Raw genomic sequence first — 144,179 nt, 5'->3', positions numbered from 1 at the left:
TATGACCATATATATATACATAGTTTTAAAGGCTAGGCAGCCTTTAAGAGAGACTTTCAATCCCAGTTTGAGGGATCTGAGGACCTTTCTTCCTTACAAAAGTCTTCCAGAACTAAGAGATTGGTGGGCTTTCTGGCACGCACTGCTCTTTGGAGGTCCATCTACAGATCTTCAATGACGATCCGGGAAAAACTTTCAGGCAGCTTTATGAGCGAAGTCAGGACCCCTTTGCTTTTTGACATACGTTGCCCCCGCCAGAATTTGTTGGAAATTAATTGAATAGATTCTTGGTTCTGCCCATGAAATGTTCCCTGTGCCACTGGCTGCAATTACAACCCCAAAGTAAGATGGATCCGCCCCCATGCTAAAGAGTTGGACGCTTGTTCCTCATCCCGTTTGGAGATCATCTCTTCCCCTTCCTTGACTCACTACCATCAGTAATCCGGTTTCTGAAACAATTGGAATAACAGATGTTAGATTTGGGTAAATCTGAACTGGAGAACTGGCGGTGGTTATTGGCTGTGTACAGGGGAAAACACACTCCCTCGTAACGGGTAAAGTCGGGACCCTTTCGATTCTCTCGTCGATCCTTTCTGTTGTTGTTGGATGATTTTTTTGGGGGGTTTGTTGCCGTGTTTCCAGGAATTGTGTCACCAAACCTTTACTCGATTCATATGCCCCGAGAACCTTGATCACAAAAAAAAAAAAGGGCCAAGTTATTTTATTAGAAACAAATCTTACAAAACAATGGCAGCGCTCGCAAGTGGAAGCAGATGACGGGTTTACCTTGTCGTCTGCCAAAGCCGCGTCAGGCCGGTCCCCCGAAAGCTCCCCGTGCACATCTCCTCTGCCTCGCTGTTTTGATCAATGACCGGAGGATATTGAATGTGATGCACTGGACATTTTTCTATGATTAAAACCGTGAACATGAGACAAGTTTATTAAATGGAGACACTGAGCTGGAGCTGGAAGGTAAATATGATAAAATACATGGCTGATTTTGGTTACAATAAAACGCAGTGTTCTGGGGTAAGGACAGACGTTTTTTTTTTTTAGGCCTGTTAACAGTTCATTTGAAAAGTATTACCATTACACACACAAAAAAAAATCCTTAAAAGATATAAATCAAATCTTTGTCCACCTAGAGCTGAAACCTTTTGTATTTTTCATCATTTAAAGGATATGCGAGCAAGAACACGCACTCTTCTTTACAGGGATGTAGAACTGTAGTAATCCAGGCCTTTGGTCGTTTGTCTCCGTTCTGCATTTCGTGGATTTGATTGCATCAAAACCGCATTATTAACGGCCATAATTCATCACTGGACCTCCGCTGTTCAGCTCAAAGTGTGTTCATCACAGCGCCATTGGTTTTGGTAGCATGCCGTCAATGCAGGGGAGCCTAAAATAATGAGGGTGGTCACTTAGATAATGGAGTGCCTCTTCTTTTTTCATAAGCCTGTAATAAGTAAATGCCAACAGTTATTTTCACAAAAAACTTCAGAAGAACTTTGAAATTTGACTTTCTCGACTGCGCGTGCTGCGACCCTCCTCTGCCCCTCCTCCCTTGGCCTCATCTCTACTGTACTCGTCGAGAGGCCGCCTCAGTGTCCAGACTCCAGGGGAAGATTCATCACACCCAGGTATTTCATACTGCCGGGCTCTGAGCGCCAACATAATTCATGTCCAACAAAACTGTAATGCTAATCTTCTCACTGTGTCTGTGAGATTTTTCATGTTAAAATGACTTATAAGCCCCCTTTAACAATGGTTTATCACATCTTTGTTGGTTAAAAATATACTACACTGATCTAAAAAACGCTGAAACAAAATAGTCGTTTCACTTCCTGGTGTTCACACGATCTCGCTGTAAGCTCCTCCCACCTCCCTCCTCCTGCTCTCCTTCGTCGCGCAGCTTTTTCAATAAAGGCAAAGAAAACGATAATACACTGTTTGGTGCATGCGGCTGTAGTGAAGCTAAGGCGAGTTTTTTTACTCCATGATGAGAGAGTTAAAGGGACTATACCGAGTTTAAAAATGTTAAAACTAACTAACTACATGTTCCAGCCATGTCCTAATGTGTAGACTGAGCTCAGACCTGTTCACCACAACTGCCTCTAAAATCCTGCACTGTCACTCAGAAAGTTGTTACTTCGGGTCTGAAGTGCCGTCATGCACGAGCTTAATATAGAAGCTGCAGTTACACGTATGACCTGAGGTGGCAGTAGTGAGTATAAAATGGCCAACTTGGATCTAGTCCCTTTAATATAGAAAGTGCAGTTACGGGTATGACCTGAGGTGGCAGTAGTGAGTATAAAATGGCCAACTTGGATCTAGTCCCTTTAATATAGAAAGTGCAGTTACGGGTATGACCTGGGGTGGCAGTAGTGAGTATAAAATGGCCAACTTGCATCTAGTCCCTTTTAATTAAGCAAGAGCTGGAGAGGTGAGGAAAGCACTTCCTGGATACATGGGAGCTCAGGAGGAGCTTCTTAGGAGCTGTCGCTGCGACTGGTGAAGATCCAAAGATAACTCAAAGATGCGCGAGTGTCTGGAAACAAAAGTCCAGGTATGTTTTTGACGAGAGAACAAGTAATTTGTGTAATATGCCCTTTAATGAGCTATATTAAGAAGATTAGCTCACATAAAGATAAAGATTGTATTTGTTATAAAGCAAAACAACTAAATTCATGATCCGTGCTTTCATGTTGCCTGCCTTCTATTCAGACCATTGTCGCGCTTTTATAGTAAGAATAATTTATGAATGTTTTCCCCGGCGCTGACCTCCTCTGCCCATTGTGCAAATCCACCCCCATGAACGGCTCAATCCAAAGGCAGAATGTCACGGCAAAGCACAAAACTACGCAAACATTTCCAACTCTAATCCCTCTCCCTCCCCGACGCGAGGGCCCGGGTCCCTGCCCCGGCACCGGCCTTTGGGAAACACTCGCGCAGTTAAAATTCCAATCTGCTAATGGCGACATAAAAAAGCCGCAGTTCCTGGATTCAAAAAACATAACCGGCGCGTTTTGTTTACTGCCCAATTCACTCGGCCCGGCGCGGCACCTGTGGCATCGCGAGACGGGGGCATTTCCAAATTGCCTGTCATCAGTAAAAAGCTCCAATTTCGTGCCACAAAAGCCCGCGCTCGGAGAGGGGACAGGGGGCAGTAATCAGATTAAAACGGTGCCGCCGGCTGCCGCCTGTTTACGGCCCGAGTATATTACGCTCCAAACAATTATTGATTTTGCAATTTGACTTCTCATCTTTACATTATGATCCAAGGTTAGACAAATATGTCGCCGCGTTTACGCCCGAGTCCAGAGATCAGCGCGCGCTCCCCTCATTTCTGTAATTACTTTTTCACATTTTCTTAATAGCGGTCCGGTGTCCGAGAGGAGCAAAGAGGGAAAAAAGAAGTACGGCGATGTCGTAAATGTGCAATAAGATTATTGCGCAGCGGTTGGAGTTAGTGCTTGGAGGGTGATGCCTCTTTCTAAGTCTCTTTCTAAATCAAGACTATGATCCTGGAGAAGATGAAGGACTTTTTGGAGGAACGTCACATATTTCTTGTTGGTGAAGGTCCAACACGCAATGATTCTTTTCTTTTCTAGAAGCGCATGTTTGCCCAACTTTTCATCTTCTTGTTGCGACCCTGAAATTGCCTTCTTTACGTAGCATGTCCTGCTAACCGCTGATGATCAGAGCCTTATCTTTGCACCTTCTGTTTGGGGTTAAGATCTGGACTCTGTGGTGGTCAGTCCATCTCTTTCACAATGTGAGCTCAGTGAATCCTGGCGTTGACGTTCCGATAAACATCTGTGGCGTCAGGAAAGAAGAAATCCATTGATGGAATAACCTGGTTATTCAGGATGTTCCTTCTCATTCTGTGGGCACATTGTGTTGCTGAACCTAGATCTGACCAATGAAGCAGCTCCAGATCAGAATCCAAGTGGACATTTCTTTTGGTCAGGTATATTTTTTAATTTGTAGTGATTTCTGAAAGCCACATGCTTGGAGCTGGTGGAGACAAGACACTGGTCAGAACATCATGTAACTAAAGCGTGCACACAACTAGATATGCTTAATACAAATGTGACATTTTATGTGATCATTATATACATCCAGGTCACTGGTTCACTGGTGATCATTTTAACTTAGTTTTATTTCAGTTTTAGTCTTTTGGCAAAAAATGTCATTTAGTTTTAGTCAAGATTTAGTCAGATAATTCCCTCCCATTTTAAGAGAGAATTTAAAGGACCTGTACCTGACATTTGGTTTATTTTTGTAGGGTAAAGTTCTTTCTGCCCCAAGTATGTTGTAAAAGTTGTCAAAAAATCAGCCTGATGTGCGAAGTTTGTGCCGTATTATCATTTGTTGATGTTGTTTAAGGTCAAACCCAAATAGTCAATATGTGACTAAAAGGGGTTTAACCTTTTTCATAACGTAGTGACTCCGGGACTGTAAAAATACACATTTTGTTGCATTTTGACTAAAAACGTTCAGTAACACTTTATTTTACAGTACTCTTGATACGTTGTACCTAATTAAATGTAGTACAATGTAATGTGCTCTGTAACAATGTGTAATAAGTTGTACATATGGGTTAGATACACAATGGAATAATATGTATTTGTAGTTTGTAGGTACATAATGTAATAAGACAAAATTCTAACTCTAACCCTGAGGGGTCTCGTGTCCTATTACACTATGTACTTACAAAGCACTAATACAAGTTATTCCATTGTGTATGTACTACATTGGTACAAGTTATTACAGGTTGTTACAGAGCACATTACATTGTACTACATTTAGTTATGTACAATGTATCAAGGTAGTGTAAAATAAAGTAATACCAAAGGTTCAAAATCAGGTATAGTCCCTTTAAATTAAACTGACGCTCTTTAAACTGTCAGTGTAAGTTTGGGAGGTTTTAGTCTCATCTTTTCATTTTTTTATATTTAGTGTCTGGACATTTTAGTCGCAGTTTTCGTCTCATGAACGGCTTTTAATTTAGTTTCAGTCCGATTTTTGTCAGCAAGAATATGACGTTGACTAAAATAATGATGAAAGATTTCAGTCTGATATGGAAAGTCTGGAGTCATTGGTCTGTTGTTTGTAGTTTGGCAGATTCACACTCATGAATGAAACAAACACTCAGTTCTGTCTGAGATGAAGCAACGACTCTTTAACGGCGTTGTAAACTCACCAGTAGGTTTTGCGTAATGCTGGGCAGTGTACCTTTAACTTGTCACCCCCCTGCCCCTGCCCCCCCCCCCCGCCTGGCACCGCTCTGCTCGCGCTGTACGCTCCGCAGCCTGTGTTGGTCCCGCTCTCGTACACACAGAGAGACTTCGGGTTTATTTGAAGTCGCAGGGTGTGGCCAAGAACTGGGGCTTGATCGAATCCATGTGTTTCGCCACCGAGAAAAGAGATGCTCGGAGCCCGGAGAAACCGACACAAAAGTCCGGCACGTAGGCCCGTAAACAAGCGGCCTCGCTAAAACAATACAGCTGTTTTGTGTTTCGGGATAATCATCTTTTAGTGTTTACAGCGCAGAGAGGGTCCACAGCGCCTGGGGTCCACAACAAGCTGGACCCACTCACTCTATCTCCACAGCGCTGCCTTTTTCGACAAGAGGATTTGGCAACGCGCGGCCCGCTACTGTCCAAACACATCACAATGCGATGTCTTTCATGTGTTGTTGCGGCAGAAGGAGGAAAGTTGAGTGTTTTTAAACAGAAGTCTGGCTCTAAACCAACAGCTAACTGCGGCGCTAACTGTGACGGCGTTTTATTCTAAATGCCTCTAATATCGGGGAGTCACACTTTCCCCGGCAACATTTCTTAACCGTTCCAAAACTAATCATTTCTCTTTATGGGAAAAGAGCTTATCATATGCAAAGTGCTCGACATCAATGTCTTCATATTCTGGTTTGAGAAATTCATTGCACAGTGAACTCCCTCGGGAACACCGCCGCCAAGTTTCTGCCTCGCAAAAGTTTTTTTTTTTCTTCTTTTTTTTTTCTTCTTCTTGTGCCTCCTTTTTAATTCTCTCACTTTAATTCAAGTTGGCACGTTATTTCTCAGAAATACGGCGGGGCTCGGGGGAGAAACATGCCTGGTCTCACTTGTTAGTGCGTTTTAATGCTGAATAAGGATCAGACAATGGCAGAGCAGCGCCGCAGCGAGCGAGGTATTGACACAGGAGATAGTGTGAACAAAGTGGATCCGTGAGAAAGAGCCGGCGTGAACGGGCGAAAAAAGAGAAAGATTATCTTAATTATCATTCAGGAGCTGCTTAGTGCAGCACCTGTGCATGAATAATGTCATTTATAGGCACATTGAGATGTGCATAATTCCCCCTTAAATCACACACATTAGCAGCATAACAAGGGATGAACAAGGCCCGCACTCTCACCCCCACCCCCGCCCTCACCCCCGCCTTCACCCCCCTCACCCCCGCCCCTCGTGTCGGCTTTATTCAGCCTGCTCTCATTTAGCCGGGCTGAGCGTGTCGTGGCTCTGCTGCTGCTGTGGAGGAATCTCAGGCTCCACTGTGGGGCTTTTTTATTTTATTTATCTGTTTATTTATATGGATCCCATTAGCAGAGGGATGGATGCAGTCAGCTGCTCGTCCTGGGCTCCTTACGACAAAAGCAAATACAAAATACAAAAACATCTACCAAAAAAATGTCTTAAAATTGACAGTAATTACATCATTTCATAGGTACAGTAAAAGGTTCATAATCCTACATGCACTCACGTCAGTCTGTGGTATTTACAAAATGATACTGTCGTTTTACACACACTAGGACAGGGCACCGTTAAACAACACCAGCATCCAATGTCATTTACAGGCACATATTCAATTACAACAGAAAAAACAAAGGCACATACCCGAAAAAATAATAAAATACAGTGTTGATGCTTTTGGACAGAGACAGCGTTAAAGCGTTTCACATTTCTTCTGAATGTTTGGCCCATTTGTCAATATTTTTCCTTCTTTTTCAAAATGTTTTGTCTTATTTTTTTACCGTTTGTATTACTAACACTGTATTGTCCCTCACCCTTTAATTTAGCAGAATTCCCCCCCAAATGATTCCACATTTTTCACACATTTCTTTACATTGGAGATTGAACCTGATAACTCTTTATTTTTATTTTGCATCTTCCAAACATTATGGCTCTGTTTTCTGGCTCTATGTGACAAATACTTGAGTATCAGTATCAAAAACCAAGTATCGTGACCTTATTTCTGGACTCAGGTGAATATTGCTCTATATAAAATGACTTGTTGTATCATCATTATATATGAAGAGTATGTACAGAATGGAAGGAATAAGGTGCCCTATGTGATTGAGCTTGAGCCATGACAAATGCATGTGTTCACTGGTCGTAATGTTTTCTTATACGCAGAGCTGTGTATTGTTCTAACGGGGCTTTGTTTCTGTTTTTTTTATTCAGTAAATAATACGGGAGTGTGGATCCAAACTGGGGATGATGGAAAGTGAAGCGTGAACCCAAACTTTTCACGCCCAGTGTAGACGGTGTCTGAAAGGCCTCCGACGTGGCCACAAGAGGACGCAGACGAATGCCCGCGGCACGGAGCGGTCCCCAGGCGTCACCGCTCGGACATGTCAGACATCCACTGCCCCACGCCGAGCCCCTAAAACAACGCGCTCCTTTGTCCGGGGCCGAGGCTCCGCGATCGCCCGGGCCAGCCCATTAGCGCGCTCGGATGAATGCCGACTATGTGCAAGCCGATAAGGAGTGGGCTTGAGTCCAGATACGAGCACCTACCCCGGGACCGGGTCAACTGCCGCGGCGCTCCGAGCCTGGGCGGGTCCTGCTGTGGGCGGGGGGCGGGGGGGGGCTCTTCTGCTGAGGAAATGTCAAGCGCTCCGGAGAGAGGGTTTGGATTTAGAAATGGTAAGAAGGCTGAGAAGATCTGCTCTTTCCAAGAAACCTTCCTCTTTAGGTTCAGAATCTCTTTAACAGGGACGTCCTGGCAAAAGAAGGGGGCCTATTGTGCATGTTTTAGTGGGTTAAGTGGCAAGACCGTAGTGTTGTCACGATACTAACATTTCAAACACAATTTCGATATAGAAAATAAAACTCAATTTTGATAGTTTTCAATAAAGGGGCTCTGAGGTCCCGGGCTCAAGGAATGGCTCATGTCAAATACTTAACAATATATTAGGTTATTATTATTATAATAATAAAAGGCCTAATTTATTCTCTCTATTTAAAGTCAAATGCTAAACTTATGCTAGGTTATAAACAACTGTAAACTACTTACAGACTGGATTATGCTCATGACCATCATGAACAGTGAACAGTCACTGTCACATGATACAGCAGGTGCAGAATAATTATGCAAAGCATCAAACTATGTTAAAACTGGCCTTTTCCTTCAAATTCCTTCAAATATATCCATGAGTCAAGTACAGACAGTAAACAGAACTGTACAGTTCACTGCACGGTGGCGCAGCAGTTAGCGCTCACGCCTCACAGCTAGAAGGTCCCGGGTTTGATTCCCACCTGGACGGGGCCTTTCTGTGTGGAGTTTGCATGTTCTCCCCGTGTCTGTGTAGTTTTCCTCCGGGTACTCCGGTTTCCCCTACCACAAAAAACATGTACAATAGATTCCCCTCTGGGACCAGGACTCCCCTGACTATCCTGGGACTATCCTGGTTAAATAAAGGTCAATAAATAAATAAAAACTTCATTTTATTTTGTTGAACATTTTTAGGTGAAAAAATGGATTAATATCTAATGTGAACTGATACATGTAAACCAATGGACACCGCTAGGCTAAGCTACGCCATAGGAATAAATGGGCCATTAAGCTAATGTTAGCCACAATCGCTAATTCTACAGTTTCTATGCAGGTCCTTTCGACCTGGTCCAGCAGCAGTATCAGAGCCTACAATTCGACAAAGGATGCATTTAGTTTCAGAATTTTACTCTGGGTTTAAGTGAGTCATTTTGGGCTGAAGTTGAAGTTTTGGCCACAGGTCCTGTCCTGAATGTGCTTTGGCAGTAATGGGAGGGCGACTGTTTGTGCCAGGGGGGAAACAGAAGGGTATCGATACCTGCTCAAATGGACATCTAACGTCGATACTACTTTTAGCATCAATTTAGTTTCAAGGAATTTATGTTTTTGACAACCCTACAAGACCGGGAAACCACTGTTGTGGCTCGGAATCGACTTGAAAAGTTTGTTCCTGCTCATAGTGCCTTAGGGGTTCAAGCTGCGACTCTCAAAATCACTCAACCAACAACACAGGAAAAATGTAGTTAGCATTCCTAAGTATTTAAAGTCTGGTTTAACTACATTCGTTTGGATACTGTATGTTGATATGCGGCTTAATTTCACTCAATTCTGCTGCTTTCAAACAAAATACATCAAAATTAATGTCAAAAATGTAACAAAATCTGATCTCTGTATGATCCTGCGACCCTCCCCACTACCTCAGTCAATACGAGGCCTGTGAAAGGATAAAAGTTTACAAAAAGTACTCATCTTTCCATCATTTCCACACCTCAGGACAGTTACCGTCACCCACACCAGCGTTACTTCACTCTGCCTTTCCTTCCTTCTTTCTTTCTTTCTTTTTTTTGAAGTGAAGTTCGACTTATCCGCCGCCACTTGATATCTTTAACACAACGGCACACAAATAAATTATTCATGTCAATTAGCGTTTCATCTTCGGAGATTGGGGCTCGTGTGATCCCTTTAACAACTATTTATTTGATGGTAAAACAGAGGCGCGCGTGCAGGCCCACTGCTCTAGCCCGAGGCTCGGCTTTCAAATAAAGGCATCAGAGCCGCCGCACCTCACATTTGCATATTAAAAGACAGGGAGAGTGGAGGGAGCAACACGGCAGGAACCATGAGGATTTCAGTGGGAAAACTAGGGCCGTTTGGGAATTTCTCATGGATTGGCCTGATAATGTTAAATAAATTACAATTTGAAACTCTAAACTCAGTGGAAAACATTTTATTAAAAGGGTCACACAGCAAAATAGAAATATAGAAACATATAAGTGAAATGTTACCAAAGCAAGTGTAGGGTGGAAACTAAAGTTGTGAGTGCATTCCGTTAGTTTTTGTTGGGAGTACTTATGACAGGAGTTTGAGCTCTTCGCTCTGAGCATGTGCTGTCCTCTCGCCGCCTCGCGCTCGCCTCTGATTGGCTGCTGCCTCTGGCTACACATGCCCTGTTCAGCGCATGGACACGGAGCTGCAGTAGTAAGTTGGTGGTTTCAGCTGCTACATATGGGGAAAGGAAACATACTGTATATGGGGCTACAACACGCAGGAACATCCACCAAGACAAAATACTTTTTTCATTTTCAGCTTTTGGGCCAGATTGACCCTTTTGGGAAATAAACTTTCACATGAAAAACATGTCAACCGCATTTTCATGTATCGCCTACTTAAAGAAGCGTCTACACTGCAAAAAGTAAATATCAAGCATTGGCTTAAATGACTTGAATTGAGGAAATGTTTCTTGTTTTGAGCGGTTTTCACTCATTTAGACACTTTTCCTGATCAGACCGAGTTTACTTTGCTTGTTTGAGGACATTTCAGACCAGTTCTAGGGTAAATCTCGCTTGAAATAAGAAAGTAATATTGCCAATGAGATAAGAACAATTGTCTTACCCCATTGGCAAAAAAAATTACCTGAAATAAGGACGAAATGTATTGAAACGAGTCAGAAACATCTCAGAACAAGTGAAATAATCTGGGATAAATGCCCAACAACTTCTTAACTAGTCAAAACAGCTCAAATTTGGGTTATTGTGCTCAAATTGAGATGTTTATGCTAGTCTAGTTAATTACTTTTTGCAGTGTACGAACACCAACATTTCCACTCTTGTATTTAAAAATAATTTCCAATACTTAGTGTGTGTTGTAAATATTCATGTCGGAGCGTCATCATTATTCTGAAGTGACTGCCACAGTCATCTGTCTGAAAGTCCTTTCATTTGACCAACATCAACTCAAAGTCATTAATGTGTTCATCTGTGCTGAAAGAGAAGATTCTGAACTCTGCCACAGTTTTAGTTTCATGTGGATAGGTCCAGCCGTTACAGAGATATTACCCATAAACCAAGCCCACAATTCAAGCATTTTGACGGTTTCCATGGTTACCACAATAGAATTCTGCATCAACTCCATTTTAAATGATAGGCTGTTTACGATGTCACATGAACACATTGTTATATTTAAATATGTAATCCCCATCCCCAAGATGCAAGGCAACATTTCAATATTTTACCTTTTTTTTTTTCTGTAATAACTAGTTTACACAAGACAAGATTGAATAAAAAAAAAAAAAAATCACTTTATAATAACAACACCTTATTTGGCCTTAATAAATGATGCACTTAATTCACTTAATAACTACTTGATAAATAATGTAAAGTATGTCAAAAACTATAGTCTATAGCAGTGGTTCTCAACCTTTTGGAGCCGCGACCCCCAATATAACAGTTAAAGGGGAAATTGGAACATTAGCCTACATAATTCTTAAAAAAACAAAGAAAAAAACAAATGAATAAAATAAAATTCATCAAATTACGGACATATAATGGCCCTCTGGTAAAATAGCACACACATGCAAAAATAAAATATTATAACATACGCTAAAAAAAGTATGTATATTTTATCTACATGATCTGGTGACCCCCAGGTTGAGAACCACTGGTCTATAGTATAATCACACTTAACTAATGAGTTGTTCATTATTAAGTTAAGTGTTAATTTGTCATTTATTAGGGTTAAATAAGGTGTTTATGTAAAGAGTTACCAAAATATCTTTTATCTCATATATCAACAAAGTAACCCATTCAAAAGAATCCAGACACTAAATAATCTGATTTGTTGTTCGTATTGTTGGCCACATTTCTGTGCTTACCTTCATTAAAGAACATTCAAATGAATAAAACATGCCTTCTACTAAGACAGATCCAAATATGTACAAAGTAGTATCGGGTGACAAGTCCTATAACGATATGGTGGAATAGTCATGGCGAGGCTGACGAGGCTGGTGCTGCAGCGATGAAGAGTTGGCCAAAGCAAAGTTCCGACATGTAAAGTTATGAGCCAGCGCTTTGCACTTCCTGTGATGTATATGCCCCCCGGGCCACCCCTGTCCACCCCTGTCCTATCTAACCGCCCCCTGACCAGCCCCATCCTCCTCCACAACACCAGGCGCTCCGGCTCGGACAAGGCCAGTGGCTCACGGGTCAAAACTCGCAACGCGGGGCCGTCACTGTGGACTTACAGGAGCTGACCCACTTGACCGGTCCACTCTCGATCTCCTGTGACAGTGGAGGGGCTAATTAGTCTTCGGAGGGAGAAGCTGAAAAGGAAAAAAAAAAAAAAAAAGAAGAGATGGAGGAGAGAGCCAGGGACAGCAGACTGACGCCCGGCGAGATCACACAAATGAGCCGGCCCGGCGTGGGGAGCTAACGCGGCATAGTAATGGAGCAAAGTTTATCAGGCCACAAGTCGCCAACTGGTAAACTTCTGAGAGCTTCACATTTGGCGTGGACGAGCCCAGTGAAACACACGAGCGCAGACATGGAAGTTAGCGTTTACAGTCGTAATGTAGCAGGGTGTTCGCGGCGGACGTTGAATTGGAGGAAAAAGGCGCTCATTGTCACATCTTGCGTGGCAGGTTGTGAGGGAGGGGGGGGAGGTCCGAGTGGGCACAGTCCACAGCACACATGGCAGACCCCAGCACCCCCTCCCTCTCCCGGGCCCACACTGTCGAAACACATTCGTTTTACTCTCAGAGGTGCTCGGTTAATACGTGCAGTACATTTACTTTAGGATCTGTGTGTATTTTTGTTGAGAACTTTCTACTTCAATACAGTTCTATTAAAGTGTAATGTATTAAAGTGAATATGGCCCAATATTATGTTCATTTTAAAGCCTAGTAATGCACATTCTCAGTTTCAGTTCAGTTTATTCGGTCAAAATTATGACAAAAGATTTACATTCAGTTAAATATACTTCTTCATAACATAACATACAAAAATGACCGAAAAGGTATAGGCTGAAGCTAATGCTTATTTTGCCTACCCTTGTCTTTTTAAACTTACAGCACGTGTTTTTGTTAACTTTCCAACATAACATCAAACATTCAAAAGGATTTTATTATATATATACATATATATATGTATACATATACATTCTACTGTCAGTCACAGGAAGGAAAAGAGCTTGCGCCCTCTTGGAAAACCGAAACCGATTTTGACTTTACTTCAAGGTGCATTATGGAATTTATTATGCAAAAAAAACAACCTTAATATTTGTGTGTAATTTCCCTTTTTTGACCTGGCAGCAGCATGTGTGGTCAGCATGGCATTATCCCTTTCCATCAAGGCGGATCAATTGTTTTGTAGGGTTTCAGCCGTAAAAACCTACCAGAAACTCTAGAACACAATTGATCCTGGAGCTGGAAATATATATATATACACATACACACAGTATATATATATATAAATAAATAATTATAATGCACCTTAAAGTATTTTCTGCAGCAAACACATTTCACTTAAATTTCACTTAAAGTACTTTTACTGAAGTAATGAAATCAAGTACTTCGGCCACCACTGACCACATTACGCCTTCATCTTCCTCACTGTAAAGCTCACATTTTTTATATAGTTTTATTATTATTAACCATTTCATCGAATTTGGTCACATAGCGAAACCTAAAACAAGTATAACAGTGCTTCTGGCCACATTAGTAGATAAAGATAAAGCTCTCAAGGCCAATGGGTTTGACAATTCATTTTTAAGTAAATACACTTAAAGTAAAAAACAGCCTTCAGCACAGCTTTCTATTAATGGATGTTCATTTCATTTTATTTATATATTAAAACATTAAAAAATATATATTTCTAGAATTTGCAGCCAATTAAAAGTGGGCCACAGTTGGCCCGTGGGCCGTAGTTTGGACACCCCTGATCTATGAAGTCCAATTCCCAAGTTTATTAAATAAATAAAGCCTATTGCTGGGTTGCAGGTTCGAGAATGTGATGATGTCATCGGACCCAACAGGAGCCAGTTTGTCCTATTAACAACATTACACTTCCACAAGTCGCATCTAAACAGAAAATATGTGAATTAAAAAATATATCATTAATATCAGCCACTGGGTCCATGATCTCTCTGTACAAGACCAAAAATGTCCTCAAAAACAAAATAATTTTTCCTCTATTTAATAGTATAGTCTAGGCCTTTAGAACGCTGTGATGTCTCCTGCAACCCAGCAATAAAGAGATTCAACCTAAAACCAATGAAAACTAACAATTTAGAATTTGATTCATATTTAATAGTTCAAGTAGATGATTGTTAGTTAAAGTAGATGATTGTTTTTTGTAGTGTGGGGACCCGTCCAGGGACCCCCCCTGAGCCCTCTTCTCTTTTCTCCCTCCATGTGCAGGCGCCTCCACCTCTCCTCTTCACTTGGGGACAAATGTGAGCTTACAGTCAGGCTCACACACCGGCTGGGGCCCCGGGGCCACTGCCCCCCCCGCCCCCCCCCCCCCCTTCCTTCCAACTACCGCCACCACCACACCAGCAGGCTCAAATAGTGACACAAGATCCGAGCGGAGCCAAACACATGCTAACTACTACCGCACTTGTAAAGTATGGTAATGAAATTCAATGACAGCTAGTTTGTGCGCACACGGCAGCGAGGCGGCGGCGGCGGCGGCGAGGGCGAGGGGGAGGAAGTTTACCAACTGAGGCGAAAAGTGCTCACGATTCAACGAGTCGTGGATCAGCGGAGTAGCTAGAAAGTCTCAGAATAGGCTGGTCGTCCCAAATGTTGCTGTTAATTGGCTATGCTTTTAGACATTTTATTTGTGGATTTGGCTTCTCTGAGGAAATATGTGTCTGCTTTTGACCCGCCCCTTCGACCAGCGCGGACCCTCAGGAAAACAAATGTACATATCTTGACACAAATGTGCATATCTTAATACTTGTGTATGGGTGAACATTTTTTAGAGTGGCGTGTCGGTCAAAAATAGACTTGACTTTACAACACACTACAAAAAGGAACACATTACAAGAAAAAGAGCAGATTTTTGTTTCTTGACGTTGAGGAAATAAAAAATATCAAGTATTATGTTGTAGACCAGGGGTAGGCAACGTCAGGCCCGGGTGCCAAATCTGGCCCTCCAGAACAGAACCTCTGGCCCTCAAGATGATTTTGAGAAACCTTATTACACAAATCAGAGAGTACTTTTAACATTATTAGAGTTAAATGGGAGGAAAAAAGGTAGAAATACTGTCAATACACCCAATGAGGTCATATATTATGTACAACACTGGCATTTGAAAGAAGTGCACTCTCGTTTTAAGGAAGAAATGACATAAATTTACATGAATGAACAGATTAAATCTAAGGTTTGAGTAGATTTGGTCGAGATAAAACCTTAAGTAGTAGTTATTCTCTTAATTCAGATAATGTTGTGTCCTTTCAAGTGAAAAACAATAATTTGTCTGATTTGTTCCATTGGCGCTAACATTTGTGTCATGGATTACTTCAAATTAGACTCGAATTCAACATAGAAGCTCTTTAATTCAAGCAATTTTAAGTCATTTATCTCCTTTAAGATGGTAATTTTTCCAATGTTGTGCTTTACTTTGGGCTGCTAATCAGCGGCTTCGGCCCTCGGTCTATTTACAATAAAGAAAATCGGCCCTCCGCCAAGAAAACTTGCCTACCCCTGTTGTAGACAGTATAATGCCCACTTCTAGAACACCTTACACTGCAAACAGTAAAAAAAAAAATGAAATAAGTACAACTCTCCTTCATCCATGGGGCAAGATATTTACTGAAATTAAGATAAAAGAAATCAGAGCACTAAAAAGTAGATTGTAGTATTGTGTTTTATCTTAATTTAAATATCTTCCCCGTGGACCGTTTTCTGGAAAATAGAGTCTCAAATCAAAGACAAAATCTGTACTGTACTTAATTGAAGACGATTTCACTACTACTACTTTTTGCCGTGTATAACAGTGTTTCCAAACCTGTCTTAGTTGTGAACAGCTCATGTTCGCGACCCCCACGGGGCCCGATTTCTGTTGAGAACCACTTCCACAAAGGACACAGGGGCGAGATGGCTGGACACTGGCAGATCATTACTTTTTTAGGCTTTGTCAAAAATACTCAAGATTTTCAGTTCAAATTACGGTTAAACGAAACAGACACACACATCCTGGTTACTTCCTTTTACGAGGAGGACGATTCTCTTCCTGGCTCCCAAAACCGTCAATCAAGTAAATGTGCAACTGTACAGTTTCAATTGACTCATATTATTATCTTCAATGAACTAAAAAAAAACGGTTTAACGAAAACAGAACCCAAAGAAAACTGCGATTTGCCACAGTCTGACTCTCCCGTAATGACAAGCCCGGTTACATGAAGCTATCCTGACCCCGTGAGCGTAAAAGGTTCAAATTCCACAACAGATCCTCCAGCTATAGTTCATTTGACTCTTTTTCCCTTACATTTCCTATACTCGTGTTTTTCCCCTCCCTTGAACCGATCACTTTTAGTTGAAGAAAAAAAGAAAGAAAAGAAAACGACGGAGACGAGAGGACGAGGCATGTTTTGGCGCTGTGCGAAAATGAAAGTCTTCAGAAGGTGATTTGGATCTCCGGCAGTAATCAGAAGAGAGAAGAAGAAGAAAAATAAGAGAAGAAAAAAGAAAAAAAAGTCGTCCGCCTACACAAGTTGACATGGCTCTCCCTTCTCCCCTGGCTTCCTGTGCAAATTTGGATATGATAACAAGTGCGAAAAGCCGTGGGGGGTCTGGCTAGGCTAGCTTGACGGCAGATATGGAGTTAGTGTCTTCTTTTTTTTTTCTTTTTTTTTTTTGCATGCATAGTTTTGCATGTTAGCGTGTGAAGCAGAGAAAAAGACCCCCCCCTTTCCCCACACACACACACACACATACCCCCACCCTACAAACAAATGCACTCGAGACCGGCGTAAACCGCGGCCAGTCCCGGCAAAACTCCGGCTTCTTTTAATAATATGCGCAGTTGCACAAATGGCACAAATCAGGAAAAAAAAAAAGCCTCCAACCCACTTTTTTTTTTTTTCTGAAGGTGAAGGAAAAAAAAAAAAGCTACTTACTCGCACAATGCTGCTTTAACGTAGCGGGTCTGATTGAATAATACTTCCTCCTCAGGCTTTGATCTGCGGAGAGGCACGGCAAAACTAAATTTTGTACAGATTAAGGGTTGTTCAAAGGCGTAAAGTGAGGGGAATTTCTTTTTTTTCTCCTCCTTCTCCTTCTTCTTCTTCTTCTTCTTCTTCTTTTCCCTCCTCGCCGCCACCTTTTTAAGTCGCGTGTCGAGTGGAGAATCATTACGCTTCAAAAGTACTGGGCGCGCTCTAAAAGCCAATCATTGAATAAAAGTCGGTGGAAAAATATACCTAATTATGGCTCCGGTAATTTGAGCGTTCCCTTTTTCCTCCCCCCCCACCGCTCTCGCTTCAGAAACGGGGGTTTTTATAAAAATGCACCTCGTCAAAAAAAATGCTTGAGGATTAAACCGCCGCGGCTCTGGAGGTGTCAAGGTTTTTTTTTTCCCCCCGCCGGTCTTAGGGGAGGGAAAGTACAAAGTCGGGCTAATTCCTTTGGCAGGACGCGAGACAAGAGCGCGGGCGCAGGAGGAAGTGCAGAGGTCGGGGAAACTGTGAAAGTTAAAGAGTATTTATTGTATTTACAGTAAGGACTAATGCTAGTGCTAATGCTAGTATGTAGAGAAGGGGAGGAGGGGGGGTGACTGGGCTGATGCTAGCGCCAATGCTAATCAAAGTGGTGCTTATTTGACCTTTAGGCAAGTTCAAAATCTCCCATCGGGTTCTATAAGGGCAGTGGTTCCCAAAGCGGGGGTCGCAGGACACTTTCTGACGTTGGATTTGATGTATTTTGGATTGAAAAGAGCATTATAGTGAAATGAAGCCAAATGTCATGATGCAGTATCCAAGCTAACGTCATTAAAGCAGAATTTAAAGGTTTGGCAACTTTAGTTACTGTAAATGCTACTTACATTTTATAGAACGGGGTCCTGAGTTTTGGAGGTCGCAGCCTGAACATTTTGGGAACCTCTGCTATAGGGGACCCTTTACTACATGGTTGTAGTAGTACACTACACAAGTTCATCTTCAAATACATTTGCCTTTGATTTGAGAGTCCGATTTCAAGAAACTTGTACATGGGGTGAGATATTAACACACAGCGGTTCAAGTGGAGATTTTTTTTACTTACAGCAGCTTCCTCCTTTAAAGGGGCTAGATGCAAGTTGGCCGTTTTATGCTCACTACTGCCACCTCAGGTCATACGTCTAACTGCACCTTCCATGTCGCGTTCGTGCAGTGCAGGATTTTAGAGGCAGTTGTGGTGAACAGGTCTGAGCTCAGTCTACACATTAGGACATGGCTGGAACACGCAGGGGGAGGAAAATGCTTAATTTTTAAACCTCATATAGTCCCTTTAAGGTAAGACACGGCAGGTTAAGGTATTGATATTTGGTTCAAAGTGGAGATCTTTTTACTTACAGTAGTTTCCTCCCTTAACGTCCTAGTTTTCATGTCAGAGTATACAATCCATGTGTCCTGTGAACGGTGTCTGTGATAGAACCTGGATATGGTCTTTTTCCTTCTGCGAGACGCCCAGAATATTTCAGAATATTTCACTTATGATTAACTTATTCAGAAACTAAACAATATCCAAAATCCCCTGTGAAAAAGTCTTTGTTACTAATATGTTACTATTATGTTACTAATATGTTACTATTATGTTACTAATATGTTACTTTTATGTTGCTAATATGCCTGCATGTGCGCTTGGCTCAGTCTGTAGAGGAGTTAAAGGGGGGGTATTATCCAAAATGGACTTTTTCAAGCTTTCCATCATGTTATTATGTCATTCCCTCATTAAAAACATGCCTGAAGTGTTGCCTTGGCACATTCACGTATTTTTGAGTAATCTGTAAAAACTCTGATTAGGGATAGGTTTGCCTGAGTCCTCCTAGGAACGCCCCCACCTCCTGGAGACGCCTCCGAGCTTTGGTCACCAGCCGAGTAACCAACCACTGCTCCTCAGCAGAACCCCCTCCCCACTGATGCCACAGACAGCGTGTGGAGGGGGCGTGTCTAAAGGCTCAGAGGTTCTTAAAGAGACAGAGGCCTATTTCAAGACATTCACTACGGCCATTTTGAGAGAGACATTTTATACAAGGCAGTTATTCTGATTTACTGCATTTACAGACCAACAGAAGGTTTCGTCATCATTGTAGTGGGATATAGACTGGTGCTATGGGACTGAAAAAAGCAGAATAGCATAATACATCTTCCCCTTTTTTGAAATTCGTCGCTCAAATCAAATGAAGACAAATGAACTTATTTCAAAATTATGTTTTGCAGTGTGGAGGAAACCGGAGCCTCGTGTCAAATCTCTTCACAAAGGTAAGAATTCCGAAGTTGGTTTACGGAGGGTAGCCTTTATGGCCTTTTTAAGTCATTCGTTTTTACTCCGCGTCCCCCCCACCTCAGGAATCCTGCCAATATCGTGCAGAGAATTGTCCTTATTATTTGAGTCTATAGTTGGCGGATCTGGTTGTATGTGGTCTCTATGTGTAAAAACATTCTCGCCCGGCGAACACACTCCTCTTAGCTAATCACAGAATTAATTAGAGGAGATTTTTTTTAATTTCCCCCCCTCTCTCTCTCCACATGGCACATTACCTGTCCAACTCCCCACAGCTTTCCCCCCACATCGTGCACAAGCATGCTCCTCTCTGATATTCGGCCATTTAATTACACCTAAGAGCATTACGGGAGCAAACTTAAGTATAATTTGCGGTTCGTGAACTGTTTTTTTGAAAATTACTCTTTAATATAATTAACTTGTGTCACTGGGCCTAATCCCTGCAGGCTGCGAGCGATCGCTGCTTTGAGAATTACGCCGGAGCGTGTAAGACTCGCTCGACTCCAGGAGGTGAGTGGAGAGGCTCGGGATGATCTGCGTTTACAGGTCCGGCTTTACTGGGACGACTGGGCTTCTGATGCAGGTGGACCGGAACCTTCTCTGGACACGCTGACCGTTAGACAGCACTGGAGCAGGAAAGAGAGACGGGTCAAGAACTAGTGTAGGGATATTTAGCATGCACATTTGTTACTCTGTGGTCGGTCATATTTAGGTTTATTTCCGACTGGTTTCACCTCTTAATCCCCACCGGAGCCGATGACATTTTCTCTCAAGTTTGGCTTTGCCCAAATCAAAAAGCTCCTTGAAAAAAAGTGACAAAAAACAAGACAAAAATGTGATGAAAACGGAACCAAAATGTGACAAAAGTGTTGAAAAAAAGTCAAAAAAGTTGGGTAGCTTTCAAATGAGGTGTTCCTCTCGCCTAGGCTGTAAGCTCCAGTCAAGAATCTTTTAGATTTGGGTAAAGCCGGACTTCAGAAAGAGCGCTCGGTTTAGGGGGGGTGAGGTTGTTGAGGTTAATTACGATATAGAGTCTTCCTTATTGTGAATAAATAAACATTCCAAAAGGTAAAGTCACTCATTGATTGATTTAAAGCAGAGCTAAGTAACTTTTGCCCCTAGAGGCCATAAGCGCCACTGCAGGTGTCGTAGCATGTTGTGTTTTTTTACTCATTAATTGTCCGTGAGAGTAAATACTACGCTGACAGAAAAGACAAAGGTACAGAGGGATATTGCACATCCAATTATACAATGGAGATCTTTTTGTTCACTCAAATTTGGCTGTAAATACAGTTTAAGTGGCACTAGCCCGCAGTTAGCTTTGCCCGTTAGCCTGTTAGCTCCTTCTTCATGATTCAGCTCAGAGCAGGGAAAGTTGCATGTGTTGTTTTCTAGCCAGAGACACCAGGGGGAGATGAAAGACCCCCCCACTCATCCCATTAACACTTGTTTTTCCCCCAGAGGGACCACGGAGAGGAGTTATTAAGGTAGAAAAGTTACTTAGTTCTGCTTTAATGAGGTTTATTTCACACGATAACATATCATGCGGATCAAGATTAGGGAGAGTACCCAAAAATATTGACTCAACTGATAATGTTACTCAAATCCACACAAACAAAATGTACTACTTTGTGTATAATTTATGTTTAAGTAGTAGTATTTGGACTTCACCTCAGACTCATTAACACTAAATGTCCTGCTTTAATAGGACTATGTGGTATTCAACTTCACAGCCTTTATACATTTGTAAACCCACCAATCAGGGACAGGTCGGGACACGTATATTGTACATATTTTGTAGAGTTTAAAGGTGCACTATGCAACTTTTTCTGTAAAAAAAAGAAGTAAAAAAAAAAAAAAGTTGATATGAGTGCGTATTTCAGTGACCCAGTGGCTGTATGGATGGTGAGCTCGGCACATTTGCTTTCCATCGCGGGTTTTCGGAATGGAATGTATATGTAACCATGGAAACGGTTCAATCAACAATGAAAAAAATAAAAAACAATCGATCCTGGCGTGTCCTACTGGCCAGATTTCACTTATTTTACTATATCCTGCCTATTTCTTATCCTTTTTTTGTTGTTGCATACCCTTAAAGTTGCATTATACATTTTTTTTCTAGTTTATGCTTCATGTCAAGCATCGAGAAAGAAAAAAAAAATCCAAGTTAGTGAGTGTGCCTTCACTGAACATGGCATTAAACCCTGATTTGATTCTGTGGTAAAACAAACAAACAAATAAACCAAAAAAAAACAAAGAAACTATTGTGTAAAAAGACTACCCATAGTGCCATAGTTTTCCAAGCGTCTCAGTGAAAGACGGGAGAAGGAAGCGCCTGGAGAGAGAGAGGGAGAGGGAAGTCACTGCGTCAATTCTGCGTCAAATCTATTTTGGACACAAAGCATTTTTTGACGGACTCTGAAATAACCCACACGTACAGATGGTGCTATAACGTCGCCCCTACTTCTGGTCATTTTTTTCTTTTTTTAACAGGGTGGCCCTCATTTTGCGGCGAAACGAAGAAGCCTCTCTCCTGTTTAATTACAGAAGATATTTCCTTGTCAAAAAAAACAGTGAGGCCGGGGTCTAATTAAATCCCCAAGACATGTGGCGTATTAGCGAGAGCGGACCCAGGCAGCCATCCACCAACGGCCATGATGCCTTCATAAAACATGCATGGCTCTTCCTCACAAGAACGCACTCATTTAGGACCGAAAAAAAAAGAAAAAAAAAGAAAACGAGAGAGAAAAGAGGAGAGGGAGAGTCCAGAGTTTGGTGGTGTGTGCGAGGTCAAGCTAGCACCTCCGCGGATAACGGTTAGCGTGATGAGTTGAATACAAAATGTTTGGGTTTTAGCCTTTTAAGAATCAGACTCCTTTTATTTCAAGGATTTAAGGAAGATAATGCCTCGTGGGATGTCTGTCATCTGTACCGGGTTGATTTAGTGTTGAGGACAGTTCACGTCACACCGGCTTTGTCAGCAACTAACAACATTTGAATTGGCAGGGTGGTTATATACCCAAGGAGTAACAACTAGTAAACAGCAGGGTCGTCCGTTTAGCTTGGACCTTGAACTGATAACGAACCAACGGCCGATATATAAAATACATAATAAAAAAAATAAATGTGGTCAGTTTCAGAGTGTAATAAGCCGATAACATAATCACGATAATGTAATGATTATTACATTATTTCACTTTAATAAGCAATAATTGTTCAAACTACTTTACAAGCATATTTTTAACATGCTTCAAAAAATATAATATTTCAACTCAAAACAAAATGTCCAGTTGAAATATTAAATTTTTGAAGCATTTATGCTACCTGGTTGACCTGGATGGCTGATTAATATCATATTAATGTTTAACGAGCACACCTTAAAGGTACACTGCGCAACATTTTGGACTTTACTGTTGCCCACAATACAAAACATGCTTCTAATGACCAGCTTGACACAGAAAATGCTATTACTGTCATGATCTGTCTTCTGTTTCCCCTGTTTTTAGTTGGTTTCCCGGTCTCGTCCTGTGTTTTATTTTGACGTGTGTTCTGTCCTTGTGATTTTGCTTGACTTCCCTCGTTACCTGCCTGCCCCGCCCTGATGTGTTTCACCTGTGCCCCGTTTCCTCTTGTATTTACACCCCTGTGTTTCCCTCGTCCTTTGTCGCGTCATTGTCTACGTCAGCCCCGGTTTTTGGTTCTCTCTGGATTTCCTTATTTTGGTTTTCGTCCATTAAACATCACCGGTTTAGTTGCAAGTCCTGCATTTTGGGGTTTTATTTTCTTCACACCAACTCCTACCATGACAATTACTGCCATGGGTAATCAAAGGAAGGATTTGGATGAGGACCTAACCTGTTTGAATCTCAAAATCTCCATGGAGACGAGGCTGGAGACCACTCCTTTTAAAGTTGCAGTCATGTCTTGGGAGAGCTGAGTTTTTTTTTGTACATTTATGAGCTATTTCTCAATGATGAAAATATTTGTCATAAAATAAATGCTTGTATTTCAATTGTATTTATTGGGCAAAATCCTACGTTGCTGTTATTTTGTGTGTTTTTCTATCCATTTTTGTTTGTTTTTAGCCTCTGGACTAAACCATCACCTCCATATCTACCTCACTCTCTCGTGCAGGTGGGCGAAGTGCCTTGCCCGAGGACACAAGGACCTGTGGGTGCCTGGAGATGGTTTTACTGTGTAAGAACGTTTGGAAATGCATCCCTTCTTTGCGTTCGCGTCCTTTCAGTTCACCGTGTTCCGCTCTTCTCCGCGGCCATGTGTTTGAAATGTGCACCGCGAACTGAATCTTGATTTATAAAACATTAAAGCCCGGACCTAATGGCGGATGGAGTCGCTCCCGCAGCCCCGGCTCCAACGGCTAAGTGATGGCTAGCTTAACGCGCGCTCTGATGAGGTTTAAGGACGTGTCACTTTGTCTTTAGCCCGTTGTTTAATCAACCTCCAGCGGCCCGAGGCTCGCTGACCGCCGCCGCCTCCCCCCTGATATGATTACACCTCTACCCCCCCCCCCGGCAGCCTCTCCCTCCCGATGCCCGCGGACCTGTAATGAGGCTGTTCCCTGCACCCAGCTGGGCCCGCGCGCACCGGTCATGAGAAGGCATCCTAATCAGCCGTCAAGAAACATCCCCCTCCCCTCAAAAAAAAAAAAAAAAGCCAGGACGAGAGAGAGAGAGCTCTGCGCATGAGAATCTGCTGTTTGTGCATATCAAAAAGATCTCCACAAACGCATTGGCAAAACACATAATCACTTACCCCTTAGAGGGATGTGGAGGATGGGGTGATGTAGGGGGCGGGCGGACGGACGGGCCGCGATCTTTGCATTTCAGACGAAGAGAGCAACCAGTCACGGGAAATTGATAATGATTGTGGAGGAAGTTGCAAATCCGCTTTTGCTTTTTTTGTGTGGACGGTTAGTTCGGTGAGGCGTGGAGGGAGCAGGGTTTTTACTAAATGAGCTCATACATGGCAACTTCCACCTGTCCAGGATGTCATTTTGATTGTCTCTTAATACGAGCGATGGCCATGCCGTCACATCCGGGGCGGCGTAAAGGTCGGTCGGCAAAACAACAGGAGAGAACAGTCAATCACCGGCCAACTAGATAGTATTGCCGAAATAGTAATGTGTCTGTGCCATAAACTGTACGAACCAACAGCTTCTTCCGTCGGCTGTTGGATCCACGAAGAAGGAAGGTCTGGGTGAAAGTACTGAAGCTGCAAAATTAAAAAAAAATGCATTCTAGGGGTGAAGAGCCCTGACAAATCTGCTGACAAAGCTCGTCAAATAAATGTAGCCATGTACTTCTATTCCACATGTTGTTTTTAAGAAGGCTTACCAAGACTGCGTAGTAAAGGTACACTTAACGATCTTTACTGTTGTTGCCTTGATCTCACCATGCTCCACATACAGCACCTCAGGAGTTTTGCTCGACTCTCTAAACATAGAAACTGAACTGAAATGTGACTGAGCCTTTTAACATGTACATGAACGACAAACCTGTGTGTTTTTACAGCCGTTAAACTGACACCAGCAGCTACTTGAACTGCCAGTCGTGCAATACAAACAGCGGCACATTACCTGCCACCTTAGGGTTATCAACTAAGCTTATCCAAATCTGTAAGCCAGGGGTTTCCAAGGACATTTCCATGGGGTCCAAAATATATGGGGAGTGTATCGCCGGGGTCCATAAACTAAAGCTCCAGTAAAACATGCTCTGATTGGGAAAATACTATTGAGGAAACTTTTTTCATCCATCCATCCATCTTCTTCCACTTTTCCGTTTCCGGGTCGTGGGGGCAGCTGCTGGAGCTGCCCAAATCACATGGCACCAGCCCCTTATGGCTCCTCTTGCAGGTGGTGGGTCCACAGAAGGACGGCCTCATGGTTCTAACCGGGCCTGTTGGTCTCTCATAAGGGGCTTCTGAACCGCTCTCTGTCTGACCCGTCACCCTGGACCTGTTTGCCATGGGAGACCCTACCAGGGGCACGAAGGCCCCGACAACAGAGCTCCAGGATCATTCGGGCGCTCAAACCCCTCCACCACGCTGAGGTGGCGGTTCCAGGAGTGGACTTTTTTCAATGACTGAATAATAAAAACGGCTTACACTTGTATTGCACTTTACGAGCACTGTAGTTATTATTCATTCACTCCACACTCAGTGGTGGTAAGCTACATATGCAGCCACAGCCGCCCTGGGCCAGACTGTCCTTTTACCACGTGGCTCTAATGTGTTGTTTGTATCCTGATTTCTTCTTATGCTAGTGCCCTCTGCTGGACAAGTGTGGACTTGTCATAAAGTCATAACTCCGCACAGGAATGGGTTAGAGTCTTACTTTTTGTTTTTTTTAACATACCCTGGAGTCTGGGCTCTACATATCAGGGGCCGGATGAAATCATCTTGCCTGTTCGAGACCCCTGCTCTAAGCGTATAGACTCGAGAGCTTACAGCCCATATACCATTGTGATGCCTCATTTGAAAACCAAGACCCTCTAGTTTCTAAAACTATGTGTAAGATCTGTGTGAGTGAAACGTAACGCTAATCAGTCATGTTTGTCAGCATGGAAATCTGTCTGTTGTTTTGAGTTTTTTTTTTTTTACATTTTAAACTGCCTCAATCCTTTCCCGAGCGTCTTCTATCAACAATATGGACAGAAATTGTGACCAATGTGCATTTACTTGGAAACGACAGTGTTTCTATCATTCTATCACAGCAGAATTGGTTTTACTTTGCTATTGTATTTGTAGAAATAGAACGTTAAAAGCCATTTAGCTGACTAAAAGTATTCCCAAAAGCCTGTATAATGCACGCTACAGGCGTTTAAATGTTGCCATGTGCCGGATTATGGTTTTCCACAGCACAGATTTGACCGACTCACAATGTAAAAGAGATTGCCTGGTCCAAATGGGAGCTGCCGTCACAAGTATTACAATCCTATAGCACAATATATTTCACAAATTTCCTTAAATAAGAAAATAGCCACAATTCTATCTGGAGCTGCATTCCATTTCCAAAAGTGAATTCATCATCGACTTGTCCCCGCACAGAATGATCAGTGTTGAACTCGTATTGGACTGTTCATTTTCATATCTGGGGCCCATCTTTTTTTTTTTTTCCTCTCTCTTTCTTTCTTTCTCCCTCCATTCCTCGCGCCCTGCCCCACACTGGCCTCCTTTGTGCCGTGCAGCTGCGGTAGAATGGGAGAATGTGAATTGTAAATGACTTTAAGTTTGTGAAGCAAAAAAGGGGAGGGGAGGGGGGGGGGGGGGGGGGGGGGCTTGTGCGGAGCTGTACCATCTCCACATCTGATGACTCGCGCCATTGTTCGCCCGCCATTTTGAAACGGCATTCTGTCCTCCGATTGACTCCGGGCTTGAGGGGGAAACGTTCGCCGGCGAGTCGAACGAGCGGCGCGATTACGATTGGCTGACGCGGCGAGAGCGGCGGCGGGAAACGAGAGAAAATAAACTAGTTCTGCTCTGCCATTACTGTGAGGGGTTATCAGTACAGAGCATCTGGGACATAGAAACCTGAGGAACAATTCGCCCTGAACCTGTTTGAATTGAGCGCTCTGTCCCCATACAGATAAATGGTGAAGCCAGGCCCTATATGAACACCTGAACCCCCGCCTGAACCGAGTTTTGTGGGTCTTAGCTTTGAAATGTGGCGTCACACTGGCTTATAGGGCGTACAGGCCAGTCGAGAAGCCTTTAGATTTGGGTAAAACTGGAGAAAATGCACAAAGGTACACATCAACTCGTCTAAGTTCAGGTAAGAACATATCTCAAAGAAGCTAATTATAATGTACAGCTCTGATTTAAACAGCATCAGGGGCGGACTGGCCATATGTCCTGTATTCTGGAAGAGCACAGAAGGGCCACTGGCTCTAGGGCCACCGGTCTGGCCCCCTCATCTTACCTTACCCTTACCCCCGGGCGTAGCCGAGCTTTACCCAAATCTAAAAGCTTAAAAGAAAAGCATCCAAAAACAAAAAATGTGCTGGAAAAGCAAGAAAAAAGTGACAAAAACACAACAAAATGTGACGAAAAAAACGTGATGACAAAGCAATGAAAAAAGTGATGAAAAAACAACAGAAACATGACAAAAACAAGAGATGAAAACACAGCGAAAAAGTGACAAAAAAGTGACGAAAACACGCCAAAAAGCCACACAAAGTAATGAAAAAGCAGCAAAAAGCAACAAAAACAAACATCAACAAACAAAACTGCAGCGGCAACGGGACAAAAAGTAACTTTTCTAGATTTTAACTTTCAAATGAAGCGTTACAGTGTTGCTCTCCAGTCAAGAAGCTTTTGGATTTGGGTAAAGCCGAACTGGACAATATGCTCTTGGTTAAAGGGACTATAAGGAGTGTAAAAATGTTAAAATTATGTATTTTCCTCCCCCCACGTGTTCCAGCCATGTCCTAATGTGTAGAATGAGCTCAGACCTGTTCACCACAACTGCCTCTAAAATCCTGCACTGTCACTCAGAAAGGTGTTAATGCGGGTCTGAAGTGCCGTCATGCACGAGCTTAATATAGAAGCTGCAGTTACACATAAGACCTGAGGTGGCAGTAGTGAGCATAAAATGACTAACTTGCATCTAGCCCCTTTAAGGCGGGTGGTAAGAGGTTAACATATGTATTTGTGGAAGTGTCGCATTTACGCTACTTTGGGCCAGGCAGGCTCCGCCCCTGAACAGCACATTCTTGCCTAAAATACACCAGATTGTACTAAATTTGATGTGATTCATTCGAAAATGTCCTGGGGGAGGAGCCTGTTGTACTTTACCTGCTACTCACAACATTCAGGGAGTATCTCCAACAACAGCGCCCTTAGAAAAGTGTTATTCTGTAAAATAAAACACCTTCTGTTACAGGAAATCTATGCCCTTTAGTCTGCACTACCTTACATATATCTGCCTAATGTAGCGTTCTGAGTCTTCTAGAGTAGAGTTCCAAAAGTCCACTTTAACCACTGACAACAGCTGAACACATCTGGATCATTGAGCAGGCTAATGGAAGCTGCGCAGTTTCCCAGACGAGCTAGCGGCGTGCTAACTGTCTGCAGAGAGCCACACACACAAACATGGCCGCTCTCGTTTAAAGGTGAGGCGCCGGGGACGGATTGGAATGCATTGACACAGTGTCCGACCCTTGAAGACTTTCCCCACAGCCTGCGCCTCTTCCTCCTCCTCCTCCTCCTCCTCCTCCTCCTCCTCCTCCTCCTCCTCTCTCCGCTCCTCCTCTTCAAAGTTAAGGCAGGACATGAATCTTTCTCCTCCGTGGCACCGCTGGCACCGCCCCCACACCACCTGCTCCTGCACCCCCTCACCCTCACCCCCGCCTCACCCTCACCCCCGCAGCTGGCCGCTCTTCTAACACCCCCCCTCACCCACCCTCCTCCTCCTCCGATCGGCCGGTCCCCACTGGTCACTTTCCCCTCCCCGCGAAACTCGTCTGTCCCGGTGCCAAAGCTCAGGGAAAAAAAGCCTCCCCGTCCTTCAAGCGAGCGCCGCGGTCAGGCCCGCGGTCAGACGGACATATGTGGGGTATGTAAATGCAGCAGAGGGGGGGGGGGGGTCACGGGTTCGAGTCCCCCCGGTCAGGGAAGTGTTGAGAGCAGCAGAACGCGGCGGCGCTGACCTCCGGGCGCCTCCTGACTCCGAGGATCACCAACTTCTGTGATGCCGTGTTTTTTTTTTTTTAAAGAACTTTGGCTGTGAAGTATGTTAATCACCGTATATGCAGTTTCCTCCATCAGTACAGAGGAGGTTCATGGGTTTCGGCACCATTTGAAGCTTTTTAGGATGATTCAAGCCTTCTGGATTGTGAAGGGCCAAGGCAATGTCAATTTGAATTAGTTTGATGATGTTATTCCAGAACATATTTGGGATTTACCATCTACTTTTCAAAGTATTTTATTGTTAACATGTTTTATTTTGTTTTAAATTGGAAATCTGTCTTCATTTATTTTTCAGCATTATAGTGCACAGACTAAATAAGTAAGATCTCCTTGGAATAAGTCGGAGCATGAGCCAATACAACTTTATTGAAACAAATTTCCAGAAAGAAAATGTTTCCTGATCATTATTTGGTCTTGATTGGATTCACAAACCTGCGACTTTATTCTTATGGCTGAAAGTCTTTTCTGCTGACCAACTGACCTAGAAATCTGCATTTTGGCAGTTGCCATAGTTACCGCCATGGGATCATCAGCTGCTCCACCCCTGGAATCGCCCATATATGGTCATGTTTGAAAATAGGGAAAACAATTTAGAGAAAAATTGAAAGCTTTCTTTAATTATTCCAAAAGTACTTTAACAAATGCTGAATTATGAACATAGTTTTCGATTAAATAAAGATACACATATGGAGTCGCTTCTACTGAACAATCTGTTGTGGAAAAATATCCATATGAGCCCGAGTTACACTTGATTTTATTTTTAAGTTCATATTCCACCAGAAAATGGCTAAAAAGAGTGAAGATCCTGTTTTCCCCCTCGGCGAGGCCACGCCCCCTTCTATGACGCGATGCCGCCTGTATCTATCGCTGGTGTTTTTACACACACAAATTAAAGGCACTGTACCTGATTTTTTTTTTTTTTTTTGTGTTGTGGAATGAAAGGCACATCTAAAGCATTTGTATCAGTTTCATGAACCTCCAAACGTGACCCTGCAAGTCGTGAAACGTGTCGATAAACTTGACGCTACAAATGAGTTACGTTCATTAGGATTGAGTTTAACCTCTTAACCCCCACCTTCACCGAACACACTTTTTTTTCAGGGTTTTAGATTTGGGTAAAGGCAAACTGGAGAAAATGTGCTCGGTTAAGAGGTTTAACCACAACTGACATTTTACTTTAGGGGTTTCCTCTTACTATTATTATTATTATTATTAGTAGTAGTAGTAGTAGTAGTAGTAGTAGTAGTAGTAGTAGTTGTAGTATTAGTAGTAGTAGTAGTATTATTATTATTAGTAGTAGTAGTAGTAGTAGTAGAAAAATAAATCATGTATAGGACCTTTAATAAAAAGATGGGTATCGCTTGAGATGAGGTGTGCTCATTAAGTATTAATAAGCATTAGTAATCACTTAAGGGTGAGGGTTAAGGTCAGGGTTAGGTTTTTGGTTGGCTTTGAATAAGTGTATTATCAATGGCCTGTTAGTATGTTAACAGATGTATAGTAAGCAGTGTGTTAATACTTTACAAGTATATTATTAATGCTTATTAATACCTTATTAATACTTAACGAGCACACCTTAATACAAAGCGTTACCAAAAGATCAATCACTCTTGTAATTAGATACAAAAATAAAGAAAATCTTCATTTACTTAGAAAAATAGTGTTGTAGAAATCTTAATGAAAGTGTTAAGTCTCGCCTCAAATCAGGAAGAAATTGACATCAAGACAATTTCATTTATTTCTAGAGTACTTTTTACAGTGTAGATGTCACAGAAAAAACAGCAGAAAAACAAAAATAAATATTTTACCATTTATTTGTAATCCATGCTTACGTCAGCAGAAACAGTTGGATCGAACAAATCTGTTCTTCGCCCCATTTCTGTCACTGTTGTCAAATATTGTGACAACGTTTCATCCTCACAATGGTCCCGACACGAGCCCGCTGGCAGAGTCGGATCTGGCCTCAGAAGCCGCCGCTCCGGCCGGCTTTCGCCTGGAGCGTCAGCGCAGGTGCATGGAGGTTTACCTGAGGAGCCTTCAGCACCACGGACAGCTCCTGTGCAGACCTGCGCTCGGCTGGACAGCTCCAGGCCCCGGCAGGCTGGGACGGGGGCTGCTTTAACCCCTCAGCCCCCAGCACTCTTAACTTCAGCTGTACCCAAATCTAAAAGCCTCGCGAACAAAGGAATAAAATAAAATAGCAACAGAAAAGTCATGAAATAGCAAAAAAAAAGGGACAAAAATGCAAAAAAGTGATGAAAATACAACAAAAAAGTGACTACGATCCAACAGAAAGCGGTGAAAAAGCAAAGTATGACAACATAGCAAGTTTATATCAGTTTAGTAGGTCTTAGCTTTCAAATGAGGCATTACTCTGGGCTCTGGTTAAGGGGAGACACTACAAACAAAACTTTTTTTTTTTCCAGTTTTCAGGTTTTGGGTCAAAATGGTCTCTGAACATACAAGCTTTCACCCGGAAACAGAAAATATGCCTAATCTTCACAATAACATGTTTAAATATTGCGCTGATTCAATGTTCCCCCATAGACTTATATGGGAGAACACAATTTCAAGGGCCTTTTTCTCAAAACACATTTTTCTGTCATTGTGGCGACACTATGTCCACGTCAGTCGGACCTAAAGACTTCACATTTTCCAGCCTTGGACTGAACAATATTTGGAAGATTTTTTCAGAGGGATTTTTTATTATCTAATCCCCATTTATTGAGTTTTGAATGTCAAAAAATGAGGCGAAAATTAATTTTTTACAAATGTTTCCGAAAATATGGGAAATTTGGGGCATTTTAGGCATAAAAGACCTTGTTCTTGTATGAAAAGATAAAATGACAGAAATCTTGCAATGTATGTTTTTCTCACATTCATACCAGTGATCTACAGCAAAAGTTTCAAATTGATATCTGTAAATGTTAAATGTTTTTCCTATTCACCAGCAGTGTCTCGCCTTAAGAGTTTAAACCATCCCTTGAATGTGCACTATACCCCACATTTTAATGCTGATTGCTGTCACTTCACAAACATCGTAACTGCTTTCCAAGGTCAGCTTAAACTTAACACACACAAAAAAAATGTTGAAAAACAATAATCGTTACGTTCTGTCTCCAAACGAGCGCGGGAGTCGTCGCATCCATCTCGGCGCGACGGCACTTTAATCATAAGGTACTTGTGGTAATTGTCTGGGGAGCGATCCTGTCTGCTCCGCGAACCAGCGGAACAGGAGCCCGGAGCCCCTGCCACTCATGAGGATAAGCAGGCCGAGACGGATTGTTTTAATATCGCTACAGTGACGAAGAAGAAGAAGAAGAAGTCACTCCGAGAGAGAGAGAGACAACATTTACCTGGGAGAGCACAAGTGGAAGAGTCCTAGAAGATCCACGCAACACCAACTTCGTAATTATCCGTCGTTTCTTTTGCCCCAAATTGAAACTGACGCCTGGTGCGACTTTCGAAGACAAATCGTTGCTCTCCCCTAATTTCCCCCCGTACTTTGTCATCTTTAAAAAAAAATTGAAACGGCGAATCAAATCAGCATCAGCTTGCGGTTTACCGGACGCGGACGCATGATTGATACACCGCGGTCGGCTGAGATCACAACGCCGCCGCCGCCGCAGTCACAACTCATTTAAGTAACGGCGACAACAAAAAAAAAAAGATCATGCGCACAATGAAATCAATACGCGGGGCTTGATTGCAATTAAAAGGTCCCGTCCACCGCGTCCCGGGCTAATGGTCCCGGACAGTATCGAGTGGGCGGATTGAGTGACTATAGTCGGCAGTGAAAAGTGACAAGTGGGATTCGGGCGGACGTGCGGGAGGGGGAGCGGAGTTTGGCCTAAAAGCCTAGGCGTTTGGATCAGGGGGCGGAGCTAGAGGGGCCCTGTCAGGTGTTGAGGAAGGTGAGCGGGAATAGATGGACGGACTGAGGCCTTGTGCGCAGGGGAGCTTCTAACTTCACCCCATTTGGAACTATGGGAACATACTGGGAGAGGCCAAATGCTAACAACATCTTTGCTCTTTTTGTGTGACTGAGCGCACACAGTTCTTCCATACTGAGATATGTTCTTACCTGAGCTTAGACGAGTTGATACGTACCTGTCTGGTCTTTGTGCTTGTGGAAGAGTGTGATAGCTTCTAACTTCACCCCCGTTTGGAGCCATAGGAATACACTGGGAGAGGCCAAATGCTAACAACATCTTTGGTCGTTTTGTATGACTGAGCGCATGCACAAAGACCAGACAGGTACACATCAACTCGTCCAAAGTCAGGTAAGAACTTATCACAGTATGGAAAAATGGTGGCCTGTTCCTTTAAACTGTGAAACTAATATATGATAGACTCAGTACATGCAGAGTGAGATATGTATAGCCTTTATTTGTATCATTGTGATTATTATGGTCAAACCGCCTTTTCTCTGCCCAATCCCGTCAGACCTTGGAAGCTAAGCAGGAAGGCCCTGGTCGGGACTTGGATGGGAGACCGTGTAGTAACACCAGGAAGCCTGTGTGAATGTAGTGAGTGAGTGAGTGGTTGGTGGTGGCCGATGGCGCTGACTGGTTGCCTCGCTTCTCTCAGTCTACCCCAGGGCAGCTGTGGCTACAATAGTAGCTTACCACCACCGGGCATGAATGAATAATGCAATGTAAAGCGTCTTTGAGTGTCCAGAAAAGCGCAAATTAACCCAAATTAAAAATCTCATAAAATTGTAACATTTAAGCCATAATCATCAACATTATAACAAACACAGGCTTGACATGTGTCACTTTGCATGTATTGAGTCTATATCATATGAAGCTTAGGCGCAAATTCAACCTGGAAGACCTACCAGCTGCATTCATTCATCACCTCATCACCGGCAGCGCACTCCAATCATCCAATCACGGACCCCGCTCAAGCCGCACCTTCACAACAGCCAATCACCACAGCTGCTCATCCCCTCAGCAGCCCGTCATCGCTCAGGATCCCCTTTTTAAGCTCCCTGGTCAATCACTCAGCCGCTTGCCAGCCGTGCTACGACCCTCCTCCACCCCTTTCTCCGCCTGGCTCCTCCCCGGCTCCGCTCATCAAGTGGCCAACCCAGGTCTCCTCCACCACCACCGGGGTCCAGGCTCCAGGGAAGATCATGGCTATCATTCGTCAAAGCCATGCATTCCATATCATTCGTTCAGTCTGAGCCCCAATAATAATTCATGTTCGTTAATAAAACACTCATACCGTCATTCCGTTTCTGTGAGCCTTTTCAGGTTGAAATGCTAGTTTCACAGTTTAAGTTGAATAACAGAAGTGAATGCACTTTTTCATGATATTCTAATTAAATGACAGCACCTGTACTGTCCAGAAAGTTCCCAATTCCGAAAAAAACATTTTGGACTCCAGTTCAAACAGCTGAAAAATGTTGGGTGGAGACACTTGTGGAGAGAACTGAACAATGAATGCACATGACAATGCATATATGCAGACATGAGGCATGAGGGTTTGTAAGTGCCCTGCTATGTTTGGTGAAGGCCTGAGTGAGGTTGTTGTTTTTCCAAAAGGCACTTCAATATATATTCATCGCTTTTGATTCATGTGTAAAAGGCCTTTGTTCAATAGGCCATGTTTCAATATATATATAAATTTAAAATAAAAGTGGTTCTTAGCTCTAAGATAAACAGCCTCATGTCAAATGTGCTTAAACATGTGCATGGGCAGGAGTGTGTTTCCTAACTGTGTATGGTTGAAATGAAAAAAAAATAATAATAATAATAAAATCTGATATTGTTCTTGTGAGTCACGTGACTAAAACGCCGCCCGCCGCCATGTTGGATCATATTTCTAAAGCGAATAACGTCAAACTGAACCTGGCTGAAGTCACAAAGTGCGACTGAAAGTTTCCGTGTCCGTGTTGGAGACTTTCCGTGTGTGTGGAAGTGCTGCCGGACGAAAAGGCCGTTTGGTTTCGTGATGTCATCCCAAACTCTGAGCGATAGATATTGATCAGTTCCTGCCGACTCCGAGTCCACGGAAAGCTGCCTGTCATCCTCCAGCGCGGCGCCGACCGGCCTCCGTTACCATGGAGATCAACTGCAATACATCACTTTTCATAAACCATTTCATATTTGCACAAGTGATTTTTTTTTTTTTACATAATGATGATGTTTGGCACCGTCATTTATTGTGTTTGGAAAAGAATCATTGATACAGAAAGAATGACTTTGTATGAAGTGTGTGTTTCCCCAAGGCCCAGACCTGCACTTTACTCATATCTGTGGCCTTAAAAACTACTACTATACTATACTAAGTACTTTATTCATATCTGTGCCCTTAAAAACTACTACTACTACTATACTAAGTACTTTACTCATATCTGTGAGCCACGTCAGTGTACCCTTAAAAACTACTACTATACTATACTAAGTACTTTACTCATATATGTGCCCTTAAAAACTACTACTACTATACTAAGTACTTTACTCATATCTGTGCCCTTAAAAACTACTAGATTTGAGCACAGGTGTCACCACCTGCATAGCATTTCTGCTTGATGCACTTCCGCCAGTGCCTTTTGGACAGCTGCAGGGTCATCAGCCGGGAGCCACCCTTCATAGATGTTTCACTCCTTTAATCCCTACTACTATACTAAGTACTTTATTCATATCTGTGAGCTGCGTCAATGTACCCTTAAAAACTACTACTACTACTATACTAAGTACTTTATTCATATCTGTGAGCTGTGTCAATGTACCCTTAAAAACTACTACTATACTATACTAAGTATTTTATTCATATCTGTGAGCCGCGTCAATGTATCCTAAAAACTACTACTACTACTATACTAAGTACTTTACTCATGTACTCAATTAAAAACACAAAGTAAACAGTGTTGTGAATAAAGAAAAGCTGATACATAAGAAGCATGTCCAGTGTATAGTGTAGTGTATATTTATAATATAATGTATATTTATAATCCTGGTGCAGGTAAAGGCTGATGTTTCTTATCTGTCATAACATTAGCAGCACTTCTGTGTTCAAAAATACAAACTGATGTAAGAACAAAGAGTCTGGGCACAGGTTATAACTCTGTCATCTGGTTATTTTTATACTAAAAGCCATTCATGAATAGGGCTGGGCAAAAAATATGAAAAAATATATATAGAAAGCAGGGACCGAAACCAACAGTTTCTTTAGAGACCGGGTTTTGCCTGTTGGTCCAGGGACAGAAAGATACTTTATTATATATGTTGTTTCAGCTCAAATAAATGATACAGATTTGAAAGAAATAGTCTTATATGGACAGTGTTGGGGAGTAACTAAATACATGTATTTAGAATGGATTACCTGTATTCTGGTAAAGTTACACTTTAAGTTGTGCGTATTTAGAATACAGTTACTTTCCAAATATCAAGGGAAAACATCCCAGTATCAGTGATTACTTTCAGCTCCATATGGCACAGCATTATTTACAAATAACTTTTAATATTGACATGTTTTTCCTCCGAAAATAAAATAAATCTTGAAACCGCCTGAAGTGTCACACAAACACTGCACATACATGTGTCACATGTGTCACATGATGCTGTATCTGCTGTTTACCAACAGAGTTAAAGAATTCCTCATTAATGCTGAGTTTATAACAGGTCTTCATTTTTGTAACTATACACCTGTAATTATACACATATTTATACCTAGATATAATGGAAATCAATGTGAAAGTATTCAAAGTATTCATAATACACTACTCTGATTAGACAAAGTAACGGAATACGTTACAAAATACATTTTAAGGCGAGTATTCAGTATTCAGTAACTAAATACAATTTCAAAGTTTTCTCCCCAACACAGTGTGTGAAGTGAATAAACCTCATTCTTCTGCTCTAAATGATCAACATTATAGTGTAGGGGTTAAAAAAATGAAAAAGTATCGGTATCGTAAAGCAAACATAGTTTAAGTATCAGGAGAAGAAAATAATACCAGCCCTTTTCATAAACAGTCATAATGTAATGCAGTATTAGTATAAGTATTAGTAGTACTTGTGTGAATAAAGAGTCCGGGCGCGGGTTTGTACTCTGTAATTTGGCTACCTTTATTCGAGCAGGGTCATTTTCAAGAAATTACAAATTAAGAATTCAATAATACTTTTACAAAGACATTTCAGGAAAGATTCTTCTTCATGATATCATACATAGTATTTAACAGTCCCTCTTCATTTTTTTAGCTTAAAAAAAAACAAAGATGAAGAAAGTGGAATTTTTCAGTCGAAAATACAGTGTTTTCACAATTGTATAAAAGTTCCCAAATTTTTGGAATTGGAAAATAAAGGAAAAAAGAGAAAAAATAATAAAATAAAAATAAGATTAAACTTCGCATTTCACAATGTTTCAAAACACAATAAATGCTCTCTTTAAATTTGCCCCTATGATCGACACCATGTTCCTTTTTACTAAAATATATCTATATATCGAAGAACTATAGTACTGTACACAACAGTATGAAATAAATAAAATTAGGAAATATAAAATGGGCCACATAAATAATGCTTCAACCTACAAACAAAAATGAATGCAATTTTGCTATCTTCAAAAAAAAAGAAAAAAAAAAAAAGTTAAAGAGAAGAAAAAAAAAAAGGTTTGGCGTAGTAATACTGACAAAGAAAAAAAAAAAAAACGTTTTTTAAGTGAGAAAACATTGCACGACATAATGTAAACTAATGGACTGCTGCCTATTTGTAAATACTGACAACAACGTGACCATTTCATATAACACTGCGCTGGTGAAACAGAGGAGAGCGCTCGCAGTGACACCGGGCGGGGTGGCACTTGTCCCAGACACACAGGTTTTTAAAAGGTTTGCATATAAGGCTTTTCTTTTTCACTTCCGAAAAAAAAGTCCGACCCCCCCCACACATCCCCAACACATGTCCGTATACCCGAACCCCCCCTCCCCTCCCCTCCTCATTCCCTTTCCTTCAAAGTCACTTCATTTGGAGTTGATTCCAGAGAGGCCTAAAAAAAAAAAAAAAAAAAAAAAGACAGTGTGGCTGCGGATGTCGACTTTTTTTTGTTTGTTTTGTTTGTGTTCCTTCATTTTTTTTTGTGTTCGTTTCAGGGGGGGGGGGGGAGGGGGCGAACGAAAGACGACGTAAAAGGGGGGTAGGGTTGGGGGGCGGTGGTGCCGGGGCTCCCCCCCCTTACGCAAAAATAAGAAAAAAAAAAAAAGAAAAAAAGTTTATATACATAGGCGATACTTTTTTATTATTATTATTTTTGTTCATGATTATAAGCGGAGAGTGCAATTTTTTTGTACAAGTCACTAGTTGTGCTATAAATATATGGAACACTGGGGGGGGGGGGGGGGGAGGGGGAGGGGGGGGGGGGCTCTGGGAGGAGGTTAGCACCACACATGTTTTTAGGCCATAATACTGTACATTTTTTGTTATTTATTTCACTGTTCGTTTTGCATAATGCAGCTTATTTCACAAGAAGAACAAAAAAAAAAACCCATGCCCCTCCCCCCCCGCGTCTTTCTCTCTTTCTCTTCCTTTCATTCCTTCTTTCTTTCTTTCTTCTTCATCCTTCATCTTGAATTGATTGGAGTTTTCTTTCTTTCTGCCACCCCCTTTTTCCGAGGAGCTTCAGGCACGTGCACGTACAGCGTTAAAACTTTCAACGTTTTAACGCTGAACCCGAAAAGAGTTAAACAAAAACCAAAAAAATGTAACAAAAAAAAAGAAAAAAAAAAAAAGAAAAGGAAGTTGTTAAATGGCGTCGTCCGCGTTGTCCTCGTGCTCCGGCGATTTGGTTTCCGTTTTGCCGTCCAGCGAGCTCTCGTCCTCGTCCCGCATCGTCTCCGGGTCGGTGTCCATACTTTTGCTCTCCTCCTCCTCCTCCTCGAACTCCATCTTCCCGTACGTCCTGCCGCCGCCGCCGCCGTCGTCGTCGTCGTCGTCCACCGCCTCCTTCCTCCCCTCCCGCATCATCCCCCCCACCCCGTTCGCCAGCCCCGCCCCCGCCGCCGGGTCGTGCCGCAGGATGGGCTCGCGCTCGCCGCCCAGCTCCGCGTGGTACCCCGGCGGCGGCGCCATCCCCTGCAGGTAGGCCGCCCGGCTCATGAGCAGCTCGGTGGGCTCCAGGTGTCCCGCGCCGCCGCCGCCGCCGATGACCCCGCCCTTCTCCCGGGCCTCGCGCTCGGCCGCCTCGCGCTCCTCCGCCTCCCGCTTGCAGTAGGAGTAGCGGTGGTTCATGTGCTGCGAGTACGAGCCCGAGTGGGAGAAGCGCTTGCCGCACTTGTCGCACTGGTAGGGCTTCTCGCCGGAGTGCAGCCGCGAGTGCTCGATGAGATGGTGCTTGTGCTTGAAGGCCTTCTTGCAGATTTGGCATTGGTGGGGGCGCTTCCCTGCAGGGGGGGGCAGAAGAGACAGAAGAGCGGCGGGCGTTAGTGCGGCGTGGCCAGGGGGACCCTCACAGTCACAATAAAGAAACATCACAGAAGACAGAGGTGATGGAATGGATGGGTAGAAAAATGACAACTACAGATTTTCCAGATTTGTGTTACTGTGTGTGGGGAAAAAACACACTTTCAAAAAAAAACAAAAAAACAACATCCTTGGCTCGACTTCATCACAAACTGTAGGATCTGGGAAAACTGAGTGCTTGGATCGTGCATTCTAAACCGTTCCCTCGCTATAAATAAACGCTTGAACTCCACAATGGATTCATCTCGATGTCGCCGGTTGCTCCTAATTACGAGAGCGTTTTTTTTTGGTTTTTCGACAACTGCGCTCGCATTTCGCGGGGCCCGAAATTATGGAAATTCCCCCCCCCCCCCCTTGTGGTTTTCGAGACTGGAGGAAAGTCGACCACAGCCGCTTATTTTTGGGCCCTGCGCGGCCTCGGCGATGGAGGCACCGGGGCAGAGTGTGCGGCAGGCAGGCCCGCTGGTCCTACAGGGCATCTTACGGGGGTGCTCGTCGTTTGCCAGTAACGCGGCTCCACGTCTCGGGGGTGGGCGGGGGCGAAGAGGGGGGGGGGGCGAGTATTTAGGCGAAGAGCGCATGACCGGATCGCGGTGGGGATGCCAGAGGAGAAATGAGAAACCCGAGCTGGCCGCAGAAGAGTTTCTTTTTCTTTTTTTTCTTTTTTTTTTTTATGACGGCAGCCTCGTAAACTGTCTGGCAGGGCGCGGGTCCAAGGGCTTGTAATGTCTGCTGTTTGACATGCTCAGAAGGCCCCCAAAAAAAAAAGAAAAAATCAGATCTCCCCAATAGTTGAGTGGAATCAGCGCGTAAACGGTTGACAGTTGCAAAAATACGGTTGCAAATGTTGTACAAACTTTCTCCTCTCTCTTTTTTTTTTTTGCGCGGACTCGCTTGCTTCGCATCAACATCCCCCACTCTTAAGACGACTACCTTTATGAAATAATAAATATTCTTTCTTTTTTTCGCTGCAAAGAGCCGGTTTCGTGTCCGAGGAGATCCCGATAGCGGATGAAACGAGTGATGCAACCTGGTGGAAAGAGGATCTGCCATATTAACGCGAACCAAAGACGCCGTTATCTGCCCGCTTTTTTGAAGCTTCAGAAGGAGCTGCTGCTGCTGCCGATGTATCTCCAATCAGGCCTTTATATATATATATACATATACTTGATAAAAAAAACACGCGCTAGGCCTACCATGTGTGCGCTTTGAAGATATCGAAAGTGGTTAATGCGGAAAGGCAGAGGCGGGGAAGTGCTGGGTATGTGCACTCAAGTAAAAAAACGACAAAGAAATTGACGTCATATTAACGAGGAACAGGACGAGTTTAAAGTGCGCTCGCTGATCGCACAGGAAGATCCGTTTTCATTTAACAATAAAAAAAAACTGGATTTTCAAATCGCTCAAGTGGAAATATTTTGCACTTCTTTGCACAAAAAAAAAAAGAACTCATGGATGAACTCGTCGAAAGGGTGCGATGGTGGTGGGGGGGGGATGACGGTGACACAAAAAAATCTGGCATAATCTGACACAGTAACGTCTAATCATATATATAAATATATATATATCCAATTTACGAAAGAACACACACATTTTTTTTCTTTTAAATTTAGCGAATCACGATGAAAAAAGTAAAAAAAAACAAAAACACTATAAGCTATTCTACTCCCCTGTCGATGAAGAAGCAAGTTAGGTGTGTTTACATTGAGGGGGAAACAGAGGGGAGGGAGAAACCGGGGGGAAAATAAAGGGGGGGAAGAGGGTGTAGGGAGGGGAGGGGAGGGGGGGGTCAAAACATAAGAAAAAAATAAACTTCATACTAGGATTTCGGAACACAAACATTGAAAACATAAAGTCATGGGGTTTAAAAATAAGGGTCTAGAACAGTATATACCTGTGTGTTCATATTTGTGTCTGAGAAGGGAACTGCTCTTCTGGAATGTTTTGTCGCACAAGTCACACGCGTACATACCACTTTCAGTCTTCTTAATCTTCTTCCGCGACAGACACGAGTCGCCGTCTGTCAAATCGTCCAGGCCGGACAAGTAATCGGGCGTGGCGTCCAGGAGGTCCCCCTTTTTTTTGAAATTGAGGAGAGAGAGAGAGAGAGAAACAAGGGGGGAGAGAGAGAGGGAGATGTCAGTGGAGAACAACATGGTGTGGTGACTAAAAAAAAAAAAAAAACTTAGGAGTTCGCATGACTCAGATCGTCACTCGAACGCACCACGGGTTGGTGGTTTACGGAGTGTTCAAATGAGTCCTCGCATAAATATATACTTTTGTTTGGTTTTATTTCAAAGTGTGTGGCAGGCAAGGAACTAGATATTATAAGTGATGTCAGCTTGCTGCCTCTCCTGCTCTACAGTGCTGGTAAAAAACGAAACAAAAGTGAAGGCCAGGTGCCCGTCGTCGAAGATAGGCAAGAAAGAATTAACTTATAATGACAACAAACAAAGTTAAGAAAACAAAAAAGTTATTATATCTAGAAATATAACGATAACTAAACAGACTAAAAGCTCCAGCACAGAACTTAGTCCTGGTTTGATCTTGAGCTAGGTCTGGCAGTAGGTCAGAAGGTTAAATCATTTCATGAGGTGGAACTTGAGAACCACTGGTATAGGGAGGGGGACATAATTATTGTTATTATTAATACATTATTTTTTACAGTGTAGCGTGCCCTTCTAAACTTATCTGGATATATGTACGTAAATCAATTGAGGAATGAGTGTTTTAAATGAATGAAAAATAAAGAAATATACATATAAAATAAATGAAAATAAAAATGAATGAAACATGAAAAATTCTTAAATGTGTAAAAAAAAGAAAAGAAAATTGCCTTGAATGAGCAGCTGTTTTAATGACATATTTAAATAAAAAATAAAAATAAAATAAAATAAAATAATAATAATTGTATGCATGTCACTTTGTCAAACTGTCATTTTTAAAGATTTGGGGAAGTAAAAAAAAGAAAAAAAAAAAAAAAAAAGAAAAAAAAAAAATCCCACTCGACCTGAATGAGCAGCTGCTTTAATGACATAATGAAATTCATTTAAAAAAAAAAAAAAAAAAAAAAAAAAATGTATACATATCACTCTGCTGCACTGTCATATTGAAGGATTTGGGAAAGTAAAAAAAAAATTAAAAAAAATAAAAAATATGGCAGCCCGACTTTGACTCCCCCGTGTATTCCCCTCAGCCCAGCACATGAGCAGCAGCGTCGCGGGAGAACAGCGCCCTGACGTACAGTAGCTCACATTATCAAACTGTACTGCTGTATCCATTGGACATAAAAAAGAGAAAAAAAAAAAAAAAAAAAAAAAGACAAAAGAAAATCCCCATTATGAAGATGAGCCTTAAACACGGCTCTGCGGAGAGAACAATATTAGGACATTCGGAGGGACGCGGCGCGCGGATAATAACTCCGATCATATGGTGCACCTTAATGGCTAATATTGCTCCTGTTTAATGAATATGTGCGGAGATAATGCGCGGGGCCGCACTATCACGCCGGCAATCAATTTGAACCCGGCGCCCGTAGCTGTATTTTTAAAAATCTAATTTAATAACTTAGAATAGGAAACATTATTAGCACTTTTTCATCAGAAAGGTTGGCTTCCATGTTAAACAGCCTTCAGCGCTCGGTGTAATGAACAAGGGCTGCATTTATTAATGGCGCCGCGGCTCGTTTGGTCCGCTCCTCGTTTAGAAATGCGCCGGAGTTTCAGACGAGTGCGGGCGCTGGCGGGCTCACCTTAACTATTCCGACGCTGTACTTCATATTTATTTCATGGATGTGACTGTCGGAGCCCGGGCTGGGACGGAGCTGGCACTTGCATGAGCTAAATGAGGTACACTTAAGAAGGCAAATAGGACTGTGTGATTTTTGGATTCCGCGCTGTTATTCTAGTCATAAAAGTGGCGTTTCGGAGACTTAAAGACAGTAGTGTTAGAGATTAGGCATGAAAGGAGTGTGGTTTCCTTTGTGTGATGAGGATGGGAGCCATTACTGTAGTACTAGTAGTAGTAGAAGTAGGGGTGGAGATGAGATCACACTCCCTGGGTCATTTACCTGGAAGCCCGGTTTCCGCTGGTACTTTCTCCTCTGCTGTATCTCCGCGAATGTGGCCGCCCCCGCTGCGTACGTGTAGGCCATGTGCGGTAGGAAGCCCATCTGATCCATGCCCGGGTACGCCCGCAGCCCCGGGATGCTGGCCTGCATGGGGGGCATGAACGTGGCCGGGGGGAACGCGCTCTGGGGGGGCAGCGACGTGTACAGGGGCTTGCCAGCGAAGGGGTTGATGCCGAAAATAGGGCTAGTGCTTTTCTCTAAGTTCCCGTTGTTGGTGACCGCCTGGAATTCCTTTTTGAGATAGGCCAAGTTGAGCGGCTCCTCGAAGTGCTCCCGGGGCGAGGGGACGCTGCTGTGGTCCATGGTGATGCTGTTGATTTTGGGTCTGCTCTTGACAGTCAGTGCGTGCTTGGGCTCCTTCATGAGCCGCGGCAGAGACAGATCCAGCGGCTCCGCCTGCAGGTCCTCGGAAGTCAGGCTGTTGGGAGTGTAGGAGCTGCTGTGGGAGTGCTTGGAGGACGTGGAGGACAGATTGAGGGGGGAGGGAGTGTTGCTGCGGGAGTGGTCCAGCTTGTCTCCGCGGGCTTTGGCACTGCCGCCGAACTGGTGGTTCTTTAGATGTCTCAGAGGGTTGTCACAGTTGTTGACGTTGTTGTGGAGCTCGGCGATGGAGGGGGACGTGATGCGGTCAGTAGCTTTCAGTAGAGACAGCGGCGACTGCGCCACAGAGTCTTTAGGAGGGGTGTGCAGGTGATTCATCCCGGCACCCATGTCGAGGTTGTTCCTGTGCTCCAGCGGGGGCGTCCTGGCACCGTACTGGTACATCTTCCGCTGCTCAAACCACTCTTTGACAAATTCCTGAGGAAGGCCCACTGCTATGGAAATCTTAAGCAGCTCCTCTGAGTTTGGTTCCATGTTCATGGCAAAGTATGCCTTTAGCACAGACATGTGGTCCCTGTAAGGATTAAGGGGTGCGGAGAGAACCTTTTCTGACAGAAGGGAGGGGGATAAGTGGCTGTTCTTCTCCAGAAACAGGCCTGGTTTGTTGGCCATCAGGTTCTCTGTGGGCTGCAGCACGGCTTTGATCTCTTCATTCATCTTACAAAGGTAGCGCTCGTGCTGATGTAAGGGGATGGGCCCGGTGAAGGTCTCTTTGCAGTATTGGCAAGCGTATGGTGTAAACATGTTTTCCTGCACCTTGTCATCCACACCTCCGTCGAGCATGTGGTTGGATTTCTCCCGTTTGATATTGCTAATCTGTCTCTTTGAGTCCGTGGTCAGGCTCTGGAGGCAGGCTTTGGCTTCGTTCACTTTCTCTAACGTGTAGTCGATAATACTTTTTGTGGCGCCGTTGTGACTGACCAGCGGGAGACCCAACTGATTCCCCGCCTGCTTCTGCTCCTCCATCTGAGAGCCCAGCTCCTTCATGTAGGCCTTGAGCCTCGACAGCTCCTCGGGCTTGCAGTCCATTTTCTGCCGGCACACCGTGTTGTCCACGATCTGCAGGACCTTCTGCACTTCGCTCAGATTGTTGGCGAGAGGGCCGTGGTAGCCCAGCAGGGGCGAGTCCAGCCCGGCCATGGCCAGGTGCTGCAGCGGGCTCTGGGCCGTGGAGTTGTGGTGGACGCCCATGGGACTGTTGCCGCCCACCCCTCCGTTCATGAAGGGGCCCGGCGCTCCGAAGCCGTGCGACGCCATCATCATCTTGTAGTCGTTGAAGTCCAGTGGTTCCGTTTTGATGCTCAGGTGGTGGTTGTTGGGTTCGGGGAGGCCCAGGGGCTTGCCGTTCTCCAGCTTCTGCCGCAGCTGAGTGATGGCGGTGTTGGTGGGCGAGGAGGAGGCGGACGTGGGGCACGAGCCGGTCTTCATGTTGGCCCGCATGCGTCCGTTCACAGCGATCAGGCCGATGCACTTTTTGCTGCTGATGTGCGAGCTGTAGGAGCCCGAGTGGGAGAAGCGCTTCTTGCAGTTGGGGCACTCGTACGGTTTCTCACCTGGAAGCACAAAGAGACAAACTTACACATGTGTTTAGGCCTTCTGCACGATGATAGAAGAGCATTGTGCCTTTTTGGCAAGTTTTCCTTAAGTGTTGCAAATGTGATTACGTAATTAAGCCGAGAATCCAGAATGTGTTTGTAGAGCTTGAGACGTCAAAGTGCACATAATAAATTCTGGACAGTTGTTGCCAAAACAGAGTCAACACAATTATAATTATACTCAAAGATTTACCTACTTCTCTTTAGTTTGACATTTTTTTGATTGTTTCACTTCCTGTTACCGAGCCAATGAGAAGCGAGGGAGTCAGAATTCTCTGGAACCTTCCCACTATCTTATGCAACGAACATAAATATTTTAATGAAAAACAAACTTCCTTCCTCAAATTGCTGCTTCCAACTTAGTCACACGCTCGCAACGATTTTGGATAAAACTGAATTGATATGTCTGAGCAGATTTGTAGCTTCATTTTAGTTTTTATTAAGATATACACTCTAAACTTCATTGATAATGGCACATACATTTATTACTATTATTAAGAATTACAAACAGTACACTGCAAAAAGTTATCTTGAAATAAGTTACATTTTCTTGAAATAAGTAAGCAATATTTAAACCTCTTAGCCCCCACCTGAACTGAGTAAATTTTCTCCACTTTGGCTTTACCCAAATCTAAAACCTTCTTTAGATAGCGACCAAAAAAAAGTCACCAAAAAAAGTGAGATTTAGATTTGGGTAAAGCCGAACTGTAAAAAAAAATTGGCTGAAAGGTTAAATGAAGTAAAAACAAATCACTGCACTCCTAAAACTAGCCCACAAACCGAGGCCAAATTCCACTCACTTCTTCACAATGACTTTTTTTTTTTTGCAGTGCATAAACATCCAGCGCGACGACAAACAAACAAACTCCCGATCCAAAAGCAGTTCCGCGTAAAAAACCGAGTGGCTGCCTAATTGAACTGAAGCGCTGGCATGGAAAAAAAAAAAAAAAAAAAAAAAAAACTAACATTATCAGCTGCATTTCTGTTCACACTTTTCCCTTTTTTTTTCTGTGTTGCAAATATTTCACTTGGCAGACTCATTGATGAAGCGGCGGAGTTCGGAGTGCACCTAACAGCAGCGCGCGGGCTCCAAAATAAACCGCGCTGGAATTCCGTGCTGCATTCAGGGACCCCCCCCCACCCACACCCACCCTCCCACCCCCAAACTCTCTCTCTCTCTCTCTCTCTCGCTCTCACTCACCGCTGTGGATCCGGAGGTGTTCTTTCAGATGGTGCTTGTATTTGAACGCCTTGCCACACTCGGTGCATTTGAACTTGCGGTTGCCAGCTGCTTGGTTTAACAGTTGGTGCTGTGAAGAGACGGAGCAGGAGAAAAAAAACAACACAACAAGTGGAGTTAGAAAAGAGAGAAAAAGCTCAAGGTTCAGTAAATAATCACTACCGGTCGGCATGACAACAAGTAACCAAACGGGCTCGCCAGCTAAGCATCTTGGCATTCCGTCCCCCCCCACACACACACGCACGAGCTTCACCTTCGCCGATAACAAGAGGAACGAGTACCTTTTAATTTCCTGGCGCCGTCCGCGAATGGAATTTGGCGTCCGAAGAAAAGCCTCTTTTTTTTTTTTTATTCAAGATTCTCTCCTTCATTAGAGCCGCTGATCACATCTAACTTTTCATTAATTTGGAGCCTAATCACCGAAGGTACGCCCCTCCCGCAATGTCCGGCCCCGCATACCTGTATTCACACTTCAATTAAAACCCTGGAATAATTACAAGCAAGGCTTTTATCAGCGGTTCAAAGCGTGGAACTGTTCACGCTGGATCACAAATATAATCTGGGAGCCATATTGAACTTATTTCCACGGCCGTGTGATCTTTTTAAGTGTGTTATCCGTGTTGTTTCATCGCATCTGTTGGGGAAAAGTCGCTTTTTTTCCCCTCGTTTCCTTCTGTTTTTTGATGAGATCGTTTGAATTTCTGATGCAGAGGTTTGTTTAAGCGTTCAGCCGCCAACCAGAGGGTCAGAGGTTCGGATTTCGCTTGAATGTATACTGTTGTAGTGTCCTAAAGGAAAGTAATAAGTAATACAAGCAAGCAAAGCCACTTAACTTACAGGCTGTCAGATGTACACTGCAAAAAGTTATCTTGAAATAAGGTGAGTTTTCTTAATAAGTCATTTGAGATTTGATTTGTAAGTCTAGTTTCAAGAAATCTGTCTTAACCTCTTGCCTGGACCAAACACATTTTCTCCAGTTTGGCTTTACCCAAATCTAAAGGCGTCTTGAAAAAACAACAAAAAAGCCACGACAAAGAGGACAAAAAAAAATTGACGAAAGAGTTACAAAAACAAGACCAAACCGAGAATGAAAACGCAATAAAAGCGGCAAAATAGCACTAAAAAAAAACAAGTCACAAAAATCCACAAGAAAGCAACAAAAGAGCGACAAAAAAAAAAAGCACTAAAGAAAAAATGGAAAAAATATTCAATTGAGAAAAAAAAAGTGATGACAACACTGGCAGCAAAACGATCCGTTTTGATCAATTTTGTAGGCGTTAGCTTTTAGATTTGGGTAAAGCTGCACTGGACAAAATGATGAAGATAAAACAACTGCAACAGCTTTATTAAGTAAATTAAGATTTGTTAAGTGTTGTGACTTCTTTGATCTTAATTGAAGTGTAAATATCTGGCTCTATGGACAGATTTCTTGAAATTAGACTCTCAAATCAAGAACAAAAGTATTTATTACAAGAAAATATTACTTAGTGTAAGATGACTTTTTGCAGTGTATTGACATTTTCTACAGTTACACACTATCTTGGGACAACTTGATTTGGGAAGTTAAATGTCAGAAATGTAAAAAATATTGTCTCTTGCGACCCTCACTTCAGTGTCCCGCGACCCCCACTTTGGGAACCACTGTCCTCGGGCACAACAATAGACTCCACCCACTTTCAGACGGCATCACGCTCTACATCCACTGTAAAAAACTGCATAGAATCTGTTCAAACATGTACTTTTCTTACATTTAGATATATTTGCGGTAGTAGTGACGCCGTTTAAAGCAGCGTTTTGGATTTGCACTCTGAGTGAAAACAGCCCATACACTGGTAAAGCACACGCAGCACCCCGGGGTGCACAAACGTCCCGTCGACTTGTTGAACAGTGAGTTGCGACGGCGAGGTGACGGCGTTAAACTGTTGCTAAATCGTCTTGAATAAAAGTCGTCCCACCGCTCCGCCCGCCCCCCGTCCCCCCCCTACCCGCCGAGCCCTCCCCTGACAAATGTCTGGGTGTGTGCCGTCTCTGCCCACATTCCTGGGGAGACAGATGGTGGCGCACGGGACACTGGGGGCACGGGCCGCGCTGGGAGGGATTGTTCAAACAGCCCCTGCCTCTCGGAGATCAAGAAAGGGGGGGGGGGGGGGGGGGGGATGCAGAGAGAGGGAGAGGGAGAGAGAGAGAGAGGGGGGTCGGCCATGTTGCTGAGTCGCATAAACAAACAGCAACAGCTGCTCAGTCACCCCCACAAAACCAACCCCCCCAGGACCCCTGCCCGCTAAAGTTTAGTCTTGCCACCGCTGCTAATAAGATACAATCACTCGCCGCTCTTAATTGTGAATGGCACAAGCAAAGCGGAGCCACGGCCGCGGCGAGTGGGCGGGCGCCGCGGTTCATGTTTGCATATGTATAAGCCGTAATTAGTCATATTTTAGCTAATTGGTTAAAAGGAGGCGGAGTATTAGGTTCGGTAAACATAGCCGAGCACATGTTTACCTATCAGCGCGGCATTCTTTATGTTAATGCCTTTTGCTTTAATTACCAGAGGCGCTTCCAACTTTTTTTTTTCAGGGGGCCCCCTCGCGCGATGCAAAGTTTGCCCCGACTCTACTGAAATCTATTGTTCCTTTTAAACATTTGAAGATATGACTTGATAAGATACATTACATCAAAAAATAATTATCCTTATATTATTATTATTATTATAATTTTATTTATTTTTTTAGCTACTAACAGCTGAGTGACATAGATAGAGGTGAAGTTCCTTAGCAGTTTGACTCACTCGTTGTTTGCCTCTATCTATGTCACTTCCTGTCTGTGTCCAATAAGGAAGTGAAACTATAAACATCACAAAAATGGTCAAAGTAAAGGAAAAAAAAGTGTCTAGTGTGTGCTTTAAAGGTGAACTATGTAACTTTTTATGTGAAAAAAAAAAAGACTTGCGTGTATTTGACCTTTTAGTGACTTTACTTGGTTACTTAAAGGTGCACTATGCAACTTTTTAAGGTGAAAAAAAATCATTAAACCTTTTAATGACTTGGTGGGGTCATGGGTGCAGCATGGCTCCTTTGCTTTCCCTCACAGTGGCCTTGAAGATGCTCCAGAATCAATTGTTTTGTGGTTTCTGGCCCGTTTCTGGTGCAAACCCCTAACAACAATTGATCCTGGAGCATCTTCAAGGCCACTGTGAGGGAAAACAAAGGTGCCATGCTGCACCCATGACCCCACCGAGTCATTAAAAGATGTAATGCGCGCAAATATTACAATTTTTTTTTTACCTAAAAAGTTGCATAGTGCAGCTTTAAGTAACTATGGCGTGATTCTTTTCCGTATTTTACTTTTTTCCGAAAACAAAACAATCTCATCATCTTTGGAGGCCCCTAGTGGTGACTTCCAGCTATCTCTACATCTCAGGGGTAAAGGGGGGTACACTGTGCAGAGGAAGGAGGTAAGAGCGAGGAGCACCCGGCAGCATTGTAATGTGAGGATCGGGACGGGGCCCCCGCTCCATCTGCTCACGTCTGAGGGACCAGCTGTGAGATCAGGTGAAGGAGCTCGCCGCGTCACTTCACAGAGAACCCCCCCCCTCCCTCCTCCCTCCCCTTCCAGAGGATTCAAGATCATGCTCGTGTTTGAAGTCAGCAAGTCCGCGCTAATTGTGCTTTTTTGAACGCAAAAGTTAGCGACACGGCGAGCGCCCCTCCCCCCGATCCGAAGCCGCGAGTGCGACTTGAATTACAGGCGGCTGATGACTCTGACAAAACGGTCCTAAATTTACTGTTTCAATTTCACTCCGAGCGCCTAATTATCTTTCAAACGTGCAAAAAAAAAAAGAGAAAGTCCAAAAGCGTTTGTGAGGGCCCAATCCATCTGACTCTGCCGCCGCTAAGGAGAGAGTTAAAAGTGCGTGACGGCGAGATGCGGCGAGGAGCGAAGGTGATTCACGCCATCAGGCCCCCCCCCATCTTTGAAATAAATGGCAAAGGGGACGACGCGAGTGTACCCAGATGTTTACGCGCTGGATGGAATTAGCGACGGAAAAAGAGGGGAGGGGAAGATGGAGCACCCTGACGGCACCCCCCACCCCCCTCCCAAACAGCATTAAAGGCCAGGAGTGAGGAGAAGTTAAGGAGCTGATAAAAATTTCCAAATTGGAAATTAACACAATCATCGGATCGTGAACACGCGAGTGCGAAATCATATCAGGGAGGGCCATCAAAAAACCATTTAGAGCCTCAATTAAAGTTATTACCATTAAAGGATCTGCATCTTCAAAATGCCATGAAAAATTAATAATGATTGCCAATCAGAAAAAAAAAAAGATCTCTCTTCGGGCGAGCGTTAGGAAAGCAGGGGCCGGCCACGGGCAGAAGGAAGTTCCACTTGTTACCTGTGAACCTCGGACCAGATCTTTCATTCGGTTTGAAACATATTCAGCCGAGAATGAACTCCAGGAACAGCGGGGCACAAGGGTCATGAACGGGATCTCCATAAGTTCTCAAATTAGGGACATTTCAGCTTTAAGGCTCTATAACTCAATCATTTGCCCATGAATGTGGAAGCCTAATGCCTGAGGTTTGTCTTGCATTATGATTTGTAACAGGGTTTATTTAATAGAATGCTTTAAATGCGATTTTATTGTCCAAGTACTATATTTTAATGTCAGATTTCTTCAGATTTGCAAACATTTGATCAAACAGAGGAAAGAGAATTGGACAAAACGGAATGTCACCATTTTCCCCGAGAAGTTTTGATTCTTTTACCGGGAGCCGAGTCTTTGGGATCCGTTCGTTTCAAAGAGCCGCTCAAAACACTTGGCTGCTCCGTTGTTGGGCTGATTTCTGAGTTCTGGGTCAAATTGACTTGAAAAAAAAAGATCCGGCTCTTTTCACAATTGAGATTGAAGATTAAAGAGCCGTTCAAAAGAGCCGCTCGGTCATGAACCTCACATCACTGGTTGGAAGTGGAAGTTGGCAGACATTCGGAGCCTCTTTTTGTTCATTCAGTCAAAGGATGTCACGATTTTTTGAGTCACGATTATTGTGAGGAAAAATACTGCGATTGTACGATTACTCACGATAATCGAAAGTGCTGTCAATATTATCATCAGCAATATCAAAAGGAAGCAAATCTGTGTGAATGTTTTCAAAAGATATGCTCTCTCTAGCCTAACCTACAAACACAGCTGCTCATGGTTCTTTTGGGACTCTTCCCTTGCCAACATTATGCAAAAATGGATGCGAATTTTGCTTTACTTTGAACTGGATTTCACACAGTTTCTTAAGTCTTTACCAGTGAATACACACCTTTTGGCATAACACGCTTTTATAACCACGATAATTGCGAAACCGGTTCATCTCGACATCCCTCATTCAGTCCCATCATACTTTCGGATCATCTGAATGAAAAGCGATCATGATCTTCGATAAGTATCTCACTCACACATTAAACAAGAGTAGTGTTTGTCGCTGCAGATGATGTAGCCCCCTTCACACTATTTAACACCCCTGCTTTCTCTAAACGAACACAAGCGGGTGTCAAAGGGCGCCGCACCTTAGCTCCGACATGATGATCTGCCCGCTTTTCCCCGACTCTAATTCAATATCGCGCGTGTGATTATGCCCCCCCCCGTCTCATCGGATAAACCTCCATTATGCCCGGGCGCGGAATGCCAAGATGCAAGAGCTGAACATTATCGAGTTTAAAAAGCCAGACAAATGCGGGCCTCACCTGATCCCTGGCAGGCTTGTGGGTGGCCATATGGCGCTCCAGCTGAGTGCGGTAAGCGAACGTGTAGTTGCACAGGGGGCAGGCGAAGTTCTCCTCGTTCTTCTCATGGCGGTACTTGATGTGCTCCTTCAGCGACGTCAAGCGCTTGTACCCGCGGTCGCAGTAGGGGCAGGTCAACAGTTGGGCGAAGGCATCTGGCGTTCCAGGTGGTAGGTCTGTTTGCGGAGGGGAGGGGGGGGGGGGGAGACAGTGGGGACGGGAGGAGGTGGAGGGGGGAAAGGGGAAAGCGGGCCAAAAGGTCAGCGAAATCAATGGCAGCTAATGGGCCGGCTGCCCAGAGTGGTATGGGAGTTATGAGTGCAATCTGCTCCTCATGAGAGACACAGTGTTGGGCCTGGCATCCACTGTGACCCCCCCCCCCCCCCCCCCCATACCACGCACACAAACGGCAAAACATACATCTACACTCGTTAGCTTACGCGCTTGTTCGTTTGTTTGGGGCACGTCGCCAAATAACCTATTTTTTGAGGAGGGATTAAAGAGATTTTTTCTATACCTGATTTTTTAAGTTGTTTTGACTTGTTTAGATGTAGTGGGGACTTGTTCTGAGATGTTTCGGACTCGTTTCAATACATTTTGTCTTCATTTCACGTCAATTTCTTTGCCAGCAGGGTAAGAAAATTGCTCTTGTCCCATCGGCAGTTTTGCTTTCTTACATCGAGCGAGATTACCGTGGGATCAGCCTGAAATGTCATCGAACAAGCAAAGCAAACTTGGTCCGATCAAGAAACTTCTCAATTAAAGTCATTCAAACCCATGCTAGATATTGACTTTTTGTAGTGCTTATGGAAAAAAGTGCCATCTTAGCTCCACAAAACGGATGGAAAAGTGCTTGAATGAAGACGTTTGATGGTAAAATCGCCAATGGAACAAGCATTAAGTCGACTAAAATAAAACAAATGAACTGGAACACTTAAAATATACACTTGAAATGAGACAAACAAGTCCATACTTACTCAAAATGAGCACAAGTCCCAATAATTCAAGCACTTTTAAGTATATTTTATTGTAGTATATTTTTCAGTGTAGGTTTATAAACACATTTCACAGGGAGCTGCACTTTATCAGTAATGTAAACAAACACCATTTAGTAGCCTGCTAGCTAGCTCACAATCCAGCCTCAAAAGGTCTGATTGACTTAACTATAACTTTGCGTTGTATTTAAGTAGCTAAAAAAGACAGCACTGTGGCTCTACATCTTTGTTCATTCACTTAACTAAATAAATCAAGTCGAAACGAATCAAAACAAATACTGAAGTGGTATGAACTTGCGCAGCCTTTCATTCAGATCCCCGGAGGATCCGTTTACGTCGCATAGTAAGACCAACACTCGATGCCCTGCGTCCCCTCGTCAATGAAGCGCATACCTCCCTCATATAGGCTTCCCCTGGCGCTGCTCCTGCCTGCCAACTTTGGAACAGACCTCACAACATAAAGCACGCTCTGGCTCTGGCGTTATTGTAAATGTGCTACCACGATGAGTAATTCTCGGAGTTACTAATTCAGCTCCATTGTAGCTTTGTTTGGGTCCTGGTTTTGTACTTTTTCACTCTTATCTCGCCCATGGAAAAAGCCTGACTGTCATGCCGTGCTGATGCCCAGTGTGGCGTCAAAGACTTGCACACAGTCATCTTTAACTTTCTCCTCTTACATTAGCGCGCCCAGCACCGCGACACATTTGCGAGGCCTGAGTCAGAGCGGCTCTCCTGAGAGGGCGAGGTGCACTATCTGATTTCAGGCCCCTGCCCAGCTGTTGCTCTGGAGCTGTAGGTAAACACTGAGGCATCCGGCCCCGGGTCTGTGGGAGCCACAGCTGCCCACGCGTGTCACCGGGGCCTGTCCACGAGAGGAGGGGAGGGGGGGGGTGGAAACAACCGGCGCGAACACAACTGCACGGACTTCTTGTCCTCTTTTCACGGCCAAAAAATGCTCTCATCGAACTGCATCTCGAGTGCACATGTAGAAATCGCATGAGAAATCGCAGCTAAAACTCCAAAACCATGCAGCCCAGTCTCTGCTGAAATCTAATTAGTGCAAAACTGCCTGCCATCGTCATCTATATGACAAATATTTACTTCGTTTAAGTCCACATCCCAGTGCTTTATTAATTACAACATATCATTGTCTAATTAATTTCCCGTCCTCTCGAATGTGCCTCCCAAAGAACTAATTGTCGGACTTTCGGCTGTCATGTCGCCGGCGCAACATAATTAGTTTGTTAAAGCTGTTTTTGTTTTTTTTAAAGTCCGCTTTTTACCTTTTCATACTTGCACCACGTTAATATTAGATTTTAATGATGTTTTGAGCCATCGGAAATACACCAGTGGTTTCCAAACACTGGGCTGCGATCGGGAAGTAGGTCACCCACGATTTCGGCTTTCATTAAAATTCAAGAAATGGGGCAAAATATAGCAATCGAAAAGGTAGCATCTAGCTCTGTCTGCGTTTCTGTCTCGTACCGTTCTCCTCAGGGCCGGCCGCCTCCGGGGTGCCCAGGCGGGACAGCTCCTCGGGGGCCTCCGGGTAGATGATGGCGGTGTCCCCCCTCTGGAGGTACTCGGCGATGCTGTCCACGTGACCGTCGTTCTCGTCCAGCTTCCGTTTGGAGAAGAAGTCCTCGAACTCTGAAGTGCAATCCACGCTGTTCACTGAAACGGGACCGGGGGTGAGGGGTGGGGGGAAAGAGTCGGGGGTGAGCGAAGGACTTGCAAAACATTTGGAACTGAGGGAGGGTTTCGGCCTTTTGGTCACGATTTACACTGATTTTGATTGGAACTATGTTTCTCGAAAAGTCTCTTGTCATTTACTAAGAAGCTGCTCACACTGCTTCATCACTTCACTGCAAAAAGTATTTAACTAGATCAGTATAAACATCTCAATTTGAGTAAAATAATCCAAATTTTAGTTGTTTTGACTAGTTAAGAAGTTGTTGGGCTTTGTCCTAGATTATTTCACTTGTTCTGAGATGTTTCTGACTCGTTTCGATACGTTTCGTCCTTATTTCAGGTCAATTTCTTTGCCAATGGGGTAAGAAAATTGGTCTTTTCTCATTGGCAATTTTACTTTCTTATTTCAAGTGAGATTTACCCTAGAACTGGTCTGAAATGTCCTCAAACAAGCAAAGTAAACTTGGTCCGATCAGGAAAAGTGTCTAAATGAGTGAAAACCGCTCAAAACAAGAAACATTTCCTCAATTCAAGTCATTTAAGCCAATGCTTGATATTGACTTTTTGTAGTATTGAAGGCACAGATATCTCATGGATCTGCAGGAGGCTGCTAAGTATACAAGAACCGCAATGAAATAAGTAAAAACCGTGACCTTGGTTGAGGGGAAATTGGTATTGAGGACGTCTTCGTTTGAACGCTGCAACCTCAAAATATTATGGCTGCACTTTGAGGAAAAATTCCTCTAAATTACTGGGTTTGCTTGTCACGCTACGGCGACGAAGAGCGAGAGAGACGAGAGAGAGAGAAAAAGAAACAGATGCAACCCAATCCGGGGCGCTTGATAAATGTGCCACTAGGAGCTGCATTCGTGAAGAAAACATCCCTGACCTAATTTATTTGTGACATAGAATCCGATGGCGTTAGCTTAAGACTGTAGAATCAGCGCTCCCAAATGCGGGGCCGCGCCGTAATCACTGTCTCCACTTTCACATGAAGGGTCAATCACCAGCGCGGGCTTATGTTGATGCTGTGTCGGACAGATTACCGAGGCCAAACCACAAACTGGCACAAAGCGGAGAGGGGAGAAAAGCCTCCGCCATAGCACACAGGAATATATCTTAAGCTCGCCAAAGTGCTGAGGCCACACAATGCCTTTTTTTTTTGTGTTGTTGCTATTGCTGCTCAAATTATTTCCCCCCCCCTTTCCTCTTCTCTTCAGGAGAAACTCTTTAAGCTGTGGGCAGGAGATAGCTGCCTCGGAGAACGCTAAAGACAGCGGGTTTCATTAGAGCCGGCTTGGCTTTAAAACAACGATAGCCCAGTAGAGAATGTTAATTGTTTATGTTTAGTCATTGCGTTGGAAGATTTGGAAACGGAACAAGATCAACAACAAGTGCTTACTATGCGAAGACTGACCAGACCTTTTTAATAATGCTCGCTTTGTTGTGGCTAGTGTCTATGTTTGAGAAACCCTGCATTGCTTTGGCTGAGAATAGTCCGTCTTTTCCAAAACTCCGTACACATCAGACTCATTTCCATCCCGTTTCGCGAGAACATACGGCCAAAAAAACACCCCTGGATTCAACAACAACCGCACACAACCAGAGCGAAACCGCTAACTCCGTTTAACCACGTCCCGGACCCAAAAAGTGACACCTCATCAGCGCTCATCTCGCTTAATTAGCCGCTTTTTTTTTTTTTTTTTTTACAGCGCGGCCAAGGTGAGTTTAAGGGCCATTTGTTAGGCCGTCACGATCGCCGCGCTCCAATTTGCGAAAGGTCAAGGTAGCAGATATTCGGCTGTCAAAGATGGCGCGGAAATGTCATCCGTGCCAATGCGTCACGTTTGTAACAGTGATCGCATCGTTTACGGCATCCTTATTAGCCGCCTCTCTCTCCCTCTTGCTTACTCTCGAGCCGCCCGGCTAATTGCGCGGGCCCTTTTTTTTTTTTCCCCCCGATCCGTTGTCATGTGCGGATGAAAGAATGTCGGGTGTTTTTTTGGTTTCGTTTGCGGAAATCACCTGGAGTCCTCCGAGTCTCTAAACGGAATCGCATGTGCGGGATCGTCTTCTACGGGGCGGGCAAAACAAATTCAAAACATTTCGGGAAGTGGCTTGTGTTATTATTGACCGGGAGTGGAAGGGGAACGGGTGTGCGGCTTCTTGCATTTGGCAGAAGTAGGAGAGAAAATGCACACGCAAGACTAGGGGAAGTCGCTCTTTCGTGAGGGGGGGAGGGCTGACTTTAGTTCACTACCAGAGTGTCCTATAAGCTGGTTGTCATGGCGTCCGGTGATATCGTGGAGGGGGGTGTGCAGCTGCAAATCAGCTTAGTCGGCTTTAATGAGAAATGGCAGGTGGTTTTGGTTCCTCTAGGAGTGACAAGACACTCAACGCGAGGAACACGGCTAAAAGCACAGAGGAAAACCGGCGGAAATCAAATCGAGCAAACTTTTCGACATTTGCGAGAGAAAACACCGCAAAAGCTTATAGAAGTCACTCAGGAAACGTGATGTTTTTGTTTGCATGTGACTCACACAGAGATCAGGAGTTAAGGGCCGTGTTGCAACACAGCGCTGGCACAGTTTAGCCAAAGCTCGTCTCCTCTCCAACACCTCCAGACGCTCACACATCACCCCAGTCCTCCGCTCTCTCCACTGGCTCCCGGTGGCGTTTAGGGTGGACTTTAAGGTCCTGATGTTTGTTTTCAAGGCCATCAATGGTCTGGCCCCGGCCTACCTTGCCGAATTAGTAACGGTCTACGAACCAGCCAGAACTCTGCGCTCCTCTGAACACACCTCCCTGGTCACTCCCAAGTTCAAATACAAAAAGTTTGGAGACCAGTCATTTGCAGTGCAAGGCCCAAAGCTGTGGAACGCACTTCCATTACAGCTTCGAAACATCACAGAGCTGAGCGTTTTTAAATCACAGTTGAAGACACATTTTTTCAGGAAAGCCTTCGATACATAGCCACCGACTCGACTGCTGTTTTTATGTGTTTTTGTATTTATTTTTGTCTACTATGATTCTTGTTTTTATCCTGGAAAGCGCTCTGGGCACCTTCTGGTTGTTGTTGGGCGCTATACAAATAAAATTTGATTGATTGATTGATTGATTGAAAGGGAACGGGGAGGGAAGTGGTGGCGAATAGACAGGAGCTGAGGGGGCTTACCTGTACCGTTCCCGACTGCTTGCAAAGTGCCGTCGGAACCCAGGGCATCGAAATCGTCCTTCATTTCATCTGCACAGAGGAGACAGAGCAAGGGCGGTCAAGAGATGCTGCACAAACTTTATTAATTCCTATAACAAGTTGATCTTTCATTGAATTTTTAGTTGACGCCAATGGAGGATCCCCGTCAGCCACGCAAACCGCAACGCACAGACTCCCCCTTCGCTTCACGGCGAGGCTTTGTCGGCCGTGTTTAATGAACGCTATCATCGTTGCCAGACTGTGACTTGTTTACCTTTAACATGACAACAAGCGAGGGGGCGGGGGGAGCTCCGACGGTCTAAAACAACGTGATTAAACACAGCAATGCAGCCTTTCCCCACCTGAACAATCACGGGGGCACAGCGAGCGAGGGCATTACCGCGAAACCGTCCTCCGCCGCCGCATGCGCCGACACGCCGCCGTTATCGTACGTCATTTGGAACGGCCGCTCGTTTCTGTTTCTGTCTTTTTTTTTTTCTTCCCTTTTCTGTTCAAAGCTGTTTTTTTATGCGAGCGTTTGGTTAAAGACATAGCAGAGAAGAGAGAGAATGAGAGCTATAGGGCCTGGCCGCGAAAACTATAAAGATCTTTTTTAAAACCACAAATGGAACAGCGCAAGAGGCAGGGAGGGAGTGGGTAACCTCATTGGTCGGGGGAAAAAAAAACCTCAGCTGGGAGGAGTTCTTGGTGGAAAGAGCTGCCAGATAGAAAAAAAAAAGGAAAAGGCAATTGATAACATGGCTCACTGCAAACATGACTAAGGAGTTTTTAAAATCAATCCGAAAGGAAACACGTGACTTTTTCAATGCTACAACATGAAACAAGACTGGTTTGTTGTTCAACCATTGAAGTCCAACAGACATTTCAGAACTCCTTTAACCTCCTGCATTTTCTCCAGTGCAGCATTTGTAGCATTTTTGTGTTTGGGGAGCTTTTTGGTTTCTCTTTAGTGGCATTTTTGTCGCGTTTTCATCTTTGTTTACATCTTTGTTTACATCTCGTTTTCATTGCTCATTAGGCACTTTTTTTTCCAAGAAGCTTTTAAATTTGGGTTATAGCAAACTGGAGAAAATGTGCTCAAAGTTAAGAGGTTAACAGTGGATTCATGAACCCGAGGAGAACCTATTGAACATTTATTTTTCTTTACTGGTAGGAGAAAGGCTCCACCTGGCCCTGGATTGAACCCGAGACATTCCATCCCGGCCTTCTACCACGTAGCAATCACAGAAATGCCTTTAGCTTTCTGAATTTGAGCTAGCATTTAGCTCAGGGGACACCTTTAGATGCTAATTTGTATCGGAAGTCAAATCTCCAAAGGTCCATTAATGATTTCTAACGAGGCTTTGACTTCACCTACATGTGGGCGGTGGGTTCTTTTATCATTCGAGACGATTGATGGCTAATGCTAATGGCTATAGGGAAAATACATTGAGCAGGCTCTGAATAGTCTCCCGGACTAGCCTACTTGCTAGCTGTCCGCTAGGATCAAACACTGCTTCTCTTTTTTATGTCTGTGTATGCTACACGCTAAGCTAACAAGTTGTTTTTAGCCTTATTTTAGAATATTCTGTAAAACACCTCCTTCTTGTCTATATGTCTTACACTTACACCTCTCTGGCTCGACAGCTTTGCAGGTGGTGTCGCGGTCCCCCCCTCCCCGTCAACTTTTACGACTTTTCCTTGACGCTTCAATGTCAGACCCGAAGATTTCCACCGAATTTTAAGAGTGTCCCGTAGCAGTGATTCGGGCTGCCAATCGGGATAATGGCCTGGCACAGGTGAGGTGCCGTAAATAACCGGTGTGGACAGGCTCGTAAACAGGAATCTGCCGTTCCCCGTCCTCTTTCCGTGAGCGCCGCGGGGTGGGCGAAAAAAAAACAAAAAACGGGGGCCCTCCTCCTTGGCTCCGCTAACAAATTCAATCAAGGTGCTTTCCCAGAACACAGGAATTTGCAATCTCCGAAAGGGAATTGTGCATCTGCTGCTCACTGCGGACGGGGGGGGGGGTTATCACACAACAGGGACATTGGTTCATTTATGTTCGGGAATGGCGGGACGATGAGGTACGGCGGAGTTTACTGTCCCCGTAGGAACATCTGACCTCTGCGTTTTGCCCAACCTTCGACGCCGCGGAGGTAGCACTCCCATTACCCATGAACCCGTTGAAAAATCTGAAACAACACCTACTTTAAAACGGGTTAACGGGATTGTGAAAATATGTTTAAAGTCACTGTCTCTTGCGACATCTTCCACACCTATTTGGAAAGCAGTTTTTTTCTAGGTCTTCGCTTCCAAAAACGTGCTCAGCGGAGGCCTGTCCTTTCATGCCCAAAGTCTATAGGAGCTTACTTTGGTGTCGTGAGAAGGAAGGGTGGGTGTATTGTTGATCATATTGTCTTCCTGCTTACATTACGCCCAGGGCGAGAGCCATTCTCCCTTTGTGTTTCCGCGGAACGCTCGAGACGTAAGAGTTGCGGGATGCTTTCAGATGCTCGCAATCCTTGGGTTACGCGAAATTAAAGATTTGGCTCTTGTGGCGATGTGATAAATACCCCTGTCAATGGCTTCGGAGAATAATGACAAGCTCCTCCACACACACACACACACACACACAGGGCCATGTCCTACTTTAACTTTCCCCAAGTCTTTCTTTTCTTTTTTTGCTCGAAGAACATTTGCACCACCAAAGAGCATCTGCAAACCACAACCCCAGAGCGCGTAAACGGCATAAATTAAGCGGCGACAAAATAAACAGATTGAAAATAACCCCACGCCCGCAAAGAGTTACGAGGATGGAGACGAGGTGCCGGAGTGTCCTCCTCCTAGGCACCATGTTTGCCTTGGGTAATCAAATTTGGCCGCATAGTTTGGGTGTGATGCAGAAAGTAAAGTGGGGGGGGGGGGGGGGCAAGTGGAGGGATCTAGCGAGGCCGGCTTCTCCGTCCATGTTTACCTTGGAAAACTTTTGTTATCTGTGGCTTGGGGGAGAGAGAGGAGCGGAGGGGTCGCTTTTCCAGTAGGAGGTAGGCTAACCCCACTTATACCTCTCGGCGGACACCGAGCGAAAAAAGAGGGGGGAGAGTGGCGGAGTGGCGGACGGCGCGCCAAGAAAATCAAACGAGAGCGAGGTAAGAGTAACAAGAGGGATCTGGTTGCGTCGCTGGTGAACCGCAAGTATGCCCTATTCTTGGTCATGGAAAAGACTATTGGAAGAAGCGTCCGAGGAGTTGTGTTTTGGCTGCACTAAATCACGAGGGAAGCCGAGGCGGTTAGGTATACACGGGGTTTTGAAAGAGCAAGACGAAAGGGAGGAGAGGAGGAGAGGGGGGGTGATACCCAGATACCTCCACATGCAGTCATCATTCCACCTATTTTCACAGCGCACCGGAGCTGTTTGGGCAGAAAACATTCCCGTTTTTTTACGGCCTGGTCACCGCAAGCTCGGGCGCTTTCAAGTTCTGCCCCGCTGCATTCAGGCTCATTCGTCTTTCGCTGCACCGGGGACAAAGGCAAATATCTGTCTGAAACGAGACGGGGTTCGGAGCTTTGTTTCAACTTTGTTTTACGTGACAATTCCAGGGCATGGAAAGCAGCTATAGATTTCGTGAAGGAGTCTGTTGTGAGATCATTCTGGTGGAACAACTTTATTTATTTTAGCATAATAGCAGACCTTTAATCATCAGAACTAAGACGTGCTCCATAATCTTACACATTTGCACCATTTCTTTCAAAGCGCAAAGCCAGAACACATTAGGTGTGTCCGAAATCTGATGAAACTTCCCCACAGAACTTTTTTTTTTTCTTTTTGACTCAGTGAGAATTGAGCCAATCCCGGTCCACTGCCAATACGGCAAACCTGACGACATAACGCTCGGTTTCGCTGCAAGTCCCCAAACTCCCCTGGTCCCGCCCCGTTATTTGGGTTTTAAAGGCGCAAAGGAGCAGGTGATTTATTTGAAAAACCGTCTGTCGGGGCTTGATGATGATGTCATGTTTTGTTGCTAGCACATCGCGTCCACACATCCCCGCCGTGGGATCGGGGAATGTCAAGGACGGCTCCAGACAGCGCCGCGATTGTGCCCTGCAATCTACCCAGCGCTCCGAGATACAACTTTTCTTTTGTTCCCCTCGCACTGACTCACTCAGCTGCGATCGTCCCCGTTAAAGGGCCAGCCCGATCTTTAAAGCGACTCACCAACGTCGGCCGCACTCTCCTCCTGCCTTTCCTAACCTGCGGAGGAGCTCTTTAAAGGAGCAGATGACTGGGAGGAGAGTGTCAGGGGGTGGGGCGCCAACTTATCTCAGACCCAAGTTATGTGCTGAGGTATCACTGTAGACACTTAGGCACCGAGGAGGGAGGAAGAGAAAAAAAGAAAAGAAAAGAGAGAGGCTGGGAAAAAAACGCAGCAGCCGCAAAGATTGGGAAAGAGACTCCCAAACGCTCTAATGAACTTGACTTGCTCAGGCGAAATATGTCAGACGCTTTATCACACGAGAAGCATATTATCTGGGATTGCTACATAGTTGAATTACAGACATTATGGCACCGCGGGTCTTTATCAAATAAACAATTACCGTATGCAACGACAGCTTGTTTATCCTTTATCTTGATTTATTTACCGGAGTGTCTCTTCTTCTCCTCTCTCCACTTCTTAAAGACCCCGACAGATTATTTAGGGAGAATGTTGATCCCCGTTAAGTTTTTCCTCCCCCCCCCCCCTCCTCCCCCCCTAATAAATGTGCAATTTTCCCCCCCGTATTAAAATTTAAGACTCCCCGAATGCGCCCCGCTTTCCTCGCCACTGTGCACAGCCAGTTCATTAGCAAAAAATGAATAGCAAAAGGCCGGCTCATTTAAATCGGCTGTCGTACATGACTTCTCGCCGTACTCTGTTCCTGTCACATGCTTCCAGGAATCATTGACTCTTATTATACATGTAAATGGCTATCATAAAAATAAAAATTTCATTTAAGATTGTTAATGACTTTTTTTTGCAGCAGTCTGGCTTCCTTTAATGATTATACCCTGCCCCTAATTAAAAGTATTTATCTTTCAAGCATCCGTGACTGCGGCGGAGAGCAGACACGGGCGAGACAATAAAGATCTGCTTTGACAAACACCGAGGGCCCCGCTCGGTGCGGCGAGGGGCGGGGACGCAACACTTTTTTAGCCTGCGTTTTCAATATGTTTCAGCACATTAAAAAAAATAACATCTATATTATGAGACCGATACAGGGTGGGAAATGTTTGGGACTTTCGGTGGGAAGTTCTGTTTCCCCCAGTTGTCCCAAAACATGCATAAAAGACTAATTCTCTAATTCTGCTCCCACAGGTAGAGGGCAGAGTAGCCAAGAGTAACTTTGAAATCATTTTACTGAAGTACAAAGTAGTGACCCAAATGAATACTTGAGCGTAAAAGTCTGATTTATGCTTCAGTTGTGACATCAATTATGAAAGACTAAACGTTCATCGTGTAATTTATTAAGGCTAAGTAAGGTGTCGGGGATCTATGTATGAAAATGTCCAGTTGAATTGATTTAACTTTGATGATGTCACTCTTTGTTGGAGTGTAATTAGAGTTGGGTCAGTGTTGCCTGGTGACTGTGCTCTTGGAGTATGTCACCATCCAATCTACCCTCTGATGGGACTTTCTTTACACGTATGAAGGAGAGAAGTGGAGGATTCTCAAAACGTTGGGCGGCTATATACGAAAATGTCCAGTTGAATTGATTTAACTTCTGTGTAAATAAGGTGTAGTTATTATAAAGTGTCACCGAGTACTTCATTACAATATTTCTCATGTAGAAAGTTGTGAATGACACACGACTCTAACAAATACAGTTTCTTCAAAGGTTAAGTACTCCCTGCCTCTGGGTACTCCTGACTATGATCTAAGCTCAAGCTCCTGACACATTAGGCAGGTGTACTGGTTAACGACATCCTCTATCGCAGTGTTTTTCAACCACTGTGCCGTGGCACACTAGTGTGCCGTGAGATATTGTCTGGTGTGCCTTGGGAAATTATCCAATCTCACCTAGTTGTTTTTTTTTTTTAAACAAATGCATTATGATCCACAATAAATGTATCGTTTTCGAGTGTCTATGCTGTCTAGTGATCGGCAGAGTAACCATACTATACTCTTCCATATCAGGTAGTTAATTTCTTTGAGGCAAGAGAATTAGTGAGGCATTGAGGCATTGTGGCAAGTGAGACAATACAGTGTTCCTAGTCAAGACACTTTGATGAGAACATTTTCTGCTGGTGGTGCCTTGTGATTATTTCAATGAAAAAAAATGTGCCTTGGCTCAACAAAGGTTGAAAAACACTGCTCTATGGTACAACGAACAGTGCAAATACATTTAAAGCACAGCAAATACAAATAAGTAATGTGAGCAGAATCTGCTGTGTGTCGCTCTCGCTGACCAATAGGACGACCGGGCAAGAGCTGCATTAAAGAATAAATCACTGAATCGCTGCAGAATGAGTGTATGAAGCAATACGGTGTAGTACTAGCTTCACTCCGCAGTCGAATGGGTATTAAAGCTACTACTACGGCTACTACTACTACTACTACTTTCTGGCATCTCTCCCCAGCACTTGTTTTCTTCCCCGCACTTTGCAACAGTAAAACAGTTTCTCTTATTTTCCGAGGTTATACATAAATGTAAATAAGTTGTGTGTTGTCTGGCTCAGGGTGGGACTCTGTGTAAAGCGTGAACCAACTGGTGTCCCCCCCGCCCCCCCCGCCGCCCGCTCGCCGGGAAACTGTTTACGAGCGGGCGGCGAGCGAGCGAGCGAGCGGCGGCGGCTCCTTCCGGCAGACCTGGCTCCAGCCCTGTTTGCCGAGCGCTCGCCGAGGTTTGCCTAAGTGTGCGCGGGCACCAGATGGGAGGGCCTCGCCGCCGCAGAGCAAGCACCGGAGCCAGGATGAGCACACACAGCCTCCCAAAGTTTGCTCGGGCGGACACTTTGTGACTGACAGTATCACCTGAACCGTCGGAGATCTGCACCAGATTTCCCTCAACCGGCGGAGGGATGACACAGTATCACGTTTCATTTCAGACTTTTTTATTCTACACTGCACCATCTGGTGTCCATACCTTAAGAACATTGACTATTCCAAACGGTCCTGGTTTCTACTTTCTTACGGTGTCTGTCTGTGGCCCAAAAATGGGTCACAGAACCATTATAAGTGGGCCGCGGCCTTTTTCTTTCAGTGTTTGTAGACTGGTAAAGCACCCAAGTCAGATAAAATGCCATGATGCTCTAATTCTTTACACCAGTGGTTTCCATAGTGGGGTCAAGGGCCTCAGAGGCACCACAGAGGGCCCCCTCATGCTTCTCAGCCTCAAGTACTGCCATTTTTTTCTCATATTGGAAGCAAATATATATGTATTTGCTAAGATGTACTACTTAGAACCAGTATTTAGCTTACAGTCATTGCCAGATGTTGCTTTTTATGTAATTTTACCTGTAAAATAATAACAAAGGCCTCTTTAATAGAATAGATTGTTATTTTTGGGGGGCTGTGAGACAATTTTGGATTGGTAAGTGGGCCGTGATGTCCCAGACTTTGGGTCAAACGCCAAAGGATTTTATGGACAGTGAGGAATACTCTTATGTGGATCCCGGGCCGTCCATCCTGGGGTGATGGTGGGTCCCATTGCCATACGAGTTGAGAACCACTGAATTAAACTGTAGCATTATTTGTGAGCAAAGAGTGCCCAGGCTTTTCCAGGTTACTTGCACTTATGCATGTAATTGAATGGGAAGTAGGAAATCAGGCAAAAGAGAGAACCAAAAGCGTAGTAGAGTCCCATTAAACATAGTGCCTTCTTTACTTTTGAAAATAGCTTGTTTTGGAACTCGTCCCTGGATGTTCTTTCCATCATTCAGCGCAACAGATTGAAGATTTGGTCGCACAAACATTTATTGGACGCGACATTAATCTTGCCGTTACTTTGCCGTGTGCCATCGCGCTTATAGCCAAAAAGTTTTCTCGAAACACAAACTGAGAGTGAGATTTGTGAGTGTGTGTGCTCTGGGACTCACCGGCGCCATCTACAGACGCGCTCAGCATGTCGTTGTCGGGCCAGATGTGCTCCACGCCGCTGTCCCGCATGTCGTCGTCGTCGTCCTCCTTGCCCAGGAGCCCGTGGCTCTCGATCCGCGGCGACCCCTCGGGGTTGGTGAGGCTCCCGGGGCTCCCCGTGCCGTTCAGCAGGGGGTCCTCCTCCGAAACGGGCATCTTGTCGTCCTCCTCCGAGTCTGAGCCGGTCTCCACCACGTTCTCATAGTTCAGCGCTGCAAGAGAGGAAGGAAGGGAAAGGGGATTTAGTGTGGACGCTTGGGGGGAAACGGTCGTTTTACAAGAGCGAGAAACCGCACCACCAAAAGCATCGTAATTCACGTTCATATCATCCGAAATGACACAGAAGTATTCCCAGGGCTGACAGTCAGGCGTCACCTTATGAGCACTTTGGTGTCACGTGTTTTTTTTTTAATGTGAAGTGGTTCAAACCTGAAAGTTAAATGACAGAGGATTCTGACAAAAATATGACTATGTTGTTTTGGAAATTGTGGTTGATTCCCAGATGAAAAAGGTCACCCCACATCACTGCTCGCTCCAAGGCGTGGGTGCGCGCTCCCTTTTTTTTTCTTTTTTTTTCTTCCTCCTTTTTGTGGGTTACACCCCAATTACAGCATCCACTCCTGGAATCTGCGCCGGGGCTGGCGGGGCGGCGGACAGCTGGAGGGAGATGCGGCCAAAATAGCCACTAATTTTCAGTGGCGCTCGCATGCCTGGGATGCCAACGAGCTGCACCTTTTCAGGAGGGCCGCGCTCGCCGCATAGCCGTCACGTTTGAGATGCCCCGCATAGCACGTACGATATTACAAATGGGATTGCCGTGCATACAAGAGGCTTAACCTATAGTCATTTGGATTATTCATCGCGTGTAGCATCTTCATGTTTGCCCATCCGCTGAACCGTGAACGTAAATGTCTTTTTTTTCCCCCCCCTGAACGTATAGAGACATGACAGAAACCTGATGCGCGCACGCCCTCACGAGCAACATTAGCAGGCCCCACGACACTCCGGGCTCACACATATGCCTGCTTTGCCTAAAATAGACGCCTGTAAATAAGGCTGTGAACTCAATCAAAGGTGGCCGCTTGTAAATGAGTCCACCGCGGGCAGGTTGTCGGTGGAGGACTGGCGGCGCGCGGCGTAAATCGTGGCATAAAAGGACGTCAGAAGACTTATTGGTGGAGCGCAGATGGAGCGCCGGGCGAGCCAGGAACATGGCATCGCACTGGGACACACCTCATTGGCAGCGCGTCCAAGAATGTTCTGCGGCGGGAGCCAATCACGGGGAAGGGTTTCGTAGTGAAGAGGTGGAGGCTGTTTTATGTGGATTTATGTCTCGCAGCCATAAAAAAGGCTACAGCCAGCTCATAAGTCAGCAGTCTTTAGTAAAATCAACAGATTTATATCTAATAGCTCTGCGATGGCGTGTCCCCTTTATATTTGAACATAAATACAAACAGAATATGCAAAATGCCTTCGACTGTGACCATTGGAGACACCGATATTTCACCGCCACTTGAACTTCCCCCGAATCGAGAGGCAGATAAAGTCCACGCGAGACGTTCTGCGTTTACGCACATGAAACGATGAGCCCGACACGTCCCGTACGACTGACCGGTCCGCACTTGCCTTCAGCCAACAACTGCACAACAGGTGCAAATTAAAATGAAAACAGGGCTTTCAGACGTGGGAGGAGAGGAGCAGGGAGGGGGTGCCGTGGGGGGCTGGGGGTCGCGTAGACAAGAGGGGCAGTGCGTGAGCGCGCTGACCTGCCTCGAATACCAATCGACGGAGGAAACAAAACCTTTTCAAGAGGTGTGATCACAAGGGTTTAGGCAAGTTCAGACTCAGTAATGCTCCTTGGAGATGACAAAAAAGGCAGTGCGGGCCAGAGACCACGAGTGGAATGAGACGTTAAGGATTCCTGGGTGGTCCCGCTCTCCGCTCGCACCTTCATCTGCTCCCCCGAAACCCTGGGAGCACATGCACACGTCCCGCCCGAGTTCGCACCTGTCCGACACTTCTCAACAACAACCCTCTCCGATTCATTCCCCTAATATGTAATAAACACATCACGATTTAGGAATTCCCCTTTGTGCTCCGCCGCCCCCAGGTTCTGAACCCCCTCATAGCGCCGCTCCATCATGTCTGTGCCCCCTAACTTTCCAGGGAGGGGGCCACAGGAACAAAGGGCCCGGAGGCTTGGGAAGCGATCAGCCCTTCCCTGTGAACCTGATCTCTGGACGCAGACTCATTGATGGAAGCGCGGGGGCCACTGAATAAAATTATCCAGGGCTGGACAGGTTCTAAAGAGCCATTCTTCCTCCAGACACGGACGAAGGGGAGCTTCTTTTTGTTTGTTGTGGCCCTTTCGCGTTGGGCGCCGTGCTTTAAGTTACCTCTTCTCCCCAAAACTTTAAAGCTCTGACACTCTACTCTCGCTTGATTTCTTGTCCACAACTTTTTTTTTTTCGCGAAACAAACCGCTGCGTTTCGGCGGGGGCGTTGGAACTGTCTTCTGAAAGCTCCGGCTTCTCTTCTCCTTCCCCCCCTAAAACCGTCAAGCGTCTCTCCTCCGCACACGCTCGTCGACGTATACCTCCGAGAAGAAGAAGGCGAAAATGACAGTGGGGTGCTTGTCAAGTCGCAGCATTAACGTCAAAAAGCGGCCATTGTTTAGGTGCCACGGGCTGACAAGAGCCTCTCCCTCTCCGAACGTCAAGCATCCAACTGGTATTGTGCCGCGCAACAAAGTAATTCTAACCTACTAATATTTCGCAGGCAGTTATTTTGTCCCCCAAAGCCCGCTCCTAATCAGCCTTTTGTGCGGCGGAGGATTGGCAAAGACAAAAGATATTGTTTACTTCACAAAATGCCTCGGCTCCCAAGTCTATTTTTCTTACCTTTAAGTGTCATCTCTGACAATGGCAATTACGGGTTTTTTTACAAGCTACCTGTTTGATACGGCGCCCCGTTTTGGAGGTAAATAAAAGGGGACCGGAGTCGCGCGAGATAATTAAAATGACACATGTAACTGCACAATTCGGGTTTAATATTGGGTTTTTAACTATCTGACATAACCCTTTCAAAGGCCCGGCATTATCCTGTCACTCGGCGCAAAAGTACACAGTCGAGGAGTATTGTATATTGATTAGGACGGGGCCGGGAAGCGGAGAGCAGAGCCACCGCGCGGCGCACTAAAGACCGCTTTGATGAAGATAAATAAAGAGAAAAACAATGTTGCAGGCAATACTTCACCGCTTGACAGCTGGAATCTGCAGATACGAGGGGCTGTTGGAATTAATGTACTGTGCCCCCCCTCCCTCCATTCCTTCCTCCTGACTCCGAAATCTCAGCTGATCGTATTTGCGAAGACGTGGCAGGTCTGACACCGTACGAGAGGAGTAAAAAAAAAGAAGAAAAAAAGGCAGGCGCGATCAAGAATGCCTTTAAAGTCGCCTGCCATAATCGACTCCATTATAAAAAAAAACTCTCCTCTGATTTGGGTTTTCTTGACAACTGCTGTCGGGCCACATGCCGCATTCAAGAGAAAAACCCGGCGCCGCCCGACTTTGATGTTGACCCGTACATCTGTTTAGCCGAGACTTTTTGGAATGTACGCCCGCTCACGGTTGCTGCCGTGCAGGAGTGTGACTGTAAATAAAATGTGTGATTTCTTTTTTTTTCTTTTTTTTTTCATCTTTGTGACACCACGCACGAAAAAAAAAAAAAGAGAAAGAAATCAAAGCGCGGCCTCTTCGCGAGTCTTTCATAAATCTCCGGGAGAAGAGCGTCCTTGTGTTCTGAAGCTCTCGCATGAAAAGCGCCGCACCTGCTCTCCCCCGCGCTTGGAGGAGCACTTTGCCCGCCGTTAACAGGTATAATCATATTTATTTAACAATCCCGGAGACGCCCGTGGAGTGGAGGCGCGCTGGAGCGGTTTTGGCGGGGTTGGGAGGGTTGGGGGGTGGCGGTTCAGCCGGGGTTGCAGGAAGCCAGAGGAGCCGCGGCGTTTTTTATTTATTTATCTTTTTTTTTTCGGAGCTGCAGAAGGTGATGGCTGCGGGGGGGGACTGGCTAACACCCACGGAAGCTGCTCTCGCGCTAACCCCGGCCGACTTCTTCTTCTTCTTCTTTTTTTTTTTTTTTCTCTTTTTGCGCCGGAGTGTCGAGGCTTAGCCCTAGGTGACACGCTCGGGCCCTCCTACGCGGATAATGAGCCAGGACAGCCTCCCTATTGGACGGTTAAGTGCCGGCGCTGGCTGGCCCCGTCTCCCGGATGCGGCCGATTCACCTGGATGACCAGCGGGGAGGCTTTTTTTTTCCCTCCCCCCCCCCCCCTCCCCTAACCGGCGAGGGGCTCGTCTGTGTGCGTGTGTGAGTAGGAGGGCATGAAAGGTGCTTAGCCAGGGCGCTGCCTCGTGGCTACAGCCAGCGCTAGCCGATCGGCGCTGCTGACCTTTTGCCTGCCATTGTTCCTGTCTGCGAGAGTTTTTAAGCAATCCGTTTTTTCTCTCTCTTGGCAAGCTCCCACCTAAGAACAGACTTTGCAACACTTCACTCCAGAAAGACTTTGGCAAGGTTACAGCGAACTTAAATGGAGTTTTATTCCCCGTCTCTCTCTCTCTCTCTCTCGGAATTACGACATTACCTAGAGTTTGTACATATGGAACAATCCGCCGGTAGCTGCTAGACATGCACGTTCCACTTTTTATGCTTCTGATATCGATTCTGTTACTGAAGGTTCAAGCATCTGCCGATATCCGATATTAACCGATACCAAATGACTTTTTTCTTTGAGCAAAAAAGTGAATGGTTCTCTTATCTATTAGTATTTATAAACTATTACAAAACAAGGATCACATATTCTTTAAAGGGACTATACAGAGTTTAAAAATGTTAATTATAAGTATTTTAAGTATTTTCTTTCCCTACATGTTCCAGCCATGTCCTAATGTGTAGAATGAGCTCCGACCTTTTCATCACAACTGCCTCTAAAATCCTGCACTGTCACTCAAAAAGTTGTTGCTTCGGGTCCGAAGTGCCGTCATGCACAAGCTTCATATAGAAGGTGCAGTTACACGTATGACCTGAGGTGGCAGTAGTGAGCATAAAACGGAAAACTTGCATCTAGCCCCTTTAACAGTATTTCATAAACAAACAAACAAAAAAACACTTGGCCGCCTCAGCAGAGGCCGATTTGATATTTTACTAGGCTACATCAGATATTGACCCAGCCTTGATTAGTTGTTTGTTAGCAATAGCATGCTCCCGTTAGCTTTAGCATTCTGCTGTTCGCTTGGCGATCAAAAATACATTCAAGACTAACTCAGCGATTGGATTCAGGCTCATTTTCACTTAGTTGGTGAAAGTTGTGTTTTCGAGGCGATGAGAGACAAAACTGGTATCGGTGTATCGCTGTATCGCTGTATCGGTGTATCGTTGTATCGGTGCATCCCTAGCATCATCACAGTATGAACTTGTTTCTCGCAACACCACTGGAACTCCACCCTCTTCTTAAAATGACACAATTTTGCAATGACTTTTTTTCCAGCACGGCTAACCAACAAACCGATCAAACATTCAGCGTTCCGTCTATTCGCCGCCATTTTTGTTGTTGTTGTTGTTCCCGAGCACGGGCGCCCGCGCACACCAAAGAAGTTACAGCCGCCATGTTTGGATATGTTTTTTTTTTTTTCCTCCCTCCACTATCTTGTCCCGTGTATAATGGCGAGATCGCGCACAAGGGCCAAATCGGGGCCAAGTCGGTGAAAGGACGGTGGCAGAGGGCAAACAAAAGCTCTGAAAGGGGATGGGGGGGGGGGAGAGATGGGCGACAGGAGGGGGGGGACGATGAATAGTGAAAACTCAGTGAAGTGTAAAGGCAACCTGGGACAGTGAGCGGCCCTGGTCAGTGTGTACAAGGAGGAGGGAGACTCTTATGGGCAGAAAGTTATCATGTCTGTCTAACGAGGCTTTCCATCATTTTTTTTTTGCAAGAACAGCAAAACAAAATGCGAAAGTTTAGCTTTAGTCCTAATTTTCCTCATTGACTTCTACTTTAGCCTTGTTTTATCGTTGTTGTCGTCTGGATGAGTCACATTTATTAAAGAAAAGTCTGTAAAAGCATTGCTCATTTGGGAATTTCCTGCTCGTCCACTGTCCCCTGCTATCACAATCTGGACGATCTGAGCGGAGACCCCTAGCTCTAATTCAATTAAAGTCTCATTTATTTGCTGAAGAGGCCCGAGAGGAGCAACAGGCACTGGGAGGGGGGGGGGACGGCATGGGGAACGAGGGGGGACCGAAAGGTTTGCTCAACAGCTCAGACAGGGCCCACCTTTTGCCTGGATCAGGAGGTCCTGCCTGGATCTACCATCTGTGTGTGCCTCCCCCCTCTCTACCCTTCATCCCCCCCCCCCCTCCCTCCTGCCCCTGCACACATGTTACTGCCTCCACGCCCCCCCCCCCCCCCTTCTCCCTCCCCTCTCTCTCTCTCTCGACCCGAACCGCACTCCCATCACACAAGCCAAAGGAGAAAGAAAAAAAAAGGATGCACAAAAGCTTCCCCTGGCTGCCCCCAGGACTCCCAGGCCAGGAGAGTGGGAGGTGGGATATAGGTTGTGAGAAGAGGGTGTTTGGTAGAGGGGGGGGCGGGGTGAATAAAGAGGTTTTAAGGTGCTGGAAAGGTTTTTCAATTTCATTCTATACTTTTTTTTTTTTTCTTTTTTTTGTTATTCCAGGTGCCACCCGGTGTTACCTTGGCACGCGGTAAAGCAGGGGGGAAAGAAACGGTTAAAATTAGAAAATTTAATTTATTTGATAATTTCCCTGAATAATTAGAGTTAATATGGGTTAATTAATATGCAAATCTCCGAGCAGATGTTCGGCAGCGCGGCTGAGCACGGCTGAAGGAAGAAAAAAAAAAAGAAAAAACAGCCCCTTCTACTTTCTCCTGCCTGGTTTTGGCTGTCAGTTATTGGGCCGTAATTACTGTAACTAACCAAATACACACAGTGGAAAGGGAAGAAGAAGAAGAAGAAGAAAAAAAAAAAAAGAAGAAAACGTCACTGAACAGCTCCCAGGTTTGGAGTCTTCTCTCGCCGCGGCTTCTCACAGCACACATAAAGAGAGACCATCGCTAATTTCCCCCTCCACTATAGAGAGGCTTTTTAACGCCGCGGGGCCAATGAATGCGGCGGAGCACTTTAAAGTATTTGAAAATTTGCGGGGCTTTGTGTGTGCGCGCCGCGTGTACGGGGGGGGGGAGGCAGGAAAAAAAAAGAAAAAGAAAAAAAAGAAAAAGGCAAAAGCATCGCCGCGCTGCATTGTGGCGGGGAGCACCTGCACTCGGGAGCCGACAGGAGCATCCAGATTCGTGTTTACGCCTGTTTGGAGCTGATATTACCAGCCTCACACACACACACACACACATGCACACACACAGATGAACACGCACACACATGTACATTCTATAGCACTGGAATGAGAGTGGAGCAGCCAGGCGCATTTACATAAAAAAATACAGTTTCTTCATCAGCAAAAATCAGCGCTTATTGAGAAATAGGGAGGGGGGGGAGTTCTTTAAATACTATCACTCCAATAAGAAAAATAAATATTAAATTAACCGCTGACATGTAATTAATATGTCAAGTAGCTCCTTTGTTGACAAACTTGGGGTCGGGCGTTTTTGAGCGAGCAAAGCGAATGAATGTGTTAATCAATCCGCGTTTGGGAATTTTGACAACAGCTTCTACATAAACGCCCCGCAAAAGCAGAGGCTCTATCCCGGCGCTAGCTAGCATCGGAAAGCGTGATGAATCAGGCCCCCGTCGGGAGCCGTGGAATCTCCCAATCCGTGTGAAAGGGAAAGGGGAGGGCCACCTTTGGCGCGCCCCGTGGGGAGGAAGCGGGCAGTAAGAGTGCGGGGTACACGTCAAGGTTGCCCTCTTAGGTGATCGGTGTTTTGGCTTAACAATGCACTTCCAAGTAGGACCACAACTCCTGTTTCTCTTGCTTGAAAACTTCCATCAAATCATCGCTTCCTCACAAGTGAAATCTGCTCAAAGATGTCGCTTTTACTTTTTTGATCGCTCGATTTACGTACGACAACACCAGGTGAACAAAAGCGTAGATTGAGAGTGTAATAGTCCACACAGCTTCTCTATTTGCTAAGTTATATTCAGCTAGCTCGATCAACACATTATACGTCAGCACATACCCAAACAGGTTCACTGCTATCAACCCTAATATAGACTCTGGAATACTAAGAATAGATAGTTTTCTTTTCTTGGGCGCGACATTGGCCTTGCACCGCGCGACACACCAGATTTGTTTTTGATTCGCCCGTATCTCACTTGCGGGATGACGCCGCAGACAGACCTTGCACAGTAGATAGTTGACACCTTTGGCAGTCAGTCGTATCTGCTGGTGTTCACCTTCGACCCACAAGAGCTCACCGGCGCCTTCTTTTAGTCCACGTTTGCGGTAGTTTCCGTAAAGACGTCCCATTAGCGCGAAAATGACACTGAGGTAAGACTCTATAGCAGGGGAAGGCAAGTTTGCGTGGCGGAGGGCCGATTTTCTTCATTGTAAAAAGACCAAGGGCCCGAACCTGCCAATTTTAGATTATGGCCATACCGTTAAACGACACCACTCTGGTATTGGGAAGAAAAGTTTAGGTTCTATTGATATCTAAAGCAAAAACAGAAGAAAAAAAAACAGGCTTTGATGCTGTTAGTCCAGGGATGACCATTTTTTTTCCTCCATTTTTTCAATTTCTTGTTTATGTTTGCCCCATTTCGCCCAATCTTTTTTCTTTTTCTTGTTTTCACACTAGTTTTTTCCTTCTTACTAATTTTTAACACAATTTTTCCTTTTTTATAGCCACATTTCCTCCAAAAACATTCCCCATGTTTCACATATTACTACATAATACTGGTTCTAGACGACAAGTATTTTAGTATAGATATCGGATAAAGCGTGGTTCAGATATTGAACAGTACACAGCCATAGACATGACCTAAATCATAGGTGTCAAACACTGGCCCGCGGGCCAAATTTGGCCCGCAATGTAATTATATTTGGCCCGCGAGGCTATACCAAATGACTACTCGAGTATTATACATTTTTTTTCACATTTTGCATATCTGGACTATTAAGTTATATATTGTATAGTAATATGTGTTGCTTGTTCCATATTCAATGTTAAAGCAAATCTTGTTTGGGTCCATATTAAAAGGTTAATTTGTTCAATGGTGGCCCGTGACTTTGTTCAAGTTTTACATTTTGGCCCACTGTGTATTTGAGTTTGACACCCCTGACCTAAATGGTTGTTTAGCTTAGAAATTTTGCAAAGATTTGACTGTATTCTGCACATTTTGAGAGTATTCAAACAGACATTTGACATCTGATTTGTGTAATAATGTCATCTCCAAAAGTGTTCAAAAAATCCTGAGGATGCTATGCTGGACGTTGCCTTCCCCTACTCTATAGGAAGCTCCCATGTCCAACTCCAACCTGTTCTTTCCCCGACGTAGCACACCGCTAACGGAAGCCGGGTAAACTCCTGGGAAGCGGGCTAGCATATTGACAGGCAGATGCGCGTTTGAGCTAGTCAGCGCTATTTTTTGTTGGACAAACTTAGAGGTCACCGAAGTTGAAGCTATACCACCGAGAACGTTCGGTTTTCCACCAACGCGTAGGTGAGCTGTGCCGAGAATTCCCACGCCGAGCACACCGGCAATCCTTCATCCTGACGCACACCGCGTGCCTCGCTTTAATATATAAAATAAAAAGGGGAATCTATAAAAATAAATTACTCGCGCTAAGTATATGCAAATTCAAATGTAAGCAATCATTGCGAAATTAATTTTGCCAGAACTGATTAAAAGCTTTCATAAATCTATATAGAGTATTGCCGCAATCTGATATTGTGAATTTATTACACTCCCTGTAAGATTAATTAGTAAGCCGCGGTAACATATTGCGGTGCCAGGCCAGATTACTGTACTTTTTGTTAATAACGGTTAAGCAGAACCTGAGCTGTAATTATGGCCATAACGGAAGCTTTTGATGCTGATTTCCCTTTTTTTTTCGAGCGCGGGTGAAGAGAATGAAGAGCCAGCTGCGGCGGGGCGAACAAATGAGGGCTTCTTTTTTACTCGCGACTGCATCTATTTTAGGGGAGGCCTTTAAGTTCATCTGCGGAGAGGAGGGAGGGGGGGGGGGGAGCGTAAGGATTTCCAGGCTCAAATGATTGATATTGTTGAAGCAAACGAGAAACCATTAAGGCGCCTTTCCTGTACACACGAGTGCACTACAGCCGGGGCTTAAGAGCGGGAGCGATCCTTTCCCCTTTCTGCCCGACACCTTTGCCTCAGAAGTCTGGTCGGCAGATAGAAAAACAAAACAAAACAAAAACAATAAAAGCGGTTTGATCGGGGCCAAGGTTGTTTGACATTCCTGTCCGCGGACTCAGGGCCGTTGGACGGGTTTATCGGAGGCAAACAGCGCCGCGGAGTCGAGACGAGACAACACACACATCGCGCCGCTCGCTCTGTACCTGCCAAAAAATCAAAAAACCAAGGACTATCCCCGCAGTTAGCAGCTGTTGAAAGGTCGGTCGGTCGGGTGGGGGGGGGGGGGGAGGTGAGAGAAGAGCTCAGATGGACGAGGGAGAGATCAGACGGGATGAACCGAAAGGGGGTCCGCGAAAGGGGGTGGGAGCTTATGAGGCAGGGGTCCAGGTGATGGGGTTGGAGGGGAGGGCGCCGGAGCGATCTTTCTTTCTTTCTTTCTTTCTTTCTTTTCCCCTTTCCCTTCTCTCTTGTCCACTGGCCCCCCAAGCCTCCCATTCACATGCTAATGAGTGTGTAAAGAACGGCATCTGTCCGACCCCTCCGTTTCTCGCACGCGGGGGCCCCGACCCCGTCACCTGTGCGGGAGCCAGCGCCAGGTATCGACGAGCCGCAGGGAGATCAGCGGTTGGGGGAAATAAGCGGGGTTCAATCAGTGAAATCCCCCCCCCCTCCCCTCCCATCCCGCCGAACACACACAAATGCAGGTTTAGAGAGAGAGGGGTGGACCCGAGCCCCGGCTGGCTGCGAGCGAGGGGCCCCCAGAGGAAAAGGTGGCCCTGCACTGAAACTGTTGCCAACTTCCCAATTAGCCCGGGCAGACAGCAGGGGCAAGGGGAGGGGGTATCATGACAGGGGGGGGGGACAGCTACCTTTTTGTGAGGGTTACGAGGGGACAAATGTCACTTAACCCTTTGAAGGCGAGACACGGCAGGTGAAAACATCAGTCAGGGGGCAGATTTTCGCCTCGTTTTCTCCCTTAGCATCGAAGTTTTGATGTCAGAGTTTAAAAAAAGAGCAAATTCCCTCTTTAGGATGATTCATTCCGAACTTTTCTCAACTTGCATTTCAGAAAATTAGCATTGTATTGTGGTGGACCCTTGTTTTTCCCATGCATATTCAATATTCAATATGTTTGGTATCCACGTGTAGCAAGAAAGCCGAGGTAACGCTACAATCCAAATATGGTCATTTCCTTTCTCTCAGAGTACTCAGAGTATAAATGAATGCTTCAAGGGATATATGGGGGAAAAAAAGGATTGGGAACCACTGCACTAGTGTATCAACAAAATAAAACCATACATTATCACCTGGCTCGAGCCATTATTAACCTTTGAACCCCCACCTGAGGCGAGCACCTTTTCTCCAGTTTGGCATTTCCCAAATCTAAAAGCTAAAAGTATCAATATAGCGATGAAAACACAACTAAAATATGACAAAGTGATGAAAAAGGAACAAAAAAGTCGACGAAAACATGACAAAAACACTTCAAATGACGTTTTGTAGATCCTAGCTTTCAAATGAGGCATTACACTGTTGTCCTACAGTCGAGAAACTTTTCAATTGGGGTAAAGCTGAACTGCAGAAAATGCCCTCGGTTCAAGCAAGAGGTAAGAGGCTATGATTTCACTGAAAATATTCTAGATTTTGGCCATTTTTATGCAGAAAATGCTGATACTGTTTCTCTCATGTATTTATTTCCCCCCATTGACCTGCAGTGTCTTAAAGAAATCAGCTTCTGGTTTGTCACTAGATTATAAGACTTTTCATTCCAAGCAATATCCCATCAAATCAAAAGTCCGCTCATCATATATATATCTATCTCCAACAGCGTTCCATGACACCTGCAAATCCTCAGAGCTAAAGGGGCTAATTTCAACCAAACGCTGTGAGCCACATCTGCAAAAGAAGCCCACTGTAATTCCATGAGTCCAAATCAATTGCGGTTATTGCTGTTGTTGTGGGGCATGTGATTCCGCGCACCTTGTTGTGCATGTCTCCGTCTGTTTGTGTGTGTGTGTGTGTGTGTGCGCTCCTCTCCGGCGCTCGCGGCAGGTTTTCGGCAGGTGTACGCCAGCGTGAGATGACACGACTTAACCTTTCCCTCCGTCTCGGTAAACGGCAACAAACAGGCAAAAGGCGCCCCCCGAGCCCCATGACTTAAACATGACGTGGGCGGGAGAAGTCAGCGGTCGACGGGGCTAAAAAGCTCGCCTTCTGCCAGGTTTTTTTTTTCTTCCTTAACGTCGTACCTGCCTTTCTTATTTAGCCGCGGGAGGGCGAAATCTACACTTTTAATTACACGGCGGGAGTCGGGGAGAGGAGGGGAGGGATGTGTCTGCACCTTAACAAGGCGTTCAGACGGGGATCTTTATTCACACGCTATAACCTTTAATACCGGCCGCTGTTGATATTGCGTCGGACACGGATTGGCGCGTTGTTTGCCCTCTTGGCGCCCGCCTACGGCCACGCGTCGACACGAGTCAAAAGTCATCAGATACGGAGTAGCTGCGGAAAGGTAATTACATGCAAATCAAACACGTCGTGAATAATGTTCGACGAGGAAAGACGGTGCTGGAGTGAGGTTCACCTGTTACACAATAAAGGGCAGAGAGAGGAGGGATTACATCCGTTTAACTACTCAGAATAAATGGAAGAAGCCTTGAGTCTTGATGCTGTTTTTCCAGGGACAGTATTAATGGGAGTTACTAGGTTGTTGCAGCTAAAATTAATGATTTTCTTTTCCTGCATTTTCCTCCCTATTTTCCATTTTTTCCCCCCACTTTTTTTTTCCTATTTTTGCCAATTTTTTTCCTTATTATTATAATTTTTTTCATTTTTTTTTCATTTTTTATCACTAATATTTTCCCATTTTTTTCACATTTTTTACGCTATTTTTTTCCCCTTTTCCCCCCTATTTTTGCCACAGTTCCTCCCAATTTTCCCCACACATTTCTTGACATTGAAGATGAGCCCGATGCCTTCTGGTTCTAGCCGACAAGTATCTTCGTATAGGTATCGGAAAGAATATCATTTAGGTATCGGTATTGAAAACCAAGTATCGTTAAAGTGCCGGCATCGCAAAAACTGAGACAGAACCCAGCCTTACTGGGAACTGCTCAGGCCTCGCAGCGGCACGAGTTCAATTCCCGCAGTTCTCAGACGATTTGACAAACCATTGACCAACAGAGTCAAGCCTCAAGAGGCTTCGTCAGCATTCGCGGCCTTTTAGCAGCAGGCTGAATGATTACCGATGAAGGGGAACGTGTACGATGGACAAACAACATAATGAAATGCTACAACGCCCAGTCAAGAAAGTCATCGCCTCCATCGATAACAACTGCCTTTATGGGTTCGCTTTACGCCTTTTGCGTTTGGTAAACAGGTAAATGAACTTCAGTCACCGGCAAATTATTCATCAATCCATTTCGACCGCCTTTATCCATGAATGAATGGCTAATACGAGCCCGTTCTGACGGCGTGACGAGAATGGCGGCAACAGATGCGCTTCTCCTCATTCCCTGTATAGCGAGTGTAAAAAGGAAATTTTGATCTAAAGCCTCGCCTTGCCCTACCCCTGGGTTCTGCCAGCTTCTCCCTGTCAGCCCTCCTTGTTTTTGATCAGGCCTTGAAAGCGCCGGCGCTCTCGGGTCGAGCGAGCGAGTGAGCGCAGGTACCTGGGGTATGCCGAGGTGCTAATTAGCTCGCCGGGATAATTGATGTGTAGATTACTCCGCTGAACAAATGCTCCGACTTGTTTGTTCTTCGCACTTCTCGGGCGAGAGGGAAAGCTCCTCCAGCGCAACCTCACCTCCCGCACTCCCCCCCCCTTTTAGCTCGGCCCTAATGAACAATTTACCTGGCTTGTAGAGGGAGGCGGTTGAGGCTGCCAACGCGCGGGCAAAACAAAGAGGGGGTTGCGGCGAGTTCATTTCCCACAGGTGGAACTGTCTCGTGCGCTTCAAGACCTGCCTGTATTCCCCCGTGCCGCCGAGCCCGTGTGCCAAAACCCTGAAGGAGCCGCTGGTGAGCATACATAATTCCAAAAGGGAAACAATTTCCCAAAATGAAAGAGCATGCCATTAAGAGCGCCGGTAGGCTCCTATTGTTCGAACCCTTTTCTATAATGCTATTTCCTCCATCTTTTGTCTTAGGGAAAGCTATTATTAGTCAGGAACGCACACAAATAACCTCCCCTCCCTCCGTCCGTTCAATAGGGTTTGCGTTTGCTCATTAACGGCTAAGAATCCGCAAACACATTTCTGCATAGCTTCTTTTTTTTTTTTTTTGCTCGCGCTAATAAACTAATCATGCCCCGGCGTCTAATTGGGAAAGAGAAAAAGAGGCAGGAATCAGGGAGCTTTTCGCCGCCGGGAGGACTTGTTTTTTTTTTTTTTTTAGGTGGGCCACTTGTGCTGTGGAAGTGTAAGTGTAAGGGAGCCTATTAGCGGGACAGATGCCGAGGCGAAAGGTGAACAGCGAAGACGTTGGGCCGGCTGCCACGCCGGCGACCGCCCCGTAATCCGTCACACCGGCGAACAAGTTAAACACATTACCGGGAGTTTATCGAGGCTCATTATCACGATGCATGTAGCGGGGCCGGGCGCCGCTCTTGCAGAAAAGCAAACGAGAGGCCATTGCAATTTCTCTGGGCCGCACTGCAGCCACGGAGAACTGAGCGCGATGCTAGCACTTAGCATCACCGCAAACTAATTCAGGGGTCGTGTGTCCAATTATTACGTCATTTTAAAACACATCCGGGACCATTAACCCTTGAGGGACGACGAAAACAACACCTGCTAAACTAATAACTAGTGTTTGAGTATGCATAAGGCTACACGATATTAAAGCGCGATATGGAATCAGGAAGTAATCAAACTACATTGGGAAATGTGTAACAAAAACTGAGATTTTGCAAATTTTTGACTGAGTTTGCTGAAAGTGTGTCGATCTCAATCAGATAAAGACTATCGTGATGTTGCGATACATTGTGATACTGATATTACGTCACTTAATATCGCGATACGATCTTCTCTGTCGATATATTGTGCAGCCTTATTGTAGAAGATGGTTGTAAAGGTCTAATAATGGGACCAATGAAGACCTACAATTGTCTTTCTTGCCGTTTACTTACTGCAACCGTTAAAATTGCCATTTTTAAGTCTCCGGCCATTAATCCCGTGGCCCTGGCACGACTAAAGCCAATCCTAAATCTACAGTGATAGACCCGCCGGTGATGAAATTGTTGTTCCTAAGCCCAGACACCTTGACTTTCTGAGGCAGATAAGGAAGACAAACGGTGACCTCTCTCCCTACTCTCTTAGATCTGGCCCCTGCTCCTGGGAGAGTTGATAGCGTTGCTGAAAAAAAAACGTCGAGCGCCCTGTGTTTGGACTACCCGGGAGCCGGAGTCTCGAAAAACTAAACTGGCAGTTTCCGTCGCACCGACCTGATAACTCTTCCTCACCGTTCCCCGAGCCCAGAGAGCCCAGGCTGGCACAGGCACTTTTGTTTTGTTTTCCCTCCCTCCCTGCCTTTTTCCTGTCGCCATCTCGGTATTTAATCTAACACCGGCAGGCGGCAAAAGGGTTTACTTTGCCCCCCGCCCTCCCCTCGAAGACAGGCGAGAGCGAGGGCGAAGGAGTGGGAGGAAGAGAGAGTGGAGCGCTCAGCCGGGGGAAGGGACAGGGGGGTCTCGGCGAAAAAAAGGCAAAGGCAGGAAACCTAGGCCAAGCGTCACTTTTAACAAAAGCCTTTCATCTTTCTCTCCACTCCCCCCCCAAGACAGTGCGCTCGCAGCGGTGGGATTCTTTAAAGCACATACCTGATAAGGAAACTTTCTTCTCCTTTTGCGAGGGGAGCATAAAGGAAAAGGATCCCCGCTCCAAACCGCCTGGCGCACTTAACCCCCCAGATCGCTTTGAACACAGATACTGCCCCCTTTTATCCGCGCCGACGGGGGCTTCGCACGCCGATTAACTCATTCTAAACAGGTAATTATGCCAGGGCAAACAGCGGGGCCCCCCGATCAGCAGCGGCGCCCCATACTCCACCTTTTCCAATCAGCGCCGTCTTCAGCCGGTGCCCAGTTTGACGGGGAGCCGGAGCTACAGGATCCATTTGCGGATAACTGCGCCTAATCCATTTTAGTCAGGAGTTTGCTGTGGCAGGGCCTTGCGTGCACGCCAGGGGAGGACCCGGGGGATTGTCTGACGGGAGAGGTCATAAATCACCCGGAAAGATGTTGAAAAGTCGAGCTTCTCCGCCGGGCTCGCCGCGCGGAGGTAACGGCAGACAGACGGAACGCCCCTGAGAACTAAACAAGCGAGGCTATCATCGCCGTAGTTAAAATATCAGCAACCGCAGGCCCGACGCCGGGGCTGGAGGGGCCTAACAATGGGGCTGGTCCACCCCCCCCGAGGGAGCCGCTGGGACCCGATCCGTACAGAACCTCTCTGCTAGGTGGTGCTTACAGCGGGACAAATCCCTCATGTGTAGTTAACATAGCGGGAGGCAGTACCGCGGACGTTTTTATCCACACAGACTTTGCAGCGTACATTTTTAGACCCGGGAAGATCCCACTGGGAGTCGGTGTGAGCCCCGCGCTCGCCGAGTTTCGCTCACGGGGGAATTGAGTGTAACCCAAGTACAACGCGTGTCTGAGCGCTACACGGATCACCTGTGACTAATGCTTGTGAGAGAGGAATAAAAGCTGTATTAACCCACCTCATAGGGTTAAGGTTAGGGTTCTTCTCATGTGCTCGGGATGTGAATGTGTCCCGGGGGAGCCCTCACTCTTTTCCTTCCTGCTCTCCTCGGTCTCTCTGCTGTTTGTTGTTCCAGCTAATGAAAACAGAGCGGCTGACAGAGACGTTTTCATGTTGTTTTCATGACCCGCGCGACTCGCCATAGCCTCCCGCAATGCTTTTCAAGCCAGAGGTGAAGTTTGACAAGGCCCTGAAACAATCTTTTTCTCCCTCTCCGTCTCTCCCTCGCTCTCCCGTCTCTCGAATTTCGTAGCACGCTGTTGCATAAGGAAGTCTGTATCTATGGTAATGGGCAGCTAATTGATCCCATGGGGCGCTGCTAGCATGGGGAGAACTTATTTACTCTGGCGACATAGGGGTATTTCAGCTTCGTCCTTTTAATGCGACTATGACTCTAGAAATTCTCTTATCTCTACACTGAGGTGCACAGGGGGGGCCCAATGTCGACATGCTTTGCCATTTTGAACAAGCCGGAGCCGGCGCGGTGGCGGGCAGGCAAAACGGAGAGCGGCCAATCAGGCGTTAACACCTTGACTCCGCTTCCCCCGAATGTGGGCGACGCCGCTGCGCGCTGCAGCCCGCCTCGGTGTCAGCGCTAAATTGGCTTCCAACAGGAACCCAAGGTGCCAAAGAGCCATTAGACGGACAAGGCATTGAAGTGTACCCGCGGATTAATGGGTCGCAATGGCAAAGCCTGTCAGCCCTCTTCATTAGAGGCGGCGGTGTAGGCACACGTCACTCTCCGGTGACCCCGGCGCGCCCAACACATCGGATAAACCTGTGTTTCATATTTGGACACAAATACTCAGTGGTTTTCACAGACTAGAACGTGCCAATGTTCTCCCTGTTGGGGGCAGGAGACTGTTTACCTCTGCTATTTATAGTAGATAACCAAAAAGTCAAACAAAAATAGAAGTTGTAATAGACGGATGATTGGAATCCGGATAGAAAGTGAAACTGAACCGAGCCCAACTACAAAGCTGTCACTAATAACAGGTGAATAAAGGCCCAGACAGTGGATTATAAGGTGCTGACCCCTGCAGGAGGGGTGACAGGAGGCGGCATGGAGGGGAGGGGGGAAGAGGAGAGGATGCCGTCCTTGTATCCCGTCACCTGAGTCAGCTCGGGGGCCGTTGCGCGGGCGGGGGGGCCATGCTCGACACGTCTCCCAAATCAAATCCCGGGCCCCAGATAACAGCTAATCATTTGTCAACCCCGAGAAGCAATTCCCCCCGATCAGCCCGCGAGAGTGTGCCACTTTATTCCGCCGCGCTGTCAAGGAGAGAGAGAGAAATTACATTGGGGCCTCGCGACGTACCCCCTTTAACCCCACACACCCCCCTCCTCCTTGTAACGCGGAGCAACAGCTGACAGACAGAAAACAACTGTCCGTGACAATGGCCAAAGACCTCCGGAGGCCAGGTTCAAGTTCTGAAATTGGCAAATTGGCGAGATCTTTAAAGGAAATCTCCAAGCAGAACTGTTGTACCCTTATTATTGCACCCTGATGTGAAATAACCGATCAATATTCTTTAGATTTCATATGGAAAGGCCCAACAATGGACAGATATGCTCTACAGAAACCCATATGAACAGCACTTATGAAGAGCTTCAACACAATCGTGCCCCGTAATGGAGAAAGGCCTTAGCTCTGCGTGTCGCCCTGAGAACGCCAGGCCCTGACGGATCCGCACAAGCTGCCCCATAAAACGTGCGCACACAGAGGGCCTTAGACTCGCAACACGCAGCTGTTCCACCAAAGTACATTCCAGAAGTTGTTACAATGTGGCCACGATGGCACGCCGGATTCGCACCGAGTCCAACAAGGAGAGAGCAGCGCGAGTCTTTACACTTTGCCGTACGAAATGGGTCGTTAAAGAGACGAGTGTGATGGAAGAATATCCAGGAATTAACTAAAGGAAATGTATTCTATGTGAAATAGGGCTGGGTACTGTTAAACAAGGCCAGTGTGGGGTCGGGAAGAAAGTTTAGTTTGATGCTGTTGGGCCTGGGACAACATTAAAGCTCAAATAAATTATTTTTCCCCCCATTTTTTTTTTTTAAATGTGTCCACTGTTTGCCCCATTTTTCCCAATTTTTCCCAATTTTTTCCTGATTTTTTCCTCAATTTTTTCATCATTTTATTACTAATATGTTCCTTATTTCCCCCAATTTGTATAGACTTTTCCCTATTCTTACATTATTCTGCTTTCTAGTTCTAGATGACAAATATTTGAGTATAGGTATCGGAAAGAATATCGTTCAGGAATCAGTATTGAAAACCAAGTATCGTTGAAGTACTGGTATTGAAAAATATATAACAGTACCCAACCCTCTTGTATTACAGCTGCAAGCAAGTTTTTCTCCTGAAGGCAATTTGAGGACCATGTGAAGCTGTGCCGATTACTCAACAATGCAAGAATGAAACTAAACTAAAACAGGTACAACATAGCAACAGGCCCTGCATTAATTCAATCCAAGCAACGTTTCCTTTTGTTGCTAAATTTACTGTTACTGTTTTTTCCCCCCCCATGTAACCAAAATACTGACATATCTCACTACAGACTTCATAACAAGAACACATCTTCATTTCCCAGCAGACAAAAGCACAGTTTTAGCCGACGTCTATTTTGAAACAAGTTTCCCAACTCCTTCCAGTTGAGCAATAACAGTCATTTGATTAGCCCAAAAAAAAAAAAAAAAAAACACCACCTCTGCGCGCCGTTCTGCTGACGCCGCAACTCGCCACTTCTGCCTTTGTCCTGCTGCACCGGGGCTTGATTTCCAAACCAAAATAAGAGCGAACGCACGCTTAGCCGAGCGAGTGGAGCCGGCATCCTCCCAGGAGTAGCTTCACCGGGGCTTCGCGCTCGGAGTTCGCACACTGGGACGCCTGCCCGTGCTCGCATTGGCCATACTTAATTACATTATGCACGGAGTCGGGATATTCATAGCGTACATGAGCGCCGAATTAAAAAGGTAAAAAAAGAGACAATATTGCCAGTGTGGAAAAGGACCTTTGACATCAAATGAATTTAGTCATTTTGCTTCAAAAAAAGGGGGGAAGCTAGCGTCCCATTAGATTAGCAATGCCAAATTAGCGACAAATTAGGGGAAGAAGAAGAGGAGGAAGTCCAACCTTTAAGGGAAGCAGGAGAGGAGCTAGCTGGTTATGGCATGAAGCTAAGTCTGTGAGCCGCAGATAAGGCAGGGGTGTACAGTAGGCCCGGAGCCCAATGCCGCCGCTGCTCCCTGTATGTGTCACCCGATGTGTGCGAAGAGCAGTGGGGACGAGGAGGGGGGGGGGGGGGGGGGGGGCGCTTGTACAAGGGCATGTTAGCGTGAAAGACAAACGGAGGGAGGGGGGGGTGGAAGGAAGGTGCTCCGTGTGACACCGTGAGCCAACTTAGCCCTGTCATGCTCGAAACACCGGGGCGAACGAAACAAAAAGTGACATTTGCATCACGCCTGAAAAGCTGCCAGGCTACAGGTTAGAGCCGAGCGAGGCTGCCAAACCGCTTTGTTCAGTGAAAGAGAATGACGGGAAAATAGAGGTGTTAGGATATTTTTCAATTAAAGCCTTTCGCTGGATTTCGGGGGGGGGAAGCATCGTTTAGGGACGGAGTTTTGTTAATATGGACAAAATGAACAACACCTTGGTAAAAAAGCAGCGTTCGAAAAAGCCCGGTTACATAAAAGTGGAACATTTACGGCAGAGGTCTCGCTGAGAACGAGCAGGATGAATGGTGATCACGCTCCGAGGATAATTTTACTCGTGTTTAACTTAATAATGTATGTACTCTCGACATAATGAAGCAAGTTTGGCCTCTTACAACCTGCAAGTTCACTTCCGACATGACTGAATAATTCACAAGGCCAGGTGGAGGATGAGAGCGAGCACACCAGCGCCGCTCGCTCGCGTTGCAAATCGTTTTCTTTTCTTTCTTTTTTTTTTTTTTTTTTAAGGCTAAGGCGAGACATAGAACATGGAGAATGTGGCACGAGCGTGTTGGCATCTGGTCGGAACGTTTGTGTCTGATGTCAAACCTTTTTTAAACCTGACACTATCCGATAATCCCATACGACGACTTGGCTCAATTTACTTACAAAACATTGGCGTTTAACTTAGAACACATTTTCCTTGTACACATTTGTGTTTTAATCAAAATGAATCTCTCGGTATCAGTCTGTAAAGCCGCCTTCCATGTCCCAAAGAGCAAAATAAGGCAGATGCGTCAACAATCTTTGATTAAAGTGATAGTCTGTAAGTTTGCAAAGTGAGGAGAGAAGAGTCAAATTTAACCAGAAAGCCCTTCTTAGTTTGGAAAATGAGAACAGGAAGCAGATTTTCAAAAGTAAACGATCAAGCTCCTCCCCCTCCCCCTTGATAGATATATAGACAGCATTTCACCATAGAAAGGGGCGTGGCCTCGCCAAGGGGGAAACACAGTGACGTGACACTGATTTATCACATACAAGTAAAATCAAGTCTAAATCGGGTCCATATGGATGTTTATTCACAGCAGATTGTTCCGTAAAAGCGAAAAAAGGCAGTCATAGCAAGCGCTAGCATTAGCACGATGCTAACATGTAGCATCATGTAAGCATTCTCCGTTTTTTTTATGCATTTATGGGCTATTGAACCACTTTGCTTGTTTTTATCTCTATTTAGTGGAAATTATAGTCATGATAAAGTAGTTTTTAAACAAAGTTGTTTTTTTTAATAATTAGAGAAAGTTTAGATGTTTCTCAAAATTGTTTTCCCCCTTAACAGTTTTCAAACATGACCATATATGGGCGATTCCACAGACCTGACAGGCTGGTTCACAGGGAAAGCTCGTCTCATTGGTCGACGCGGGAGGACACTAGACTCTGGTTAGTTACTGGGATCCGGGAGGGAGGGACTTTACAAAAAATAACAGATATATCATGACTTACTTTACATCAAAATGCAAGACCTGGTGATCCATTTTTGCACATTTTCTAACATTTGTAAAACACTTAGACTTCCAGACGATCACTTTAAAACCTCCCTAAACCTTGAAACAGAATGGGCTGTTTTCGAAGCCTCCACCTCCATGTGAACAGTCAGGTCTGCCCGCTCAGCCCACGTCACTTCGCATGAGAGTGTCGGCTAAACGGCTCAAATGTAAATGCGTCCTGACAGCCCCTGGAGACGCGAGCACCCCACGGATGACTGTTCACGCCGCTCAGGTTCGTCCTTGATCACACGAAAAAAAAAAAAAGAGAAAGAAAGAGGGCGAAAAACTGGGGGGGAAAAATATATTTGTGTCATCCAGGAGGGCCGCAGTGAATAGGCGGATTTGGCGTCTGCAAAGTGTGTCTGACAGGTTGAAGGGCTGAACCGCGAGCGAGCGGACACCTTGGTGCAGGGCGAGGTGGCTCCGAAACGTGAGGGATGGAAGCGAGCAGGAAAGAAAAAAAAAAGGGGAACGCTACGGAGGGTTGTGCGAGGATATGGAATCAAAGGAATACGACATTTTGGCGGAGGATTAAAAAGAATGAGGCTATTTCGCGGTTTTCCTTTGGCAAAGTCAAGAAATGTCTCTAAATTGTAACCAAAAATGTGAAAACTACCTTGATCTGAATGAACATGTTTCCCTCAAATTGGACTTAGAGCAGCTTGTATCTATGGACACAAACTGGTGGATTATTTTACTTCAGCAGTCCGAGGGTCATTTTTGTTGTGTCTTTGTCCAACTTGTATTCACAGCCTATAGATACAGTCGGCATCTCATCATAGAAGGGGGCGTGGCCTCGCGAGGGGGAATCTTATGGGAAAAACACGTTTTTTTCACTCTTTTTAGCCACTTTCTGATGAAATTATTATTATTTATCACATACAAATAAGGTAAGGTCTAAATCGGGTCCATATGGATGTTTATTCACAGCAGATTGTTCAGTAGAAGCGGAACAATGGCAGTCGTAGCTAGCACTTGATAGCTTTAGCATTAGCACAATGCTAAGCTTAGATTTGAGAATTGTTTTCCCCTTAACTGTTTTCAAACATGACCAAATAAGGGTGATCCGCTGGGTTTCAGGTGACAGGTCACAGCGTTCTAAAGGCCTATACCAGGGGTCACCAACGTGGTGCCCGCGGTCACCCAGGGGCCCTTTGGGGCATGTCCAGCAGCCCTTGGGACTTTTTCTAAAGTGTAAAACACTTAATTTTCTTGAATCTAATTCTTAAAATTACAGTCATTTCGGTTCTTGTGACTCAGTATGTGTAGTGGTAGTGTAGTGGTAGTGTAGTGGTAGTGTAGTGTAGTATTTCAACTGCATTGGCTCTCACATTATGAGTTTAAAATAAAGCTATTTTAATATAATATGGGGTCAATATCCTATAAGTGAACAGTGTACGTTTAAGTCTTTAGGATTTGTTTTTAACTGGTAGCCCTCGGACAACTTAATGCTCTTAAAGTAGCCCTCAGCTGAAATAAGGTTGGTGACCCCTGCTCTATACTATTATATAGAAGAAAGATGATTTTGTTTTTCAGGACATTTTTGGTCATGGACCCAGAGAACGATCTTTTTCGATATGACTTGTAAAAATGTAATGCTGTTAATAGGAAAACAAACATTTCTTGAAAATCCCTTTATGTATTATTATAGGCCTTTAGAACGTTGTGATGTCACCTGAAACCCAGCAATAGGCCAGTGCAATGCCACATTTGAAAGCTAAGACCTCGTAGATTCTGAAGATTTGTGTGAGTAAAACACACCTGGTGAAGAAGTTAGTTTGTGAATCTCGAATGGCTCACAAAATCCCTCTCTATGTCGTGTATCCATACTTTTCTATTCACCAACGTTGCTTTTGTTTGTTTGTTTTGTGTCTATGTATTGAATGAAGAGAGAGAGAGAGAGGGAGAAAAAGCAAACCAAAAAACGGTTGCAGCCGAGTCTCCAGTGTGACATATGTGATTTAAAGATACGAATAACAGCTTGCACCGCTCGGGTCCAAAAAATCTGGCACGGAGCTGTTTTCTAAATGATTGCCTTGTTGCATTTGTTAAACCTCACCTTTCCCCCCCCCCCCTCTTCCCTCTGTTCCAACACATCGTTTCTGTTCCTCCTCCGGGCGTGCGCTCTCTCGCATCACACTCAGGTGCTACTCCCTGCAGAACTTTCGCATTACTTAAATCGATAGACTTGGAAAAGAGCGCAAAATGCATAATAATGCCCGAGCGCTCTTGAGGGAGAAAAGAGAAAAAAAAAAGCGCGAGGAGAGGCGGATGAAGAGAGCCAAAGGTTTTCCCAGGGCCGGGGTGCGCGATCGCTTTTTCTCTGCGCGCCTCAAACGAAAACCCGTTCGGCGGCTCGCTCCGTCTCGACGCCCTCGGTGGCCCGGTTGAACAGCGGCGTGTTTATGAGGAAAGTAGGAAAAATCGATGAAAAGCCAGCGCGGAGCAGCACCTGCCTGGCCAAAGGCTGACAGCGCCTCCTTCCCCCTCGCAGGTTTTCTTCTTCTTCTTTTTTTCTTTTTTTTAAGCTTCCTACGCGGCGCAGGGGAGGGAGCGGAGGGGAGCGCAACGAGGACCCTCAACAGAGCGGGTTCTCAAGTGTTTTCCATTGACTGTGTGATATCAGGTAACCTTTGTTTGAATGCCAGGCGGAGAACACCAGAGCTACACTGAGAGACAGAACTGAAGCTTCCCCCCAAAAAATGTCTGAATAGTTCAACTAAACTAAACTGCTACTCCACATGTTTTAACAAACTGGAACCTGATGAAGAGGAGGGCTTTAAATCACACCAGTTTGATAGAGAAAAAACTAGTTTAGGAACTACTGGGGTGGGAAAAATAAAACATAGAAAGCAGGTACTAAATGTGGGGGATTGGAAAGAAAGAAAGGTGGGTATATTGGGGGAAAAAATTGAAAATGTGAGGGAAAAAAGTTGAACCATTGGGGTATAAGTGGGAACATTGGGGACATTTTGGGAACAAATTTGAAACATGGGGGAATATTGGGGAAAATGTGGAAACATTTGGGAGTATTGGAAAAAACTTTGAACATTTCTGGGAAAAATTGGACAAAAATAATCTAAAAATAATATAATATAAACTGGTAAAAATGGGGGAGAAAGTTTATTTTATATTCTTGCCCTTTTGTAGTTAAAGTTTCTTGGTTGTTTCACCTCTAATAAATGATACAAAGTTTTGGCATTTCATGTAAAAATAAAATCAGTGGATGGAAAAGGAATAAAAGAACATTATTTATCTGTTTTATGGTTCTATATGACAACCTGGAACCGCCATCTTAACGTGGTGGAGGGGTTTGAGCACCCGAATGATCCTGGAGCTCTGTTGTCGGAGGCTTTGTGCCCCTGGTAGGGTCTCCCATGGCAAACAGGTCCTATTGGTGACGGGTCAGACAAAGAGCGGGTCAGAAGCCCCTTATGAGAGACCAACAAGCCTGGTTAGAATCGTGAGGCCGTCCTTCTGTGGACCCAAAACCTGCAGGAGGAGCCGTAAGGGGCTGCGCAATGTGATCTGGGCACGACCCGGCAACAGACAAGTGAAATAAAATGGATGGATGACAAATATTTGAGTGTAGGTATCGGAAAAAGTATTGCTTAAGTACTAGTATCCCTGATCAACATTCATATGATTTCACATTTCCTTTTTGTGTTCCGAATCCCACGTACTCTCCATTCGAACTCCCCCGCCCTCCAAGCCTTGCTCGTGGGCCGCCTGCTCCGGCGCCTGAGGGGGCGCCGGGGCAAACGGTCCGCTGCGAGTTGCGTCTCACACCTCTGCTATACCTCCACTTATCCACTTCCCTCTCCGCGCGCTGTCCACCCCCTGTGTCCGTGCCGGAGACTTTGATTCCGCCGAGCACGTGGGAGGAACGTTTCGCCAAATGCAAGGTTTAGGTCAGGTTAGTTCTGTGAGGACACCTCTGCTGTATTAGACCAGAATAATAAGCCGTTTAAATATGCGAAAAGTTGCCAGAAGCGTTATGCAACTTGGATCTCTTCAAATTTGCATGCCTTGTGTAGTAACAAAGGTGCATCATCTTGAATACCAATATTCCGACATACAGTACAGTGTTGAAAACTTTAGATTCTTTTCAGATTTTTCAACATACTAAACACCGAGGCATGAATCATTCTGAAACAGGGCTTTCACATTACGGCAGCTGACATCATCTTAATGTTCTCAGCTGAAAATATGACTCAAGTGTTTCCCTGGACGATCAGCCTGGACTGGACTGGAGCGGCGTATGAGCCAGCTTTACTCAGCCAACTGACCCCTACTGCTTCTGCTGCTTCTGCTGCAAATCAGGAAACAGCGGCTGGAAACAAAGTCGGTGGTCTTTTATCTTCAAAGTGACAATCGCTGCTACTGTGACTTGTTGCTTGTTGGAAGTGTTTTGTTCTGCAAGAAATGCCGCTAATGCTTAATGAATGTGCTATGTCTTCATTCAAAACAAAAAAGAGAGAAAAACTAAGCCACAACATGCTCCACTTTGCCTCCCCCCCCCCCCATGGTTGAGGTCAGCGCAAACGCCAGCTCATTCCGCAATCTGTCTTAGAGCGCCTTAACCGAAGAGCTTTAGTGAACAGCATTTGGCTTTTCCTTCTCTTTTTTTTTTTTTTAACCCCCATAGGTTTTGGCTGGGGATAATCTGCAGCAGAATTGAAAGAATCTCTGTTTCTGCTCATGCAGCGACCTCTTCCTTCCTTGCTTCCTTCCTCCCGTCACTCTCAAGTCTCAATCTCAAGTTCAGAATCACCCATTATCCCACCTTTACACCTCTTTATCTCGTCAAAGCATTGATTTTCTTCTTCGCACCATTGTTCCCCCCACCTGACATCTTTAGCAAAACATTTATCTAAAACGGGTACTTTTATATAGCGCCGAGGGCCTTACAAAGATTCTAATTGGTACAGAAAGGAAAGCACCCTTGACAACAAAGGTCTACCTTCACAAAGAGGAAGCGGCAGAAGAGCCATCCACAGCCACTTAGACCCTCCTTCAAGCCACCAAACGCGGATTCATCTGCCGACCCTTGTCGCGCCCGCTGCCGCGTTACATCTACTTGCATAACTCTTCGAATATACTGTACGCCCGGGCTGCACGATTTTGAATTTTCCGAATTTTGATATTGGTATAGCCTGGTTTTATTTTTCATGCAATTGAGCTGCAGATAAACTTCTAAAACGGCTGTTAAGTGTCACAGCACTGAGTTATTACATTCCAGCTTCATGCAGCAACACAATACAAATCAAACAACCCACGCGAGTTTTCAGCGACTGCAGCGTGGACGAACTCTTCAGCCACTTCTGATTGGCAGCAGATAAAGACGGCGAGGCTCATTCTGATTGGCGAACATGTCTATCACTTGAACGGCGGAGGCCCAAGGCAGGACACAAAAACAAAACGAACCCCAGCCCCTTGAGGTTCGGCAATCGCAGTCGCTAAGAACCTCCATTTCGATTCAATAAAAGTCGTGCGGTCGATCCTTTATTTGTTTCTTGCACACGACCTGTAGCAGAAGGTTCTTGCAGCACGCCGATGTATTTCAATGTGTTCCAAGTCAAAGTTCAACATCCCCAAAATACATGTGTAAAATGAGCTTTCTGCCAGACACGGTTCCAACAATCAGAGAAGCCCAACCGACGAACCAACGAAGCAACAAACCAACAAACCAATGAACAAACAAACCAACAAACCAATGAACAAACAAACCAAAGAACCAACAAACCAATGAACCAACAAACCAATGAACCAACAAACCAACAAACCAATGAACAAACAAACCAACAAACCAATGAACAAACAAACCAAAGAACCAACAAACCAATGAACCAACAAACCAACAAACCAACAAACCAACGAAGCAACAAACCAACAAACCAATGAACAAACAAACCAAAGAACCAACAAACCAATGAACAAACAAACCAACAAACGAACCAACCAAAGAACCAACGAACCAAAGAACCAACAAACCAATGAACAAACAAATCAACAAACCAACAAACCAAAGAACCAACAAACCAATGAACAAACAAACCAATGAACAAACAAACCAACAAACCAACAAACCAAAGAACCAACGAACCAAAGAACCAACAAACCAATGAACAAACAAACCAACAAACCAACAAACCAAAGAACCAACAAACCAACAAACCAAAGAACCAACAAACCAATGAACAAAGAAACCAACAAACCAATGAACAAACGCGTACTACAAAACCAACGTCGTGCCCGAGCCGCACTCCTCCCAAGGACTCCCTGTAATCCGTTTGATGCCGCACACTCCCAACAATTAGCGCCATTAATGAAAGAAACATTACTATGTGTTTAATATAGCTTTTTTTTTTTCTCCTTCTCCAACCCACAACTCTATTTTAAACATCCCTTTGTTATGTAAATGGCCTCAAATATGAAAGCCTTTTGTGCGCAGCGACCTAAGCATCATTATGTTCGGAATGCGCGCGGGGACGGTGGAACAGTGGCGCCAAGAAAAGAGGTCAGGAGAACGAAAAAAACGGGGTCGCCATTTTTAAAGAAGGGATGAAAAAAAAAAACAGCGATATCTCCCCAATAAGGGATTATGGAAAAGATCATAAATATACTCAACCTTATAAATATTTGAGCCCGGCTACTCCCCTTGCTTAATGTGCTGTACCAGCCCTAATTAAGGCCCCTATCTGATAGATGCCAGTGCGTAATGATGTGTGGGTGTCGCGGGGGAGCGGCGGAAGGTGGCGGCGGCGGCGGCGGCAGGGGGACAGGGGTATCATCCGAACTGCTCGCTTTGTAATAATGATAGCGATGTTAATGACCAAACTGCTACTTCAATTAAAAGTACTTAACGGATACAGCTGCCAAGGAGCTGTGACCTGGAAATGAAAAGGTCTTGTGATACTTCGCGAAAGCCATCGCAAGGCGTTTGAAACTCCAAGTACAGGGTCTCTACAGGTGCCAGTTTGAAGCCAAAATGCTATGTGTTTAGTACCGCAAATGAACACGCATAAGCAAGACAAATGAGCCGATTGATCAAGAGGTTATGACGCAAACTTTTCTTCCCGTGAAGTTGTAACGACTCTGAAAACTCTCCTCGCTCTTAGAACAACAACAGCAGCGGCTCTCGCAGGCCATTTCTCTTCCCCTCTCTCTTGTGAATCCCGTTGTGAGCTGCGGGCGCTCCCTCTGAGCCCTATCTGTCTGATTGAGCACATGACTGCCTCACTGTTGCTCCGAAACAGGCCTCTTCTGTGAGTTCCCGGCGAGGTTTCGCGGCGGTGGACAGGCCGGCGTTATGTTCACAAATGAAAGCCCATGTCAGGAGTGATAAGGCGGTAGCTGGCTCTTTGTTGAGCCCTTACACTTGGCCCTTTTTTTTTTTATCAGCGCCAGATAGAGCGGGCCATTGAGTTATGCACGGCGCCCCGTTACATTGCCGGTGATCCAATCTTTTGCATTTCGTTTGTGAAAGGAGACGGAAACATATTTCAGCATCGGTATCGAAAACAAAGTATCGTTTAAGTACTGGTGCCCAGCCCTAATTGCAACACTTGCTATCCTATACCAAACAGTACCGCAAAACCTCTTTGAATTTGAGAAGAGGCTGCTTATTCTGAGGTATCGTTCACCGATAAAAAACCTGCAGTGAAATTATCGGGTGAAGCGTTCAGACTGTACGGCCGTAATGACAAGCGTTATTCTACCATTTGTTCATTTCCTGCTCCATTTCTGCAGCCGTGAACACTCCTCTGCCCGGTTTGTGCTGATGAGGTCCGGCAGCGACCGGGACTTGCTTGGCCAAGCACTATTGGAGCTGTGATTCACTCAGTAACATGCCTCCCCGCTCAGACACACACACTGACCCAGGGCTCTCTATACAGTACAGGGTTTTTTTTATTTTATTTATAAAGGGACAATATACGTGCTCCCAAATTTAAACTCGATATCCAACGTTTTACTGCCCGTGGTGACAGGCTGTCCATCTAAATAAAGAGAGGAAGCCTGGCCTGCTGTGCCAAAGGGTCTTGAGAGATTTTCCACAGATTATAGATTTAGAAATGTTGTGTTTTTTATCGTTCTTCGGGGAGTCTGAGGTGTGGCCATGTTTGTGCGCGAGCTTCCTTTAATTTAACAAGTCAACTTTTCACCCAGTCTTTTGCAGCGTTTGTTCTCACGTGTGTGCTCAATCAGACGGGAAAAAATGGGTATAGCGGTTCAAAAGTTTCAGTTTATAACACGCAGGAAAACAAGGAAAAAATCTCGTAAGGAGAGCGTGCACCGGAGCCGCAGAGAGTGCCAGGACCTCAAAACTTCATGACTCAATTATTCTGCCATTTGATTCATGTGCTAACCAGATGATCAATGCAGATTAATTATGTAATAGTCGTTTTGGCCCGCCGCCACTGCAGCTCAGGAGAAAGTGGTGCTGTGGACGGGGGGGTTTGAAGCCACAGACTCTCAGGTACAAGGCTGATTCAATTACAGCGGCGCACAGCAGCATTCCGGGCCAGTTCCCCTCCATTCTCACCTCCCCGGTCCATCCAGAGACCTGCTTATAGAGCGCGAGATTGGCGTTGTCAAATATAAACATTCCATGAACATAATAGACGTTATTAGAAGAAAAACGCCAGACTTATCGTTGACCCAGGACTTGCTGGGTGCCGTTACACTTACTCCGAAGTATCTGGCTCTTGGTTTGCTAAAATGCTAATTCTACCAGAGAATCCCGATCCGTGCGCCTCGGAATCACCCTCTCACGCTGAACGCAGCCCATTACAGACGCGCCGAGCTCAAGTCTCCACCGCTCTCACTCCCCCGCCCCGCTGACCTGCCTCTCTTATTACTGAGCAAACACGCCTGCCAAGTAGCCATGAAGCAGAGCCTAATGAGCACATTATTGTATTTACCTTGAGATAAGGTGAGCTCCGGCGCCCGATAAGGCCAGATAAGCCATGTTTGAACACTCCATGTATACATGCACGGGCGCTTTGGTACTTGTCAAGTGTAGCCAAACATGGCAGGGGCTAATGCCGGGGGGGGGGGAGCGGACAGGAATGTGAACAGTTCCAGAGAAATGGCGATAAGTGTTAAAAAAGAAACACAGTGTGGGTACCTCGCTAGGCTAATTGCTAGCTTGGCCTGTCGGAGAGGGGTTTGCGCGGAGGGGGGGGAGGGGCGGCGACCATTAGGGGCATTGGCAGGAAGTGACCAGAGCATCTGAAGAGGGGTTAAGAGGTCATCAATAAGTCCTTTTACTTGCCGTCTGCATCCGTCCCCAGAGAGCGCGCGTTTAAACCGGGCTTTATGGCAACAGGGCCTCTCAAATTTATCACCTATTGACCATCGTTCGGGGCAAGGTCATAAATCGGAGCGGCGGAGCCCGCAGCTGGCCACGTCAAAGCCATGTCAGTTCGATAATATGAACAGGATACGGGCAGAGGACGAGAACAAAGCCCCCCCCTGCGCTGCGCCGCGGCGTGAAAGGTATCCGCCGCCGTCAGTCCCAGAGCGCTGCCTCCTCATTGGCGGAGCTGTCCCCCTGGTGGCACCTATAGTGTGCCAGATGTGCGCCCCCCCATTCCCCTTCTCCTGGATGTGACCTGAGACGGGCCCAGGGCGGAATTCTGGGTAATTTCTCGCTCGCATCCCTCCACCGTCGATCGCGGCGCCTTTTTGAGGTGAGGGAAACTGACAGGCCCAACTCTCCAGGGCACAGCTTCCCAGCCGAGTGGATCAGCGGACTGAAAATCGCTTATGAATAGTCATTAAGCCGTCATTACAAAACCCCTCACTACCCACTTCTTCCTGCGCAACCAAATGCCTCTTGTCATCTTCGCAAGGTGTATCATTTAATTGCCAATTGATTTTTTCTCCCCCCCCCTGCATATGACAACATGTCACATTGCAAATAGCAGCCTTCACCGGCCCTAGGCGCACACGCACTTTCCTGGCAAAAATATTCTTCAAAAAAAAGAAAAAAAAGGCGACAGGATGCTTCAACACGGAGGGAGCTTACGCAGAGCCTCACAATAATTAAACATGGAGCGCCGGGGAGCGTCGGAAGGGAAAAGTCGTCTTTGTGACCCATTTCGGGATTGCTTTGAGAGCATATGCCGCCGCTAATGCGCGCGCCGCTGACTAAATGTGGCGTCTGGGTGCTGCCCTCAGTCACTGTCAGCGCCATTAGCGGAAGTGACACACCTATTTTATCTCAAAGTGAATGTAGGACAATCGTCTCCGTCAGCCGGCCCCGGGTCAGAGCATGTGCTGTCAGACAAGGCAAGGCCACGGCACGGAAAAGAAACTATTTACACCGCGCGTCAAACTTTTCCCCAACACGGCCGCGGGTCGGGAGCGCTTTTAGGCGGGGGAAGCATTAGCATTTTTATCTGTTTACAGCCGTGAACAGCTCTTCTGTTTGGGGGGGGGAGCTCGCAATTAACTGTTAACAAAATCATAACGCTAATATTAATTAACTGTAGTGTGAGAAATTGAATTAAAGATTTGTTTTCTAAAGCGCTCCCTCCGCCGCAAACGGAATGATCAAAAACAATTAGGTTATTGACTTCCAATCCCCAACTTCAAGTCTCAATTTTTTAAGATCTCAGAAGCAATCACGGTTAGACGCTTTTCCGCGGAATCGGTGAAAGCATGTGTAGGTTTCCCAAACTGCTTCGTGCGACTCTACCAACATGCCATCCCCCCCTTCTTCGGAAAAAAGAAAAACATTAGACAATCCCTGTGTTCGCCCAGTGCACGGAGGAAAGAAGCCCGGCCCGCTTCTCGCCTTCAAATGTGGCAAACTCAGCAACAGTCGCCCTCTTTGACACCGAAAAACGCTGCACGATTATGGAGCCGGTGCAGCCTTAATAAGCTGAATAATGATGGAATTTCAGAAATGCCCCGGCGCCATTATATCCCAACAATAAGAGCCGGCAGCGAGTAAACCAGCGCGGGGCAGAAGGTAGGCGTCGGAGATATAATGAGACCACTGTGTAAGTAATGTACTCTCTATTGTACACCCATGTAAATGCCCATTTCTTCTATGCGGCGCGGCATTAAGCCAAGGGGGAGATTTGTTGGAAGAATGGCACACAGTCGCCCTCTCTCTTTCCCTTTCTTTTCCCTTTTCCCCGGGTGCGCGAGCCTCCGTGACAGCCAGTGACAGTGGCTGGCGTCTTGAAGGCAAACATTTCAGACGAGATGAGCTGCAGGTGTGCCAGACTTGTAAACACGCACTAATTACACATTTTTGTTTCCCCCTCCCCCCCGCCGGATGACAATGAGGTCAGTGAAATAATTGCTGTTTTTTTTTTGTTTTTTGTTTTTTTTCTCCCCTCCGAGTGACAATGGAAGACTTATGGATGACGGCGTGCCGCGGAGCCTCGCTTAAACTCCAAAAAAAAACGGATCGGCGATGCGGCCCCGACCAATTAGGAGCTCCTCACTGCTGCGGCCGGCGTTTTATCCGAAACTTTTGCGAGCCCTTTCGCCGAGCGGGGCGGCTGTGGTTATGGAGTCCTTTAGCTTACGGCCTGCCCAAGAACGTCTCGGGGGCGAAAATGCAAACTTTTGGAACTTCAACCCTCACGATACAGAAGTCAGTCAATTACGGACTTCTTCTTTTTTTTCCTCGCTCATACACCAACAGTCTTTCTCGCTGAAATGAACCTGTTGCAGTTGAAATAAATGCGTGGAATTTTTGGAGCTAGCTTCCTGTTGGCCAAAGACAACTTCCTGTCCACCTTATGACGTCAATTAAACATAATACAAGATTTAAAAAAACAGATGAAAACTTCAGTAAAGTTAATGCCAAGTGTGTAATGAAAATTGTTTTAGATGGTGGTGCTATTTTTCTGTTTGTTAGCGTCAAATTAGCGTTAGCCTTTAGCTTCACGGTTAAAAGCGTTACAGTTGCAAACACAGAGGTCTCCACTGGTGAAAGTTTTGACTATGCTATTATATATTATCTTGTTATAATATTATCCAACAGCAGCTAACATATTTATTGAAATGAGACACGGCTAACGCTCCATTGGAATAAACAAAGACAGGAAACAGTCGTTACCCTAGGAAGTTAGCATCATCACCATGCTACATTCCATGCACACAGCTTATAATATATGCAGGAATGTGGATGAATAGTCTTATCAAGGGACATCCTTCCCACCATACCTTCATTTATGTATTTACAATTTCCAATGAACTATATTTTAAGGTAAATCTGAGCTATGTTCAACTATTCTTTAAACCCAATGAAGTGATCCTATTAGAATGCACTCCGGCTTCACATCAGATTTTTTTTTTTTTTTTTTGCATTTCATGCTTTATAACCTTGACCGTAGCCCCCCCAGCTACTTTTACCTCCAATAAAATGTATAAATAGCGGAGGGGGTGAACCATTTCCGTATGATTATGATTGCCATTAATTATATAGGCGGTTTATTCAATAGTGTTTGTCCTCATTTTGTAAAATATGACCCGCGCGGACAGTAAATTATGTCAGGTGGCTCGCAAATCACGCCCTGGGCCGCGGTGAGTGCGAGGTTGGGGAGAGAGGAGGAGGGGGTTAGCATTTGAAGGAAACAATCTCTCCTCTCCGCTGTCAGATGGGAGGGAAGGGGGGGTTCCAGCCAATAGGCTCATACATCAAAAGAACCGCCAAACAATTGTCTGTTTTTTTATTAATAAGCTCCAGATATTGCTGCTGGACAAGGCCGGGAAAGTGCAAGGTTGGCGCTTTTTTTTTTTCTTTTCCCTCCACCCCCTCTGCAACACAATCCAGGTGCACAATTTAACGGTGTAGCTGTTAGCGTTAGCACGGCTGGGGGGGGGGGGGGGGATATCTCAATCTGTCACTCTGCCTCCTTAATCAGAATCTGGACAAGGGTTTTCAAATATGTAACGAATAGACCGCGGACGACAAAGGATAGCTGACATAAGTAACTCAGGCTAAAAAAAAAAAAATAACGTAGCGTAACTCGCTCCCTTTGACCTAGATCGAGAAAGATTAGCGAAGATTTAGCTCAAGCAATTCATGTTCCAAACAGTGATTACGCTTTTGCATAATCTAGTTTTACACAGGGTCTATACCAGAAACTTAAATGAACAAGTCAGCGAGAACACAGAGGGACATGACAGGGGTGTCTCATCTCACCGGTGAACTTTGTTTAATATCTCTTAACTGGGTCTTCTGTGGGCCAATCTTGTATCATACTGTTTTTTTATTTATTTTTTTCCTTTTACAAGCTGTTAATATTGATTGGGGCCGTGGATGAGAGAGGGGCGGCTCAATCTCAATAACAGCATTCCATTATAGGGCAGGCGACAGGCGTGCCGAGTGTGCATCTGCAGCCACGCATTTAGGGTATTATCAAATTGATAGTGACTCAAATTGATTTGGATAATGAAGGTCGCTGCACCTTGAAATATAATGGCCACTTATTGTAATTACCATCACAATTATCAAGGTCGCCGTATCAAAAAGCCACGCTGTGACCGTGATACAGCCAGACTTTATTGTTTAGCCCGATCACACTGCAATGGTACATTCAAATGATGTACTTATTATTTTAATAACATATTTATAATCACCGGGGTGACCTCTATGGCCTTTACTTTTCAAATTGGATTATTGAGTCCCTCTCATACAAGGCAATAGCTGTAAATGTTTGCGCAATACGACTCTATGTGCATCATATATGAACATAGCAAGGTACAACTACTCAAAGAGAGCAATATATATGAAGTGATGAAGGACTGAGATTTAAACTGGCATAGACGGGCATAGGTCAATTTCTTTTAATAACATGAGGATTAAAAGGGGTTCTAAATACTTTTCAGTTGCTGGAATTTGAATCACAATCCGCAATAACTTTGAAATACTACAGTAAAAACAGGGTCACGATAAAAGGATAAGTCCTCGAGACCAGTTGTCAAATCCAAGTGCTGCGTGTTTCCTTTCGCACACTGGACTGCACTCGATCCGTGGCCTTTGTTTCAACTGCACACAGTCCAAGGATGACCTCAGCTTTTAAAACAATAAGCGCCTGTAAACTGCCTGTAAAGGGCTCCCGAGAGACCCCGCCCGCAACTTGAAACCTTCGCAAACAGTGTAAGAAAAGGGAGGGAAAAAAAAAAAAACGGTTCTAAACGCAGACCGCAGTTTCGGAACAATATTATTTCGGAATCAATTTTCAGTCTTCAATTCACAAAAAAACACGTGTGTTGTATTGGTTTTGCTCGGTTTGAGGAATATCAAGTAGAATTCAATACGGAAAATGAACCAGGCAGAATCGGTTAAAAGGCTGATCCCAAACGGTGACTTAAGTGGCGAAGAGAATTGCCAGATTTTGTATCAATCTTTTGGGAAAGCCCTGGGAGTTTAACAGGTGAAAGTGAAGAATGTTGAACAAAGGCATGAACACAAAGCCCTGGGACGTGTGTGTGTGTGTGTGTGTGGGTGGGAGGGGGGTAGTATTAGTAGCCGTAGTAGTAGTAGGAGTAGTAGTAACAGTCACGGTGGAGGGTAGCTAGTGGGGCGGGCGCATGGCAAACTGCTAAGAGGATCACATATCGGATCCACAACAAAAGCCGTGTCAGAGGGGCGTTGGAGTCACAAGTCTCCCCCGGACCGCTCCGCCCCTGCCACCCACCTCTGGCCCCTCCCACCAACCGCACTGTTGCCCGCCCACCACCACCACCCCTCCTCTTCCACCCACCTCAGCCGGGACGTACCCGCGATCGCACAAAGCACCCAACAGTGGACAGATGCAGGTATTGTGATGCAGAGTTCTTTCCTTCCCCAAACTCCCTGCCTTTCTTCCCCGCCTGCCTTGCCTTGCCTGCCTGCCTGCCTGCCCCTGGCCCTCCGCCTGTGGAAAAGAGCAGCCGCAGCGGTGGCGGCGACTCTGTGGCTTGGCTGGTACCGCTCGGAGTTGAATCCGGGACGTAGAGGTGAAGCCAGCTTTAAAACAATACACTTTGGCTTCAAAGTTTTTAAAGACGTGGTGTTTTTTTTTGAAAGTCTTGCAAAGGTAGTAGTTTGCGCTGATATTTTGGTCCTGGCGCGATCCTCCCGCGTGCCAAAAAGGTTGTCTTGTTCCCGGTGAAAGGGAAAAAAAAAAAAAACAGCTAGACTTTGCTTTAGTGGGCCAACTCTAAGAAAAGTTAGGAAGGCAAGGCCAGCTCATGCATCGATCTGGTTTTCAACATCAAACACCAGTTATTTTTAGCATGTTGGTAAACCGGCCAAGGCTTGACGCTCCAATTTCAATCTCGAGTAACTGTCACGTTTCGTGTGCCTACAGTAGTCAACAGAGAGGCGCTAGGGTTACCATCTTTGGTCTAGACATAGGTCCCTGCCCTGGACCAACAATTCAGCCATTACTATTCAACAAACAATCAAGAAAGTTCAAGAATTGCCCACAAACATGAACTTATGTGCGATAGACATTGAAAAGATCATGAATTCAATATTTTTTGTAAGTGTGAAATAAACTAGGCACTATTCAGGACAGATTCTAACCAGAGAGGTCTAATTAGGTCCAGAGCACAGATAGGAAACTACATCTAAACTAGAACTAACCTATGACTATTAAGGGTTTTGCCAGAACTAAAACAGCTCCAGAAAGGTCAAAAATTAAAGAGAAGTTGGACTATTTTAGCCAGACCAGAAGTAAACTATGACTAAGCCAAGTCCAAACAAGTTTAAAACCAAGAAGCCTTAACTAGGGCACTACCAAGTCTTTACCCGCACTAATCCCATACCTCTGTGGGGCCTTTTAGTGAACTCCTGAGGTGGGACAGTCTTGTATTTTCGCAGCTGGGCGCCCCTGTGAGACTTGGCGTGGGTCGAGCTGGGATGGATTTAGACCAGAGTGTCCCGACACATGACCGAAATAGCATGTCATCTCACAGCATTCCCCGGGAACACGCTCTTTGCACTGCTATTGACGAAACGAAGTCTTCGGCGCTGGCCTTAAACCTCCACGTCTATGGGTTTAAACTTTCCTTGCAATAATATTTCAAACCGAGACACTTCTGCTCATGAACCCAGCTCAAAGGCATTGAAAGATGGATCAAATGATGAGTACTTTGAGAAGTGCCAGCTGCTGAAGAAGTCTGAAGTCTTACTACTATGAACAGTTGCTGGCTCATGTTTCCAATCATTGTAACTTTTATCTATGATCCCAACAAGCGTGCACACCGAAATAACACATTACTTAACGCACCCGGTGCAGAGGCCAAAATTAGCAAAGGGGGTCTAATCTAATTGGCGAAAGTCATCTGCTCCAACCTGCACCGTGCTAAATCCCTCTCGCGCTCCAGTCTAGACTAAATTCTTGACAGTCCAGCGCTAATGTCCTGCACAGGGAGAAGGGGAAAGAGGGGGGGGGGGGGGGGGGGGTACCAGGGACAAATGCGGACAGGCAGGCCAATCTGATATGAAGGCTGTCTCCCGGGCCGTAATGCGGGGTGGCAGCTCTTTTTAAGGGAATCAATTAAGGTTTAAAAAGGTGATTCCTGGACGCAGTGTCTGGCTTTATTCCTGGGAGAAAGGGGAGAGGAGAGTTAAGGGGGGGTGGGTGGATGGAGGTAGGAGGGAGGCGGGGGGGGGTATCCCAAGGGGGGGCTAAAGCACAAGCGGGCGCGCGCACACACATAATCACACAGCTGAATGGAAGCATTGTTGTGGGGCCGCCCCATAACTGCCAGTGCGCGGCCTGATCGGGGAGTTTACATGCTTGTTGTGGTCCCCGCTGACTCTCGGACCCCCTAAACCTGTTGAAAGACGGCGGTTCCGTGTGTCCCCCCCCCCTCCTCCTCCTGTATCACTTTGCATCTTCTTTCAGCGTCGCTCCGATCGCTGCGTTGAAGGCTTTACGGCATCGTTGCAGACTTTTTAGCCCTAATTCACAAAAGTGTCACGCAAGAGGAGAGTATGATTACAACTTGTGCCGTGAATTACGTAATTGCGCGATTCCCTTTTCCTTTTTGTCGCTCTTGGTTTGTTAGATAATGCTGATGCAAATTGTGAGGATGTGAGAAATGTATGATCTGATTGTGATGTGCCCTTGATGTCTAAAACGGATTTTGCGCTGTAAGGAAACAATCAAATCGAATCTTACGCCATTTTCTAGTGCGATGTGTCGAGTTATCTCGCCAAACAAAGGTTCACCAGTTCAAACCCTGTCCCTTTTCCCTCTCCGGCGCTCCACTCCACACGCATCGCCCATTCCAGTGACAGTACGCAATGCGGATGGCTGGGTCAGGGAGCTAACTTCCAAACAGAACAGTGAGAATAATTATGTTGCCGTCCTGAATTAACAGGGCACAGAATGTCCGCGGAAAAGCCGGGCTGTGCCAAAAAATGCGGCAAGACAAAAAAAAAACAAGAAAACAAGCCCTCATTACTCGCGGCGCAAAATCAAAGCGGAAAAGGAGAAAATAGTGGACGACAGCCCCGGGCCACGACACCTTCTCCCGCCAGTGGACTCTAATAGATGTGTTAGCCTGGGCTAATCTTCCACAGATCTTCCCAATGAATCCGCCTTCACCTTGTCGCCCCCCATTTGAAAGCACCACCGAATCGCCCCGTAGTCCTGCAACCGCGTTCATTAAAAAGGTAGCTCTCTTTCTTTCCCCCCTTCCACTTCAAACTTCTCTAACCTGTGGGAAAGGCTCAGAGGGCTTTAAGTCTCCGCTCCGCGCCGTTTAGCAGCGAGCTTGTTGGATTTCACGTGGTTACAGCATGTATCAAAGGGAGCCCGACTTTTACCGACAATAAAGGTGCCTCTACACCTTAGCGCGCTTTAATCTGTGCCCCCGAGGCGCCAGACGAACTATTCTTCTCTCCCCGCGCAGGCACCTTGCATTAGATGTCGAAATCAGCTTACGACATGATCTTTTGAGAAAGCGGGCTCTTGTGTGCAGGTTTCAGACAAGGTGCAGCGGAGGGTTTTGAATGGGATCGTTGTGCTAGCAATGCGCTAATACTCCTGACGCGCAGACGAGGGTAGTAATGAGTTACAGCTAATCAGAAACTCTTTGAATGGGTTCTATCACACAGGACTTCCACTTGTTTTGAACATGCAGCACCGTTTTTGACCACTCTTCCCACGTAATGCATACACTGTACGTAAACAAACAGCCCCTCCATGCATATAACTCTTATTTATGTCATTCAATTTACCCCCAGCCACTCAGCTATTCATTTTCATGATCAATTACCGATCCTCGCGGCTCCTGTAATGCATTTCGGCCTGACAGGGTCTGGCTAAAACGCACGGGCCGTAAAAACGCACACGTCAGCGGAGGGAAAAGCAGCGAACGGGTGAATTTTTTTGCTCTTTTTTTTTCTTTTTTTCTCACGGTGTTTTGTTTGGATGCGTCCCCCGGGAGCCGACAGTTACCTACACCTTTGATGATAAACGCGGCGCCGCACGCAGAGGTGCGTTTCATGCAGATGCACTCGTGTTTAACAAGACGGGAAGGCAAACAGAGCGGTAATTTGCGCACTGGAGGGAAAGAAAAAAGGTTTAGAGAATTGTTTGCGCCGTGATTTTTCGAACAACTGCAGTATTTGTTGCGTACGAACCAAATCTACAAAAAAGATCATTGTTGCTCCCGTCGAGTAAATCAAACCCCTTTCAAAGCAACACAAGACGTTTGTATAACTGTACAAATTGCCATCTGCTGCGAATCTCACCTTGTTAAACCAACCCGAAGAGATATGTCACTCCAGATGAACCTTTAAAGTGATAGCCTGGAAGTCTAAATGTTTTACAGATTTGATAAAATGTGCAAAAATCCACCACCTGGTCTTGCATTTTCATGTAAAGTAAGTCATTTTTTTGGTAAAGTCCCTCCTACCCGGATCTCAGCAACTAGCCAGAGTCTAGCATCCTCCAGCGTCGACCAATGAGACGAGCTTTTCCTGTGAACCAGCCTGTCAGGTCCAATCAGGAGGAAGAAGGAGGAGCTGGATCGTTTACTTTGGGAAATTCTGTTCCTGCTCTCCTAATTTTGCTTTCTGGTTAAAGAGGGGAGGGATTTTGATTGCTTCACTCCACCTCTCCTCACTTTGCAAACTTACAGACTATCACTTTAAGGCACCTGCTTGCTCACACTCAAGCTTCCGAAGTCAGAATCGCGAGGTCACTTTCTAGGGTTGTCGACAGGAAGTCTTTTGCAGAAACAATGGTCTGACAATTGCTTTTAACTCCACAAACTGAGCAACTAGAAGGAAATCGATGTGTATTAATTATTTTAAAGCTGATTTGACGTGAATAGACTAAAACGGTGCGAGGATCCAACACACAAGCTCCGCCTCTGTGACTCAGCCCCGCTCATCTCCGCTATTCTCTCCGCGTTCCAACAGGTTGAGTTTTATGAATCACTAGCGGCTCCTCTGGGGAAAGACGTTCCAAGAGCCTCGCCCGATTCTGCTCATATACAGGCAAATTCATTTCAATATTTATCTCCATGAATATTTTTTGTTATGTGTGTGTGTGTGTGTGTGTGTGTGTGTGTGTGTGTGTGTGTCGGGGAAGGGGGGTGAAAAATAACATTACCAAACAGGTTCGGGGGTGCGGGGCTGCGAGCGGGAGATGATCAGAAAGGGAAATTGTGCACAGCGGGGAGAAAAATCATTGCGTTACCCCAGGTGAAAAATATTGTTGCTTTTGCTTAAAAGTGCATGCAAGCCCGGGCTACATTATTAGAATGTTTAAATATTAATTCTTCTGCCGGGTAGTAAAGATGATGGAGTTGCCGACTTTGTGTTTCCAGCCCGCTTCCTGTAGAAGACCCTTTCGCACTATATTCTGCTGCTTTTGTGCTCGGAACACAAAGCAAAAATTGAATGCATACACAAATAATAGCAGCTCTGTCCAGGTTTAATCGATGCAGTTTGCTTCTCCAAATCTATTCTTTTAACTAAACATACCTCGTCCACGCTACTTCTCGATTCAAGTAAACGCATGTCAATATATATTAAGTCTCGGATTGCAGTTGCCAACATTTGGACGCGGGGCGATAGCACAGGAAGCCAATGTCCAGTTCTGATCAGGCGGTCGATACGGCAGCTTTCCTTTCACGCGGCGTAGACACTGGCACTTGATGTAGAAGGCTATTTTGGAAATCAGTCACAACAACTTGTCTTTTAAACCCTATTTTTATCGGGTCGGCGTCGCGGTACAGAGTGATTGGCGTGTGATTGGAGCGGGCGGCTTATGCACGGGAATGCCAAAGTTTTATCCATCGCATGTAAGGGGAACATTATCAACAAAATGTATAAGTAGTCTAGACTGGATTCATTTAAAAGACATATAACTGAAGCTGGATTGGATTTCACAATTTTGTTTGTACTTAGAAATCCATGTCAGATATACACATTAGTCTGAGCGAGTTAACACTACTCAATAATTTAACTAATTCACAAACACCTTTGGTTTTAAAGCGCAACACGCCAAATTTTGCCAGTTAACTTAAGTTGTATTGGATTTCAGAAGTTTTTTGTACTTAGACTAATGTGTGTATTTGACATGGATTTCTGAGCGAGTTAAGACTACTCAAATACTTTAACTAATTCACATACACCCTTGGTTTTGCAGCGCAACACGCCACGTTTTGCCAAATACCTAAAGTTGTATTGGATTTCAGAATTTTTTTGTACTTAGAAATCCATGTCAAATATACATATTAGTCTGAGCGAGTAAACACTACTCAAGAAATGTAACTAATTGACATATATCCTTGGTTTTGTACTAATGTGACAAATGTGTATATTTGACATGGATTTCTGAGCGAGTTAGGACTACTCAAAAATGTTAACTAATTCACATGCACCCTTGGTTTTGCACTAATGTGACTAATGTGTATATTTGACATGGATTTCTGAGCGAGTTAAGACTACTCAAATACTTTAACTAATTCACATACACCCTTGGTTTTGCTGCGCAACACGCCACGTTTTGCCAAATACCTAAAGCTGTATTGAATTTCAGAATTTTTTTGTACTTAGAAATCCATGTCAAATATACACATTAGTCTGAGCGAGTAAACACTACTCAAAAATTTTAACTAATTCACATATTCCCTTGGTTTTGCAGTGCAACACGCCAAATTTTGCCATCATAGGTTCAAATATGCCTTCCACGGCAGAGAAGACAGCAGAGAGGAGAGGAGGAAGGGGGTGTGTGGGTGTGGGGGGGGTGTTTCGATGACGGTGTTTAACCAACAAAGCCAGGTGCGATTACGGGGATCTCGAGACGACTCCACTCAGGTAAAGTGGGAAGCGACGCGGCCTTTTGTCGGGCGCTGAAGAGGGTTCCAAAGCGAAAAGGGATTTAGAGGCTGCTCAGATCTCCGAAACACTTTAGGATACTCGAGATTGAACTGGATAAAGATACAAAAGAGGCCGGGGGACGCGCGGGAGGGAGGGGAGGGAGCTACCAGACGGTGGAGGGAGGGGAGGCGGCGGAACGGGACGGTGGACAGGTCAGTGGGTAAGTATAATAGATCATAATGGATCATATATTGCTGGAAAAGCAATGGGAGAAAAGGCACATTATGGAGGGGTTAACAAAAAGCTTGGATCTCAGCAACCTTTACAAGACGCGCTCACTTTGAGCTAGGACTAAAAGCTTGAATTACTACAAAAACAGGTGACAACGCATGACGAAAACGGGGAAACTGGTCACTTTAAAAACTAACTTTGTCAACTCATTTCTAGTTCTCGCCGTTTTGGAATTTACTACAACAATACTTCATCTCAATTGACTTCTTTCTCTCCTATGACACAAAGTCGGCCGGTTCATTCCGTCATCCGAATGTTGTCGATCTCCCTCACAGTTCCTTTAACTGACTCCGAACCGTCCCCCGACATGTTTTGCTACAATGTTTTCGTTCCACAGTGGCGAGGGTGGGGAGGAGGAGGGGGGGAGAAAGGAAAGAAGAAGAAGAAAAAAAAAAAAAAGTGCTATAGACAGGAGGTTGGTTTTTTGCCTCTATACCCTCCCATTGATTGAGAGCCTGGCATTGATTGATAGTGACTTGCGCATTGTGCGAGTGCAGTAGGACAGACAGCAGGAGCAAAGGGTGGGGGCCGGGCGTCGGACAAAAGAAGCACCCGGATAGAGCCCTGAGTGACAGTGAGAGTGCCGTCATAGCCCCAACAACCCCCCCCCTCCTCCTCTTCCCATCCACCTGAGAGAGAGAGAGAGAGAGAGAGAGAGGGCTGTGGGTTTCCCGAGTCACTCATGCAAGCGGAGCGCCGAGCCGAGCCGGGGGTTGTCGAGCCACTTTAAAAGCTCGTCAGCCGCTGGATTCTTAGCTTGTACCCAATACCTTATTCATGATGAAGCCCGGCTCGGGCCTAGGTAATTACTAGAATCAAGGTGGCCGCGCAAATGTTTAAATCTACAAGGACCGGGAGAAACCCATGAATAATGCAGGGACATTTGCATCTAAATTTTTAAGTGTGCTTTATTCGTAAGGGGGGTAAGAAGAAGAAGAAGAAGAAGGAAAAAAAAACGTCTAAAAATGCACGCACGGTTGGGATTAAACTTTGATGAGTGAAAGTTGAGCGGGCATGGGTATGTGTGTGTGTTGCGAGGGAGAAGCCTCATTTGTAGAAATTATTTAGAAAGGCGATAAGAGAGGATGGAGAAAGCATGCGAGCTGCAGAGGTAGTGCCAATAAATAATAATTAAGAGAGAGAGAGAGGGAGAGAGGTGGTGTCTGAGGACAGTGTGAACAGGTTGCCGCGCCGTATACCGTTCACGCCCGGTTTGGTGTTTGCCGAGGGTTTTTCTACCCCGCTTTACAGCTCCATCCGTGTTTTCACCTCTTTGAATATTTATGAAGACGTGTTGTTCACAAAGCAATATTTCCTATTCGGGATGCATCTTTTAAAAGCGATCGGCGGGCGGCTGCTTTTCGAAACCCGCCCGTGCAGCCGCCGCCGCAGCCTGTGGATTAGGCAGGAGCGGCGGGGGCTTGTGTGCAGAGGGAAGGAGCGTGCGGCGTGTGCACAGGTGCTGTTTACAGAAGTTACACGAGAGGAGTGCTTACCTGCTGCAGAGGAGAGGAGGCGGCGGAGAGAGGGCAGCACCGGGAAAGAGAGAGAAAAGAGGCACGTTAGTACATACAGTGCGATGAATGACGGGCAGAATCAGGGTAGGGTGACCAGATTTCCCACATCAACAACCGGGATACAATGGGAAGTCGTGGCAGGAGCTACAAAGTGTCTTCCCTTCCAGGTTGAACGGTAAAACTGTTGGTATAAGTGTAATGTAATAATCAAATGGACCATAGACGTTTGAGCTTTGTTACTGGTTCATTCGCTTTGTGGAAACTTTGTGTTTCATGCACGAATGGCCAAAAGTCCAAAACTGGCATGGCACTGGTGAAAAAGTGAGAGAAACTGGGACAGAGCTTGTGTAAAACTGGGACAAATCAATGGTTTGTGGGAGAAATCCAAGGGCACATGGGACAGACAGCTTGTCCCGGGTGAACTGGGACATCTGGTCACCCTACAGAGGTGTCAAAGCGGGTTTTCATCGAACATTTGCAAGCAAACAATCACACAGCACATTCGCGAGGTCGAGACACAGGACACGAAGTTCAGGGAATCGATCCCCCCCGACTGACTCGCTAACGTTTGCACACAGTTAGCAAGGAGGCTTTTTTGAGAAACAACAACATTCTGTAGCGTGTTCAATGCATGTTTTCCTATAGCTGTAAGCATATAGGATCTCAATGGGGTTAAGATCTGAACTCTTCAGCGGCCAATCCATCTCATGCTCCCTGAACATCTCTTTTCACTGATGGAATAACCTGGTCTCAAGCTGATCTCACTCTATAGGCTCATGTTGCTGAACCTAGACCTGACCAACTTCCGCAGCCCGAGATCAGAACAGTTATCTACATCCAGGTGGCCACATGTATTTCTTTTTTTGTTTTGTTTTGGATCCGGCAGCGTATGAAGACATCCCAGGGCGCTTCTCTGATTTTCTTAAGTGAACTAAGTCGACAGTCGCGAGTGACACGGGACACGGCTCAAGCCAGAGCGATCCTCAACGGGGCTTTACCGCCGCCGTAAGAGTCGACTTGTCTTTTCATAACCGGCCATATTGTGATGGATTGCGGCATGAGTATAAGTCTACAAAAAAAAAGAGAAAAAAAAGAAAAAGCCATAACCATCCGTCTTCATCTTCCCAAATCTGAGCGCGTCACTTCTCATGAAAACACCGCCGCTGCCCCTCACCTCCCTTTGTCAAACACCCATATATCAGGCGCTGTTTCTGCTTCGCGGCCGATTGTGTGTGTGTGGGGGGGGGGGTGGATAGCGGGCCGGGGAGGTGACACAGGCAGGCAGGCAGGCAGGCAGGCAGTGGCGTTGGGATGGAGGGAATGGCGAGGGTGGGAGGTGAGGTGAGAGTGTGTGTGTGTGTGTGTGTGTGTGTGTGAGGGTGGAGAGGGGGGGGTATTTTTAAACCCAGCCTGGAAACAAAAGCCCCTCCTGAGGGCCGGCCCCCCTGCCCCGCGGATCACCTAGTCCCAGGCTTGCCCCCGCTCGGCTTTTCCCACGCTAACCTCCGGCCTGATTTGCATCCGCTAGCTGCCCCTGGACGCCATTACTTTCAGGTGAGCTGCTCTGTATAGAGGATAGAGAGGCGTTTTTTTTTTTTTTTTTTTTCTCCTCCTGGGCCCGTGGAAGCCAGGGACATGTCTCTCCATACCCTCCCCTCCTCCTACTCCTGTCCCCTCTGCCTCATCCTGCTCTTAATTACCGCAGACTGGCACCAGACACAATCGGCCCGTTGATTTCACCGCCCCCCCCCCCCCCCCCTCCTCCCCTTAACCCTACCAACGCTGCCCTCAGGAGCCTAACCCCCTCCTCCCCCCCCCTCCTCTGCACCTTAGCCTGGCCGAGATGACCCCGAATCATCTCCTCACGCAGCAGCTGGACAGAGAGAGAGACACAGGCAGTTGTCCTTTGGTACACGCCGGTCACACTGGCCGCTTATGTCCACCACCCGCCGCCCCCCACCCCCCCCCCCCCCACCCCCACTCGACACTAAAACGCTCCTTTCTTTCCAGCTCACAACAGTCCACTCTGTCACCAGCCCATGTTCGCTTCAAACTACTAAAGTCAAACTCCTTATTCCCCCGGCAATAAAAGATGCTCCGAACATAGACTATACTTTATCGGATCGAGCAGAATTGGAATAGTGCTGGCTGTGTCCGCGCCAGAACAAAACAAGAAAAGGACTTTTAGAAATGCGGTCCTGAAAGTCATGCATAGAAAGAGAGCGCTTTGGAGTCCACGTAGATCTGGCTACATGGACTTAGTTAAAAATCTATTTCAGAAGCGGTTTAACAGATTTCAAAACCACCTCTTCTCATTCCGTCACACAATAGTCACTTTCTTCGCACACTCGCATTGCATCGCCGCGCCGTTGTTTACTACGGCCCGGCTTGGTGTAAAAGTGTCCACATGTTTGGCATTGTTCTCCCGAATAGACCTGGCCTCCCCCATCGCCGGGCCGGGGACAGAAGCTCCTTCTTCAGCCCACCACACAATCGCTATAGCCGCACAATAGTTACTCACTTATACGCACGCAAAAGCACAACAAGACCGAGTCTGTTCCCCGGCACGCTGCGGCATTGTTTTCGAGTCGGGAGGAGCACTGGAAAGGTGGCCCCCAGTACTGCAGACGAGCGAGTGTTGTAGTGTGTTAAAGTTGTGACATTTAAAGCAGAAGTATTCAAGAATTCACAAAAGGACATCAATACAGCTACTTTTTGACCTGAGGATTTCTGAGCGTGAACTTATTTCTCCAACTTAAGCGGTAGAACAATTGTTTGGGCAATTTTCTGACTTCCCATAACCCACCTCTGCACAGTCCTAATATAACTGTCAGCCTCGCAGCGCAATGTAATTACTGTGTATGGACGAGGGAGGGATGCGACCGGCGCTAGCTCTGATTAGAGAGGCCAAGCTAGCATTTACAAGCCACCTTTCACTGTCCAAACAATGTCTGTCGCTTTCTATCAATAGCGGCCGTGGGAGGAAGTCGTCGCCGAGGTGCCGGGGCTGAAGGAGCGCCGGCTAAATTGGTCGGAAAGTGCATTACGGGGCCCGGGCAACTCTGCGGATCCCGGCACGGAGGTGCTCGGTACACGGTCCCCCGTGCACTTTGGGCGTCTCCGCTCATCGGTCACGAGTGTCAGAGCGGGACTAACTTTATTTGCTACCTGGTAATTTTCTATAACCGTCAAACAAAATGAAGTTTTTAGCGTTATCCAGCCCCAAAAAAAAAATATGAAGGCTAAAACAATGAGAAAATGTGGTAGTGCTGTTCCTTATGTGGGCAATAAAAGATTGGTATTGGATCGTTATTGGATTGGGAGCTCAAAAACTTGATCGGGACAAAAAAGTATGATTGGATGGGAATCAAGCTGACTAGCCTCCCATTCATAGGTGAATGCTCAGCCCACTACATCACTGTGGAGGATATCATGCATAATTGAGGCTAAAAATAAGGCAAAATACTGCTCCAAGTATGTTTTGGACAAAAGAACAAACATGCATAACAGCTCAAAATGATTTTGCATGATGCGTCTCCTTTAATTTGGAAAACAACTCCTTTTTCTGCCTTACAAATTGCAGCGTAGCTTCTGTGGACACCATTTGCGCGACACTTCGACAACTAAACCCAAACAAACAACTAAATCTTGACTAAAGCTAAATTGAAAATTGGATGTCAGAATCATCACAAGGCAGAAGGGAAATGGGGGGGGGGGGGGGGGTGCTGTCAGGAGCGCTCATGTCTCCCGTTTTTTTTTTTTTTTTTTAGTTGGCCTGCATGTCACGCCACTTCGCCGCTCTCACCTCATTTCTCCTCCCCAGAGGTTACCAGCTGCACCGGGCTGCTCCTCGCTCCCCTGCCCACCGCCGCCTGCCAACGCTTTTGCTCCCATTTCGACTCCGTCATGTAACATTTCAGACACTGTGTTAACCCCGCCGCGCGAGTCGGCTCCGGCAAATTGAACATCCTTGTTAGAGTGGGGGGAAAGTGCGGCGAAGGTAGCCCGGCGAGGCTCGCGGTGAAGGCCAGAGACCATAACGTGACCAAATGGCTATTAAATATGATACACCGTCACACTAAACTGACAAGCAAGTACAAATTCTCCAAACCTTTTAAACTGACAATCTTCCACCTGCAGCAAAAATGGCTTTACTCTATTTCACCAAGCCACTGCTCTGGAAACTGGATTGTTAAACCTTTTGAGTGGCTTCAACTCAACAAAACAAATCTAAAATCCTATTCAGGAGCAAAACTATACTCAGGTTTATGAAAGATGTAACCACTTCTGGACAACATTATGAGCAAATAATGTGAGTTAAAAGGAGAGGTATTGAACTTAGGGCCAGTTTTGGTCCCATGTTGATAGACCTAGCATAGGCTTTGTTTTCAGCTAACTTCCTGTTAGCTAGTATAGGGTAAAGACTACTTCCTGTTTACATTTGAGCACAGTAAGATTTAAAAAGCAGAAGAGCACGTCAATAAACACCGAGCAAGTTTCATTAAAAAAAATTCAGATAGAAGTGCTATTTTAACAATTGTTAGCGTCAAAGCTACATTCCCCTTTTAGCTTCGAGGCTAATAAAGTTCGGGGATGTGATGTCATATCGCTAAGTATTATGGGATGAGCAGCAATTGTAAACTAATGGAGATTATTATTGTTCACATTACAACACTTGGACACCACATTGTGTTAGATGTATTTACCAGCAGTAACGCAGCAGCTAGCGGAGTAGTTTTATGCTGTTTTTAGCTAATGTTAGTCAATGGAAATGTATGCTAGCAGCTGCAAATGGTAACTGTGGAATTTCCCAGCAAAAGTCATGAGCATGAAGTATTGACATCCTGAGCAAAGTTTCTGACATGTTGCTAGCTGCTAACAAAACACGGCTAACTCTCTCTTGGTATAAAACACAGACAGGAAACAGTCGTTACTCTAGGAAGCTAGCATGAACCAGATCAAAACATTAGCTTTGTGACATTCCAAAAGGCAAGTCTCAGCTGCACCTTCAGATGGTTCATATTTTGCTGGGGAAAACCAAATTGAAATCACCAACTCAAGAAGTCAAGTCCAAACTACTACTATGTCTGAGTCCAAATGGTTTCCACACATTTCTTTTAACAGTGCACTCTTGTCAGCGCAGTCTCCCTCGCCTCTGCCAGGATTCTTTTCCCCCCCCCCCCACCCCCCGCTCCTATTCCAGCAGTTCATTTTTGGGGAGTAAGTCAATAATAAGAAGTTGGTGATGCTTGCATTTTTAATTCTTCACCCCCCCTGTCCCTCCCCGCGTGTACTTTTTTTTGTTCAGTTCACTGACTGACATCTGCTATCAATGCTAAGCAGGTGTTCCCGCGCAAACAGACGCCCGTGTGTTTGTGTTTCGCCGCTCCTCCGCCACCGTGCGCCCAAATGAGCAACGTGATTAAGAATCCTGTAAATTTTTGAAAGGAAACGGATGGCTGCCCGGCTAGAACGTAATTACAACCACTGCCGAACATCCGCGAGCTCACCGCGGCGGCGGCAGCAGCCAGAGCCAAAGCAACTGCAACGCAATTAATAATATATAATGGCATCTCCCCCCTTGTAATTCATAAATGAAATAAAATGAAGCAGGAGTCAATGCTGATAAAGTTTTTTTTTTTCTTCTTCTTCTTCATATTTCCTTTTGGGGGAAGCAGGAACAGGGCCAATTTGGGAAATGGAGAGAGCATGTTTGCAAGGCAGCTATGGGGCTGCGCATGGAAGGCTGCTAGGACCTTTTCCCTTCCGTTTTCTCACATTATTTTCTACAACTGAAGGGACATTTTAAGCTTGTTTAGACAATAGTTAAAAGCAATATCATGAGATTCGACCTGCTAACACTTTATCTGATCGATAGCAGTTTATATCATCATAGCAAATCAGAAGGATTGAATTATTAAGAACCCTATAACCATATAAAAGACCATTTATTTGAACAAAACCAGCAGCTTTGTCATTTATTAGAGCTGAGACATTTAAGTAACTTTCTTGTGTGCTGTCTCAGGATCCAAAAGGCATCAAAACTTGGCATCTAAAGACAAAATACATGTCATTTTTTCCCTATTAGCGGTTGGTAGGGCCACTCGTTCCACCTTAAGGGTTGTGGAATTGCCTTTATCAGATTATCTATGTTTTTATCTCTCTTTATCTCTTTACCTCCATAAATCGACTTCTGAAATGTACAGTATGTGGTTTTTGCGTTAGCTTAGCAGGCCATACTTCTATGGTACAGCTCCCTGTGCGCAACGACTAATAGCCAAACTGAAACTCTGACCCATTAGCATCATTTTGTATTATCTACAGTATCTGCAGTTGATTTTAATATCTTCAATTGGACTGGTTCAACTGAGTCACAATTCCTGGTTTTCATCGCTTCAGAAGGAGGCCAGTTTTGTGGATAGAGACAGAATAGGCTCTGTGCGCGGGATGTTTTTGGCTAACTTCCTGTTGGCTAATCTAGAGAAAAGACTACTTCCTGCCCACATTTTAACGCAAATGTCCAATAAAGCAAGATTGAAGAAAACATTAATGAACGAGTGTGTTTCACAAAAATCATTTCAGATAGTGCTATTTTTAATATTCGGTAGCTGTGTCAAAGCTGCGTTAGCCTTTAGCTTCGAGGCTAAAACAGCCAGAGATGCAGCATATACACAGATTTCTCTTCATCTTGAGTAAAGTTTTTGACATGTTGCTAGCTGTTTGTTTTCAGGGAACACTCAGGACTCTCAGAACGACAAACAGCCAAATTGAAACCCCAACAATAGCATCATTTTGCATTCTGCGTTTGATTGAAACATCTTCATTTGGACTGGTTCGATTGAGTCACTCCAGTCCAGCCGACGATGTTTAAATCTCGAAGCCCCTGCACAGCTGAAAGCCTACACAAACAAATAGCCGATAGGACTGTAAGGTATTGCTTTTCCAAAGGTCCTTAGTGGCCATTTTGTCGTAAATGCCTTCTGCGTTTCTGTGTGGCCACGAGCATCCCTCCCTCTCCCTCTCTCTCTGTGCATCGGCCCCAGTGGCATCAAATATCCATGTCTCAAGTACACTAGTCAATGCAGCTGTTGACTATTATTCTTACGCAGCGCAGACAATAAACACTATCCGAATTTCAGCTAAATCGTCACGACAAATAAAAAAGCAACAACAACCCACCCCACCTCCCCTTAAAAAACAGAAAGAAAAAGACACAAGGCGCTGAGTGAGTGGGTGGGGGGCGTCAGATTAAGCATTCGGCATTCGCTAAAATATTCACATTTCATTTAAATACAACGGCATCCCAGGCAAGATTTAATTACCAGGCAGCGCTATAATGCAAATGAATTATGCAGCCGCGACTGACGCAAACGGATAGAAACGTACGGCGCATGCACCGGGGGAGAGCGGGGAGGAAGGAAGGTTCCAACGACGGGTCTGTGTGGCGAATGTTCGGGGCGAGCGGTGGAACTGAAATCTTGCTAACTACGCAGCACCTTGGCTGGAACAGGCGTCGCTATGGACACGCTTTAGTATGAGTTGCAGATGCATAGTGTTTCCCTGGAGGGGGCTTTACAAAGAGGGGCTTCGAGGATAGAATATTGGGTTTTGAACTGGTAACTGCTGACTTTCATCCCTTCAAAAAGGACTCAAGTACGATCAACACTATTTTACAATCATTTGACTGACGGAGAGGTTAAAACCGGTGACTTAAAGTAACTACGGGGTCAGAAATGTCTGGTTTGTGTGTTGCTTTCCATGCAATAGGACAAACAAAACATAAAACAACAGATTTTCCTCCCAAAAAGTAAAATCTGATCTGATCTGAAGTCATGTTCGGATGATACAAGTTTATAGTGAGTCAAAAAGTACTCTGATTCTCGACACCCATGGAAAAGGCGAGATCGAGCTCCAGACTGCATCATGTAGATGACCTGTGTGGCTCTGGAGACGAGTGCCCCGTGGTGGAAAAGGTTAATACACTCGACTGAAGCTGATAGTGAAGGGGGGAAAGAGGGAGGAAGGGAAAGGGAGTGGATGAGGGATTGAAGAGGCATAAAAAAAAGGCCGATATTTGATAACTGTTGTCGAGGTGGGGAGAGAATGAAAGGAGAGGCGATAGGTGAAGAGGTGGTGGAGGAGGAGGAGGAGGGGGGGGGGGGGGGGGGGGGGCAGAGGCAGTGACAGTGACAGAGCCGAGCGCCGCCGCATCCACCGCCGCCGCCGCCGCAGAGGGATGAGCCGTGCCTTTAATGCCCATCTGGCCCCGAGATGTAATAAAATTGACATATTGATTCCTTTTGAATTTACGAACGCCTGTTTCATAAACTCCCATTTCCAAAGCCGGGGCCCCTCTTTAGAGCCCCTGTCATTTTTCCCCCAAATGGATCAATTATGTGCCCACGTAATCCTGTTACCTGAGGAACCCACGCATACTTCTCCCATTTGCGGCGCTCGAGCGGTGCACACATCCCCATTATGTGCACATAAACAAACTCTCTGTATTTTCTTTTTTTTTTTTTTCTTCTTCATGTGCCCCCTCCCTCTCACCGCGCCGCTCCACTGTGGGCCTAATATTAGCGATTGTCTTCTCCCCCCCTGGCGCTCTCTCTCCGGAGGGCTTTCAAGAGAGACGAGGAAGGGGGGGGGGGCTTTGCTCTGTTCTCCGCGGCTTGTTTTCAACTTGTAGAAATCCCTTTTACCTCCATAAAGCAGGGATTCACCCGCACGGGCAAACGCCACCACCGCCACCGCCGCCACCACCGCCTCATCATAAACATAACATTTCTATTCGGAAAAATAAAGAGCTGGCGCGTGTGTGTGATCCCGCACCTACAATCGCTCAGCCCAGATTGACTTTGATAAACCGCCGCTCGCTGTAAACTGCCGCGCCGTTGACTTCAAGCAGTGCGATCTGTCGGTAAATGCCACTAAAAGAAGAAAAGAGAAAAAAAAAAACAGGCTTTCGCTTCCTCAAACGGACACCTTTCGACACGCAAAGACTGTGCTTACTCAGCAGAAGATATGAGCAAGACACATGACAGCACGGAGGTTATGCAAGTTGGAAGGTGAGGCCGGGTTAGCGAAGGTTACTCTGTACAGAACAATCGGGCATCTTGCAGTTCCCATTATTGGTAAACACTAGGAATTCAGTCTACATTCACAAGAACTCAAAAGCTTGGGCTGAACTAGGACAAAACCTTTTGTTGATCAAGCCACAACCCAAGCTCAACTACACCCAAAGTCAAAACTGAGAAGAGAGAGTGTTATGAACTATACACTACTTCTTCCACATAGGTTATCAGCTCACAATTCCCAACTTCTGGCCACTTTTCTTAGTGTCTTTCGAAAAGTTTGCGGCACCACGACTCGCAGAGCAGCTGGATCTAAAAACGTCTCACTACAAAACGTGTAGGAAAGCTCAAGTCTGTCAGGGAAAAAAAGCTGTTTTTGTTTTAGCTTGAAGAGGTCAAAAGCTGGAAAACATCAAAGCACCAAGACCCAAATTCAGTGATAATTTCTTAATCATTATCCCCAAATAAGAGGATTTCCTGTCCTGGGACAACACGAGGCTCAGTTGAAGTAAAAGATTGTGAACTTGTAACGTGCTGAGGTCGACTCCTTTTAAAAGGGAAACAAAATATCATTATCAGAGGTCAGACACTTGGCCTTTTTTTTACAGTTTATGTATCATTGGAAGCCGTCTCGGAAAACGACACGCTGAATTCTCCAGCCTCGACTATAGCCACCGCAACCTTTGAGAAGAAAAAGAGAAAGAGAGAGAGAGAAAAAAAAAAGCATTTGTCTTGATGTCGCTGAGGCAGAAACATGTGTTAGGTGACTGAACCGACCGGCTCGCCTTTCTGCCCCGAGACCGGCGCTACGGCGGCGGCGGTAAATGGAATAATAGGCTGCTACAAGTGGTCACGGGTCAGACGGGAGCAGGCGCGAAACGCTGGAGCAATGCACTGGGCTGTCAGGTGGAACGGAGGAGGATGAGGGGAGACAAGGCCGGGGCGGGCGCCAGATACAGCTGTTTTACTGTACGGAGAGGGAGGGAGCGGAGGGAGAGAGCGGGGGAGGTGTGGGATTTGTAGGAATTGACTTTTAAAAGGATTCGGTTTTGATCAATTCGCTTGCTTTGCTGGAGGGGGGTTCAAACTCTCTCTAATGGTAAGAAATTTCCACTTGATTTGGAAGAAACATGCGTTGAGTCAGCAATTCTTACACTTCTTTGCAAGTAAACAAAAGTATTTATTGTCCCGCTAGGTCAGAACCCAATCAATAATGGGAGTAAACTAGATCGAAACTCATGCGGAATCAGGTCTAAATTAGGGCTAAACAAGAAAGATCGAAAACAAATGGAAGGGAAGTGATGTCACAGCATGGCAACAGTAGCCAAATGAGTGTTTTTTTGTTTTAGCAATGAGAAAAGAAATAGGGAAGAAGAGGAAAGAGACAAAGATTTTGAATAAAAGAAATCACTGGTCGGCTACACTGCGCTCAAGCTGCACCGAAACAATCAGGCCGGCCACGCTCGGCGAAGTCCGCCCGCCGTACCTTGTCACTTACTGCTGACCTGCCCAGCCACAGTGACTCAACGCTTGGAGGAGCAAACAGGCGCGAGAGGAGATGGTAAAAATCGCACTCGGATAGCACTGCTGCTGTCAGGAGAACTGGATACAGGGTCACGGCTTATGCTAACAATCCCGACACAAGCTGACATTTTCCAGCGTTCAACAATCCCATGCGTTTCATTTCACATTCATGCAGAACTAAACCACAAGACTAGCAAGGTTCTTCACGTACACGGTGTTGGGTGGTGTTGCATCTCGATCTGACGTCAATGAGAAGTCAAAGTCGCACAGTTCTGGAAAAAGTTGGCGCGGCTTTAGAAGTGCTAATAGCAGGGGTAGAGGCTTAAGGGTCTGACACGCCGCTGCTCGCTGGACTTAATCTAAAAGAGAAAGCTCCACTCGTGATGAAAGCTTGACAGAGTCCGCCTCAGCAAATTGGGTTTCCCCCCCCCCCTTACTCCGCGCGAGGTTCACCTGCTAAACTGACTATTAGGAAGTTTAAGTCCTGCATGCTCCTTTTCCCAAGCACAAGTGAAACGAAAACTCAAGTAAGATTTGGACTTGAACTTTAGAAAACGGTGAAGAAAAAGTACGACACGGGATCTGGAGCCGCAGCGAACGTCCGTCGACCAAAAAGGATCATCGAGGGACATTCCGCGTTCTACGGAACAGTTCGGCTTGGGCCACCTCCAGCAAAACCTGACATCTCTCGAAGGGCGGCCATAATTACGCGCAATGACAGGTAATTACCGAGGGGCCTGGCGGTATCTGCGCGGCTTCTGGAAAGTCTGAGCACCGCGTGGACCCCGGCCAAACCCCCGGAAACATCTCCAACCCGAGGAGAAGAAGGAGCGGGGGGCCAAAAGCTTCCCAGTCGAGAAACGGTGACTACGCAAACTCTTTAGGGAAAGCATTGCAGGGTTGATTTCACTTGTTTCCTTCATAACTTCATAAAAGTCGCTCTGTGTGGATGGAAGGCGCACCAATCCAGACAAAAAGTAACATCATTTCACTTTTTGCAGTACTATCCACTCGAAATGACAGCGCGTTCAAACCCACAGCGGTTCAAAATGTGGGTATCGTGACAGCTCCTAATGAGAAAACAATCAGAAAGTCAAATTTGCTCAAGTAGTTTGCAAACAGCTTCACCTGCACGCTGGGAGAACGGGGGGCTGTGCGGCGGTGGGGGGTTGGTGTTTGGCGGTGCAATCTCTCGGCGTTGCTGCAGCCTCCTCAGCGGCACACACTCCGCTCACTCTCTCTCTCTCTCCCCTTTTATAAATTACCTCATCAGTGAGTGAAATTAACGCCGATTCTTGCAGGCAATTTCTCAATTTCCAATGCTAATTAGCTTTTTCTCTTTACTTTTAAATTCTGTAGCACCTGTTTAGGGGGAAGACATCTTAGGCAGTGCAGCCGCATTTAATCACAATTTTAATTAACCGTCCCCGTAGATGTGAAAGAGAAGCAATTATAATGCAGATGAATGATGATTTTTCCACATTAAATTGTTTTGTTTCTTCGTTATGTTGATTGCATAAATACTGGCGCCGTTCACTTCTTATCTACTGTAATTTTGTAATTGTTTTCTCTTTTTTTGTGTGTGTGTGTGTGTGTGTGCGCGCGAAAATAGAGCAAAGCCGTGCGGGTCCGGATGGGAGTTTGTTGTGTTGACAAATTGTTTTGTTAACCTCTTCGTCGCCGGAGGATTTGGAGCTTTCCCCGGTTAAGTCTTTCGGCAATGAGGATTACTCCGGCGTCTTATCATCTTTGACCTTAACAAACTATTCCGCTCAATGAAAGTCATCCGCGTTACCGCCGCTGATTTTGTTTAACAACAGCGCATACATGGAATCAAATGAAAGCGCAGATGGGACGGGCGCTACCGGAATGGACCCATAATCTTTACGCGCTCGTGAAAGTATCATTGGGTTCGATGACTGCGCCTTCGCCGACGCGTTTATGGCGCCTTGTCCCCCCCCCAGAAGTCCGCGGTTACATTAATGTTGCGGTAAAAGCAGCGGGCTTTTAACGCACGCGACTTTGTTTGTTTTAACGGGAGGGTTTTGCTCACGCGAGCGCTTGGCGAACTCGTACTCCGCGGTAATGGCGCCGGGGGCCGAGGACGACACCGGTGGAAGCCATTACCCGCAAATGCTTTCCTCTTGTAAAGTTAAGGTAAAGTGTTGCTGCGTTTGAGTGGGGTCAAAGTGACACCAGCTGTGTATTTTGGGCCATTACTCTGACACGATGTTGTCTCGGAAGAAACTGAACGCTTCATTTAAATAGGTACTTTTTTGTGGGGGGGTTTTGCGAAGGACATGACTGCATTGTTTTGTTCTACAAGTCATTTTGTGGAATTTTATGCTGCATTATTTTTTAAATCTAAAAAAAACCCTCAAGTTTGGATTGTCCACTAGGGGTTCCCCAAGGATCCATCTTGGGACCCACATTGTTTTCACTCTTCATTGATAATTTTCCAAATGTTTGTTTGATCTGACATTTCCTTGTGCAGTAGCTTGCACCTTGTTCACATAACTATACTTTTACTGCATAATAAGGGCACAGAAATATCATTCAATGTACTATGTATAAGTGTATAAGTATGGTAGCCTTGCATGGACGCACTACAGCTCACTTGTGTCTTGCTACTGTACTGCTTTTTGCAAGATTTCAATTTACAAGTAAATCCTTTTTAATGTTTAAGTCACGCTCCTCCTGACGGAAATATCACAAACACGTCCGTTCCAAAAAAAGTTATGAATGGCTGAATACACTTGACACCCAGCAGTCAGCGTCTTTCTACTCCATGTACTCCATGCACCACTACAGTCAAATAAAAACTCCCACAATGCCCCTGTGTTGCTGCCCCCCCCTCTTCCTCCTTCTCGCCAAGCCCCCCCCCCACCCCTCCCCTCCGACCCTCACTCACTGTCTAATCCCAGTGAGCGGCGCTTTCAGTTTGGGCAGATAGCATGCAGAGCTGTAACGGACCAGACGCACTCAGCCGGGCCACGCCACTAACCCCTTCTCTCTCTCTCTCACACACCCAGCGCCAGAGCCTCCGAGCGGGGCAGGAAGTGCTCCGGATGCCCTCCATGAGCTCTCACCAGCACCGGAGGGGGGGGGGGTCTACATTCAGGATGACAATGATAAAACAATATTTCAGACGAGGAAGTGTGTGGGAAACTGTCAGTTGTTGTCAGTGAGTTTTTATGAGATCCCAACTTCCGATAACCCGGCAATCTTTTCAATAGAGAACCCATTACTTTTGTTCCAGAGATTGATATAACACTTACTACTTCACTGCATCTCTGAAAGGGTCCGGAGAAAAACATTTGGCAGAGTATTTTGTCCCATGGGAGAGCCTTACACCGGCGAGAAGTAGGTGGGAGTGTGCAAATGTAGTGTCAGTGCCACTGACTCATGGCAGGGAAGGTTTGTCCCTGTCGTGTACCCGTACAGGTGGTGAATATGGCGCGATCTTCTTGTCTCTGAAGCCGCAAACTCGCTATTCACAACACTCATTTGTGCATTAGTGCCACGACGCGCTGCCCCGCTATATTTATCCAACGCACGAACTGAAATTTCACCTGCCCTCGTCAAGCACTGCTTTCCGCGATCTTGCACAGCTCCTCAGAATCGTCCCCCCGGGTTGCCGCGGGAGACGGGGCGCGCTCTCTCTTTTGAATATAAGCGAAGGTAAACAGAGTATTCAGTCTTTTGAAAAGTGTGTCTAGGCCAATTCTCGCGGGACAATGGGGGCGACCTGCATCTCTTCGCCCCCGCTTTGTTCTGGGCTTAACCAAACTGCGCCGTCACACCGCTTTTACCTCACTGTGCCCGGTGGAAACGGTCATCAGCGCCAATACAATGCAACGGGGGAGTTTAGGGGAGCGGGGGGGGGGGGGGGGACAGGGGTTGGGTGGAGGTGGGGGGGTTCCAGGAGACAAACAAAGTGATTTAGAAGAGGAGAAAGGTGGAAGGAGAGCAGGCGCGGGAGAACAGAAATGAAATGAATAAGTGACACCCCTTCGATATTCTAATTCTGCGCAGCCATTTCAATACCGTCATACTTTTTTTTTACCCCGGCGTCTACCGGATTCTCGAAATCCCCGCGGGGTCTTCAAAGGCTACGCGGAAATATTTGAGCAGGGCAATGAATAAGAAACACAGGCACCTCCTAATCAGCGCCTTCGCGAGTGCGCGGAGGGGAGCTCGGGAAGGTGGAGGCGCGACAGAAGTAGAGCGCGCGAAGGTGCACTAAAAGTTTCATTACTCGCGCCTTTATCGACTCTCCTCGGAGGCTTTTATGGAGAACGTCAAAGAGAAAAGGAGGTACGCTTCCAGTCTGCTGCGGAAACAGTGTGTATAAGGTGAGGATCGCGGGTATGGAGGGCAGAGGCCGGTGCAGCAGACAAACAGAGAACCGAGATTAGTTAAGAACAAGGTCAGTTTTAAGGGATGATCCACAAACTTGCTCCACTGATCTTTCTAGTTTTGAATAGAGAAGAACTACGCAGGCGGAGGAGATGTTAAACTTCGCACCAGCTTTACTTTCACATTGATAATCCCAGTAATTGCAGAGATATCAACTCGATTCCCGACACATGCCCACCATCCCCATCTTGCACCCCCCCACAAGTGTCATGGCGTACGAGTGTGTGGAAAAAATTCGGACCAGCGTTTCTCAGATTTGCAGATGGATATTCATAAACATAGTTCAGAGTGTCAGATTTAGGTTGCAGAACATGTGTGACAGTTTGCAAGTGTCAGCGTGTTTTTTTTTTTTCTTTTTCCGAATCCACACTTCCGCGCGGCTCGCTCGTAACTTCCCCATTCCGCGCAGCTCGAATGTATCAAAGAGCACCAAAGCTAGAACCAGTGGATGTTTAATTTGTATGTGGATATTGTGAAACCATGCGGTGGCCATGACCTGCGCGAGTGAGGCTTCGAAACATTCTCCTGCTCGATAACTCCATCCAAAAGTCAATCGTTTCTAAACTTTGCACGATATTCCAACGTCTAAACACGAGTTGGTTTCCCCCCCCCCACTCCCTGACCTTGCTTTTACTGCTGATCTGCCTGTTTGACTGCCTTCTTGAACTTTCCCCCCCCCGTCTCCGCTGTCAGGTTGTGGGGCTGGAAGTGTCCACTTGAAGGCTGTCTCCGAGCCCCGATTTGATGCACTCTTACCCCGGGGTGAGGTCGGGCAGCGGAGGGGGGTGGGTTGATGGTAGCGGAGGAGAGGAGCAAACGGAGGAGGCTGGGACTGATGAACGGCTATGTCAAGCCGATTTCGCACCGTTGGGGATAGGTAACCTCGGAGCGGGGGGGGAGGGAGGCGAGAGCTCAGCATGGGGCAGGTTGGTGAAGGGGGTGAGGGTTGACAAGCTTGACTGACTGAGCTACATCGCATAAACGCCGCTTCTACTTTGCTTCTTGTGTTAGAAATGTAGTCTTTGAGTCTGTCGGAATGGTTTGCGACACATGGCAGAGGACAGAGGGTTGGGGTTCCAAACACTGAACCGCAAAATCTGATGACAGTCCAGTTTCACAAACACCAGAGCCCAAACAACAACAGCTACTACAGCCCTTATCTGCGTCCATCAAAATGAAGAAACAGGAACTCAAAGGCCCTAATGTTTTGTTTACGACGGAAAAAAAAGGAGTAAATTTAGTTGTGGTCCAAAGTCTTTCCCAACGCATTTCTAACATCCCAACTGTTCGCAGGAAGAGGATCGTGTTTCATAACTTTCGGAAAGCAAAGTGGAGCCCAGAACAACTGCTATTCCACCATGGATGGCACGACGGCAGAATCCTGTGGCAGGTAAGTCTGTCTGTCACATTCATGACGTTGCAGATTGATGGACGCGTGCTTGCAAATATCACGCCCCATTTAGCCGGTAAGGCATGTTGCGAGAGCCCTCCCTCCTCTGTCTCTCCCTGTATTGTCGTGGGGAGTACTAATTGCCGATGTGCCAGTCTGCCATCATAATAAAATCAGAGTTGAGGCGGACATTAAGCGCTGGCTGCCTCATTTGTGCCTGTGCTGGAAAGGTAGCACAAATGAATATTTCATTACCTTAATTACTAAGGAATACTCCTTTCCGCCAGTCGTGGAATGAGTGTTGCTGTAACTAATTATGAAAAGTAATAACATTAGGGATACTGTGATTGCCAGTTTATAAGTCTGCGTCTGCTCGCTGCGGAGGTATAAACCATGTTGTGGAAACATACGGTGAGCAGCGCGAGGGAGGAAGGAAGCGAGGACGGAAGCGAGGAAGCGGGGCTCCCATCAAAGGCTCTGCATCTGCAGTACGGGAGCGGCGCAGGCATGAATGGAGCGCTGATTATGTTCAGGGGAACGCTCGCTTTTTTGAAACGGCAAAGTGGAGGTCTTAACAGGTACCGAGGGGGCTAAAAGGTTGTGAAGCTCGCTCAATCGCTCTTCAATGACAGCTTTTTGGCAACGCGCGAGGCCCTATTAATACGCCATTACACATCAACAGGAAATATCAAAGGCCCCGCGCTGGAGATATCTCTCACTACCTGGCGCCCCAAAGTGAGAAATCCGTTCGCGGTACCTGAACTGCCCCCCTGCTGCGAGCTCGCCGTTCCCCGTCGCTCTCCGTACCTTCTGTGCTTTCTTTCTTTTCTTCCCGCGCTTTGATCCTCACCTTCCGCCCGCGGGCCCGTCCCGTTCCACCGGCGTAATGTATGACCACAGATAAGGTCGCGAGGCGGGGGGGGGGGGGTGTGTGAGAAAGAGAGACGCGCTACAAGGTCTGCTTTGATGGCCATGCTAATTCCAATACCCCTAAGTAGTAAGAATAACAAAGTGGAGGGGAATTTATCTGTGGAATGCCGGAGCAGGACGGCCCAGCGATAAGGAAGTGGTTTCCCCTGGGTGGGGGGGAGGTAATTAGCCTGACTGGGTACAGGAGACGAGTGAGGCGATGGGAAGTCAAGGGGGATCTTACAGAGGCCCTACACTTTACAATGCTATAATGGCTTTCCCTGAGAAAAAAAAAGAAAAAAAAAACACCCTCTGTTTTGTTTCACTCGTGCATGCTTGAGTAACGCTTCTATTTTGATTTCTTCACCAGACTCTTACCATTTCAGCACCCAAACTGTCCCCGCTACATCAGCTGACAAACCTTTACCAAGAAGGTGAGTCAACCGCAGGACCAGACGGGAGGAAATTGCGCAAAACCAAAAAAAAGCGGTTCCACTTTAAGATGAAACGGCCTCATGATGATCGGAACTGCGAGGACCGGCTCTTTTCTCGGAAGTATCGACAACAGTTGCGATGCAGTGTGGAAACGGCTCCCGGGTTCCCGAGGTCGCAGAACGGGCTGACCTTTCTGGAGCGCGGGCGTCTGCTTTTCTCAAGTCACGGGGCCGAGGCAGAGTCTGCGCCTCCCTGACCCACTCCGCGCTCCTCTCTCTCTCTCCGGAGGGGTTTGTAGGTCAGGAAATACCCGGCTCGGAGACGATACGACGACGTGGAATTCTGCTTTTATTTCTCCGGATGAATTTCATTGTGAGGAATGTCGACCAATCAGAAGATAACTGCGATGTTTTGGATGTGTTGCTCATGGATAGGGTCGCTGTCATGCTCCATATCCTTGCATCAGCCCCTCTACCTGGACTACGACCCGCTCCCTGGGCCTCACGTGTCCGATCCCTCGAGTGGTCAGGAACCCGTGTGGGAAAAAAAGGCGAGCTGTCGCTGTCGCTGCGATTACGCCGCCACCCCTCCCCTTCACCTGAGGAGGTGTTTGTTTGACATTCACGTCTGACAGCGAACACAACATGAGGCGTTTCGTGGGGAAGGGGGGGGGGGCTCAGTCAAAAGCCATTACGACGCGACTTCACCTCTTCTCTTCGCCACTTGTGACTCGCGCCGCTGCTACACATGACATTTAAGAAAAAAAGAGAAAAAAAAAGGGGAAGACGCGCCCGCCCTCGCCGAGCTCTCCTTGACTCACTCTTGCCAAAGGTTAAATGTATGTTTGAATAACAAGGAACACCCCCCCCCCCCCCCCTCCCCACACCCCCTCCTCCCTCCCTCTCTCTCTCTCTCTCTCCTTCCTCGTGTCATTTTCTGACCATTTCCTCTTTCCCTCCTGCACGCTCCTGTTAAGAAGGTGCTTGATCAACTCTGAGATGAAAGCGCAGTGTGGAAGTGGAGGTACTTTTTTTTTCTTTCTTTTTTTTTTTTCCTCCCTTGCGCAACCCGCAAAAAAATGACCTGATTTTGTTCCTAATCTCGCTCGGCAATCGGCTGCAATTAAGCCGGAGATAACACATCTGAATTTACTCGCACATGTGAAAGGCAAGAGCAAAAAGCCTCGTTAAAATACGCTCAAACACACACACGCACACACGCAAAAAGGTACGGGCGAGGGGAAACGGTGTGAATAATGGAAGAAAGTGAGAAAAGTGTGTGTCCCGTAACCCCCCCCTCGAACACGAACGATCAAAAAGCATGTTGGATTATGTGGGCTTAAAGGTAGCGGCGCTGCTGTTGGCCAGGGGAGGGAAAAAAAAGGGACCTAGTTTCCAGATGTCATCGCGGCCCTAATCTGCCGATCTGTTATTGATTGTTCCACGCGGCCACGACCTTGCCAGGAGAGCCCTCCCAGCCACCGATCGTGTGTGTGTGTGAGTGTGTGTGTGTGTCGACACTTGTTTGCGCAAACAGCTGCCGCGGAAAGACAAAAAAGTTCGGGGGGACACAAAGACCAAAAAATGAGAGAAATCTCGACGTCGACTTCTCCTCGTCGCGAAACCGTGGCCTGTTTTTTTCTTTTTCCTCCTTCTCCCCGAGCTGACAGCGCCCTGACAAGTCGCGCACGCCGGTTCACACAAAAAAAGCCCTCGCCAGCTGTGCGATGTTTGCTCGTTTGATTCAATCTGTATTCGCTTCTGCAGCGCGGCGCTCTATTTAAAGGCACGCCGGGTAAGATTTCGTACTACGCTGTGGCCATCAGTACAAAACTCCTAATGACCAGCTCCACACAGAAAACGCTATCACTGCACTGAGAAACCAAAGAAATGGGAACCCAACCTGTTTCAATCTCAAATTCTGCTGACTTTAGTCGACGTCTCCATGGAAACGAGCTGGAGACGCACCCACTCCCGGTAAAGTTATGTCATCTCTTAGGAGAGCTGAGCCGCTCACAGCAAAATCACATGTTTAGAGGTATTTTTCACATCTGTCATAAAATAAAAGCTTGTATTTCAATTGTATTTTTCAGGTAAAATCCTACGCGGCGTGGCTTTAAAAAAGAATCATCTAATCGCGACTTTCCCCCCCGGTTTTGCAAACGCTGTTTCCAAAAGCAGGCCCGAGGCTACGGCGGGAAAAGCGGAAAAAATCTGGCCTTAAAATCGGAAGAGAAATCCTGTTCAAGCACAGGCACGACACTGTTAGACAAATAGTTTCTTTTCTCCGGGAAAAAAACAAAACAAAACAAAAAAACTTGTGTATGCCCCCCCCCCTCCCACTCCCCACTCCCCTCCCCTTCCCTGCCATTTAATTATGAAATGGAAATGTTAGTTTACACCTGCTCAGCAACCTGTCGTCTGTCGCGCTCCGACTCGGCGCAAACGGGGGAAGGAGGAGAGTCGACGAGAGAGAGAAAAAACGTCGAAAAAAAAAAAATCACAAGCAACAACTGAATAAGTGCAAACAGCAGGACGCGGACGGGCGGGCGGATGGGCCGAATAAAGACGGCGCGTTCTCACTCCGCAGACACTCAAATGAGGCATGATATTTCCCCAAAAAAATGTTGTATATTCCGTTGTTTGTTTTGTTCCCCCTCCCCTCCTCATATGTTATGCATAAAACATGGCCGGCTTAGGGTAAAGAGTGTACGCGCCCCGCAAATGGAAAAAGCTCCCCAAATGCGTGCAATTATTTACCGGACCAGTGAAGTTTCAATTTGTGTGTTTGCTCTGTTTTTTTTTTTTTCGTGTCGCCGCCGCCGTCGTCGTCGGAAATCACCGGGAGAGAAGAAAACAAACGGGGATGAAGGCTTGCCGGATGGAGGGAGAAAGAAGAAGAAGAGGGGGTCACGGTGTCGTGGAAGGGAAGAAGAAAAAAAAAGAAATATGACAAGACGACACAAGCGGGTTTTTTTTGACACTGAAGCACAGAATCTATGGGAATCTATGGGATCCATTCATCCACCCCCCCCCCCCCCCCCCCCCCTCTAAGATCCGTTTCCATAGAATTACTGTACGAAACTGCTTCGCCAAGTCCCTGAAAGGCTTTCACTGGAGCGGCCTGCTGTGCTGTTATGCCGGTTTCTTGTGCAGAAAAACCGGCATAAAGCGGAAAAGAAAATGACATCTCTTTGAGCGGTCACCTGTGCGGCCCTCACCGACCCCCAGCATCTTCCTATGGGCGACGGAACCCCCCCTGGGTGGCTCGTCTCCGCCTGTGTGATGTTTTGGGTGCCACGTTGTTGTTTTTTTGTTTTGGCGTCTCCAGCTGAAGGGAGTCACCAGGGCAGGAGCTGCTGGCTGTGGCTGCTGCTTCCCAACCAACGCTCTCCCCCTGCACTACACTTCAACTTGGCGCTCGTTCCTTGCCCGTTCCCATTCACCCCCCCCCCAAAAAACTGGATGTTTTTCCCTCTTCCTCCCCCCCCCCCCCTTAACCAAAAACCAATATGTCCGGTTAAAATATCACAGGGGATCCGACGTGGCCCGACGTGACAATTATGGGGTCCGCCTGTTGTCGAAGCACGGGTTAATATCGCGGCTGCCTCGTAGGGCTTTACCCCCCCCCCCCCCCCACACACACACACACACACACACACACCCCATACACCCACCCCAACAAAAGGCCCCTTTTGCAAACAGACTCCTACTTTCTCCCAGTGTCCAAAGGTGTTTGCCGAAGTAAATCTGGCTAAATCCTGCGCAGCTTGGCCCAGGGGAGGGAGGGAGGGAGGGAAGGAGGGAGGGAGGGAGGGAGGGAGGGAAGGTGTACCGATAATCCGTCTTCTTAACCAAAAAGGAGGGGGGGGGGAAGAAAAGTTGAGGGAGAGAAAGCGAGAGAATGGAAGAAAGGAATCCATATCACATGATGCCATTTAAGAAGCAGAGGTACCCTTGCCCTCCCCTCTCCTTCTTTCTCTCTTTTCTTTCTTTCATTCTTTCTTTCTTTCTTTCTTTCTTTCACTCCCCATCTTTGCTTAAGATTTGCATACGTCCAAGGCCGGGGACTCGCACAATAAAGATATCTCGCCCATCGCTCGCGCAGAAGGGGCAACTTTACAATAGTGGGATATCTCTTTAAGTGAAAAAAAAAAGAGAGAGTCCCAGACACCTGCTCTGCCCGGGCCACTGTTATCTCGGAACTTCCAGGTTTCTTTTTCTTTTTTCCCCTTCTCCTGAGTGTCCGCGAATAGTGTGGCCACACCGTGTCGAAACACTATCTGTCTGTCAAGAGGGGGGGGGTGCAGGTCCCTGCGAGTAGTATGGAGGCTATAAAAGGCTTGTAACCAGGGGACGACCAACAAACAAGCACAAACACCCTAGTTATTTCACCCCCCCACCCCCGCTTCAACTCCCTCCTCGACAACACCACCTCCACCGCGGCCCGGCAAAGCCACCCACCCACCCGTATCAGACCCCCACACCCCAACCCAGACCCCAACCCCTCCTGCCCCCTTTTCATCTCGGGCCCTTTTTTTTTTTTTTTTTTTCTGATGCTGAATGCAAATGCCTAGCCCTGCTGCTGCTGCTGCTGCTGCCGCCGCCGCTGCCGCCGCTGCTGCTGCTGCTGCTGGCGGCGAAAAAGGGGCTGAATTGTGATTAAGAGGGAGAGAAGAAGGAGCGAGAAGAAGAGGAGCTCTTTCTTTGTTCTCCCCCCGGGGGATGTTTACCAGGAGAGACACGGCGGATCAGATATGAAAGGCATTCAGGTCAGCATTGATGTGAGCGAAAGTGAAATCGTACCTAAGGCATTCCAAAGAGCGGCGGTGTCAGGGGGTCTGGGGGGCTCGCCGCGCCTCTGCCAGTGTGTGTTCTCTGGCCGCCAGGCGCACACAAAAAAAAAAAATAATAAAAAAAAAAAAGGAGGAAGGAAGGAAGGAAAATTCTCAACCACCAAGGAAGTCCACTCCGGGAATCAGGAGAAATGTGTCAAAAATATTTCAGACCGGCGTTACAATTTGGGCTTATTTTTATTTTTTTGGGCCAGGGGACACGCCAATGAACCTCTTATCCGCGCTATCAAAGCAGGAGTGGTGGAAATATGAAGTGTGCGAAGAGGGGGGGGCAGATCGAGATTACCGACTCCATCTCGCGGAAAGCCCATATTAGAGGATTTGTCGAAAGGCCGCCGCTGCTTCTGCTTCTGCCGCTACAATCCGCGATGCACTGTACAATTCGCCGCCGCAAACACACCGACACTGTGATCCCCCCCTCTCCCCCCCCCCCCCCCCCCCCCCGTGACCCCGCGGGCAACACATGCTTTTCCCACATCAAACCCTAATGATATTGTAAAACCAAAAAAAAAAAAAGGGAAGTCCATTCATTTTTACGCGCCGGGGCCGGGTTATGTGCTCTTGACTCACACACACACACACACACACACACACACACTTGCAGCAGATGGATATATTTAGCGTGTGACGACTTAGAGAGAGAGAGAGGGGGGGGGGGGTGGTAGAAGAGAAGAGCACCGGCTGAAAAGGACGCTGCCACCGGTGCCCCCGTGCAGCAGTCGTGAACAGGACGAACGTGGGCTCCTTGTTATCCCCGAAAAAGAACCATCATCTCGCCCTGTATCTAAAACCGACCCCCCCCCCCCTCCCTCACTCTTCAGCCCCGTGTCATATCGCACATCTTTTCTTATTCTTTTTTTTTCTTTTTTTACTTCACGGACAATATTATCCCTCCTTGTTCGGTGTGTCTTTGTCACGGCCGCCCCACAAAAAGGAAGGTGTCCCGGGCCGTATGGGAATGGCCCCCCAGTGAATGGCGGCGCGGACAGGCCCCCCCCCCCCCACCTTCTATTGACGGGCATAAACATGTAAATGAAACGCATTACCGCTGACAATCAATTGTCCGGGAGCTTCTCGCGAAACCTCCTCCTCCTCCTCCTCCTCCTTCTTCTTCTTCTTCTTCTCTCTTACTCTGTCTCTCACTTTCCTCATTTTTACTTTGACAAAAAAAGAATGAAAAAAGATGAAGGCAGCGGTAATGGGCAAAGTTTTGGAGCAGGGTTTAGGCCTCCTTCTCCCAATCCCAGGAAGTTTTTATTTTTTCAGTAAGACAGTAAGAAACCATCCTCCTCACAGTCCCTCTCACAGCACACACAGTCTATCTCAGATGGGCCCGTGCTCGTTTTTTTTTTCTTCTTCTTTCCTTTCACTCTTGCCTCTTCTTCTTCTTACGCTGCTGCGGATTATGTAATCAGCATCGAGTATATCCCACACCCCGAATGTCACCGCGGCCCGGGCGCACAATCGACAACCGGCAACAACAACAACAACAAAAAAGGAGAAAAAGAGAGAAGAAGAAGGAGAACAAGATACTCCGGGAACATGAAGGAGAGGAAAGAATAACATCTGCATTAGCGTGTTTTTATCAAGCGTCGCCACACACACACACACACACACACACACATGCTAGAGGAGAGTGTGTGGTGTGTGGTGGGTGGCGGGGGCTTTATTTGATGTCGGAGCGGCTGAGAAAATACACGGACAGGTGTGCGCGAGCGTGGGGTCGCAGCTGGAAGCGACAAGAAACACCTGCGAGGAAGAGGCCAAGAGGTCTCCGAGGGCAAGAGAAGAAGAAGAAGAAGAAGAGGAGGAGGAGAAGAAGAAGAAGGATAAGTGGAGAGCGACATGGGTGTTTTTTTTTTTTACCCCAGAAAGGCCAGCAGTCATCCATGAGAATGTCAGAGAATGTTAATGCTAATCGGTGCACGTTCGAAAAAAGGGGGAAAACGGCCGAAATAAACAAACAAACAAACCGTCCAAAATACAGTTTCTAAATCAACATTTTGCCATTCAGGCGGAGGACCCCCGAACAGGTGGCGGGGCAAATGAGGAGGGGGGGTGGAGAAAAAAAAAAATCCATGTACGCGGCGCTCGGATTCGGGGGCCGACTTTCAACACCAAATAAGCGCTAATTGTCGTTTCTCCCCGCGATTGTGAGAGCTCATGTCATTTGTTGGTTAAAGGGAAAAAAGAGGAGGAGGAAGGGGGGGTGTGGATCGTGGGCATAGCTGTCGGGGTACTCTCCCTGGTTCTCCCTTCCGACAGGGGGGTCTCTCTCTCTCTCTCCTCTCTCCGAGGCACACAGAGAGGGGTCCCATGAGGAGGAGGAGGGGGGGAGGAAAAGGGCGGGGGAGTGGACAGAGGTGGCATCCCATACACCGAATAAACAGAATTATTGTGTATTCTTTTTTTTTTTTTTTGGAAACAGAAAGGTTTTCCAAGGCAACAGCTCACGGCCATTTTTTTTTTTACCCCCTCTTCTTCTTACAATTTAAATGTAGATTTGGCTGAATTCTTTAAAAAAAAAATAATAATATGGTGCACTGAAAGCTTTTTGATTCCCCGGGGAGGGTTTAGGAATCTCTCGCAAAGCTGCTTCCAATGTCGTCGTGGTGGAAAAGAGGAGGAAGAAAAATGAAGCCAGTCGTGAATGTTGTCTCGAGGAAAAGACACACAGCTTATTTATAGATTTGTTTTTTTTTTTCCTTTTTTTTTTTTTTACATGTTTTACGCCTTTTTGTCAAATGTACGTGGCTAAATCTTCATCCTCAACTTCACCAACACTTGTCAGCCAACACACTTTCTCATTCCATTTTAAAACAAACAAACAAACAAAAACACACACATTATTAATAAAAAATCTTGGCCCCTGCTCTGGAACATACTACTCCTACTATTATTATTAACATTATTATTATTATTTACAAACGTCTTCCCATTTGACGCAGATGTACAGTTCAGAGTGAAAATCTCCAGCTGCTCCCTCCGCGTTATTTAGTGTGGAACAAAATGCTTGTCTGCTATCGATTGGAGGCGAATCAATAAGTGAAATCTGATCTAGATAAATAACCTATGGGGGCAGAGATTTAAAAAGACAAAAAAAAGAAAAGAAAAAAGGAGTGTTGTGGGGAAAAGGAAATTAAACTAAAACATGAAATGGTTTTTACGCACAGAGCACGTTTGCGTAAAATCAGGGATGTGAGTATATCCAGCGAGTGTCACTCCGTGGGAGCAGCGTGCACTCGAACGGGGAGAGTACAGAAAGCAAACGGGGGCGCGGGTCAGCTCGTGTCCAGCGTTTTTTATCGGATGTGTCACCAACGTGTCTGTGCGTAAAACTCGCGAGCAAGAAGCGAACCGGGGAAAGGCCTCGTGTTTTTCTACAAACTGCAAGGCAAAGGCAGTGAGAGGAGTCCGGGGTTGTGACTGCACACACACACACACACACACACACACACACATACATACAGAAAAAAAAAAAAAAAAGTGTCCCCCTTCTCATCCATCCATGGCGGACAGCGCGGACCGGGTCCCAGCCCTGACTGAGAGGCAGCGGCAGCAGCGGCGGGAGCGGCGGCAGCAGCACGCCGCGCTCGCGTCAGGGAAGAAAAAAAAAACTTCCACACACAACTCCCCAACTTTCCTCCCTTTCATTCAAACAAATAAAATATATCCAACGACAGCGGCGACAACTCCTCCGCCTCGTTACGCGGGGCTGAAGCGCACCAGCCCGCGGAGACTCTCATTACACAAGCGTGATATCCACAGCTTTCCAACAACAACAACACAAAAAGAGACAACAACAACCAACTCAGAAGACAAGTGTCCCCCCCCCACACACACACTTTCCCCCAGACCCCGCGCGCTCGTACTCACCGTTTTTCCGCCTCGGGTTGGCTTGTTTTCGCCGCTTACACCTGGGCCCATCCGCCATCATCTCCTGCTTCATTGATAAGTGCGCGGTGAGTGGGGATCAGATGCCAGCTCGCATGGACTCCTTGATTCCCAGCACCGAGATCTAACGGGGGGGGGGGGGGAAGAGGAGGGGAGGAAGGAGGAAGGAGAAAGGGGAGCAGAGCACACAGGGCACACGGCGTTAGCGAGCGTGCACACACGGGGGGAGCAGTGGAAGTTCCAGGCGAGTCGCTTTTGGGTTTTGGGACGTTTTAGCGGTTTGGGCATTTTTTGGAGAGGGGGGGGAAAACGCGTACAGGGCGAGAGGAGGACAGGCGGAATTTCACTCCAAAAGTTGCCCCCCCTTCCAAAAAAATAAAACGCTTCTACTTTATTTCACGAAAAGGCAAAAACGCGTTTATTAAGATTCGCGTTTGCGTGTTTTGTCGCTGAAGCGGATTTTTTTTTGTCACGAGTGTGAAATGACACGCTTTTTTTGGGGTTTTGCACAAACGGAGCAGCGACAGTGGAAGGGGGAGACGAGATAAGACTTCTCCCAAAGTCTCACACTCCTGTTCCAAAAAAAGGAAAGAGAAAAAGACTCGCCTGGGAAAACGCAACTTTTGTTTGTTGTTGTTGTTGGTTTTTTTGGTTTCTTTTATCGCGCTCCCGCCGATCAGATGCAGAGAATTGTCCGAACGTGACGCACCGAAAGCGCGTAACAAACAAGCCAAGGCGATAAGAGTCCAAGCAGCGCGACGTTCCTCCGTGTAAATGCTCATTATTATTATTGACTATTCTGTTTGTTGACGCCACGAAACAACAAAAACAAAACACGCGAGAAGAAGCTGTACGTGGGGGTCGTGGAGAGGAATAACGGGACGGACATCGCGCCGTACGTGGCTCCAGCGGAGAGAGGAGAGGAGAGGTGGAAGATAGCGGTGCAGGGAGCAAGGGGAGCGCCTGGGAAACGAGCACTCTTTCCCCCCGGCGAGCGTGCTTTCCCGAGGACGGGGCAGCGGCGCGCAGGCAAACACGGGCAAACACGGGCACCGGGGCGCGCTTGACATCACGAGGTAGAAAAAGTGAAGCGAAGGTGTGGGAAAAAAGGGAAAGGGAGTTTAACAAAAAAAAGGAAAAAAAGAAAAAAAACACGCACCTACACTTCCACCTGCGCAGGTAAACTCCGCTTTACGCACGGCGCGGGGAGGGAGAGACGAAAAGGAAAAGGGGGGAGAGGAAGAAAAAAAAAAGAGAAGGCGCCCGTACGTACCTGCTCGGTTTTTTGGAGAGGTTTTGGAATAAGTCAAGAGCACAAGGGGTCCCGGAGTGAGAGGAAGCAAAAAAAAAAGGGATGATACGGGGGAGCGCGTCGGTGAGCGGATCCTGTTCCACCGGTGATAATAAAGCCTTAGAAATAAAAGCCTTGGAAATAGTTGGGAGGAGGGAGGGACCGCTCTTTCTGCTATAGGGCAGGTTTACAACTGATGCCTTACACCCACTCCAGGAAACAGACCTGGGTAGGGACTGACGTGTTACGCCTCTTCTAATGACATTTTTTTTTTTTTTTTTTTCCCTTTCCTTTCCACCTCCTTTTCTTTCGCCGTGGATGGAACACAGAGGAGCCCCCTGAAACGCACGCCACCTATCTTCACGGGAGGGGATAATTGAGGGGCGCCAAACGTGAGCATCTTCTGGCTTTTTTTTTTTCCTTCCTTCTCCCTCTCTCTCTCTCTTTCTCTCTCTCTCTCTTTCTCTCTCTCTCCCCCCTCCCTACTCCCCCCCCCCCCCCCCCCCTTTCTCCAGCGCTTCTCCTTTTCACTCAACTATGTCGGGCTCCGGCGCGGAACGGGCGACACCAGTGGGCTCTTTTCGTGTGTGTACGCGTGTGTGTGTGTGTGTGCGTAAAAAAGGGACAAACTTGGGTCCACTTCCAGCGTTTAACATGTAAGCTTGTTTTCTTCTACAATTCCGGTGTTGTCTGTGTTTATTTGTGGATTTTTTTTTAAAAACTTTTATTTATTAATAAGCATGTGCATCATTTTATTTACGGACTTCTCTGTACGCGCGAGGAAAAGCGTTTAATCATTCTGTCATTTTCGGGGAATAATGATCCAAAGTTTAATTTTACGCGCGGGTTTTTACGCAGGGCTAATTGTTTATTTTCATTAAGGGTAAATAACTCGTCACGTGACTGGCAAACGCAAGAGAAAGAAGTGGTAATATTTTTTGTTTAGAAATATTCTGAAGGCAAATCGTCTGCGCGTAAAGCCTGTGCGTAAAAGTTCTCCACGGCGCGCGTTGTTTTTGCTCTCCTTTGCCCTCGCTCCAAAAAAAAACAAAAAATGACACGAATAAAAAATAAAATAAAAACTCCACATATTTGTAGATCAATTGTGCATTTTATTGGATTGTTTTAAAGCTGAATCTGAAATATATCGGTGTGTGATTTGCTCCTTGAAGGCTGATCAGAAATCTCCGGAAGTGTCGCTTTTGGGTCTTAAAATAATAATTGGAACATGCCAGTGATTTTTACTTGACACTTAACCAAATGTATTAAACACCTCTTACTCCCGTCTGCCCCCCCACCCTCCACCCTCCACCACCCCCCCCGCCCGCCTGAGCACGCGCACAGGCACGCGCCCGGGGATGGAGAGAGAGAGGGAAGAGAGAGAGAGAGAGGGAAGGCGAAGCGAAGGAAGCTCCACCTTTGCGCGGCCCTGATTGGTTATGTAAATAAACTATTATTTGGTGCCCTGTCCCTTCCACTGTATGGCTAATTAAATCATCAATCAAGGGGCTCAACTGAACCTCCACACACACACACCCCCCCCCCCCCACACACACCTCCCGCCCCTCACTCACTCACTCACTCACTCCCTCGCGCGCACTCGCAAACGCACGCACGCTCGGGCTCTGACACACTTCTTCTTTTTCCCAGTGACCCCCCCCCCCCCCATCGCCCCGTGTCACAACAAATCTCCCAAACAAAATCTACAGCCTATAACTAATTAAACCCTACACCGCGCCGTATGATTAGCATATTTATCGATACATAATTCATTCACTTTATTCATTCACGCTTGTATGTTTTTGCCTAGATTTTTATATCTATATTTCTTTGAATGTTTGGTTTAATGTCCAGCGCCATTGTGTCATTTTTGTTTTGTTTGCAAATTTGTTTCCCTTTATCCTGCCGTGCGTAAAAGCCTCACCTCTCCGCTGTTACATTATTATTCATTTTTGTGGAATCTCTGCTTTACCGCCGCCTAAACCTTCCTCCCCAGCATGCGTCCTTCTGTCTACATGTGTATACTTGCATGTGGAAGCCCCCCCCTTATAGTTTTCTCACTTGGTCGGTTCGGGAATGGAGAAGGGGTGGGTGGGGGGGGGGGGTCCACATCCAGCGTGAAAGCGGATTACCGTCCCACTCTGACCTATAGGGGGACCTTGTGCTAAATGAATATATTGGCTCTATTTGGATGGGGCACTTCTTTCCTTTTTTTTTTTTTTTTTTCTTTTTCCTTTTGCACACACTCATACTCCTGCTTTAAGGGCGACTCAATCCGCTAATTATTATATCATGTTTTGTGCTTGTTCTAATTGAATAAAACGATCGAGATATTTTACAGCGCAAGATTGGCTGCTCTGTCCTCTTTTTGAAATTATGAAGGAAAAAAAAAAAAAAATCAATAAACGGAGAAAGACATTTCACGGGGATGACTTGTTTTTGTGTGTGTGTGTGTTTTTTTTCTTTTCCCTTTTGTGTTAAATTGATGTTACACTCCGCGGTGTGTGTACGTAAACCTTCGGGATGATGAATTTGAATAGAAAATCCAAACTATTTGGCCTTGTCTTTTCCAGAAGTGGATTTGAAATCAGTGGAAAATAGACAAATATCGTATCAAACGTTCAGTGTATTATGCTTATGCTCTTAGAATAAGTGTGATTGCATCTATGTGTTTGTGTAGGCTCCCGGTCGTCTATGAAATTTCCCACTGTTTTAATAAGGAAGCTGAGGAATAGTAATAATAATAATTTGACTGAAAGACTTAATCTCAATGTTCCACCTTAAATTTGTCTCGTGACTTTGTGTCCAAACGCTAAAGGGTAAAGCGTCCTCAGATAGGCTTCAAACTATGCCACTATATTGGATGTCCAGTGTGGGCCATGCGATCCATAAGACCTCGGGCGACTGTGACCTCATTCCGACCAGACTGTGATGTTCCCCTGCGCTCTGGATGGCCCAGGAGAAGCCCCGACAACCGCTGCACTTCTGAGGTTTGTCGAAAGGTGCGCACCGGCCTGCACCGGCCAGCGCCGTCCCTCAGGAAAGGAAACGTGAAAAACAAAACGTGGATCTCAGACAGTGTGTGATCTGTAAGGTGCAACTAATCATTATTCAGCCTTAATAAATCATGAGCTAACACGTGATTAATCATGAACATTCATTAACTAAGTGTGACTCATGATTTATTACTACTGATCTTCCACAGTAATTAATGCTTAACCTCTAATGAATAGCTTTGGTTATTCACATACTTAATAAACTAAAGCAACAATTACACATTTTGATTTAGTAATGTCCAAGTATTTATTATAATGTTACGGTGCTCAACTTTATGAGTCGTAAATGTTGCACTAAATTTACACTATTTTGAATACAAGAGTGTGTGTTGTTTATCCTGGTGTTTTGGATCAATTTTGGGAAGTATTAATAAAACATGTTTACACTTTAATAAAAGCTCACAAAAATACTTAATGCCTGCCTGAATTATTGCAGTATCTGTTTATAATAATCTATACATCAACTAATCACTAATATATGATACTTCATGGTCTGATGCAGCATCTAAAAATGTGTTATAGATTGCTACTGTTTAATTTATTAACTATTAAAGCATTAAGCATTAATCACTGTAGTAGTAATTAAGCATGAGTCACACTTATTACTGAATGGAAGTGTTAGTTCATGATTTATTAAGGCTGAATAAGGTATACAGATTGTTCAAATGAAGGCAACAAACGAAAACAGGAAAATGTGTGGAAACCGGTCAGAGCAAAACATTGAAATGATATTAATGTGATTTACAGACCTCAGTCTTTCACAAAGGATGTGCCTTTTCCAGCAGAAACAGTCATTGTTGTGTCGTGTCACACACCTGAGGAGACGAGGGCCTCACTGCAGACATATCACAGTAGTAGTTGTCGTAGTGGTAGAAGTACAAGACAGACGTGTACAGCCAAGCAACATAGTTATAAATACTGTGGCCACAACTGCATAAAGGAAACATCACATACATACATGACTCTTTTATTATCCGTATTTCCTCACGTGTCTTCATTAATTTACCCTCATAATAAAATAGAAATACTTTACTCACCCATGTACAGCTCTTCGACACCGACAGTGATTGAATATAATCTGACCTCCACAAAATGGCCGAATTATTTGAGTAATCTGGACTGAAAGACTGATGATTGATTTGCCGTACAACACAAGAACAGGACTGAGTGCAAAATGGCAGACGGAAAAGCCATTGTTTCCTTTTTAAACGCAGGTCTTAGATGAATTTATTTGATCTGTTAGTCTTTTTCCGTGTCCGTGCTGTGAGATTTTCGGAGAAACACATGCGGCGCGCC

General features: G+C 45.9%; 1 protein-coding gene across 2 annotated transcripts; it reads right to left on the bottom strand.

The window, feature by feature from the left end:
• Positions 1-38,767: 38,767 nt before the first annotated feature.
• Positions 38,768-140,196, bottom strand: zeb2b (zinc finger E-box binding homeobox 2b). Of its 2 annotated transcripts, none has more exons than XM_079581391.1 (10): positions 139,810-140,196; positions 138,519-138,660; positions 66,778-67,029; positions 58,686-58,754; positions 55,304-55,492; positions 52,785-52,999; positions 47,013-47,121; positions 43,776-45,769; positions 41,601-41,781; positions 38,768-39,627 (listed from the first exon to the last, which is right to left on the bottom strand). In XM_079581391.1, exons 2-10 carry the CDS (start codon positions 138,589-138,591, stop codon positions 38,990-38,992), a joined length of 3,720 nt encoding a protein of 1,239 aa, XP_079437517.1. In that variant the 5' UTR covers positions 138,592-138,660; positions 139,810-140,196; the 3' UTR covers positions 38,768-38,989. The 2 variants fall into 2 exon arrangements, with proteins under 2 accessions (XP_079437517.1, XP_079437518.1); XM_079581392.1 differs by having other exon boundaries at positions 41,679-41,781; positions 139,810-140,195.
• Between the last annotated feature and the right edge of the window lie 3,983 nt (positions 140,197-144,179).

This window comes from Gobius niger (genome assembly GCF_951799975.1).
Source record: "Gobius niger genome assembly, chromosome: 23".
Classification (NCBI taxonomy): domain Eukaryota; kingdom Metazoa; phylum Chordata; class Actinopteri; order Gobiiformes; family Gobiidae; genus Gobius; species Gobius niger.
The sequence above is the reverse complement of the archived record's forward strand: the minus strand, read 5'-3'. Positions and strand labels throughout refer to the sequence as shown.

Excerpts from the sequence above, each read along its gene's own strand:
- zeb2b (XM_079581391.1), bottom strand. The coding sequence starts at position 138,591 with ATGAAGCAGGAGATGATGGCGGATGGGCCCAGGTGTAAGCGGCGAAAA. Across the intron at positions 47,122-52,784 it reads ACAAGCCTGCCAGGGATCAG|CACCAACTGTTAAACCAAGC; the intron begins GTGAGGCCCGCA and ends GTCTCTTCACAG. Across the intron at positions 45,770-47,012 it reads ACACCTCCGGATCCACAGCG|GTGAGAAACCGTACGAGTGC; the intron begins GTGAGTGAGAGC and ends TTGTGCTTCCAG.